At 39.7% G+C, this 144179-nt stretch overlaps 3 protein-coding genes across 6 annotated transcripts; all 3 read right to left on the bottom strand.

The window, feature by feature from the left end:
• Positions 1 to 30856: 30856 nt before the first annotated feature.
• dyrk3 (dual specificity tyrosine phosphorylation regulated kinase 3) lies at positions 30857 to 40182 on the bottom strand. The gene is made up of 3 exons (XM_017713022.2): positions 38986 to 40182; positions 37192 to 37307; positions 30857 to 35080 (listed from the first exon to the last, which is right to left on the bottom strand). The coding sequence occupies exons 1-3, from the start codon at positions 39026 to 39028 to the stop codon at positions 33485 to 33487; spliced, it is 1755 nt and encodes a 584-aa protein (XP_017568511.1). The 5' UTR covers positions 39029 to 40182; the 3' UTR covers positions 30857 to 33484.
• Positions 40183 to 46847: 6665 nt separating this feature from the next.
• rassf5 (Ras association domain family member 5) lies at positions 46848 to 111970 on the bottom strand. Of its 3 annotated transcripts, none has more exons than XM_017713032.2 (6): positions 111419 to 111970; positions 85704 to 85834; positions 51295 to 51405; positions 50503 to 50785; positions 50176 to 50291; positions 46848 to 49990 (listed from the first exon to the last, which is right to left on the bottom strand). In XM_017713032.2, the coding sequence occupies exons 1-6, from the start codon at positions 111843 to 111845 to the stop codon at positions 49838 to 49840; spliced, it is 1221 nt and encodes a 406-aa protein (XP_017568521.1). In that variant the 5' UTR covers positions 111846 to 111970; the 3' UTR covers positions 46848 to 49837. The 3 variants fall into 3 exon arrangements, with proteins under 3 accessions (XP_017568521.1, XP_037388241.1, XP_037388242.1); XM_037532344.1 differs by lacking the exon at positions 111419 to 111970 and adding an exon at positions 98936 to 99308; XM_037532345.1 differs by lacking the exons at positions 85704 to 85834; positions 111419 to 111970 and adding an exon at positions 71847 to 72688.
• A 6572-nt stretch (positions 111971 to 118542) lies between these two features.
• Positions 118543 to 142528, bottom strand: ikbke (inhibitor of nuclear factor kappa B kinase subunit epsilon). Of its 2 annotated transcripts, none has more exons than XM_017713044.2 (22): positions 142214 to 142528; positions 141866 to 141958; positions 140647 to 140746; positions 140373 to 140510; positions 139955 to 140090; positions 138501 to 138682; positions 137953 to 138113; positions 136072 to 136182; positions 135539 to 135718; positions 135089 to 135285; positions 133186 to 133244; positions 132987 to 133078; positions 132735 to 132836; positions 131435 to 131495; positions 131245 to 131357; positions 130481 to 130557; positions 128327 to 128366; positions 128118 to 128219; positions 124336 to 124432; positions 122945 to 123036; positions 120417 to 120488; positions 118543 to 118867 (listed from the first exon to the last, which is right to left on the bottom strand). In XM_017713044.2, exons 3-22 carry the CDS (start codon positions 140734 to 140736, stop codon positions 118810 to 118812), a joined length of 2160 nt encoding a protein of 719 aa, XP_017568533.1. In that variant the 5' UTR covers positions 140737 to 140746; positions 141866 to 141958; positions 142214 to 142528; the 3' UTR covers positions 118543 to 118809. The 2 variants fall into 2 exon arrangements, with proteins under 2 accessions (XP_017568533.1, XP_017568541.1); XM_017713052.2 differs by having other exon boundaries at positions 131435 to 131492; positions 142214 to 142527.
• Between the last annotated feature and the right edge of the window lie 1651 nt (positions 142529 to 144179).

Here is a 144179-nt window from a genome sequence, read left to right as displayed (position 1 = left end):
ATTTTTACAGTGACCTGCATTCAGATGATCCACAGTTTCTTACTATACCAGCATATGTTTTCTCAATTATCCCAACAGTATAATACAGGATGAGTCATCTGAGCCATATTTTGCATTTTTCTTTCTTCCTGGGTTTAATTTTTTCCACAGTAGAACATTTAAAGGATGACATTGATATTATAAAATGTTTTAACATTACATTTTTCATATTTTGCAGCTTATTCATTTTCATTTTATGCTTGGATTTGAAATGTTTACAGTTAGTCACAAAATCATAACATTTTATGTGATAAAACCTTTTCCACATTTTCCATCTTATTTATTTGTTTGTGTCTGAACTAATGCATGTAATGTGAAGGACTAATAAGTAGAAAACGAAATAAGATACTAAAACATTATAAAATATCTTTATATCAGGAGATGCCAGGTTTTCCAGATTTTTTTATTTATCTCAGATGTGCTTGCCTGATATTAAAGGGTCCATGTCATAGAAAGCTGAACTAAGTTTGTAACCATTGTTAAAAATGTCAAAATATATTGTTCATTCCTCAGTCCACACAATCCAAACAGCCTGTTTTGAATGAGTTGGTTTTGTGATGTCACAAACACATTTCCAAATATCAGCCTGCAGCTGTTCTACCCATTCACATTGAAGTCATAAAGAGTGTTTCAGCCTGGGCTGCTGTTTAAACAAGGCACAGGAAGGCAGCCTATCAGGACAGAAGTCATTTACATGCATCAGTCTACAATCCCAATTCCAATGAAGTTGGGACGTTGTGTAAAACATAAATAAAAACAGAATACAATGATTTGCAAATCCTTTTCAACCTGTATTCAACTGAATACACCACAAAGACTCAATGTTTAATGTTCAAATGGATAAACTTTATTGTTTTTTGCAAATATTCACTCATTTTGAATTTGATGCCTGCAACACGTTCCAAAGAAGTTGGGACAGGGGCATGTTTACTACTGTGTTACATTACCTCTCCTTTTAGCAACACTCAGTAAGCATTTGGGAACTGAGGACACAAATTGTTGAAGCTTTGTAGGTGGAATTCTTTCCCATTCTTGCTTGATGTACAACTTCAGTTGCTCAACAGTCTGGGGCCTCAACAGTAATGTGCCACACATTTTCAATGGGAGACAGGTCTGGACTGCAGGCAGGCCAGTCTAGTACCCGCACTCTTTTGCTACAAAGTCACGCTGTTGTAACACGTGCAGAATGTGGCTTGGCATTGTCTTGCTGAAATAAGCAGGACGTCCCTGAAAAAGACGTTGCTTGGATGGCAGCATATGTTGCTCCAAAACCTGCATGTACCTTTCAGCATTAATGGTGCCTTTACAGATGTGCAAGTTACCTATGCCATGGGCACTAACACACTCCCATACCATCAGAGATGCTGGCTTTTGAACTTTGCGCTGATATCAATCCGGACAGTCCTTTTGATCTTTAGCTCGGAGGACACAACATCCATGATTTCGGCGGCGTTTCTGGGTGTTGTTGATGTATGGTTTTCGCTTTGCATGGCAGAGTTTTAACTTGCACTTGTAGATGGAGCGACAAACTGTGTTCACTGACAGTGGTTTACTGAAGTGTTCCTGAGCCCATATGGTAATATCCGTTACAGAATGATGTTGGTTTTTAATGCAGTGCTACCTGAAGGATGGAATGTCACGGGCATTCAATGTTGGTTTTCTGCCTTGCCACCTACTTGCAGAGATTTCTCCAGATTCTCTGAATCTTTTGATGATATTATGGACTGTAGATGATGAAACCCCTAAATTCCTTGCAATTGCACATTGAGAAACATTGTTCTCAACAATGTTGTTCATAAAGTGGTGAACCTCGGCCCATGCTTGCTTGTGAACGACTGAGCCTTTCATGGATGCTCCCTTTATACCCAGTCATGCCACTTACTTGTTTCCAATTAACCTGTTCACCTGTGGAATGTTCCAAACAGGTGTTTTTTTGAGCATTCCTCAACTTTCCCAGTCTTTTTTTGCCCCTGTCCCAACGTCTTTGGAACGTGTTTCAGGCATCAAATTCAAAATGAGTGAATATTTGCAAAAAACTATAAAGTTTATCCGTTTGAATATTAAATATCTTGTCTTTGTAGTGTATTCAATTGAATATAGGTTGAAAAGGATTTGCAAATCATCGTGTTCTGTTTTTATTTATGTTTTACACAACGTCCCAACTTCATTGGAATTGGGGTTGTAAAAGGCACAGCAACAAAACCAGCCTGTATGAGTCTAAGGGATAAAGAGAGGATGGACAGTGATCAATGATGTAGATGTGAATTACCTTTACCTTTGAAAGTGTTTACAGTACATGAATAACATAACTGAAAAACAAAACAATTTATATAATAAAATAACCATGGAGACACCATGCACTTTCACGGACAGACACAAGAGGGCATCTTGGCCTGTGCCTACGATTACAGCAGCTGGGAGCTGAATATACTTAAGCTCATGTTTTAAACTTATTTTGCTATGAAACAATCAGAGCCAAATGGAGGGTGACAAAAGCATTGTGAATATGACAGTGTTAGCCAACCATAACTAGTGTTATGACCAGGACAAGTAATTTGTTTGTTTTGTATTGAGAAATCACTGAAATGGGATTTCAGTATGTGTACTTGTGTTGTTTTAGGACACGTCTTAACGTTGTGATTGTGTCCAAGTCTAGATTTGGCTGTGTTCAACTACGATTTATGTTCCTGTGCTAGCAGGAGAGCAGGAAGGGAGTCCAACAAAATGCAGGTGTAAGGAGGAGTCTCATAAGGCTCATCCTGTCATCTTAGTTGTTCACGCTCTACTGCAATGGACATGAACTTAAATGTAAATAAGGCCTCACATAGTACCTTCCACAGCACAGCCACTGAAATTAATTCTGAATCGGAGCGAATTCTGCAATAGACAATACATTGTTCATTCTAACCACCAAACAAACCATCGAACATAGTATGCCTAATTTAGCAATACAATAAAACTAATGCAATAACTACACAGTGTTGTCAAATTGTGCTTAAGTAAATGAATAATGGTTGCAGTACTGTTAACATAGGCCTACATAGGCCATCCAGAGAACCTAAAGTACAAACTAGTTCAGCACAGCAGACAATTAAAGTTATTTCTAACTTTTCTAACATTGTCACTCTGATCTCCCCGTGAGCAGCATTGAAAACTGAAAAGACATCAGCTCTGACTGTAACCCTGAGAGACCGTGCACAATCCCAAGCACAAGCCCTATTGTCACAATGTACCTTCCACTGCGTACCCCCTGTTGGCTAGATTTGAATGTTATGATGGCAGTTATATAACCAGGCCTCACTTGCTCCACTAAGCATTCAGCTAATTCTTTTTCACACACTTTCTTTTTCAAACTTGACCACTACACATTATGCTTTTAAATCCCAACACGCTTCTACACACCACAGCTCATGAGGCCTGCCGGCCTTTCGCGGCTATCAAATGGCCTGCTTGTCTCTCCTGAAACAGCAGTATTTCACACTGCCTTTCACATTCGCCTTGTAGCTCCAGTGCATATGAAAAGAAGAAAACTTCAGACACCAAATGTGTCTTTGCTGAATGACCATGTGTGTGATAAAGAGAAAATGATGTAAAGCTGATTCTGTTTGTTTAAAGAACAAGAGGAAGTGATGGTTGCTGTGATATATGGGACTCATTTTATTGGGCTTAATAACATACTTTGGCTATAAACAAAGCACCAGTGCCAGCCAGTTACATCATAAAGACCAGCTCACTAATACCTTGGTATTTACTCTTTCTGGCAGTTCATCCAAGTATAAACATGCGTAACAGAAGAACTTTCAAAGTACCAGAATTTGCTCATTTAGTTTTGCAACCGCATATAAATAAAGCTTACCAGAGGCAGGCTTGCACTGTGTTCAACTTGTGCCTGTGGACCCACGTCATCATTAATGAATACGATAAGTGTGGATTACACTGGCAGGAGAGCAACTTATTTCAGTTTTGTTTGCTTTAGTTTGCAAAATGTTCACAGGCTTTTCAATTTAACCAGAAGTCATTACTCACAATTCTTCCAGTGAATAGGGTGGATCCAAGCTTTCCTGTTTGCACTTTTGCACTCTGTTTGTACAGCTATTCCCGACTCACGATGCATAAGCCAACACCACGTGACAATGGAAAACATTTATTGCCTTGTCAATGGCCAGCAAAAACCTTTACTCATGTGAATACACTCAGTAGCTTATTTATTTCCAAATTTCACTTTGGGGATCAATAAAATACAGTGAGAGCAAGCAGGTTCCTCTTGGCAAACCATCTTCAATTCCACAAAGTTATGAGGCTCTTATAAATATCGCAATTTCAAAATCCACCATAAATGTTCAGTGGGATTCAACTCAGAAGACTGGCTAGGCCATTGCAAGCACTTTCATCTTCTTTTTAAGAAAGCAGTTTTCATTTAGGCTGCATGTTTGGGTTTGATGTCTTGTTGAAACAGCCATTGTCTCCCCAGATTCAGTTCCTTCGCCGATGAGATTAAATTATCCTCTAATGCGTTCCTGTACATCACTCCATTCATGTTTCCTTTGATGACTTGTAGTGCCCCAGTACTGTTTCCAGAGAAGCAGCCACATAGCATAATGCTCCCACCTTCATACTTCACTTCACTTTTCCAAACATGACAAGCTGAATTATTGCCAAAGAGTTATTTTTGCTTTGTCTGACCAGAACACATTGTCCAAAAGACATCTAATTTGTGTAAATAGACTTGTAAAAAGGAGGTCATTGCATATTGTTCTCTGTCCATTGCTCCTTCTGCTTTTAGGTAGTCTTTCAATGCTTTTTGAGTTAGTGTTGGCTTGTCTCTTACCTTCGTTATGACTATTCTTAGAGCATGTTGTGAAATCTTGTGTGTTGCAGGTGTGCAGAGATGATGAGTTGTGGTCAGAGGTGGACGAAGTACACAAACCATGTACTTGAGTTAAAGTAGAGATAACCAAGGTAAAATATTACTCCAGTAAAAGTAGAAGTCCTTACTCTAGACCTCAACTTGAGTAAAAGTACAAAGGTATTTGCCTTAAAATGTACTTAAGTATCGAAAGTAAAAGTACTAAAAGATTAATTATGTCCTGTTATCACTTTTGAAACAAGACTCGCTTCCTGAACTAATTTCAGATGAAAATCCTCCAGTGTCTGTCTTGGTAAACCAGTCTTTTAATAGAACGTCATTAATTAGTGATGCTGACGTCTATTTAAATGATCATAAGCACAAAACACTGAAGGTAAACAGTTTCCATCAGGGAGAACCGAGTGGCACTGAAATCACTTTTTACACACAAGCAAAGTTTCAGTTTAAGATTACTTTGTAAATTAGTTACAAGTTGAATAAAAACTGGCTTTAAACTCAGGATCACAAATAAGTTTTCCTTTACTGTGTTGATCTGTAGGCCTCTGTTCATAAACATAAACTAACTGAAACTAATTTACTATAAAATGAAAGTGTTTGTATGAATTCAGAAAAAAAGAAACGTGCCAGTCACGACTGCATATGTGGACATATTTCTATATTGTGGTCTATTTGCATAAAGTTAGGTTAGTTCATCATTTAGGTGACACATGTGCTCCCAAATATTTACACTGCTGCACTGATGTTGAACCATGTGGGTGAACTGGTTTGGTATGACCAACAGGTCAAAACAAGCTCAGAACAAAGTGACCGCTGTGCCCTGATTGGTGCTCTGGCTTTGCACTTCTTTTGTTTTGACATGTTACGTTTTTATACACACAAAAACCAAAAGGAATGACAGATTTCTCAAAATGTAGTGGAGTAAAAAGTCAGATATTAGACTCTGAAATGTAGTGGAGTGAAAGTAAAAAGTCGCCTAAAATGGAAATACTTAAGTAAAGTACAGATACACAATAAAACTACTTAAGTACAGTAACTAACTACATTTACTTACTTACTGTCCACCACTGGTTTTGGTTGTATGAACTTTCCACTTGCATATTATCGAACCAATTGTACTGACAGGAACGTTTAAGGTCTTGCTCAACTTTAAGAAATTCCTTCACATTTCTACATGTTATGTTAGAACTTCCTGACCAATAGAAATATCTTTTTTAAAAATATCAGGTGTGATTAGCATAGAAACTTGATTTATTTTTATGTTACTTTTACCTATTTATTTTAATATGGTGTCTTAATACCTTTTTACCAATCATTTCTCAGTTATTAAGTTATCAGTTATCAGTTATTAAATATCTTGATTTAGGCTTATGTATAGACACTTTTAAAAAAATTATGTTCCTCAAGCAGGGATTGCAAGGATTTAAGGAGATATGTTTACCCTACACAGTGCATAATATCAACAACATATTCAGGGAACCCAGAGAAATCTCTGTGCATAAAGGGCAAGGCCAAAAACCACAACTGAATGCCTGTGACTTTCAACCCCTCAGACAGCATTGTATGAGGGGTTGAAAGTCACAGGCATTCAGTTCATATTTCTGCAATATCACTGCATGCGGTTAAGGCTATGCTATGCAAAGTGGAAGCAGCGAATCAAGAAGTCGACTTCCCTGGGCTCGAGCTCTGAAATGGACTGATGCACAGCAGACACACGTATTGTGGTCTGACGACTCAACCTTTAGATTATGTTTTTATGGACATAAGGGACACTGTGTTTTCCAGGCCAGGAAACAAAAGAACCATATGGTCTGTTTCCCGCAAAACATCCAAAGGTGGGTTCTAACACGGTAGGAGAGTATTAAGTGTAACATCTGCGAAAGTACCAGATAGCGACATGTGCTGCTTTCTAGACGTCTATAGTCAAGGATGTCCAAGCTTATTTCAACATGTAGACACCAAACCACATTCTGCTTGAGTTACACAGAGTGGTTGTGTAATCAGAGAGTGCAGGTGCTAGACTGGCCTGCCTGTCTGCCACTGCAAATGTGTGGTGCATTATTAAGCTCAAAACGCAAGAAAGAAGGCCTTGTATGGTTGTGCAGCAGAAGAGAAGAATAAGGAAAATAATTGCTTTCAAATCTGCATCAATTCTTGTCTTTATTTCCACAACAATTAAACAATAATTTTCTTAAAGTATCAAATTTTGTGTTTCTGTACTGCTCTCCGCATACCGTCCCAACTTTTTTGGAACTGGGTTTGTATTTAGATGCATATATTTGTAAATAACAACATATCTTCTACCGTGGAAATTATTCTTTCAACCTTCTTTGCTGGTGGAGCTTATAGCCAAGACCCCCACTAAGGCACCTGCCTGTTTACCTGCATGTCCCTTAACACCCATCTTATCCTCTACTGCAAACTATGTGTCTCAGAAGTGTAAACAACTTCTCGAAATATAAACCCAAGGGGCCTACACTCTCTCTCTTTTTTCTCAGACGTGATCACTTGGCACATGGGGAAACTCTCCTCTGCCCCAGAGCTCTCCTAGCAAGCAACTATTTACAGCAGTTCAATCCAGGCTCACTCGCTTCCTAAAAGCTTAAAACATGCTCAGCTGGCGTAGGGCTCTAGGCCCTATATCGAGGAGAGGATCTCATTTCATACGTAGTCTATGCAGGGAGCAGACTCACTTGTGTCGACAGACTATTGTGAACCCACTGCACCCGGTCACCTAATCATATGCTGTCCTCTCAAGTGGTCCCTTATCCCAGCTGTAGTTGATCAACCCAGACATGTTTTGTTTTGCTGGTTTCTTTAGTTTGGCACTGAAGCTATGAGGCTAACGTAGCTAACAATTAACGAAAGCTTAACCATCAATTAGCACCATGTAAAATACATGAATTGTCTTTCATCTAGTTCTTTGTAATCTCAACTAGACTTACTGGTGGGATCAAGCCTTACACAAGTGACGTTTGTCCATGTTTTTAGATAACTGTATGACAGAAAATGGTAACAGAAAATGTTAACGTTGGAATTGAAAAGAAAGGTATCTGACTGGGTGAGATGGCTCTCATTGCGTATCTGCCAGCAGAAAGCCTCATCCAGAGAGTCCATCCTTCAAACATGCCCCTCTAGCAATAGCTTAAGCCAAGATATACGATTGCTAAACAAGGTTGCGTAAGTAAACTAATACAAAATAATACAATTCACAAGCAAAAGATTCAAAATATAAAATGGTTGATATACAAATAATGAAAAATAAATCAAAATTCATTATTTTATTAATTAACTTTACTGCTAATTTTTTTTCAGTCATTGCTTTCCTTTTTTTGTATTTACAGATTTTAATGATGTACTTTTTTGCTCCTATTGGTCCTCTGCAATTTTTCATGTGTCCCTGAGTTTTGTGACATTTGTATGAGTTACTGTTGCCTTTCTATCATCTCGAACCAGTATGCCCATTCTCCACTGACCTCTCACATCAACAAGGCATTTTCGGCCACACAACTGCTGCGGGATGTTTTCTCTTTTTCGGACCGTTCTCTGTAAACCATATAGATGGTTATGCGTGAAAATCCCAGTAGATCAGCAGTTTCTGAAATACTCAGACCAGCCCGTCTGGCACCAACAACCACGCCACGTTCAAAGTCACTTAAATCCCCTTTATAGGCCAAAAGTATAAATGAAAACTCAGATTTACTTAAGCTTTGGCTATAGCAGCTCGGACACTTTTCCTCAAAAGTTGAATAGTTTCTTGTAAAATGTCTCTCAATGTTCGACTATTCTACGAGGCTGGAATCCCTTCTTCTTCGCCAGCTTCTTGTTCAAATTTTATTAAGGTGGAATGGGAGAATTCAGAAGAGAAGCTGACTTCAGCTTCACAACTTTTTAGTGTTTAACAATTTGCAAATTTAACATACCAGGAAACCAACTTGCAGTGCTTATAAATGTGAATGAGTCCATTCATCTCAGGATGGTTATCTTAAATCTCTCTCTTTGCCTTTTTGTTTGCTACTAGGCAGATGAGACTGCTTTGCTATGTGACCTACAGTCTACACGGCAGTTCTCAGTAATTGAGAACCAGGGGCTTTTGCGCTATGTTGCACACATCCTGTCTCATAGATATTTTACTGACATACCGATCCCCACTCTCTCAGCTTATTTCCTTATTGTAAACTTCCATTACATCATTAGCCACGTTAGCCTTGCAGACACCATATTATATCTTGGCCGATGAGTTACTTTTGGATTAAAAAGAAAATTGAGTAAATTCATTTAAATTTTTTGACAAGCTACTGCTTTAATGTGAATAGACTCATGTAGACACTGTTTATTACTGGCTGTAACATGTAAAGCATCAGTACTCATTTTGGCATTTTAGCATGTTTGGCTTTGTTTGTTCAGCAGCATAGCCAGCGTGTCCAGACACTGCCTGTCTGCATGCCACAGCCACCCTGGTTCCATCTAGTGGCAGGAGGGGACAGCGGCTCCACCAATCAGAGTCCAGGTACAGTTAGCGTTATTAGAGGCTTAAGCAGCAATGAAGCAAGCTCAGCATGTTCCAATTTCTCTAGAGACTGAGGAATCCAGGCTCTGTGGCATCACAGACAGAGCTATATTAGCATTAAAGGACAAACAGATTGAGCAGTGCGACTTGGGAGAAAGTAAGCATCTAGTGCGACAGAAGCAGCAGCATAGTCATAAAACTTTACACCATTAGCTCGCAATAAATAGGCAAAAAATGTCAAGGCCATGTAAAAAGTGCATGATGTAAAACTCAATAGGGCCCACTTTCCAGACTGCATGGGATACGATGACATTTTTAGAGAGAATGTTTCCTTGGTGAGGTACGTGCTGCAAGCAGTCATAATTTATTAATCCCCTAATGTATTTTCCATAAGGGAATGTTTAATACAAGAAATTGTACATTGCTCACTGATGTTTGATTTCTCTTTATTCAAGTCTTTCTTTATGACTCTCGGTCGGAGCTGAGCCCTTAAAAGCACTGTGCTTACTCTCCAGCAGCACGCAAACGTACACAAGTGTGCAAAAATAGCCACACTATGTCATGCTCACAAGAGAGAGAGAGAAAGAGAGAGAGAGAGAGAGAGCTGTAACAGTCTACACATGCAGTTGAAAGCATTAAAGCTCACATATGCATATGCAAATGACAGCAACGTAGAAATAAGGAACTTCCTCATCCATAAAACTACTGCTCGTAATTCTGGTCGCACATGTGATGCTAAGTGGAATTTCCCCATGATGGTGAAGTCCACGGGACGTTAGGGAGTAAAGAAGAAAGACATTGTGAATCTCGTGGGCTGGTTGTTTTATCACAGCCCTGGGCCAAAGAAGGAGAAGAGAAGGAGGAGGAACTCACAAAGAAATAAAATGTATCTCAGCAAAACAGAGCCATATACAGTTTCTGGAAGAGAGGTCCAATGGAAATCCTAGGTTAATAATGATTACTGGCATTGTTTAATGGCAGTCACGTTTGTCTGTTACAGTAAACAGGCTGTACAAAGGCCAGTTATTTCACAGTCATGACCATTTTATAACTTCATTAATCTGAGGGGCAATAAAAAAATTGGATCCCATAAATTTAGTTGTATCATATTACTTTATATGGCCTTTATATAATTCTGTATTAAAAGATAGATATACATATGGATTGAGTTTACCATAAAACAGAAGATATGAAGCTCCCCTTTACATCTGAATTTTTTTCTTAAGTTGATTCTTTTGAATTTGCAGAATTTTTCTTTTGATAGTGATTTTCTACAAATGACATGTTTAACATATTAGAAAAAATACCTTCAAAAACATAAAATGTGCCATAACTTTACATTACATTTAGCAAGTAAACAGTAATTGTGTCTCTGTAGAGGATGTGTTAAGTATTGTTTAGCCCTTACATATAATACAAGAGTAAAAGTTTGGTTATCGGTTTCTTTGTTCACGTATGAGACTGTGTGATGTCTTCTTTTAAGACGAAAATCATTCAACAATTTCATTGCCCTTTGAGTGCAAGGGGAACAGTCAACTTAGGCTATCTTATGCCATGTCACGAAGTGCTGTATCATGCCAAAGCTGTCAAAACCTTTTCAGAGTAAATAGGGAGGAAAAACTGGAGCAATGACGTCATTGGTCCTGTAACAGACAAAGAGTGTACCCAGCTCCCATTTACTCCCATCTCAACCCCCTCAAATCCACATGCAACAGAGACAGTCAATACAGTCACATCCACTAGCACATCACCTTCACACTCTCAAACAATAACCTTACCACAGAACTCGTGTGAGGAGCTCTGTAGGCATATATAGTAATAAAGCTTTGCAGGTTCTACAATAAAAAAGTTTTATTCTATATCTGCAGAACTATAGAAATGAAATAAAAAATGCTATAAAAACATATAATCTTTGTCATTAATTATTCATAGGCCTGGGAATAATCCACAGTTACAGTTACAAACTGTAGACCATTTGTTTCTCTGCATACTTTGTTAACCCCCTTTCACCCTATTCTTCAGTGGTCAGGACCCCCACAGGACCAGCACAGAGCAGGTATTGTTTGGGTGGTGAATCATTCTCATATCCAGAAATGCACTGCCAGGACCTAAAAGTGTTAGCAGATGCAGATACACCCTTATATAAATGGCTAAAAAGAAAATAAAGTGTTTGTCTGATTACTAAATATGTCTTTAACAAGATACATTTCTGTCAATATCATGACTAATACAAATGTTAATAGAAATAAATATATAAATAAAAGAAAAGGTGACATACTTGGGGTGGTGGGTGGGGCAGGAGCATAGCAAAAATATGACTGAAATAATGATTTGCACTATACACCCAGGGGTTTAGCTCCTAAAAATTCTTCTCTTAGAGTACAACTAAGGTGCTGACAAAACTTCAGCAAGATGGAAGGCCACTAGGGCACCACTAATAGCGCCAGTTCTTGCACATTTGAGTCACATAGAAATTCCGGTCATCCTCCCCCTCTGCCGTTCTCATAAACAACAAGCGGCTTCAGTGTGAACGTTTGTATAGCCTACTTCTCTGTGCCAGGTCTCTTCGGGTCTCACTCGAGTGGAAGAACCGTCCCACTTTTAGCCTAGTCCACCCAGTCACACAGGAGCACTCTGACGACATAGCTAAGATGCCCCAGTTGTCACATACAACTGATTTTTTGGGAATCAGCCCAAGAAGCTGCTCCCAAAGAGGCATGATAACTATCCCTCCCATGTCCATCCCCCTGATGCAGTAACCCAATACCCTGGACAGACCCCAACAGGCCTGGTGAAGGCAAAACAGGCCTGGCCCCACAAACAAGATCAGACTTGTGCCTGGTCACCGAGCATTCACAGAAGGCCTTCAGTCATCGTGCCCAAATCATCAAATGCTTTGACCTCTATGCGGTGATTCATGAGCACATTTATGTTTTCCCAGCAAGACATTTAAAATGATGAGGTGTCCATCACAGATAAAGCTGTTTCTGTATGATGACCATCACATAGAAGTAACTCTGTTTGTGACAAGTAAGCTTGCTGGCACCATCTCTTGTCTGCTTGGCCAGTGACGTCTCATCATTGACGCATTGCAGACCCACACACCTGCTGTCGTCTCCCCCTCATCCCTCCACCCACCCAGCCCAGGCCTGGCCAGGTGCAGAGAAAGGAAACACAAACCACTTGCTCCATCGCAGTCCATGCACTAGGCCCCTGGGCGTCTGGGCACAGACGTTAAATCCGCCTAAACCTCTTGATCCTGCATTTAGATTACTGGAGGTGAAAGAGCCACTTTGTGAGCAAGATTACCCATGAAACATAAGTCACCCACATATGGCACAATGGGGTTAGCCATGCTGGATGCTGGAGAAAAAGTTGGAGAATAACACTCATCTAAAGTCATCTTTGCATTACGGTTATGTTTTGCTTAGGGTTTAAAGGATTGGCAGAGGGCCTTAGGTTAGCATAAATAGGTGACTTTACTGACACCTATGGCTGAAGGGAGTCTGCCTGGGCCTCATTACTCCTGGTCCTTGGTGGTCCTTTTACCCTCCCCACCACTACTGTAGTTCTGTACATTGAAAGGCTACGTCAGCGCAGTAGCTCGCTAATCCCTTGGCTTGTCGGATCCCGGTCACGTTTCAACACTGCCACAACACAGCCTACTGCCCCAGATAATGCTGCTTTTTCTGTACACCCACCTCTTTAAACTGACAGCACTGTCCATTTTTCTGAGCTCCAGCATTATTTGCATGCTACTACAACCTTGATGGAAATCTCCATTGATGAAGATATGCTAGTCAAATGTATGATAGCTCCTCCTATTCCCTTCACTGTATCACACACACTCCAAATGCAGGCCTGTCATGTAGATTTGAGCTTTTAACTGGATCATTTCTTGTTGGTGCATTTTGCATGCTCTGCTTCCCAAGCTATTTTTAGTCTATCCAGTTGGCATGGCCTCCTTCCTTTCCAGGCATACTGCACGAGACTCCTACAGCCTCAGGTCTCTGGTCATGCCTGGCCCATGACCATGTTGGGACATCTGACCCAAAGGCCAACTGGTCCATTTCACTCCATTCCCCCACGACTGGGGGTTGGTGGGGACATAGAGGGAAAGAGCTAATCCCTCCTCATGTCTTTTCAGAGGAGAGAAAGTATAAATAAACTGTGAGTGGCACCGATATCCGTGTCGCCATCGCTTTCCGATATTGCTACAAACGCCGGCCTCACGTTTCCAGTGTAAATTTCACTGCCTAATAGGATTAGCTGAATTACCCCCACTCAAGGCCTCTTGGCCAATTAGAGTCCACCTCAAATAGCATACGCAGATGTCTCCCAGGTTTTCCACAGCAGGGAAACATGCGATCACTGCAAGGATATACACACACTGCTCTCAATTTAGTCTAACCTTGAGCTAGAATACAATGCACTCAGCTATGCCAAATCAAATAATTCCATGTAGTTGTTATATGTTTGAAAGCTAATGCTAAGCTCCAGTGTACATGCAATGAAACCAAGAGGATAGAGAGATAGAGCTCATACTGGACTCTACCTGGGAGTCTCACTCAGATTCAGATACAGTATACCTTCAGATACAGTATACCTCCAGCAGCTCAATCAACATTATGGCTTAAAATATTTGGACACCTGGCCTTCACACATATATGAGCTTGCTGGACATCCCATTACCTAACCATAGTTCTGGAGCATTAATATATAGAATTACCCCTCATCACCCATGCCAACCCCCCCATGCCCACCTTTATTGCACCACTCTTCTGGGAAGTCTTTCCACAACGTTTTGTGGTGTGGTTTTGAGTGTATTTGTGGGAATTTGTGGCCATTCATTCAAATGAGCATTTCTGAGGTCAGGCACTAATGTTGGATGGGAACGCCCGGCTCATGATCAACATTCCACAACATTCTAAAGGTTTTCACTGTGGTTGAGGCCAGGGCTCTGTGTAGGAGCCACTAAAGTTCCTCCACACCAGCCTCATCAAACCATGTCTTTATGTACCATGCGTTTTTTCTCAGGAACACATTCATGCAGGAACAGGAAAAACACCTTCCCCAAATATTGCCACAAAGTTGGAAGCATTAACATTTCTCTTCACTGGGACTAAGGTACCTAGACCAAACCCTGAAAAGCAGCCCCAGATTATTCCTCCTCCACCAAACTTTATTCTTGGCACTTTGCATTCCAGTAGGTGGCATTGTCCTGGCATCTGCCAAACCCAGATGTTTTATACATGATTCATCATTCCAGGGAAAACATTTGCACTGCTCCAGATTCCAGTGGCGGTGGGCTTTAAACCACTCCAGCATTTGGCATTGTACATAGAGATCTTAGAATTGTATGCAGCTGCTCAGCCATGGAAACTCATTTGCAGCTCCTGATGTATTGTCCTGATGTTGCTACCAGAGGCAGGTTGCAACTCTGTAGAGACAGATAGGGTGATAGGTGGATAGAGGATAGGTGATTTTTACCTGCTACAAGCTTCAGCACTCAGCAGCCCCGCTCTGTGAGTTTGCGTGATCTGCTGCTTTGTGGCTGAGCTGTTGTTGCTCCTAGATGTTTCCATTTCTCTATATCAGCACTTATAGTTGACCTAGTTCTAGCAGGGCAGAAATTTCATGAACTGACTTGTGGCAAAGGTGGCATCCTGTGACAGTGCCACATTTAAAGTCACTGAGGTCTTAAATATGACCCAGTTTACTACCAGTGTTTGTCTATGGAGATTGCTTGGCTATGTGCTTGATTTTATACACCTGTTAGCAATGGGTGTGGCTGAAACACACGATTATCAGAGAAGTCTGCATTCTTTTGTCCTTATGTCCACCAGAAAACTCACTGTTTACATGATCTACTGCTTTGTGGCTGAGCTCTTGTTGTCCTTAGATTCACTGGAAGTGAGCATAAGGAGCATTTGATACATTGGATATGAAAGAAACATACATGCAAGCTGAACAAATGAACTAACTGAATTATTCACATTATCATCAAAGATGCAGTTCCAAAGGGAATAACTGCTTTGCCTTCCTACATCCACTTTGTGTGTCTTAAAATAGCACAGGACTTTCACGTACTGCACTGGTTAGTTACCAGCTAGGCCAACATTTACCATGGACATCTTTATGGAAGATTAATTATTTAAAGGACCTATTCATGGGTCTCTACTATTTCCTGCTCTACTTTCTTGAGTCAAGGTTTTTCTTAGCTATGTTCTGTCTCATCCTCTTAAACTGCAGCCTTTTGTATAATTCCAAGTGTTGTAGAGTTGCTAGCTATTGAATCAAATCTAATTTTTTAAACATTCATCATCATTATTGGCAGGCTGATGCGAAACTGATCATAGATGACTAAACATTACAAAAAATTACATTTTGGTAAGTGAACCCATGTTAAAGTTAGTCAATATATGCAATGTTTCTCATTTTAAGATTGTTTTAAGAATATTATAAGATTATAGAACTTATTTTTAGACATGCGTTTTTTTTTCAAACAAGCAAAGCTGTCTGCCTTCTCTCTTGAAACAAGCAATATTATGAAGCAAAAACTAAAAATAGCTCTGTAAAATTATTATTGTATTGTTTATAATTGTATTATTATTATTATTGTATACATATGTCCATTTAATCTGTATTAAAAACTATGTTCTAAAAGGTACACTCTTAAAAAGATGATGCTTCAAGGTTTTTTTAGTTAAGAAAATGGTTCTATATAGAACCATGAACACAACACTTTGCATGACTTAAAGGGTTCTTAGCATCATGACAGGGTTCTTCAGATTGATGAAAAATGTCCTATACAGCACCCAAAAGGGTTCTCATATTGTTACAAGTTTGACATCTTAATAACAGAAGAAAGCTTTGGCAGCTAAATAGAGCCCCTTTCAAAAAGGATTCTATATAGAACCATCTTCATTCTCCTTCAGTCTGAATAACACTAATAATGTAAAGAAACCTTTTGGCTGTTCATTGTTCCATACAAAGTCTTTTTCTTTACTAAAGAACCCTTGAAGCATCAACTTTGAGTGTACAGCTTCTGATTAAAATTATGATGGGCTTGCAAATAGGGTTGCCACCTCAGCACTGTGATATCCCTGAACACCCAATCAGTGGCTTGATTGTTTACTAAATTCAGTGGACAGGTATCTATGCTGACAATGCATCAGAGTTAGATAGATGTCAGTTCAGCTAGAGAACCTAATATACTCAGTTATCACTTTCAAGTTCTGTCTGTTGCCTAAAAATGTCACTAGCTGTTCAACATTTTCTAAAGAATTGCCCCTGCTTTGAGGGTAACCTGAACTCATTCTTTGTATACAGACAGTTTGGCTGGAAAAAAAGAAGCAGTTTAAACTTTACTTGAAATGCTAACATATGAAAATGCTTTGATACCTGGACATGAATTGAGCCCAGGCATTGAGTTTTTTCCCCAGACAGAAGAATCAAGGGAGATCTTGGACAGCTCACAGCCTTACTTGAAAATAGCTCATGCAGATTAATCAGAACATTTTCACCCTACATTTCAAATTCCACAGAAATATCAGCACCATTTCTTTTGATACAAATATTACCCCTCACATTATGTTTGCCCTCGCTGACCTAAGTCTGTGAGTCTTCAGAGCCTTGAATCTCAAAGCATCCAGCACTGAATGTGATAATATAGACAAATGTGGTGGCCTAGTGTTTGATTTTCTGCTAATCCTCTTCCAGTGGCTGGTTAATCCCTGATCAGGTGTCCGGGGTGCCATGCCTTTCAGAGTTTAGTAGGGCATGCTCACTGACACCAGCCTGGTGCCCTTTTGCACTGACTTAGGACCAGGTTCCCTTACTAAGACTCTTTCAAAACCCCCTAGAAGAGCAACTGTAAAACTGATTAGCATGGAAGGAAAACTTCTCCCTGCTCCCTGTCACGTGCAGATGGATATTGGGCTGCTCACGCTGACATGGAAAACTACTCAGTGGTCAGTGAGGGCGGAGAACAAAGCTTGGACAGGACTCTCAGCAGGCCAGCAGCTGCTTGGGAGGAGGTCTGAACCTCTTTCTGGGCCACCTGTCCCCCTAAAGCAAGCAGCAGGGCACACACACATATGCACACACTCATAGGCCAAAGAGGTTTCGTAAGCCCCTTTAGAAGAGAGCTTTGTGTATTTTTAACCTTAAGAGCTTGTTGGGATATCTTCCCTTTAAAAGGCTAATTATAGGAACCCTATCTACTTCTGATAGTGTCAAAACAATCAATCCTTAGCTTTCCTGAAAAGATGCAGGAGGCCTTCACATGACAAGATGCATCATACAGATCAATGTACTTTGTTTATAGTCTACTTGTTTATTTAGGTCACATCAGTAAAGTCAAGAATATCAGTAAATGTAGGTAATGTGTCACTAATGCAATGTTGCAAAGGTAAAGTTGAGGAAGGTAAATGAGGAAGGTCCCCCAGCCAAAACATACAATGCTTTCATTGCCGCCATTTAACTATAAAGAGGTTTCAGCCGGTGCTGCAGGTGAGAATAATATAAAGTCAGTCAATCTGTCTCCATATCTTCCACCTTGTCAGCTGAGTACAAAATGTATAGATCACATGCTTTGGTTGGTAACATCGTCAGTCACGTCTTCAGTAAACGTCTGTTTGGAGCTCAAAACTTTTTCCTCACTGTTGACAGCAACAACAAAAAAAAAGATTAAAGTTTGTGTTTACGGTACACTGATAGTGGTGCTATTTTACAGTCCAAAGTGTTCTCAGAAAAGGCCACACCTGCATGCATGTGTACCAGAAGGACTCTTCCTGGTCGAGGTAGGCAGACCTGAATATCTCCTGTAATCTGGCCCAAGACGGTTTTCCTCCATTACTCCCCCACCGAAACCTGACACTGGCCAGAAATAAACTGTTTACCTAGCAACAGTGATGCCCTGGTAACAAGCATTCGATGCTGCAATATCCCTGAGACAATGCCCCTCTGGATAAACCGCAGAACCCCAATACTCTAATTTATGCCTTTGGGTGAAACTATGAGTGAGTCACCTCAGATGCCACATACTTTACAGGCTATTTACCGCAATTATGACATTAGTTATGACTTTAATATGTACTTGAGAGAGGAATGAAACTGATGTCCCAGCTGTCCAGTGAGACATGTATGAGCATCTTTTATTTTCTCACCATTTCACCTGCAGTGTATGCTTTTATTGTGGTCAGTTTTTGACAGGACATTCAGCAGAACCCTGCACAGCTCAGATTAATGGTTTTGCAATTTGTTAAATTTAGATACTCGTTAAGGTACTTTATTCAACTCATCTACCTCCACATCTGAAAGCCAGGTTGTCAAAATTCATTAAAGCATTGACCCAATCTTGATTTGGCAGTGTTACAACCAATTTGAATAATTGATTGTCTTCTAATATTCAATAAAGCAACTGCCCTCATCTTGAGGCATACATGTCAGAAATTCAGTGAAAGAGAGAGGAAAAAAGCTAACAAAGCTAATTTCTATTATTATTTTTTTCTTTCCACTTTCCAAAGGCCATAGTAAGAGCAAACAGAATAGGGCTTAACCACTGATGAAATCTAGAGGCCTAGAGCAAAATAATTTCTTATAAAACTGGTCCCATCCACTTTCTATTTATGTTGGTAGTTAACTTGACATGTGTAGCCTTCTGTCCAGTCTCTGACGTCTTAATTAATAAGTGAACTAGCTTGTATGTATCTATGTACCTAGATACCATGCAGATAGTAGATATTACACCACATATGAGGACTGGACAATTTTCCATTGTGCAATTTTCATTCATTTCCAACTCAAACTGAAGTATGATCATTCTATGAAATAAAAATCAAGTAATATTTATAATAAATAAATATTTTGGATATTTTTCTAGTTCCCAGAAATCCTTCTAAATGCCTAGAAGGCTTCCCTTCTTCAATAAAGTGTGCTCTTTTCTTATATATATATATATATATATATATATATATATATATATAATTCTCAAGAAATTTTTTAGTATAAAATTTCTTCCCCCGCAAAATCGTCTGTTGTTGTTTTGTTTGTATTACTCTACTACTGCCATTGTTGTGTATTTTAAAAAAATATTCTGAATCGTACCCAAAAAAAAACCCTGCGTGGGTTTCCTCCGTGTTCTCCGGTTTCCTCCCACAGTCCAAAGACATGCAGTCAGGCTGTTCGGACATGCTAAATTGCCCCTGGGTGTGAGTGACTGTCTGTGTCTGTCTGTCTGCCCTGCGATGGACTGGTGATCTGTCCAGGGTGTATCCTGCCTTCCGCCCAATGACCGCTGGGATAGGCTCCAACACCCCCACCCCCCCCACCCCCCTCGCGGGAGGGAGAAGCAGCTTAGAAAATGCATGGATGGACGGATAAAGCTAAATTTGGGATTTCATGATGAATTCTTGTCAGAGATTGAGAGAAGGTCAGAGATTTACACCTATATTGAAACCTGAAAAAAGTTCTACAAAATTTTGGTTGGGAAGATTTCAGGCAACAACTATAGTTGTACAAAATCATGGTGAATGTGCTTCTTAAGTAACAACATTATTAAACAGCACTGGAATGGAAAAAGCTTCTCAGCCCTAACAAAGATCTTAAACAAGACCATGTGGGTACAAGCAGTTCAATCATATGCAAGAGGAAAGTTCACGGAACCAGAAGTAATCATTCCCTGACAGGTGTACCCCTCTAAATTTCACAGCATGTTCTCAGAATAATTATAAGGAAGGTAAGAGAGAAGCCAACAGTTACTTGAAAAAAAAAACACTACATTATTACACACCATGCAAAACTCTCTAAAAAGAAACAAAGAGATGCACGTCTAAAATGTTCACATGATCATTTATACAAATCAGAATTATTCTGGACAATGTATTTTGGTCAAATAAAACAAAAATAGAACTCTTTGGCAGCAATTCAGCTTGTCATGTTTGGAAAATGAAGGGTTGCTTGCATGAGCCAAAAAACACCAAACCCACACTGAAGTACAGAGGTCGGAGCTTCATGATATGAGAGGTCTTGAAGCTGTAATTGCCAGCAACGGCTATGACAAAAGACATTATGTGTGTAAAATTAAAGTGGACAAATGCACTTAAGAATACTAAAGGGTACTTTTCCAAATGTTCTTCATTAGTTCAATATTTGACATGTAAACAAAGTAATTCAGAGTGGTTTGAAGTGAAGTGATAGGAACCAGGGGTCGCAATCTATGCCTCACAAATATGCCCAATTGATTTAGTATCCAAAACCACCAATTAATTTACATGCATCTTTTGAGTTTTTCATGCCAAAACAAACATAAAACAATGTATTGGGCATCAGACAAAGTATTTGTAACATTTTAATGTAATAACGATAATAACGGGAGATTTCAGAGGCATTCAACTCTTCAGACATCTGGTTCCTATCACCATCTCTGTGAATAATTCTCTCTCCAAAAGTTTCTCTACAATGGAGCATTTCACTTCAAGCCACACTGAATGACTTTGCTTACATCCTAAAAATTAGAAAATAATTAAATTCCCCTTTAAACAGCAACAGCATAAATGTTTGAATATTTGGTCTCGCTGTATTAACGTGTGAAAAGTATGGCAGAGTGTTATTTGTACTGCAGTAAGCATGACCTACGAACCATTTGGCTTAACAACCATTACTAGAGCTGCTGTTAGTTGAATAAGGCTGATAGTTCATTCACTGCTCACTGCTACTGCTTGTATTCAAGTGGGTCATCATGGTGGACAAATAAAACACTGAGTGGATGCTGCTGGCAACATTCATGCCACTTGCACCGGAACAAAGTCTTCTCCTGAGGGAAGAACTTCTGGACATGGTTCCAGTCCAACATGTACTCACTGTTTTCAGTGCATTGAGAGGTCAGTCATAACTCACTCAATGTTGATACTCTCTTAAGATCTGTTCTCTGTCACCAAGAAGAAGATTTGTCTTATTAGATTTGTGACCTGAAACTCCCTGTACGTCTGCCTATAAACAGTGTGGTTTGAGGTATATTTCTGCCATAATAAAACCTGTAAAATATCAGCATAGAAAGTGCTGATGGAAGATTCTAGGATAGATCTTCATTGCCTGAACCTGGGACTGTTTACATGGCATGAGATATGATACCATGGGAAGGCCAAGAGTGACTTAGAAGGAGACTCTTGCAGTTTCAACAACCTCAGAAAATTTTTTTTTTAGGTAATTGGAACAAGTCTGACCTAATAAAAAGCTAAATAAATGCTTCCTTTGGACAAAAAGCACAGCATCCTAATACGTACAATTCTACATTGTGTCATTGTGATAAGAAAAGATAAAGAAAACAGGAGACAACTAATTTATGTCTTGTTTACCAGTGCTGTATAAGGGAGCCAGATTCAAGGACCTTTCTATTTTCTCTGTGGTTTGCACTTCTCTCAGAGTTTGACAATTTCTCTCAGAGTTTGCACTTCTGCTGTGATCAGGTTTTGACAGGACATGCAGCAGAGCCCCGATAATAGCTAGAGTATAGTTTTTAGAAGAAAAAGATACAAGAAAGGAAGGAAAAATGCTTCACAATCCCAGGACAAAGCAAAAGTGAGAGCCGACATTGGGATTAATTTATACAGATGCGCATGGAAAGCTTAAAGAGAGAAAAAAAAATCCAGAAACAAGACAAGAGATTAACAACATGATACCACGTGCCTGAAAAACCCTCTATCACCCAAGATACTGTCATCTGGAGCTTTCCCAGGCAGACCTACTGGTGGCCAGAGTGGAACATGTGCTCATCCTCTTGCTCTGCGGTGAAACAAAGCAGTCATGTGCCTTTGCAGAGCTGTCCAAGGCACGTGGCTCTCAGGAGTAAACAAATCACCAAAAATGAGAAAAGGACAAGGAGGTGATGGTTAGACTGAAGAGGGGAATGATCTTACACATGGAGGACCTACACGTTCTACAAAACTCACTAGCTCTGAGCTTTTTGTTGTGTTGTAGTGGGGATGGCACTGAAGTTGTGATGGCACTGAAGTGTTTATCTGTGTTCAGCTTGCCTTTGCCTGCTGCCAGTGGCAGGCCTCCAGGCCTTTAGGCCTCTAGAACAACAGCTTCGTCTGCTACCGTGAGCTTTGGGTTATTGCACTGGAATGTGGAATGTTGGGACTGGTGGGACAAATGCTGCTGAAAACGCAGCCCCACCTTTAAAGACAGTTGGCACCACAGCTGTGTACATCTCCGAGTGGTTCATGCCTGCACAACACAAGTGCTGCCTGTGCATGTGTGTGCTTGTGTCGTTTGGAATAATTGTTATAATGTGGAGTGGGGTGTGGGGTTAAGAAAGAATGCCCCCTCCCAGTGGAAAGCTTTAAAGCATTACTAGAAGGGAGACAAACACTTTTGCATGGTCATGGCAGCACAGATCCTGTAGTTATCAGTAATCTCATAGTAATGGCAGACTAGCTTTTTGCCAGTGAAATTTCATGAACATTTATTTCAGTGGATTTTGCCCTGATGAATGTTTTGCATCACAAAATTTGGAGCAAATCAATTTTGTGTACAAAGCTTTGTGTCAAGTTCAACTCAAGTTCAACTAGCTCTACTGGTTTGGCTGCATTCACCCCAGAAGGGATGAGGCCTCGTATAACAGCACTGAAGACCCAAAATGGGGGAAATGCTCATTTTAGCCATATCTAAGCATGGCCCAATTAACCTTTTTCCCCACTGGCTAAAAATAATCACATAAAAGATGAAAAACCTGTGTGATATGCAGTCAACAAGGAGACCATAATATAAACAGTATAACTATCTTTACTGTTTACGGTGACTTTACTAGCTTGCTAACTGGTGATGCTGCACCTATCACACCAGTTATCTACTTTTTTTTTTTTTTCAAAGCTTCAATATAGTGTGCAGCATGATGGACTCATGAGTATTATTCATAGTGGTGAGCCATGACCATAAGAGCTAGGTCTTCATTTGTGGTCAAAGTAAAAAATAAATAAATAAATAAAAACAAGAGAAAAAAACCCACCTCCACAATATTGATAATTTCTGCTAGCACTTCATGGGATTCTAAAAGTATGTTAATGTTAGGCTAAGCTAAGCTAATGACAATACAAATGATTTTTTGTCTGTTCTAGATTAAACATGGACATTGAAACTTGTAGAAGACTTTCCATGTTTTATTTAAAGCTTGTGACAGACATACACATATTTTATCAATGCAGCAGTGACAGTTAAAAGCCCTAGCACAGAGCTGCTGCCAGTGTTATCCATTTCTAACAGCTGACCAACACCTGGTTAGGCTATTGCTCATATTCATAGCCTGGCCAAGAAGGCTGAGAGAAATTTTTTTCTGTGGTTTTGTGTAAAAATTACTTCACAGCAATCACATCAATGATGTCAGCTTTCATCTACAGAGTGATAAAATGATGGATAGGTTAAAAATAATGACACTAAAAAAGCTAGATTAGCCATGTTAGCTTGAGAAACAGCTTGCTAACAATAACCTTTAGCAAAAAGCTAAATACGCCATGGTCTATAGCACCAATTTAGACATTTTCCACAACCACTGGCTTCAGTTAACAAACCTCTACTCCTTGCCAAGCACTTGCTCTCTCACATGCCTACTGCTTTTGAGGGAGGAAATGAAAACTGTTCTGCTGAAAGCAGATGCAGCACCAACTTTAAAGCACAAACTGCATTCAGCGTAATGTCAGTCAGCAACAGTGAAATGCTGACACAGAGGTTCTTTTACTCTGTATGACAGAGACAGAGAAAGTTTATTTCTTCATCAATCCTAATTGCACAAACCCATTTTTCCTCTGCTGAGAAGCCATTGAGATACAGTTGTTTTTGCATCAAGCTTGAACACCTGGGTAATGTTCTACCCACCATGTTATTGTTATAGTTGTTGCTTTAGCAGAAGCCATGTTACCCTGCAATAACTACTTCCAGCAGAAAAAATGTGGAAATGTGAAAAGGTTCCAGGCTCCATTTTGTAAAGAGTTCAACAAGTTAATGTCATCTAGCTCTGAAGTTATAATGCTAACGCTATTAGCATATATGCTATCAGCTAGAAAATTAATGGGTTTTACTAATATGTTTGACATTCTCACGAGAAGATGTTCATATTCTCTGAATCATGATTCTAAATAACTGTGAATGTGAGCAGAAATCATCTCAAATCATTGAATTCAGGTGTTCTAATCACTTCCATGGCCACAAGTGTATAAAACCAAGCACCTAGGCCTGCGGACTGCTTCTACAAACATTTGTGTTTCAATGGGCCGCTCTCAGGAGCTCAGTGAATTCCAGTGTGGTACCGTGATAAGATGCCACCTGAGCAAGTCCAGTTGTGAAATTTCCTCACTACTAAATATTCCATAGTCAACTGTCAGTGGTATTATAACAAAGTGGAAGCGACTGGGACCGACAGCAACTCAGCCACGCAACGGTCGGACCTGTGAAATGACAGCGGGGTCAGCGGATGCTGAGGCACACAGTGCGCAGAGGTCACTAACTTTCATCAGAGTCAATCTCTACAGACCTCCAAACTTCATGTGGCTTTCAGATTCGATCAAGAACAGCATAGAGAGCTTCATGGAATGGGTTTCCATGGCCGAGCAGCTGCATTCAAGCCTTACATGACCAAGTGCAATGCAAAGCATTGAATGCAGTGGTGTAAAGCGCCACCACCAGTGGAGCTTTACTCTAGAGCAGTGGTGATGTGTTCTCTGGAATGAAGAATCATGCTTTTCCATCTGGAAATCCGTTGGGCGAGTCTGGGTTTGGCAGTTTCCAGGAAAATTATACTTGTCTGATTGCATTGTGCCAAATGTAAAGTTTGGTTTTTCAGGAATTGAGCTTGGCCCCTTAGTTCCAGTGAAAGGAACTCTTAATGCTTCAGCAGACAGAGAGATTTTGGACAACTTCATACTCGCAACTTTGTGGGAACAGTTGGCTGTTATAGCTGCAAAGGGTGGGCTGACATCATATTAAACCCTATGGATTAAGAATGGGATGTCACTCAAGTTCATATGTGCAGAAGGCAGATGAGTAGATACTTTAATAACATAGTGTAAGTTACTATGCTAATAACAATCTCTTAATGTCAATTAGACTTAGCTGGACAGCTACATGTCTTTATAAATTCCTTCATGACATAGCAGTAGACACACAATTTCAGACTTTCAAAATGAATTATCAAACTCTTTACTACTGCTCCTTTTGATCATCTTAAGTTGTAGAGAGTGTTCAGTGTGATGCTTGCTCTACCATTTAAGAATCATCTTTTTATTGTTGCTTACCAAGCGAAAAAAAACATCTCCAAAATAGCAACTTTACAAAAACATTTTGCCTTCACTTTTCATGTACGTTAATGGAAAGAGATCGTATACCAACATATTTTGCATAATTGTTCCATTTGCTACAACAAGCAAAAAACTTATATGAAACCTTTTCTATTAAATACTTACATTTTTGTTTGGCGTATGTCTGTAAGGCTGGCTGGAGGGTAAAAAATAGTGCAAATGTATTAATCATGCTTACCCAACAGATAGAAGCTGTTTGTGCTTCAGATCATTGATTACATCATTTTTGTGTATTTGAAACTCTCCATCAGATTCAGTACACTGCCCTCTGCCAGTAAGAAGCACTTAAAAATATCATGCTGCTGGAGAAAATGCCATTGACCAATTGAGTGGTCAAAGCCAGACAAAATCAGCAAATAAAATGATTGGCCACATTTTCTCTTACCTAAAGCTTCAGTTGCCAGGCTTAACCAGCATATAGCCTGCTAATTCTGTTGAGGTGTGAATGTTAAATTAATTTAAGGGGACTTAGATTTAGATTTCAATATGACAAAGACCTAAAACCAAAGGGGATACCCCACAAAGGGTATAGTATGTTTATGAGACCTGTCTGATACATTTATTACTGCAGTATGCCTTTTGATTATCCTGGTTATTATGATCTTTGTTGTGGTTGATGTCTGTTATATGCGCCATTCAGCTGTTTTGGCATGTGTTTTTGTCTTATGCACCTCAGGGACATGGCCTGTAATTTACGTTCATTTAAGTTTAGCAGGCTGAAGATTTTCCAAGAGGGAGAGTTAGGAGCTCAAGTAGCTTTTGCGTGCATTGTTAGAAAGGAGGAACTTGCATTTAACATTCATTAACAATTAAGTTTATGTCATGAGGAATGTTTGTTTCATCAGTTAGGTTATGAACGGCTACAGGCAATTCTTTAGTGACACAGTGTAAATAAGGCAAGGCAGCAGAGACTGGCCTATTGCGTTATTAGAGTGTAGGCAAAATCACTTATGAGGCAAAAAGTGACCCTAGATCAGATGTCTTGATATGAAACATTTGACAACATCCAGGCCAAACAGACACCATCTATCTGTGACACACATCAGCAGAATGATCCGTGTTTGCATAACTGTTGGCCCTGTCTCTTTCATATAAGGCACATACTATAGGGCTTGGCTTAAGGCTGAACATAACATGCAAGAAATGCAAGGCAGGACACAAACTCAAAATCTTTTGCACCCTAATGACAGGGCTCCCTTCAGTTGCCATGCCATGAGGAAGTTTACAGAGCAGACAGCATTGCAGAAGTGACATCAACAACACAATTACTCATGTCATTTTGAGACGGGCTGCCTACTGTGCTGACGCATTTCGAGTGATTAACACAGGTCTGAGCCAGGTAACTATAAGTATAAAATATAAACCAGGTGTGCATCAAACCAGAACTGTTTGTTTTCATAGCTGACATCATCACGACTTCCAATTTCTTCACCCCAACAACCCATAAATCTCAGGCTATGAAGGCAACATGACATCTGGGCAACACAAGCAGATGTCCTCTACCAAGCAACAGTGAGCTTAAAAATGCCTCTCATAGGCAGACTGAATGGGTTCACTTTAAAGATGCCTTACTAAAGCTATTAACATCATAAATGCATCCCATAAACAGACCAAAATACACACAGAAGCAAAAAAAAGACACTGAGAGGATCAACAACCTGAAGCACATGATGTTAGCAGCGTTTCAAATAAGAAATGCTTTTCTTAGAACACTGCGTTAGGTGAATGTCACTGTCAGAAAACAACTCTCACGTGGTGTTCTGTTTGTGGCCTACTTTCTTTCATTTCTCCAGATTCATAACACACCCTTATTTTCAGGCCCTTAAGTCTCAGAGAACATCACAGATCACGTTCTTCACTTAGCACCGGTGCCCTTATTGCCAGTTTAATGCACAAAACGCTCTCAGAAAGGTCAACCTTTCTTAAGGATGCACAAAATATCACAAATTCAACAGATTCCAGACTTAACGTAGACGTGTTCCACCACAGAATTTCCATCACTTTTCCGAGACGGTGAACAAAACAAGAAAGTCATGCTCATGTGGCGTTTCAAGAGAAGTCACACTTGATCAGTATCTTGTCAGAGAATTTCACTTTGTGTCCTCATAATATGTTTGATGAACACTAATGAGCAATCACTGACCAACCACATACGGATCACGACAGGCGGCCTGCAATCCCATCTGAAGGCTCCATATGGCCGCAAGGACTAAGTCTTTGTAAAACCCTCAGCCTGCAGGACTTGCCCCTGATACTGCATGTGGGCGGGGGATGGGATGGGGCCAGCCCAGGCTGTCCACTCTCAGTGTCTGTGCGTCCAGGGTCCCATATGGGCTTTGCGTTCAGTGTGTTGGACCCATAATGGGATTGTCTTAATCTGCTCTCCTCCATGAGGGTGCTTTTTCGATTGCTCTGCCCCACCTCGGGGAGTTGATTACAGACAGAGGTGATGGGGCAGCACCTTGACAGAGTGCACTCACTTTCTGAGCTCAATACTGTGGCTGGTAAGATGCTGGCTATAAAGAGTGAGGCTGTCTTTCTTGTGATCCTGGACTCATATAGGTTCATCACCGTGCATGTTTGCTGTCAAAGGTTTGCTGCTTTACTTTTGCACTGGAGATGCAAGGCTAATAACCAATGAAAGCTTTCATCTTGACAATTACCATCTATAAAAACAGAAGCACAGGCTTTCTTTAAGATAGCTGTTATTACTGTTTTAGCTATGCAACATACTTCTGTCCATTTTTATAGATTAGTGGTAGCTAACCCTCTTCCTGGAGATCCACCACATCTCCCATTGCTACAACATGGATCTGATCCAGCCAATCACTTCTGAAGCAGTTAATTAGCTAGAGCAGGTGTGGTAGATCATGGTGGAACTAGACAAGAGGTGCACTGCTCAGGTCCTGGAGGTCCACTGTCAATCACAGTTTGGTGACTTTCAAGTCATCTGTTAATTGTCAGGTTTACTGGGTGTGTTTGAGCTATGAACAGTTTTAATGGGGTGACCATAATGGCCAGTTCACCCTATGAAATCTAACTGCCCATCCCAGATGCTACCCCAAAATTTCTGTCATGTCTTCACTGTGGGGCAGGTATTTGCACCTTTTAGAGGTGAGTTGTTTTGGTCATCGATCCCGCATCCCGGTAAAGTTTTCTAGACCTGCCAATGGTTTGAGCAGGAGAACTACCAAACTTTGCCAGACACTGGCCTTCCAGGACTGAATTTGTGCACCCCTAAAATAGACTCTATACAAAGGTAGATCATGGGGGGGGGCTTGTCCCCCAAACTTCACCTGTTGCTGAATGCTAATTAATACTTCTGTTTTATTGACTCACTATCAAAACACTTACATGAATTACAGCACACAATGTAAATTATACATATATGTGAGGCAAATTGAGGTGTGTCCGCTGCAAATGATATGTAAATAATCATCACTGGCGCAGTCAGACATGGAGTAGATCTTAAACTCAATCAGTATGCTCAAATATCCACTCATTTCTATGCAGGTTTGAGGAATAAGCGCCATCGTCTGGGCTGACTGACTACAACTGGAATAAGGCACAAATGAGTTTTGTTCCTGGACTACTCATTTAACAACAAGCACTCACACTGTGGTCAAATATTACCAGTGTGATAATGAGCAGCCAAAAAATGAACTCAAATGCTGAAAACATTTACACAGTGAGGCTTTAACTCCACATGAAAGATGGAATCAGAAGGGATACAACAAAAGTTGTCCAGTTTGTTATTGTATTTTGTTCACTATCATGTTTCATTATTTTATACTGTCTGACCCATAGTGTTTGTGGCCTGCCTTTACATGATATGACATGGGAGGAGGCCTATAAAGCCTCTATGCATTTTAATTGCATTCTTACATGTACTGTAAGCCATTTAACAAAGACTAACAAGAAGGCTGATGCTCGAAACTCAGACTAATCTGATGTTGATGCAAATTGCGTGTCTGTGGGAGGGATTTGCCGCGATACGTCTCAGTCAAGTTAGACTCCTAAACCAACCGGTTCTGTGTCTACGTGATTGTGCTGAGGTTCTCACTTTCCAAACTTTCCACTATTAATGTAGCTTAGTTAACATTTGAGCCAACAACTGATTTGAATCTACATTTGCTACCTGGCTCTAAAGCGGCAAATTCATAATTAAGCATATAGCAAAAAGAGAAGAAAGAGGAGGCAGCTGGCGCTTATAAACACAGCCATTGAAAAGAGCACAAGCCTAACCAAATCCACATGAAATGGATTACGACCTGCAGGTCACAGGAGACGCCTGCTTTTCATACTGATTTGATTCCACATCTTGCGCACAGACAGCCTGCCTAGAGATGGTCTGGTTGCACACCGAGTAAAGGGGCACATGGTGTAGATGTCGTAAAGGCAGAGAGACCTGTTATTTACAGACGCTTTGCATCAGTGATAAAACGCTAACTGGCTCATAAAGGAGATGAATGGAAAACTCTTAACGATGTCATTAATTCAGGAGCCCAATGAAAGTTGAAAAGTGAAATGCTTCAATTAAAAATAGCAGAATTACTTAATTGCTGTAAGTACTGGCTGATACTCAAGGTTTCAATACCTGTATCAAAATGCAAAGTTACACTGTGCCATCTGTAGACATTGTTTTTATATTTGGGTACAATTTTACATGACCTCTCACTCCCTTTCAGCCTTCCATTTTCCACTTGTGCCCATGTTTCAAGATGTACTGCAATAAACAAGGTATGACAACTATGCTTCTGCCTACAAATTCCTAAAGGTTTCCAGTTTAAAAGTCAGCCCAAAACAAGTATCACTGCCGTAGGTGTGCCCGAGAGCTGTTCTGGTGCACAAATGAAAGCAACCATCAAGTGAAACTCACACAAATTGGTTCCCTGTTCATGTCGACAAATATAAATCTGTGTTGACAGCAACATGACCCATTTATGTACAGACTGTGAGGTCCAAAAAATTGTTGGCAGATAAAATATTTGTTAGTGTGAAAGTCTTCCACCCATCCAACAAAAGACACACATCATCAAACAGAATCCCAGTAAAACTAAGCACAGGACAAACACAGAAAACAAAACATTTCAGTTAATGTCAATTTTATTCCTCTTAAAAAAAAACCAAAAAAAACTAATACAAGCTCATTTGGTTACTTTACATACACAGTTCTCATCACCACTCATCAGTGAAGTCTCATTATTCAGTCCTTTTGAATTTTTTTTTCATGCTATGAACAACATAGCCAACAGTCTATACAAATACACACGTCACAGGAGGAAAATGACTTGCTTCTCTTTTCCCGAAACTCTTCAAACTTCATTGAAAACTTGCAAAAGCAGTAAAAATGTTGACTCTATAAAAGGAGAAATTAAAGAAGTACAAAACCCTGACTGTAGAAGTTGGAAAAGAGACAATAGCAAGCCTGTGCTGAGCCTAAGCGATTAACTCAAGTGCTTGGCTAAAGGCACAGGAGTAGAGTTCCCTCCACATAGAGGGCTGTGCACCATGAGTGGGAGAGGCGAGAGATGGATGTGTCAACGAGGGCGCTGGTGAAATATTTATGCTAAAGCTAACAAGCAGGGACACCGAGACCAAAGAGAGGGAGGGAGAGATGCTGTTGCTTTATTTGAGCTTGTCAGAAGCAAATGTTGCTTTGGAAAGAAGAGGTAGACTAGCAAACTCTCACAAAAGGTACTTTCACATCTCCATTTTTACCTGATATGATCCATTAGGGCATTGACCCAGCTGGACTACTTAAGAGAGCTCATTATTGATTGAAAAGAATCAACTGGTCTTGATTCCCTGTTTAGGACAGGCTAAGCAGCAAGTAATAGTCTCTGCTTGTCCCTACAACAACAGGTAGGGCTACAGCCATCTGAATTTATTACAGGCCAGTTTGTGTGGATTCTTTGTACCAGTTAATTATCACTATAATGGATCACACATGCTTAATGGGTGCATACTAAGACCTGAGAAAGAGGTATTTTGACTCGACTAGCACTGCATGTATATAGAAAACAGCTAAGATAAAAAGCTCTATGGCAGTGATTTTTATAACCACTTTTGTGGTTTCCGTTTCTACCAAAACCTTGGTCCTGAGAACACACAGATGCTTGGCATATATGTGTGAGGGCCATAGGGTTAGCACCTTTCACATTCTTAAAATAGTGTCTTTGCCTTGTAACAATTAGTCTTTAAGCATTCATTGTCAGTTCACAGCCAGTAGGTGTGATAAAAATCATGGCAGTGTCAACAAATATGCTTCTGTTACATCTCCTGCAATGTTAATCAAAGCCCTTTAAACCTGCATGAACAACAAATGCGTCCATCTCTCTCAAGCTGTTCTGACACCGGGTTCAAACGGATAACATATAGCCAGCAGAAACCTCTTTAACAGGAAATGGCCAGCTTGCAGATGCACATAAGTGCTGTTTTAACTCAACACAGATTGAGTGGCTACGTGAGCTCTGAGCTGTACTGTCAAGAAATTGAGTGTAAGGAGAGGAAGCTTCTAGTGCAATAACCTGAAAGAGAGTGGAAAACACAAGGGAAGAAAAATAGGTCACAGTGTAGAGCCGTGTCAGACAACCCAACAGCAGTATGCTTTTGAGCTGAATCAGTAAGGAGTCAATGGGAATTACCCACTGAATATCCTGCCTCTGAACTTTGGAGGAGGGGACTGACTATTTTCTCTCTTCCTAGCAGAAACACTGCTTGAAAGACTCCATTTCCACATACAGGCTGAGCTGTGATGCTTCTTACCAAGTCAAACCAGACTGACATCTTTCAAAATTAAACACAGAGGTTCCTGTAAAACTATCTAGGTAACTTCTAGCTATAACAGACCTTCAAAGAGCATTGTGACCACCAGCAGCCAACACAGGTCAGTAAAACTCAGTGGTGTGCCATATTCTACCACTCCCAACCAAAACTAACTTTCTCATTACTCGCTATATAGCATAAATTTTCTCTTATGCAACAACCTCAATGAAGAAGAAATGGGAAAAGAAAGAAATGAAAACCTCAGAGCTACAAACAAGGAACTGCTTGGACTGCCACTAATCCTCAAGCTTTCTGGCCATGCACAAAGTTTTGGCCTAAAGCAGCCAAGCAAGTCATTGCTTTCTCATGACTCACCCTGCAATGCCAGATACTGAGAAGAGAACAGATAAAATGGAAAACCACAAAGGTAATATTTCTAGCACTGCTAAAATAATACATCAAATAATCAATTTGTTGGCATTTTTAACTCTGGGTATTCCATTGAGTGTTGGGCTTTTTGTTCTTGTTGCTGGATGTTTTTTTTTTTTTTGAGATAATTAAGATTTAATCTTTTTTAAAAGTCCTTAAAAGTACACCTCTAAAACACAGCCCTTAGACTTGCATAAGTTCAAGTTTGTCTTAGCAGAAACGATAGTGTAAACCCCAGAAGGAAAACAGCATATCCCACCCACTTCAATAGCATTCCACTCCAGAAAAAAAGTGTTTAAAAAAATGTAAAATTTTCAAATACCTTTTGAAAGGCCATCTGAAGAAAAAAAAAGTATTCTTTAACTCCTTATAAAATTTAAGCTTTTTTTTGTACGTATGTTACTTTGTGAAAAGTCAAAACACTGAGCACTGACACTCGTTATTTCAAAAACAAAACATAAACAAATAAAATCCACCTCTAAAAACTATGCTACAATGTTCTCTTTATTCCTGAATAAATCAGCTCTGTGAAACGAGCTTCGGTAACACTGGACGCAACGGTATACTCCCACTGGAGTCCCCCATCATGTTGGTCCGCAGTTTGTTGTTGGTTTGGCCCATTACAGGGGGCACCTTAGAGATGATACTGGGAAAGGAGGTGCTGTGTTCAGTAATCCGCTTGGGAACCGAGGTCTTCTCCCCCCCAGGCACAGGCTTAGGAAGTCTCTTGTAGAGCCAGGGGTGTCGTAACGCTAGGACAGGTGTCATGCGTGTAGTAGGTTCCCAGTCCAGACACTTCTTCAGAAAGTCAATGAAAGTAGGGTCTTCACAGCCCTTGAGGGCAGTCACCCATTCCTTGCTGCCTGGAGGACCTCGCATCTTCCCCCGACGAGAGCGACTCCCATTCAGCACAATAGTGCCATTGCTAAGTGTAGTGACGGTGCAGTAACGTGGATGGCCTTTGGAGTTGATGAAGTTCTTGGCACGCTTGGCCTGTTCCAACAGTTTCTGAGGAGGCATACCCAGGAGTTCCATCATGCAGGCAAGCTGGTCTCCCTCATCCTCACCAGGGAAGAGTGGGTAGCCTGTCAGGAGCTCCGCTAGAATACAACCAAAGCTCCACATGTCTATGGGCATGCCGTAGCGTGAGCCCAGGATGACCTCTGGAGCCCGGTAGAATCGGGACTGGATGTATGTGTAGACACGCTGATGGTCGAAGCAGCTGGAGCCAAAATCAATGACCTTGATGCCACTTCGACCCTGCTGCTTGAGCAGAATGTTTTCTGGTTTCAAGTCACAGTGGATAATCTTATGGCGATGCAGAGCCTCCAGGCACTGCAAAATGGAGTGGGCAAACTTGCGCACCAGAGGCAGGCTGAAACCCTGGAACTTATTGCGCTTGATGAGTTCATAGAGATTCATGCTGAGCAGCTCAAAGGTCATGCAGATGTGATTGCGGAAGGTAAAGTTCTCCAGCATGTGAACAACATTCATGCTTCCGGTCTTATCCTGCTTCTTCAGGTGCTCCAGGATTCGGATCTCCTCTGCAGCTTGCCGGTGAAAGCGCTTCTCATTGCGCACCATCTTCAGAGCCAGATGCTGGTGCAGCTTGTGGTCATAGACCTTTGCCACTTGACCAAAACTCCCTTTACCAATTACCTTGAGAAACTCATAACGATAGGCAATGTGGTCATGAGGCACATGGACATAACCTCCTTGGTCATCATCATATCCACAGTTGTTAGAGCCCCCTGCCACTGCCGGTCTCTTTTTGGCATTTGGTCCCACAAAGTAGATCTCAGGGTAGTTATGGATCTCCTGTTGCTCTAGTGCAGTCAGCTGTTGTCTATGCTGCTTCAGCACCTGCTCTGAAGTGAGAGGACCTCCTAGTTTGGTGGGCTTGACTGAGCTATCAGAGGACTTGGCTGAACTGTTGCTGTCCACACTTCTCTCTTTAGAGAGAGTAGGCTGGGGCTTGGCAGGAGTTTGGCTGGTACCATTGTGCTGGATCACACCATTGGGCTTGCGATTGTACGAGTCCTCGTACAAGTACTTCACCTTCATCTGTCCTCCTCTGACTCCCAGGTGATCTTTCATGGTAGGCTTGTTTACACCCTAAGAAAGAAAAGATGAAAGTATTACAACACTGTCAGGCCAGATGAAGTACTCCACATTGATGACAAAAAGATTGTGGTAAAGAAAAGGCAAGCTCCTTAAATTCTGATTAATAGAACAGCAACAGAACAGGCTTATTACAACTGACCACATGAAGTTCTGATGGTGAACTTCAAACATGCAGTAACTGGGACAGAGTTAAGAAATCAATAGCACAAACGTGCAGCACTGAACAGCCAGACAGCACCAGTATTGGAAATATCGTAAGGCTTGAGGGGGAATTATAATGCATGAGGGATCTTTGCAGCTGAACAGGGGAACACATGATAAACAGTCCCAACAATGAGAGGAGGTGACTGTGAAACCAGTGGAGCAGGATGCTCATCTTGATGGAGAACAAAAGGCAAGCATAAGAGGATGCAAGGTTGTTATTAATAATTCTAACACATACTACAGTCCTACTGTTTAATCTAACACAAAACATAGTACATAAACTCATTAGAAGTCAAAGACAAATGGTGGATCACTAACAACTGGCAAGACACACAAAGCAACTTTCATTTTAATGTAGTAAGAAAAGCTACTACTTAGTTTTTTTTCACTTACGGAAATAATTTTTGACAAGTCTCACGAGCCGCTGCAAAACGTAACCCAACTATATAATTAAATCTGGATTAAACTCAGGCCTTACAGCACACACATACACAGCAGTATGTACTGAGGACAGCTGTCTTTGTTGAAATAGTGAGGGTAGTAGGCCTATTTTTTCCATATTCATGGTACTAAATGCACCATGAAACATTACAGTCCAATTTTTATTCAAAGTCCTTCTATGAAAGTCCAAACTTAAAGCTCTACTGCACAGAGGGGAAAAACACTAAAGAGTTTCAACACGAAAGCATAGATCAGAAAGAAAATTAGGTCATGTCGATAAAATTATGAGATTAAGTCAAATAGTGAGTGTCAATTGTGATTGCTGAGAGGGCATTAGAACTGCAGTCCGAAGAAGAGTGACTAAATTAGAACCAAATGCATGGAGAACTGATGGATTAATACCACAGAGACCAGCCAAATAAGTCAGATGTCTATTCCCAGACACTAGTGGTCAGACAACACAGCTGAGTTACTGCAAAACTGCCAGAATAAACTACTATACCGCAAAATTACTACAAAGCAATATTCATTAAGCCTAAGTGTGTGTGGGGTGAGTGAACTGCTGAGTGACACAGGACTGCGATCCCACGTGGCCAAAAAAAATCTGTTGCTGCTCCAATTCACACACAGCTGAAATTGTTTATTGAACATTTGAGAAAGACCATTTAATGATCAGCACACTGCAAACAGCCTTGTCACAGTATCAGGCCAGCCTGATTCCAAAGCTCTATACAGTCACCAAAACTACTGCAAAGGCCTTCTATAGCCAATATGCACTCAGGACTCACATGTACTTAGTATTAGTTATTACATAAGTGTGCGGATCTGACTGGAGAGTCGGATTTAAATTGCAATTCCAGGTCATATGATGACACATATCATGATGTAAGCTATGTAGATCTTATTAAAGGGGCTTAATCAACTTGCGCAAAGTGCATTGCATTGCTGCTGAAATATTTACACAAAAGAAGTGCAACAAAAACCATCACTGGCCCCAACTTCACCACTGCAAACACAAATACCACACTGCCTTGAGACAGTAACATAGAAGATCCCTCTATATATATATATATATATATATATATATATATATATATATATATATATATATATATATATATAAATCACTGCAAAGGGTGTGAGTGCTAGCAGCACGTGTGTATGTCTAAAAAAACTGAACCACAACCATGAGAGACTGCTTAGCATGCCAGCACGGAATGGGGGGTGGGGGGTGAGCTGACAAAAAACAAGCTAGTTCATAATTTGTTAGTGGGTCAAATTTTCAAGTCCACTTATTCTCTACAATGTAGTAAATCAGAGCAGCTTCCTGCTGAAGCGGACAAAAGAGGAAACTGCTCAGCTGCGTGCCCAGTTGGAAAGTGCCATGAGATGATGACCCAGAGGATATGCAGGGTACTGGGTCTGCCCCATCACTGGAGGAGGAAGTCTAGACTTACTGTGTGTTTGGATAGTGGAGGTAGTCCAGAGGGGCTCTGTCCATTCAGTTCACCATCTTCATTCACAATATGGTCCGTGCGCATGTAAGAATCATAAAGACCATCTCCATGTCGAGCTGCGAAACACACAAAAGAAACACCACCACATCAGCGAAGCACACCACAATGCTGAAGTGAACAGCACATGCTGCATTAACTTTGAGCACAACACAATTACAACAACCTTGACTGCATTTGGGCTGCATGCGTTTAGCTGCTATGCTGCTCAACCCAACAACAATGAAAGCAATGCAGGGAAGCAAGTAGCTCAACAGAAAAAGAGGAAATCTCCTTTGGGAGCCATGTAACCAAGTCGCAGGTGCGTCAGAAGACAGGCTTCCCACACAAACTTGTCAACAGATGGTCTCTGGAGCATGCAATGAAGCAGTTGGAAACTTATTAGGACAGTTTTTATGACTCATTGGGAGTTCAGCAGTTTCCACAACTTGTTTGTATTATGTCACTAAAGCCTCTTAATAGTCTAAACCATTGTGCTTAGGAAACACAGTGGATAAAGTGGACTGCATAAGCTGAAGAGTTGTGGACAGAATATTAAGACGAACTTGGATAAAATCTTGCATCGAACGTGGCCAAAATCCATAACCTTTGAAACGACTGTTGCTTACCTTGATGACCTAAAGGTCTCTGATAATGCGTCACTAAAATACTACATCAAGTTCTGTGTTGGTACATATAGTCTGGTTTTTGATGCACAAAAATGTCCTGCACTAAAATAAACACATCTTGGTGACATCAGGTTCTTAGAACACAAGAAACGTTCTCACAATATGGACATTATGTGATCTGATAGAACACATGAAGGGTCAGTCATATTTAAACAATCACACACACACACACACACTTACATCAAAACTTTTAAAAGCAACAATCAAAAAAATTGGTTTACTTCCGCAGCAAGTAGTCAGGGCTGTGGTGTAACTGAATGCAGGTATATGAAATATGTATTCAGAATCCAGAAATTAAGCATCTGTATCCCATCCAAGTTCAATTTTGTAAACACAGTATTCAGAATATACTTAGTTTTTACATTTGAAGGAGAATATGTTTAGAATACATACCCACTAAATACAATCATATAATCTTCAAAAGTATCACCATCATTGTTTGTTTACTAGGTTTATTTAGAATCAGTTCACTGCATATAGCAAACATGCTTGTTAGTCTAATTCCCAAATGCTTCTTTACAAAACACTGACGCTCCTATGAGACCCTGAGTAGACTAATAACTCAATGTGATGATCAGTTATTAATCTCAGTGTTACTGAGCTCTTCTGAGAGATGATCAAGCATAGTCTCCACAGTACTGGGCATGTTTGTGAGTGATACGCTTAACACTGGAGTTACTGGACTCCTGCTCGAAGGATTGTAAGAACAGCAGCGTGAGAGAAACAAAAAAGCTGAGAATTATTGGAACTTCATTTAAACGAATTTTTCATGAAATGTATTAACAAAAGAATTAAGGAACTATGTGTATTAAGCAAAAAGATCTAACAATACAAAGCCTCTCTACTGTGCCTTACCAAAATGTGCGAACATTTTATAACAGCACATTTAAAGCAGCGTATTCAGTATTAAGACATGACTATCTTTTCAAAGTATTTTGCCCAACACTGCAAGCAATACAGGTCAACTTATTTTTGTTCTGCCCAGTCTGTCCACATCCGTGCCTGCAAACTAATACAGCCATGGATTACATTTCGTATCGTAATAGAGACGACATAAATGTCTAATTACCTGCTGTGATGGGACCGTCTGGTTTTCTGCTCAGTATCATCATGATTGTGGCCAGTTGATGAAGTCAACATCAAATGCTTCTTTGTTCCTTTCTTTCCAAAAAATCCTTGGTTTAGAGGTGCTAAACAAGCCTCCCTCGGTCGCAACGTTCACTGGATCAGCAAATTTCACTACTACAACCTCATGTCATGTCTAGAACGGCACCTACTCTTTAGCGAATTAGCTCGAGTTGTTAGCTAGCTTACGTGTAAACTGCCAAAAGTGGCGGAGAGTTGGATCATGATCCTTCTGAACAGTTTTCCGCTTCGGTTCCGGACGGTTTACTAGCTAGGCTACATTCAGCTAAGCTAACATATTTGTGATAACGTCAACCTACAGTTGTGTGTCTGGGCTACGGAGTTAACTGTGGGAAACGCTTGCTTAGCATGAACCACGGTCCGCGTGTAATGATTAAATACATGTATACGAGTGCTAAAATCCTAAAACACGGTCGACATAAATAAAAACAAGTTCTCCTGCTGACATGCAGTCCTTCTGAAAAACGTCGTGCTCTAACAGGGACTCAACACTCCAGGGAGAAAAGTGAAACGTGCAGCAGAGCGAAAACATCCGTCCATATGAGCGCCGCTCCCAAAGATATGCTAGTTTGAGTCCAAACACCTCCCCGGTGTCGACCACGGTCGCTCTCTGCGTCTTTCGGAGCGCGGATACTTTTATCTACCAAAAGAAGCATCCCAGTCAGGGGGGATGTTCAAACACGTAATTAGACCACTCAAAAACTCCCGACTTTTCTGATTATGCTACCTAGCTCCGCGGCTAGCTGAAGCTAGCCCTCCTGAAATAACGCTATTCGGTTCTCTTCCGGAGAGGCTGGCTAGTCAGGGGTCTTGCTGTCGAAGGAGGAGGGCGGTCTTCATATCACGACATCGTTAACGTGAACCCAAAAGAGGCGAACTATTAAAACTGACGTATCTTCAAAAATCGTTCCTTCGGAAAACGGAGTCTGCCCTAGTGCGGTCGCCTGTTCGCTTCAGTGTGAGTCCGAGTTCAAACACGGACGTGTTTTCTCAGCTTGTTGCTATGAGCGTCTTCTGTTTGGCCTCATCCACAGACAAAGTAAGGGGTGTTATCAGGGGCGTGGACTAAACAGCGCCATGCTGAATTACACCATCTGCACCCCCGCAGAGCAGAAGCTCTCTCTGAGCCGTAAACGTTGACCACAAGACTCGCCTGCTTCAGGAACGTCACCACAACCCGGGGCTAGTCATGTCTTAGCGACAGAATATTGGCTGAGTCGCAAATGACTCCCTGCTCCCTACATAGCGCACTATATGATATATGAAATATAGGCTTCTACGCCAAATCAGTGGGCTGTATTTCCAAAAAGGAATTGTGCACTCGTTACTGAATCCCAAATCACTTTTTGCTAGACATATTATGCTCTATCTGGGTGTTTTTATTTTAAGACCTAGTGCCCTACGTAGGGAGTTGGATGACATTTGGGACATATGGTTTGCAATTTCTTTTTGTGGAAATAAGTGAACGTTGTGATTTATGTGTAAATTATAAACTTGAAACCAATAACTCTTGCAGAGTTTGTATTTGTTGCACAGAAGAAGGTTTACTAAATGGTCAATGTTGTTTTTTGTGTGTTTCATTGTTTTACTGTGCTAGCTAGCTCTGCTAGCTTACTAGCTTGCTTTAAACCATTCAAGTTTAGCTGGACAGCTCCGGTCCTAAAATCTGACTGGCTGAGTCGCAGTCGAAGCCGTTGTGAAATACACGTATAGAGACTCCCATGACCGCTTCACAACTACTGACCTCTGCATTTCTGCGCCAAAAAAGCCTTGTTCTGATGCATTAAGAACCCGTTTTTTTCGGTTTAAACTGAAGGGTTTACAACTTATTTTGCTAACTAAAACTAGGCAAATCAGCTAGCAAACAGGCCTATCACAGGTTTGAATTAAGACGGCATAATTTACTGCCATATAAAAGTCTAAAGAATGTCACTTGAATGGTTTACACGCTTCAAATGTCTTCAGACAGAATTCGCATCAAACCCAGGCTCAATCCCAAACGCCTTAGCTAGCTACGTACTCCCTAAATAGTGTGCTAGCTATAGAGCTTCTACAGCCAAATAGTGCACTATTTGTTAAGTATGGATTACTTCCATTAAACAGGGCTATGTTAAGATATGTTCATTATTAAATGGCAAAAAGTTAAAAAGTTATGAATTGATCATAGTATACACTGATGTTTCAGTGGTCCATGGTTGCTTGGCAAGGATACCATACTCTACCGAACTACATTTCTTGGCCAAATATAGTTTATGTGGGTTAATATTAATGATCTGAAAGAAAAAAAAACAATAAAAGCAATAAAGCACGTGAGGCTGTGTATCTACTTTGTGTTGTGCCTAAGAACTCCCTTCCCTGTGGTAAAATCACAGGAACACACAACCTCTTAAGGCTTATTTCTTTATTTTAAGATGATTTCTAATGATAAATGACATTATACAATATTGGTTAAGATGGTTTAGGTAATTAGCTTCGCTTGACTTATTCTGCATTTGACGGTTCATAACTGATTTTTGGACCTCTGACTAGGAAAAATCTGAGAAAAAATAACGCAACTAGGGTCTGCTGGGAAAGTCAGGATGGTGGTCCCAACTCTGAACTTTAGGCATAATGTCAAGTTGCCACAGCTGCTCAAAGAACCACTTATTTACCTTGAAATGAAATTAGCCTTAAATTAGCCAGCATACAGACATAGTAGCTGGTTAAACTATAACTTACGTTCACTGTTTTAAGATGGTAAATGTATCATGCACAAGATACTTATCACTCAGGGACTGTGTTACAGAAAATTCCCAACTCTGATATCTGTTTAATCACCAAGATGTCACTTAGGACTGAATGCAGGACAATAGCTATTACAGTAATAAGAGTTGGAAAGTTCATTTTCTTGTAACTCCAGATAAGAAAACAGTATCACGCAAACATCCTAACCAGACAAAATTTCCTTACACTTCTAAGTTTAGGACAACTCCAGTGGTGTCCTAACGTCTGTTCTAACTGTCTTTAAAAATTAATTTTAGGTAACTGTTAGGCAGCATAGTTCACTACGAGCTTAAGGATGATGTAACATTTTTATGTATTGTTAAATGGTGGTTTAAATTGTGAAATATTTTCTTTTGTAACTCTTGTTTTAAAATGACAGACACTGCAGACACGATTTCCACCCCCCCCTGTTTTTTCCGTTTGTGTATTAATGCTGATGAAAACTCAGCAAATAAAATGTTACAGTGATGGTGGTGAGTAATGAGAAGGATTGGCTGAACTTGTGGCTGTTTATTAAGAGGAATTCAGCCCAGATCACGCTGACTAAAGCGTTTGGGAAACGGAAACTGGGGCATGGTGATGCTCATATAAACAGCACAGGCATCATATTCTTACCCACCAGTTTACTGCACTTTAGTTTTGTTCAAACCTTTTCTTTAGATGTAAATGTTACTGATAAGTAACAGTGGCTGTAATTTACATTTTTAATGTTATTTTGATTACGTTTACATTTTAGCAGATTTGTCGGTCGCTTGGTAAGACATGGCAGTTGATTGTTGACTTTGATAGTTTAAGTAGTTTAAGATTTCCTAACTTGAGATAAGATGTTGTAACATAAGATAAAACTCCTAAATTAAAATGCAGTTTGCTTCTGTAATACGAATCTTATCTTGATTAAATTAGCTGGCTAATTTGTTGCTAACAATGCTTGCTTTCATGGACATGTCCATGTTTTTTCGCCACTTTGTAGCTCAAAACACAAAAAACAGCTAATTCTCAGCTTCAGCTTCCCTTTTCTGGGCCAAGTTGAGAATAGCATTGGCTGTTGGATAAATCTTTTAAACAGGACTGCACAGTGCTGACATTTAACACTACTCTTAGGTCCAGCATTAGCATTAGCATTAACTCATTTGAAGAGGTAGCTTCCATCATTAAAACCTCATCATTTTTCACATGACACCCTGCCACTTCAGTGTGATGTGACTAATTACTTTCCTCTGATATTTATGTGAATATGGATTCCAGAGGCTTTATATTTAGTAAGTTCTCAAATATGTCAGCACTGAACTTTTTGTACAGTCAGTTTATTTTTGAATGGAGAACGTTTTTAAATGTACTTATCTGTGTGCTTTTAAATTTTGTGCTACCAGGTAGCCTGAGTTTGACAGACGTAGCCAGAATAACTAAGGAAGCCTGGACCTAGAATTCTGAAAACAGGCCATTAGCTGAGGTTGAGTGTGTTCTGATTGAAAAATCCCTTCTTCCCACAAGACATACTTCCAAGTGGTGAGTTGAAGTTGGTGAGGGCATGCTAAAAAGTGTTTTGAAGTAACATTTCTCAAGTGGGCATGTTTCTATAAAGGTAGTTTATTGCAGTGGCCAGCTAAAGAGGCAACAGTAACACTGTTTGATTCAAGAAATTCTGATATCAAGTGACAGGAGTTGATTCCAAAAGTTGATTCTACACAGTTATTTTGATTTCATCTATCAAAAAAGAGGACAATATTAATTACAATTGACCTTAGCAAGGAAATGTGGAGAGCTAATGCTAGCTAGCTATTTAATCTAATAAAAATGAGCTGACTAACAGGGGTTTCCACTAGTGAACTTCAGGTGGGTAGATGTCCTGGCACTGGCATGTTTGATTGTAAACCAATTTTTCTAATTTTTTTTTACATTTAAATTTGTTTTCCCCTTTATCTAAAGTAAAATCCAGCTTGGACAATTGACACATGCCTTGGAGAAGGCTATATTTTTCCAGTGGTGGACAAAGTACATAAATCATATACTTGAGTTAAAGTAGAGATACCCAAGGTAAAATATTACTCCAGTAAAAGTAGAAGTTCCTCCCTTTAGACCTCCACTTGATTAAAAGTACAAAAGTATTTGCCTTCAAATGTACTTAAATATCAAAAATAAAAGCACTAAAAGATTAATTATAATTTTAATGTCCTATTATCATTTTTGTAACAAGACTCTTGCCTCATTAACTCATTTTAGGTAAAAATACTTCAGTGTCCATCCATCCATCCATTTTATAAGCCGCTTCTCGGTCTTTCTTGGTAATTCAATCATTTAATAGAATGTCATTAATTAGTGACGCTGACGTCTATTAAAATTATCATGAGCACAAAACACTGAAGGAACACAATTTCCACCAGGTAGAGCCGAGTGACACTGAAATAACTTTTTGCCAACGAGCAAAGTTTCAGTTAAAGATTTATTTGTAACTTAGTTACAAGTTAAATAAAAACTTGCTTTAAACTCAGGATCACAAATGAGTTTCCTTTATTATATTGATCTGTAGGCCTCTGTTCATGAACATAAACTAGCCAAAATTAATTTACTATAAAATGAAAGTGTTTGTATAAATTAAAGACACATGACAGTCACAACTGCATATGTGTACATATTTCTATATTGTAGTCTATTTACACAAAGTTAGGTTAGTTCATCATTTATGTTAATATTTATGTATTTGGCTTTTAAATGTGGTGGAGTGAAAGTAAAAAGTCACCCAAAATGGAAAAACTTAAGTACAGATACACTTAAAAACTACTTAAGTACTGTAACAAATTACATTTACCTCATTACTGTCCACTGCTGTATTTTTCAGACAGCCAGTTTATACAGAGACAGCAGAATATCTCACACTCTGTTTATATGCGAGTGCAGGCAAACTTCAATGTCACTGTGTGGAACTGAGTCGAAAGCTTTCAAATCAACATTTTTCCCAAATGGTAGCATTAGCCAACATGGCTTCTTTAGCCAAACAAAGAAAAGTTTACTACCGTGTCATGTCAATATAAAAAAAATATTCACTTCTTCTCCTCTCCTATTTAGGCCAGCCTACCACAGAAAGTAGCTACACATCTACCATTATAAAATGTTCTAGCTTCTGAAGAACACAATATTCTTAATAGTCTATATTAGCATTTGAAACAAAGTTTAACTGTAGTTTTGGCCAAAATCTCCTTGCACAAATACTGCTTACAATCTACACAAGAGAATATAGAAAGCCATAGACTTGGTACAGGACACAGTGACTCATGTCACAGGCCCAGAGACTAACACTGTGCAGCATAGCATAAAAAAGTTTTACTGACTCCAGTGTTGTTAAACTATTTACAGGCTGGATGTAGATCAACCATTTGGCTCTGAGGGGCAGGTTGTGCTAAATCGGGCAGGCTTGTGCAGCATGGCTGTAGTAGAAGCTATTCTCAGCTGTCTAGCTAAGGAAGAAGGGCCCTGTCTATATTTACTGCTGTAAATAACATATTGACACCAATTTCAGGTTGACCCCTTGGCAGCTGATTCCCTGAAAGCTCAGGAGCTTGGACAAACACAGAGCTCAGGAGAGGTAAATTCTGTATTTGGTCTTGCACATTTTGATGGACAATCACAACGGGTGGCTTTTGTGGCAGCTTGAAAAGCCTCAGAGTGTCCTTGACAACCTGTATGCTTCTTCCATGTATGGGAATACTATGCACCATGTAAACCTGTCAATTAAAGTGATTGTGATGTTTTATCGGTCATACAACCCTGTAACTTGCAGAATGATTGCAATTGATGATGCCCCAATTGACCTCAGAGGTGCTTTTTAAGGCTTGGACATAAAAAGGCTATGAAGGTGAGAAAGAGTTCATCTAAAAGTCATAGTTGACTATACCAGTGGCTGTCTTCATTAAATATATGATGATATTGACTAATACAGTTTGTAGGGGGTTTATGCAGTAAGGCCTTGAACAAAAGCCTTATATCGGTTAATGGGGTAATGCCTCCCTCTGGTGGTCAAATTTAGTACTGAGGAGAAATAGCATGCTTCCATGAAAACAACACTATTACTAGATTTAATTCAATACTGATGAAATGGAAACTGTTCTAATAACTTGTAAATAACGTGCACAATAGTAGTTTGATTGTATTTACCTCATATTTAAAGGGGGGTTCCATTGACTTTTCAAAATTTCTGCATATTTCAGTCACTGAGATGTAAAAAAGTCTGAGTGGATGTGAAATGGTGCAAACTTATTGAAACTTAAGAAACTTACTGACTCAGATTTCTTTATAGCAGCAATAATTGGAACTAGGGAATACACTTAGAAATAGTCACCTACTATCCAATATGATCGACACCCATCTTCTGAGTTTTGTTAGAAATGTTATAGTATTATGTTTTATGTACATTATTTTGCCGTATTATGCCCCATATATACCTCTGTGCCATGAATGGACTGAAAGAAAAAAAAACATTTAGCCCAAAAATATCACCATTATAGCCCACAGATATTGCTGCTGTCTGGAAAAAAAACCCCTTGTACCTCCAAAATGATATTTTTACAGGAAAAGCAAAAAACCTACATCACTCTTAATGCAAGCCAAAGGAACTAGATTCACCAAGTCATTTTGGGCTGTTTTTTTTTGTCCATTCTTCATTAAATTTATTCCTTTTGACCTACCTACCTATTTAATGTAATAAGTAATAGGTTGAGGTTGCTTTTAGAGGCATTAAATGTTTCAGACATCTGGTTCCCATCACCACTTTTGTGAACAATTGTGACTTGGTAAGTTTAAGACTGGTGCATTTCCAATTAAAGCACTCCGAGTCATTTCAAGGATTACACAGACATTAAAAAAAATCTGTACAATTTCCCTTCATACATTACTTATTAATTGTATATTTAGTACTGTGTTGATGCATATTGATTAAAACATTTTGGTATCTTCAGTAAAACATAAACCCAGTATGACTTCTCTGTTTGCTAGACATGGATGGTTAAACATCAAAAAGACTGAGGCAGATCAAAGGATTACCTTTTTTATTTATCATTCTTCAGTATCTTTACAGCTTTAGAGATGCTATACATATTTAAATCTTCAAAACAAAAGATTGCCAGACAGCATTGATTTGTCCACAACCCCAAATGTACACACACAGAGAAAACCAAGTCTTAAAATAAGTTAAACACAACATACACACAGTCACTCTCTCTCTTACACGTTTATCCTCAGAGTCCCACAGGGACCTGAGAGTTCTGCCACGTTTAAAAGCACCAGGTTCCTGCCTCCATGCTTCTTGTAATCTAGTCTCTTGATATGTGGGGCTACTGGGGTAGACATACACAGCATATGCATACACATTCAGGTCAGGCTACACACAGACAGAAGGCACTGCCAGCAGGAACATGGCCATAAAAGAGCAGCGGCCCGAACACGCGCAACGAGACCTCTTTCGTTCTTCTCGTGGCTGGGTGTTACACCTCCCGTCCACAAGGAGGCACTCCCACACAATAGCAGAAGTGGTAGGGCAGCACAGGGTCGAAGAGTGATGCAGGTTAATGGAGGGGTCAGGGGAAAAAGGGACCCCCCCCCAAAATGACTTTCCTGGCCATCATTTCGTGTCAAGCTTATGCAGTAAAAGCCAGTGTTAAATGAACTCTTACAGTGTAGATTTGAGGCTGGTTAAAGGAATACTGTAATTTTTTTTTCCAACCTTGTCTTTACCCGTCACGTAGGATATGTTTCAGTGGTACTTAGAAAAGAACAGAAAACCAGTTGACTCAAAGCAGACTCATAACAGAAGACCATGGACAGCCACTTCAGCTGCTTTTATGAAGTTGTGTGTTCTTTTAATTAAAAGGAATCAAATTGAGATCATTGTCTGTGGTTATCGAGAATATACTACAAAAGCAGCAGACAGGGAGTAGGTTGAAAAACACAGGAGTATTCCTTTAATTCAACCCAGGCGATTGTACTGTATATCAAAAACCTCGGCCTTGCCCAAAGCCTCGTCTCAACATTTGACGTGATGATATTCCCACTAGACCCTCAGCCTGTTTGGATTGTCCCTGGCTTCTGATGAGCCTAATGTGCTTCTGCAGTGGGTGAAAGAAGGATAAATCACAGACTGGGGGTGTCATGGGTGTCATTATCAGGTTATACAGTATATTATACTGTTAGCCCACCTCCTTTCTGTGCTTTCTGTACGATCACAGACATGGTGATGAAACTACAGTGTCGCAGACAGAATGAAATCACACATCCTCTGCTGCACATACTCAGTGCTTAAGTAGCATACACACATTAAAGCAACACGCATACAGTTTTTCCAGACAGAAAAAGGGGAAAGCACAAAGCATCCCATGCCCTCATCACAGAATAGTCAGGATTACTATATACTGGCTGACCACTTGGTGGCCTATGTTGGTGTGCAAAATCATAGAAGTCTACAATCTACAATACACACGATTCAAATCATCAGACATATCCCCTATTTACTCAGCAAAGCAAGATTAAAAAAATACTAGGGGTGTATGTCCTGATTAACTTTGGTGTAATATCCACTATGGTGTTTCTCAGCTTATGAAAGACAGTCCACAGCCTCTGTCTGCCCAAGCAAGCTTGTATTTCACAGTTCTCCCACAGCTGGAGCTCTGATCTAGGATCAGATGACGTGCAGAACACTTACGTTCTGTATTTCTATATAATTGAGTTACTGTGTGTCCTGCTTTAATGTCATCTGCAAAATAGAGTGCTCCACCCTCAGACCTCTCGAAAACATTTTCTCTGTTAGTAAATTACTTTTTATTATTAGCATTATGATTTCATTATACAACGAACGAGTGGCGGGTCAGTGTAGAAGCTGGGTGCTTCCATGCGCTTTCATACCACACCAGAACAGACAAAACATTCCCTTTCTTTGACTAATCTCTGACACTAAATGCTCTTTTGTAACAGTCTATATGAATGCTAATAGCCGTTTCACATTTCTGTGGGGTTCAAAAAAACGTCTGCGTCAGGACATGCTTATAATACATTAGGCTGGAAAAAGCATCCCAGATCTTTTCAAATGTACACATGCATGTATGGATGATATACAGGGGTCGGCGCTGACACTCATCTATCTAACCTTTAATGAGAGTTTAACACGTAGCCTACGGTTGTTTACTAAAAGCCACGTCATAATTTTGCTAAAGAAAAGTATCTATTGATTTTGGATGGTGTATGATTGTAACAGAGGAAGTTGTTGCCAAATGGCATATTGATTTTGCATGGAGGATGAGAAGTCAGCTGAGATACAGTACATTATTCTCAATGTGATTAGTTAAGAGGTTCCCAGGAATATAGATTATGCAGTCAAATGCAAGTGAATGAATGAAGAGAGAGTATTGATTTTTTTTGTTTTTGTTTTTTACAATTAGTTTAATCAGCATGTGACCTATGGGTTCGACCTTGATTTACCTCAAGCCTTTATGTCAGATTTTCTCACTTAAACTAGGCTCTTCATATCCTAAAAGAGATGAGCACCCACCTCTTTTCTACTTCTCCTGGATAAAGATAGCGTGAGACGCTATAGCGCAGAGACCGAAAGCGAAAGTCATGCCTTAAGTAACACTTGCAGTAGCAGCAATAGCAGCAGCATTGTGAAAGAAACAGGAACAAACCCAAGCTGACTCAAAAACAAAGGAGGAAAAAAATCCCATTCAAACATCTAAACCAAGTCAGTCAGAAACGCACTCCGTTCACCAGTGAGCCTTTCGTCTCCTGAGAGACTTGTTTTGATTTCCCCTCGCTCTGTTTGTCCCATCCCTCACTTCTCCCACCACCTGAGTCCTCTCTGTAAGGTTCAGAGTTCATGATGGGAGTGTGCAGAGGCATGCTGAGGGCCTTTGGAGAGTCCTGAGTGGAGAGGTTTGTAAGTTTGTTGATGGGTTTCAAGAGTTCGTTGGTGGGACTCAAGGTCAGCCGTGCACCGGGCTCAGTAAACTGAGAGGCTCGGAAGGACCACAGCTTTAGCCGGGGTTGCTCTGGACCTCCCGCAGAGCCTCTAAGAGCTTCTTTTTGTAGGCTTCGTAGCGCATCTTTACCTGCTTCATCCGCTCACTCTCCTCCTTGTTCAGGATGGTAAGGAAGTTCTGCAGCTCGGGAACTGAGAACGCATGCCACTAAATGATAGAAAAATTCATTAAAGTAGCTGTAATAAATGCTTTGTACTTATCATTAGCATTAAGGGTATGTTACGTACGTACTTTGAACACTTCAAATGACTATAATTATACTAAAACAACCTTTCTGAATTATTAATCTTCGTCACTTTTGGGAGCGGAGCAGGCACTGCTAAATAACTTACCTCCACATCCCCAGTCTCATTTTCCTTTAGTACAAATGAAAGGCTCTCCAGATCAGGACCAGCCAGCAGGCGCAAACACAGGGGCTGTTCAGAACCTGCCAGCTTCTGGAAGAGATCTAACATAAGCAGGAAACATAAATTAGCGTTATATTGTATTTCAATAAATCCAGCTGCAACAGACATGCAATATATTAAATCACAGAGTGTCTTCAGTTTCATTCTCCATCATACTAACAATGCAACCACACCCTTACTCACTTAGTCAGACTTTCACACACCGTCACCCAGACTCCCTCTATACACACTAACACTAGTGAGGCTGCTTACCCTGGCCATCCCTGTGCGTCTGCTTGTACAGAGCAAACTTGTGTGGGTTGTCCTGCACCATAAACTTCTTGAGCAGACCCTGGATGACCTCGCTGACTGTGTTGATGCTGCTTACATGAATCTGCTTTACTGTGTCACTGGGCATGTAGAAGGATGTGCGTCTTTCTGGACCGTCTGCAGCTGGGCTGCAGCCTGGGCCCTTCCCATCTGGGGACAACACAGTGACTGGCCGCCGCAGCTTCAAATGAACCTTAATGAAGCCTGTGTAAGAGCCATCATCAGCCTGAGGTAGAACAGTGGGAAAGTGCATCAGTGAGCAATATTGATGTAAATATCTGACTTCACAACACTTTATTAAATGACTTTTCATTACAATATTTTTCAGTGCATCACATTATTTTGGCATGATTCAGTTTTAAATGTACACTCAATGCACAAATGTGACTGGAGGAAGTAGTTACACTGTAATAGAGTATGGTTGAGAAATACAAAGCACCAAGTAGTTTTTGGATGTTTGTGTTTGAAAAAAGCTTCAAAAAAACAAATTATGTAAAAAACACGAATTAAATAAATATTTGTTTCTTCCAAAATCTTTTTTGAAGCCTTGGAATATAGCAAGAACATCATTATAGGGGACAAAACAAAAATAATTATGAACTTTTGTTTTAAAGTCATGTTTTTCTAGGGCCTCAGTAGAACAGAACAGAATTAGATTTGATTCAGTTCTGATATTATATAAAAGGTATAGATTTGGATTCCAAAATGTTGGCAGGTAGAAAGTTCTGTACTCACTAATTTCATTCCATTTTCAGACACTTTGGAGTTGTACTCCTCTATCTTTGCCTTGATCTGTTCCTCTGAGAGAGACTTAGCATTGTCTTCCTCATCCTCTTTAGCAGCATTCTGAAAGAGAATAAACAAACAAGAGACTTTAACATCAGTTACGAGGCTTATAAACCTTTCCTCTAAATTATCTGAATGCCTCTTAATCCTCCATGAAAATTACATGCATGTCTCCCGTCCCTGTCCAGTGCTGGCCCAGACAAGGATGGGTTCACCTTAATGCAGGGGTCTCTGATATCAGCCCTGGAGGGCCAAAGTTGGGTGATTTTCATTCTGAAGCTCATATACTAAACCTGGTAACTAACTGCTGAGTTGAATGAGGTGTGGTGTTGAGCAGGGAAACCAATAAACTGTGCTGGCCTAAGGCTTTCCAGCACTGAAAGTGGACACCCTGGCTTAAGGTTTTTTTTATACATTTTTCCTAACTACCTCACTAAGTTGATAGGTGTCTAGGACTGCATTGAAGAAGAAGAAAAAGAAGAAGGGGAAAAAAAAAAAACACACACCACACCACACCCTGCAAACAGAACCAACTCAAAGTTGATTTCAGAGGTTAAGTCAGTAACAGGCAGAGCAACTTCTTTGTTTGCTTCAGTGGAGACCAGGTGAGGTTGCACACAGATGTGATCCCACATCAAGTGCATGCAAATAAAGAAAGGCTTCTTAAGCAGCACAACAGACTGTTTAATGGGTTGCGACCACAATCTTTATGCTTGTTAACCTCAACAGAGGTTAGAGTATGGATAGAGGTGAACCCTCAGAGCCTTCTAGGCCATCAGAGAAGGCCCAATGATATAAGAACTAAAATATATACATGTTTATAATATAATACATAGTTAATTTTTGTATTCAATGTATTCTTTTTATTTAGTCAGTCAAGCTCTCTCATTGGTTAAGCCTTCAGGAGCTGGACATCCTAATTATGTGGGTAAATAATCTGATGGGTAAGTGACAAACAAATCTAATCACATTCTTATTTACAATGAGTGGGACTAGTTTTGTGAGAAAAAAAAAAAATCACTTCAGGTTTTCTGGCCATCATTGATTGTATGAAGTATGAGTGGTAGTCTAACCAGGTTTCAATCAGTTGTGAGAAATGAAAAACATCAGCAGCAGCTCTTTACTGAAAGACTTGCTGTAAAAATGCAACATATAGCTGTTGTCAGAACAAAAGCTTGCATGTCCAAAATGGTAACTTTACAGGAGAAGGAAAAAACCTAATTTACTTTTAATGTAAGTCAATGGAACCAGACTCCCCCCCCCCCCGAAGTCATTTTGGGCCATTTCTCTTGGTCCATTCTTTACGAAATTTACAGACCATGTAAAGAACAACATGCATTTTCAAATTATGTCAAAAACTAAAAAATGACAAAAATGGCTATACAAGGTTTTCTTCCCACAACAGCGATATATATTATATTGTACATTAATATCTGTTGTAAGCCTCAACTACACATATGAAATGCCCATATTTGTCCATATTTTCTTGGCCTGAACTGAAGGCCTAGCTTTCATGGTTTGCCACTGACTATAGACAACATGAAAGATCAAACAACAACTTTGCTCTGACCCTCTGTAAAACAGAGAAACTTGATAGTCCTGTCTGTGGGAGTCTATTTTCAACCTGGAGGGCCCAGAGTTATCTAATTTCTGAGAATGCTCATTAACTCTAGAGATATTCATCTTGTCTGACTATACATTAGCCTAGATAATTATTTAAACATACTACATTTGTTTACAAAAAGTTCCATAAGGAATTACATTCATACTGAATCTAGAATTCAATTTTTTTCTTGATGTCAAAAATGCTAAAACTATGGTAAATACTTAAGAAATGCTTAAGAAATTCTTATGTATTTAAAAAACCAAGGCATAAGATCTAGGGGTCATTTGATATTATTTATGACTATATCTGATCAAACGTTATCTTATGTGTACACCCATATACCAAACTCATCCTCTGTTTTTGATCGTACTGTATAGGTTACTTGAGTATGGTTTCAGATCATACTTGTTTTTCCTATAACTTTTTATAAAGGTCAAATCTTTATACTGTATATTCATGATCAAGACAACCTCTAAGTTCCCACAGAGAACAGAAAAATGCTTCTCCAGAAGCTGCAGGAAAAAGGACTGATGGAGATTTGTGACAACAAAGTGCTTCATGGCCAAGATGGCCATTTATTTGTACTGCAATAAGAGGCTGGATCATTACATTTTCACAATCGACGACTGGAGCTTTCCCTGCTGGGCTGATTTAACATCAGTGCATGGTGTGAGAGCAATGCTGGATTCATGGATGAAAACCTGAAACAGTCTTTATGAAACACCTGTTATTATCTGCTGATGGCAGATCTACCTTGTCCAGTCCAATCTCATCCATAAAAGCATATTTTTACCATGTATGTTGATGGTCTCACAACAAAACTTTGTATCTCCTAAATGGTAACTTTATAAGAGAAGCAGAAAACCTTAGCTTTAGTATATGTTAATATAATGAGATCATTTATTCGTCCATTCATTATAGACAGTTCACACAACGTAATGGATGGAAATGAATGAAATGCATGAAAGTATATAATGTTATCCATTTGTATGACAATCTAAGTGTAACAAGGGTGTGTTTCTCTCGGCGTTTACGCTGCATAAGCTTTATTAGAGCAGTACTGGGGGTTTTATTAGTCTTAGCAACTATTAAAAGCAGATCAGTGGAACATAGAAGCAGCCAGGCTGCTGTATCACAGATGGATCAAGCAGAGCCACATAAGCTGCTTTTATTGATCTAAACCACGATGTGTGTGTGCGCACGCACATATGCAAATGACCGTGCTAACCACAACTCTCCCTTGAGATTGTCACAGACGTCTCTATTCACGCTGAGCCACAAGTGTGTATGCTCAGACAAAAAAGGTGCCCACAAGTGATGAAGACTGCACCCACAGTCCTTTGCTCCTGCCTAAAACAATGAGCATGTGGAAGTGACACTCTTCACTGAAAATCGATATGTGGTTAAACGTGAATGGACACAAATGGACATCTTTTCAGGATCCTTTATGTGTACTTAAGGTAGAGACGGAAGTAACAACCAGGTAATGGACTGTTAATAGTTAACCTTAAAAAAAAAAAAAAAAAAAAAAAAAAATCAACCAGCATGATGTAAATATGGACAAAACTCATGCTTCAATAAGCTGCTACTTCAGTTTTTTTTATAGCTACATTTCATACTTTTGTCCAGCTTTATAGATGCACACAGTGCTAAGTATGTAGCATCTTTTACCTGTTAGCAACATTAGCCTAATAGCTCCAGAGGAAATCTATAAACTGACAAAACTTCATGCTATGATATGGCTGCTACTGCTGTTTTTAGCTACTGTGATGATGCGGTGTGAAACAAACTTTTTTTGAAAATAAAAATAAATGTAAAAACTTTACTTTTTAGATTTACATTCAAGCAGTAAAGACAACAAAAACGGGTAAACCCTGAGACCTGACAGCTATGCACGTTTGTCCGTTTCTAAAGATTTGCACTGGAGCCAAGATGCTAACATAGCAGTGAACTAACGGAAGCTTATAGACACTTGTTTAGCACTGTGTAAACTCCCTGTGTCATACCAGAGACACTGCAATAACGGGAGTCAATTCATTGGTGAACAATGAATGAGTAAACTCATAATGCTCAACAGAGCAGCTGCATTTTGGAAAGTCCCACCCTTCAGTAAAAACATTCAAATGGCTGGTTGGTAAAAGTCTAAGAGGGAAAAGTCCTCCCTTGTTGTAAAGAGTGCATAGTAGCCAGAACAACCTGAAAAAAGACAAACACTACAGATTATTTGGAGCTTTCCATGAAAAGAGCTCTGTCCCATTACCTTTTTAAAAGCAATAAAGTTAAAGTTACTGTTTTTATTTCTGTAAAAAGTAAATCTGTTCATTCATTCACTTTGTTTAATAATGTATCAAAATCACCAAAGAAAAACAATTTAAAAGAGTTTCAAGGCCTAAAATGAAACTCTATTCATGGAAAGTGCCATTTATATTATTTTTGTCAGATTTCATCAGTGATTACAAATATGTTTTTGAAATGTTAAATGTGGCTTTCAGTTTCAGAATTATAGGTTAGGTCTTCATTCAAAGACAGGGAGGTGGTTTATATGACTGTTAATAACTGCTCAGTGGTGGTGCCAGGATGGCCACTGAGGGAACAGAACCTTCCTATAAGGTCTGCGATGATCCATCTCTAAAAAAAAAAAAAAAAAGAAAAAAAAAACTGGACAAAGCATGGGTTTCAACATGGCTGTACATTTTCATAAATAACAGTGTCAGAAACCACATGAGCAAGCCTCTATAAGATTTACTCCCCCCACCCCCATTTTCCAAAAAGAACATTACGTAACACTGCACCTCATCTCTTTTTAACATGTCAGGCGGTGGAACAAGAGGATGGAAAAATAGCAAGCTGTTTGGATAATTAATAATTCCACTTCCGGAATGGAGTGCTCATCTGAGGGGGTGTTCTAATGAGGGGGGGGGGGGGGTTGTAGCTTTGTAGCTGTCACTGAGCAAGCCTTAGCAACAAAGATTCTGACTAGGATATTTTTAGCTGCTGGCTACATTCTTCGTAATGCACGCAAAGTGTATTTCCTTTTTTTTCCTCGTAGGATGAGGAAAGGAAAAGAATAAGAATGAAAAAAAGCAGGATCATTTATTCATGGGGATCCTCAGGGCATTGGATGTGCTTCGTCTCATTTGAGTGGAGAGAAACCACACACACACACACACACACACACACACACACACACACACACACACACACACACACACACACACACAGCCTAAGTACACAGTCAGAGGGAATTCATTTCAACGATTAACAAAGTGCACAGCAGCTAATGTGCCGAGCAGCATGATGGAGTCATGGTTGAGGAGAGAGAGTGAGAGAGAAAGAAAAAGAGAGAGCAAGAGGGAGAGAAAGAGAAGAGGTAATGAAAATGTAAACCTCAGCTGCCTTCTTCGGAGTTTGAAACCATGTTCTGATGTGCAGACTTGAAACCATGGGGATATAATCAGGTCTGGCAAACAAATGGTTGATTAAATTTGGATGTGTACAGATGCTGGTGTCTAGCTGTCTCTTTAAACCTTTAGAAGATGAGATATTTCTTTTCTTTTTCTATTTAAATTAATATATAATTATAGATTTAATGACACAGTGAAGCCCTATTAAAGCTGGCTTAGTTTAACCTAAGGGAGGTGCTATAATTTGAGTGAGTCCTGATGAGATCTGTTACTTAAATCCATTCTTATGGATTGGATATAAAATTATCCCTTTTCACAGCAGCCATAAAATGCAATTTCTGCCCATTCTGGAGATCCCTCTGGTTTTGTGCTATGCATTCTTAAATGATGATGAAATAATATATATATAAGACTTTCATCTTCATAAGTGAGCAAACAGGTCAACATTTAAAATGTATTTATTGTGGCAGGCATTTTTTGATATGAAGAAAGCTCAGCTGTGCTGTTTGATTTATCTCAGTACAGCTGTCTTTGTTGAGAGGTGTGAATTTTTTTGACGGTAGGGTATTCTCACCCTTCGTTGCTCACATGCCGCTCAACACAGAGTCACAACATTTCACACTCAGTGAGCCAAAAGAGTCCTAGTTAATCTGATAATAGTGTTAATGGAAAAATATTTTATTTTATTCTAGTAATTCAAAATGCCTTCCATTCTGACAGCAGAAAAGAGCCTGCAGAAAGAGGTTAAGTAATAATACTGGAACAAATTAACTCCTAATTCATCAAACCAAGAGCTCTTTCAGTAGTATTAGCCCTGATTGAATCAAATTCAATATAATAAGGTAATAAATACCAGCACCTCAATTTTTTCCAATTCAGTCCAATCCTATACTCATACATTCTATTTTACCAGCTTGAGTCTAAACCTTTGACTTTTCCCTGTTTGTTTTCATGTTAAGAATCATCAAAAATGTGGATGAATCATCAATACTCAAAAACAAGAATGTACCTACAACCATTACTTTCACCCAATTCAAATCACAAATCTTCATTGAAATCTGTACTTTCAGTTGAAGTTCAATTAAATTTACAAGTGAGAAGTGAATTCATATCAAATTAACCTATTTTTTGTGATTTCCAAATAGTAAAATGCTACCAGACTGCAGACTGTCTGCTCTGTTGTGACAGACTTAGTACATGAAGACTGAAAATGTGGACCATTTTATTGCAGTATTAAACCTCGGCAAAAGCAGACTAAGGCAGAATATTCTTGGAGGGGGGAAAACAGGCCTAAATGTCATACTAACATATCTAAACAGCATGAAATTTTTTCCTTTTATTTGGCTGCAAAACCCAAAGCCTGTGCATCCTCCCATGAACCTTTTGCTGTCTGGCTCAGAGCAAAAGGCTACTGTGGCATGCTAGTCAGTGATCTGTGAAGAAACAGGCACTCAGATTTGACTCGCTGCTGTTATGCACTGCCACATGATTTGCATGAACTTACTTGCATGTTTCCAACATCATTACTTTTGAAAATAATGGTTCTTAGCTTGAACATAGGGTTCTAGGAAAAAACCTTCACCTGGTATAGAACCTTTACACTAAATATATTTGTATGATACTGAACTTGATTGATATATTAAACATTCAACAAAACTTGAAAAAAAAGTGACAAATATAAAGCAAAAAGCTTAAAAATGCTGAACTGTGTGAATGTGGCTAATGAGTAGCTTGATTGACAGCTCTCTGCCCAACACTCCTAGCCTGTTCTGCCTCTCATACAGAACTAAAACTGAAAGAACACTGTTTGTGTATGGATAAATGTATGGACAGGTGGTCTAGCTTGCTGGCTTTTGGTATGCCAGGTTATCTTTAGCATGCTAAATTTCTCTGACTGGAAAACTGTTTGTGAGGACGGGACAAGAAACATCAGCCTTTTGATTGGTAAGGACGTGCTTAGGGAGGTGTTACCCACTATTAGGACCTCCCATTTTACTTTGGGAAGGTATTCCAAAGACATGCTTTGCACGTGTATATTTTGGGCAAGGGGAAACGAGACAAACTTTATTAGAAAGAAATCTCAGATTTTCAAAAGTTCCCTGGTACTTTAAAATGTACCTAATACTTTGTAATTGCACAGTTCGATCAGTTCCTCGATGAATCATCCATTAAAAGGTTCTTTAGGAAACCAAAAGTGGATTTTCAATGGTATTGCTCCTACAAGCAATCATGGGCACCTTTATTTTTTAGAGTGTACACACCCTTCCAGGCTAAGACACATGCAACAATCTACACATGCAAATACTCTATTTCTAGACTCAGCAGCAGAAGATTAATTGAAACAGGGACATCCTCATTGTCATATATGAGCGAAAGACACAGAAGTTTCAGATTTCTGCAGCATCCTCTTCCTCCTTTCTCTTATTCACACATTCCAACAATTCTCTCAGGAATTCCTGCATTTGTGAGGCCCCCTCGCAGCTAAATATACTCACCTCCCACCCTTCCTCTAGCCTGCATGAACTGAAGAAAGTACAGCTGATTAGAACAATGGGGTGGATGAGGTACAGTGGTCCAGTGGCTTCTTAGGTGGCTTTGTTCAGTTGAAAGTACTGAGGGAATAAAAGCTGGGAAGCAAGCCAGGTAAAAAAAAACAAAACAAAAAAAAAAAAAAAAACTGAGTGAAGTTAAGTGAAGCATGGCACAGTGAATGTGCACCAACTCCCCCTTTTGGCACAGTTATATTCAGTAGAGCTTGAAATCATCCAAATCGACAGAACTATTCCTGGCAAGTGGACATTTTTTTCAAATATTTGTTGAGCTTGAATCTCACATGAGTTTTTGTCATCTGCATCCCACATTTAACAGATTTTGGCCTGTGTTTAAGCTCTTCATTAGTTTTTCACCTTAGATTGATCAATTTAAAGAATTTGTAATCTGGCGCACTGGAGATGCTTCAGTTGCTAAGATGAGGTCTACCATGGTCCTCAAAGCCAGAATGAAATGCAAACTTCATTCATCCTAAAAGCCTTTGCGATGTTGTTTAAAAGGCACTGATTGATCAATACATTCGTAATTTCTTATCTGATCGTGACCATTATCCTGTCATTAGGAATGTAGTGTTTTATTCAGGTTTGAATCCAGTTTGGATTTTCCTTTACCATATAGTTGTAGTAACTCCCTTAATATCCAGAAGGCGTTATACTTGAAATGCTTTGACCAGCTCTTGCTGATCAAATACTTATTCATAGTAATAACATGACAAGAAATTAGAATAAATAGATTACAGTTTATTATTTAATACATTTGCTATTTTTGTGCCATGTCATAACTTGTTAACTTCTTGTCAGTTTACATTTTGGTGTCTAGTTTATAACAACAAGAGCTACATGGTATGTTATCATTGAATAACAATCATTAATATGACAGATTCCAAACTCTTGAAAAGTACAGTCAGGTTGCAACATAATTGTGTCATTAGTCATGGGTTTAAAAAGTGGTGCTGAGAGTCAGGTCAGGTCAGAATATCAAGCCTAACTAATTTAATATTTACTGGTATTTTAGAGGAACTTTTTCTCTGAATATTTGAAACAAGCCCTTTGAAAATTGTGGAAGCCAGTTGTCTGAAAGGAATCATCACTGACAAAGTATTGGTACAAGGGAAATATGGTGCAAGAAAGAAAAAGCCATGATGCTGGAGGCAACAAGCTGTTAGTCCACAGTGATGACAGAATGTTTACTTGGCCACACGCACACACACGAGCACACACGCGCACACACACTTCAGGCAATCTCAGTTGTGTGATGTGTATGAAAGTGTGTGAATAGGGTTGGAGAAAACTTTTTTTTGGTGGAGGATTAAACAGTCTAGACCTGGAGTATAACACCACTTCAGTTTGTGTAGGTTTTACAAATGGTATGAAATAACTATTTGTGGATTCTCTTATGAAAACTATTGCCTAGACCTTTAAATTTGTCCCATTGACTTTGTGTTCTAGGGGTGTAATGATACTTGTAGTCTAAAACTGGGTTTGACATACATATATGTCATATACTATTCAGAGTGGTTTGGCTGGTCAAATTACGCTTGATGATTTTCTAAGTGAAAATAAATTAACACATTCTCTACAGAGAATACAATTCTGCACATTTTAATGCACAATTACAGTTTGTGGCCAACAACTAAATAAAAATTCAGCACTAAAACATGCAGAATAAAAATGTCATATTTATGTTTGTGCCCTATATTGGCTGTAATTATTTCACTTTTGAAACTATAAAAACATGTCATTCATTCTGGGATATTAAAACTTTTGCACACAACTGTACATACATTTCTATAATACAAACACCCGTTGCATTGTTATTTATGTGTGGTTCATATATAACATGAGCCCCTGTGCACTGTACTCTGATAGGATGCACCCTGATGCCTAGTTTGTTGTCAACTGTTAACAGTGGATTCCAGAAAAGATGATACAGGAGACCCTCTGAACTAACTGAAGCTGTATCTTTGCTACAGTTTTATATTTAGATTTTTGAATATGTACTGAAATTGTCACACCCTTACATTCAAATATCAGCTGCAACAAAGCATATTCTGAAAAACTGAACAGTGTGATGCAAGCACTTCAGTATATGTCTATGGCTGTGTTTACACAGCAGGTAAAAGTGGACCAAATCTGATTCTCACCAAATCCAAATTTTTTGTTTAGCTGTTCACACAATGTTTTAAATGTGATCTGTATGCGACATCAGTCTGAAAAGATCAGCTCCTAAACTGACCTGCATGCGCAAAAGAACAATGCTTCACGAGGCTCATCCAGAAGTAAACAGTCATGACGACTAGTGAACACTAGTCGCTCCTGGTTTCGTCTTCGCCAGCATCACAGGAGCGATGAAGTTCCAGTGGCTGACAGCTGGACTCATTGCCCACAGTGTGTTCAAGTTCGCCATAAAAAGGACCCGGTATTCAGCCACTTCTTTGGTTTGTGTCCTCGGATTGTTTAAACTGTTCTCTGGCGTTGCAGCCTCTGTCTCCTCTGGCCGCTTCGTTCGAAACCTCTTCAAACACAAAGCGGCTGCGATGAGTCTCCTCTACTTTTTTTGGTACAGAAACATCAGCCTAAATGTTTGAGTCTCAGCAGCGCGAAATGACAAATGTCGAATTGGCCTGGCGTAAAAGTCGCATGAATTCCAATCTGGCTGTTCAGACTGAATCGCATTGCCGCAGATCGGATACGGATTGGATTTCAGTACCACATATGAAAGCGTCTCAAATCAGAATTGAAAATGTCAAGATGTAATGTGTTGTTTTGCTGTTCACAGTACCACACCGATGACACGAGCGTCACATATGAGGAAAAAAAAAATCGGATTTGGGCCACTTTTACCTGCTGTGTAAACGTAGCCTATGTGTATGTGTCAGTCAGCGGATGGAAGTGAATGAGAACAGATTTATGATCAGGGACTGCCCTGTGCATGTATTAATAATAAACTAAGACTACAGACAGATGTGGTTGAATGACTGAGCTGTGCCACTTGCCTCATATAGCATCTCTCTTGCTTACAGTATCTTGTGTCACACTATGGAGCTGACCCACTTCTGACACACTCACACATGCACCAGGAGAAGTGAACCATCTAACAAAGAAAGCCTCATCACTGGAGTTCGAAAACACGGAGATGTAAAAGTCATGCTTAACTATCCATGTTTGGTTGCAAAGTTGCAACACACTGAGCTGTGTAAAATGTGTCAACACTGTACCTGCAATACTGCACAGGGCCATTTAATGCTGTAAGCAGTATAAGCCATCAGTTAGGGTCCCCAAGCCTCAAGTAGCTTTATTATTGTTATTATTATGTCAATCATGATTTGGGCAGGAAGTAGCTCATACGTATTTAAGTTAATTTAATAGTTATTGCATTAACAACTGAGATTTTATTTCCCTTTATAATGTAATATTACATGCAGTATTGCATACGTGATACGTGTTTTTCTTTGGACAGTGACAATACATTTAATAAAAACAACCCTTTGCCTTTATTACAGCTTCCTTTCTTGTCAGGGGACTTGCTTTCAGTTTTTAAAAGAAATCTCTAAAGTTCAGTCTTAGAAGTTGGTTGTATTTTTTGCTTCTCACAATCTAAACACTAAACGCACTCAGTCATATTGAGGTCTGGACTCTGGGGTGGTCAGTCCATTGTTCAAAGAACATGAGCAGCTTCTTCGTTTGACTTTTCTTTTTGTCCATTTCTCTTCTCAGTAAAAGCTTCGACAACACACATCCTTTCAGACCCACAGCTGCTTTGTGTTCTCACAGTGGAATCCATGACTGTGGATTCCTTCAGATCTGAAGCAACAGTGTAGTTTGTTTTTCTCTCATCTCTCAAAATTTAAAGAAGTGCAGTTTATTTGATGGTGATGGTACTGGTGGCCTACAACATCTGAAGTTAAAGGCTGTTTTAACTAGAAATGAATATGACTGAAGAGTCTCTAACTTTTACAGTGATATAGTTTATGATTATTGTGTTTACAACAGCAGTTAGTAAACTTTTGTCACTTAAGGGCCCCACAGAATCAGCTGTTCTGCAACACTTATCTTACACAGAAGAATTTACACAGAAGCGCAACGTGGCCTGTGTCACTTCCTGCACTCTGCAATCTTATCAACATCATTTCCCAGCATGTTCAAAGTAATGACCACTATCCTTCATGAGTTCATAACAGCCAAGTTCCTCTATCAGTTGAAGGTTGTGTCCTGCAGTCTCGCTTGTTTCTTTGATCTCTGCAGTGAGAGAGCGAAGACATCAAACATAATCTGGATTTGCTGTGCATGTGCAACTGCCTCCCCACAGCAGGTTAAAAGAACATTAAAGAAACAGCTAAAACCTGTTAAAGGATAACAGGGCCTGAGTAAATGGGCTGGTGGTGCTCAGCCACATTTTGTTACAAACAAAACACGCTCCGCCCACAAATGTGTTCATTCTGAACTCCAGTGAGGTTGGACCAGCTCCTCCATTTATAATAGGAAGAAACTGCAGTGCGTAACCAAATTTGTTTTTTTTTTAAGATGCTGAAACATAACCTAGAGAAATTTGGAAATGTTCACAGTGTTGGTGATAGTAACCAGACCCCGAAGCTTTTAATGCCTCTAAAGGTCACATCAAATAAAACTATTATGTGAAATGGATACGTATGCCTGTGACATTATTTTATGGTAGATTTATGAAAAGCTTTTGGCCTGAAATGTAAAATGTTTCACTGGTCATTTTGGATAGTTAATAAAATAAAACATATTTGCACTGTAGACATTGTAACCCCTATTTCCTATCTACTGTTGTAGAAAAAAGTTAGAGTTGGTAAGTATCTATACAATACATAATTTCACATAAAAACACCCTAAATTTGTTTACATTTCAATGATCAAATCATGCAGAAATTGCTATGCTACCAAGCTGGTATAGCTAAAAGTTGGAAATGACAGTGGTGTTTATTCATTTTGCTTGATCACAATTAAGGAAAAATGATATCTAATCTCTCGTAATAACATGACCAGTTACACACATCTAAAATATATCATTTGAAATTTTTAATGATTTGTGCCAACGTTCAATGACATTTGTGGGTGTAGCATTCTAGTGTGGAGTACTCATTCTACTGAACATTGAATTATTTCAGAATTAACTATGATCTGCTTCACTGTTGTCTTGGATTTCTGAATGACCACAGTGGCAAAGCAACTTCGAACTGTTGTGAGCAGAAGATACAGGATACCTTCATCTACCTGACCTATCCGGTTTCTGCTAATGAGATCTGTAGCCTAACTGTAGACATCTGAAAAAAAAAATATATATATAAAATGTATACAGACCAAAGCTTCACTAACCTGCATGAGGGCCCCTCAAGGACATTTAACAGCAGCTGTTACCCTATTGAAAAATGTCCTTCATTGTTTGAGGCCATAAACCAACTGGATGTTCCTCAAATCAAAAGCCAATGCTTGTTTCATTATAAAACAAACATAGATGTAAAAGTCACCATGGTGAGAGCTGAGGGCGTAACTAAAGTCTACAGTGCATAACAAAAGACACCTGCACCACGATCTGACCAAATATCAGGTTACTGTGCTATTTTGCATAAGCAGAGGGAGAAGTGTGTTATCGGAGGGGCATCTGTGTTGTCAGCACCTGTCAAGCAGGCTGTCTGTCATCCTGGCGCATGGCCTCTCAGGCTGATTAGGTAACACAATGACCTCCAGTGTCAGTCTCAGACTTTAGGAAAGCTACTCGAACCTTCTCCAGCCGACAGCTCGTGGTTCTCAGTCACAGCTGAACGCTGAGCAGTGCTCCTCTCTGTAAATTCTGATCAATGAGCACCTAAGTATGAGCAGGCTTTATAGCAGCTAGATTAACAGAAGTGGTCATCACTTTGGTGGACTGGGACATATATGCTCACTTTAGAAACACCTAACTGTAATCATTCATAATTTATCAGGCACCTTCTACATCATCAACAGGCCATTTCTAACGACATGAAAATTCTCAATACAATAGTGACACTGAGCACCAGTAACAATGCAACAATGTTGCATAAAAATGAGCGCAGATTTGAACACCTTTAATGATGTACAAACAAATTTGTCATCTGATTAATGAAATCTATGATGTTATCTACAGAGACATCATCCAACACAAGTGGTCATAATAACACAGCAAGAGTCAGAGATCAGTGTAGATATCTGAGAGTCAAATGGAAAAAAACTCTATTCTGTTACTGTGTCAGTAATTTATACAATTATTCTGACTTGAGTCAGAAACTTGAGTGTTACCTTTCAAATGAGACCAATATCATGACTGTAGCCCAAAGTATATGGGAACAGTGGATTTAATTTGGATATGCTGTGCAAGTTAATAGGTTAAAGTTAAGCATCGAGAGCACTGCTTTCCCTAGAGGCCAAATTTTACCAAAAATTTGGCAACTGGAAAGAATTAAATGTGAAGACGCTGGAATTAAGTCATTGTGCAGCGTGATTCTTTTCCTAAAATAATATACTTTATTGCCATAATATTGCAATTGCTGTTTTTTATACATTATTTTCTTGTATAAATGGATGAGTAACAAAACTGTTGGTGAAATCTGCATGCACTTATTTTACAATCAGATTTAACTGTAAGCAACTATGTATCAGCTTGTTCGCTTAACCATTCCCAAAGCTCTGCTCTAGGAAGGCTAGTATTCATGGTTACCATCCTATACCTGGTTTAGCTAAATCAATCCTTCATCATATTCTTAGCTTACTAATACACAGAACTGTATATATTGCTACATATGCATACACTGCCCAAACATCTTATCATAGAAAATGAACAGATGAAAATGATCTGAAAGATACTTCACATTCAAGTGCTATAGCACAATATTGGTACTGCTAATGCACTACACTGCTCTAGCTCTCAGCTACGTCAGGCATGATCCGTCACTAAAGTGAGGAACTGAGTTACTGGGTAGAGGCACCTCTATCTTGGAGCGGAAGCGGTGAAACCATGGCTCACTTCCTATTACAACTGTGGACCTGATATGCTCACGTATTTTGTGCTGTAATATGCAATGTCCTTACTGAAGTGGAAATCAGGATGGAATTGAACACAATAGAACTCTAATCTCATTAAGCATCTGTTGACTGACCAAATAATGGAGGTAGACCACCTTTAAGCTGAACCTATAAGGCTTTTGTAGCTAACATGTAATGGAAGCCTAAGCAATCAATCATGTATGTCTTTTCTGTTTCTGCACCGATATGAATGTATGAACGTGCCGCAGTGTAGAGATGATGGCACTCGTCCTGCCCCCTCCCACCCACACATACACACAGATTCTTGTTACTGGGTCAAGTGTGGAGTGGAAGAAGCTCTGTCTCTCTCTACAGCTGTAGATTTCACAGCCCTGCGCACACGCAAAGCCCAATCATCTGCATGCCTGCATAAACAAAGTAGATCCGTAGCAGCCTCAAAGCAAGGAGCTGTGCCACATACAAGACGTTACGCCACCACACACACTTGTCAGCATAGCCACATCGCAGCTATTCACGAAGACACATGCGTACACACCCCACACATACACCGTTCTGACAGAGCCTTTGAGGACGATGCTTGTAGGAGCTAATGGCGCTAATACTGCAGTATGTTTATTGATGTACTGCCAATGCACCAGAGCACCACTGCACAATCCACAGGGCAGGAAAAAGCGCGCTTTGGGCTACAGACTGCAATGGAGGCGGAGGGGGTTTTTATGAATCATTTCCAGAACTTAGCACACCAAAACAAGCAGCTACACAAGTGTTTGACAAGACGGAGAGGGACAAGCAGAGACAGACAAAGAGAAACACCTGCGAGCAGTGAGTCCAATAGGATCATTTGCATAAACTGCCATTAGAGAACAAAATGGAGTTTGGTGTTGGGGAGCCACTCTTTCCTGTGGCTTACTGGTCCTCTGGTTCCACAAGCGGGCTTTAGCCTAAGATTTGGCCAAAAATCTTATTCCAAACACCATCGGCCAAGGCAAGTTTGTCTCTAGTTTTGCACTGGAGCTACAGGCCTAATGTAGCTAACAAGTACCAGAAGCTTATATCGCCCATATGGAAAAACATTGACGTATATATTAATTTATTTAAAAAGGGAGATACATTTCAAATACGTTGTTTCATTTCAAAATATATTCCAAACACTGAAGTACATTAGGCAAAACAACTTTTTTTGGCCATTTTCATACATTTTGATATGTAGTAGATAAATACATTTTACATATTTATATTTCATATGGGCTCCCCAATTTGCATTGTGCAATCTGCACACCTACATCACACCTGCATGCCTTAAACTCCATCAACTTAAAGTAATCACAAATTGACTGACACTATGAAAGAAATGCATGATCAGAATCATCAATATTGGTACAGAACTGTGTTTTTAAAAAAAATTAGCGGCATTGGATGGGATGTTTAGATATTTAATATTTGCTGCTGTATTTATTTTAGCAGAACATTTAGATGACACTTGGCTGCTAAACTAAAATGTCTGCTTTTTATTAATTGTATTGGACTTGTAACCCTATAGATCTACATGCTTGATTTCTATAGGGCTACAAATGCAGTAAATGACAAAAATGCATTTTATTTCTACATTTTATAAACATTTAGGGATCAGCATCAGAATATATGCACATGAAAAATACTGGATATTAGCACTGGTCTAAACTGTTATGCTATTACCTATGAAAATGGAAAACAAGCATGTCACACAGCTAAAACAGTGCTAGCAGCCATCTTGACTACATTTGGAACAATGGGAAAATTGCATTTTTTTAAAAAAACAAAATCATTCTTTTAAATGGGAATGTAATGCACATTGCCTTTAACCTGTTACATATAACAATGGTTAGCCCATTCATTTCTACTGTAGAATCAACCTGTGAGCACAGCATAAAATTATCATAGACGTCTATACTCAGAGCCTGGAGTTAAGAGTCTGAAGAAACTAAATACTGCAGATGGCAGCACCATGCTAATTGTTCGTATAACTGTTTGTTCTCCACAATGGCTGATATTTGTACAGGAATCAGCTTAAAAGTCTAGAGTACAACAGGCATTGTACTTGGGAAGAAATTAGGCACCAACATTCAGTTTGTACAATGAACTTGCAAGCTCACATGGGTGATGCATATGAGGGGTTATATCTTCTTTTATAATTATAATTATAACAAGTACTGTTTGCAAACAATTCAAGCTGTGACACTGATACCATGTTTCAAATAGCAAATATTCTGCAGACCTAAGCTAATAAGCACAGACATAATATGGCAGCAACATTAAAAGCATAACACAAAGCTTCCTTTCAGGCACACACCACTAAGGCAGCAGGTGGAAAAGATGAGGCATATGAAAATACCTTCAACTGCTGTAAGAGGAAATGACATTCAAAAAAGGGCATACCAGTATCCATGATCTAGTATCATCTACCTGTGACTACATGTTGCTATTTATGATACAGGAAAACTGGAGATGAACCCAGAGCAACAAAACTGGTGCATATAAACAGTGCATATAGTAACGACAACACTATCCTGGCACCAAATCTATGTAGGACCCCCACATCCTGGCCACTTAGAGCTGCCCGAAAACCACATCTGGGTAACCCAAAATAATTTAAATGATCCGTATTCTGGCCATTAAAACAACAGATCTATTTGCCTGCTAGATACAAAGCCAAGCACATACAACAGTGCCACAAAAGCCATGTAGACAAACCATGTCCTCTCAGCAACCCAAAGCTGTGGCCGTCAGGTGCACTTAATTGGTCACCCACACCGCTCCCAGATGGAGAAGGGGGAGAGGGGATGAATAATTCATAGTTTGAACATAGCTCTTTCCAAACTTGACACTGCAGAGGCTGAGGTAAGCCTGGTCCGTTCAGGTGAAAGAGAAAAATTAGAGGTGCTTAAGGACAACTTTTAGGTTAACAACAAAGCATGCTACTCGGGGGAGAAGCTGATGTTATGAAACTACCTCAACTTCCTCCCAGACATGCAATGCACCATTTCAGGTGTAATGCACTACTGCAGCTGGCGCCTCAAAACCAGAATGTGTCAAATATTCTGCTGAAAAGTAATTCAATGGAGATTCTTAATCCTAAAAGATCCCTAAAGGAAAGATTTGTTAAAAAATATAAATTACATCATTTTCAACTCAGTCTGCCAAAACATATTTGGTGTTCACAATCAGCTTCTTTAGTTTTGGAGCTAACATGGTTAATGCTGCTAGCAAATATCAGAAGTCAGTCGCCCAAATCTTTTCCATAAATACATCCACAAAACTTCTCTCAACCCGCTCAAACCACATGCAGTTCTTCATTAAGGTCATGCAGACTTGCTGTTGTGGTTTATGACAAAGTATGACTTACTGTGAACTATAAAAATGAGCGAAACTACACCATGTAGCTGAATGCAGTGGGCAACCATTTAGACAGGTTTCTATTTAAAACATATCAGTTTGAAAAATTAGAAATCACAACTGTACTCTTCAGTATCCACATGCCTGCATGAGTTCTTGAACACTGTTTTATTCATTTGCATATGCACAGTTAGTCTACTGTGTCCTAAACCACTTTGACAAGTCTGTTTGACCTTAATGAAGACCTAGATAAGGCTTACACAGGTTGGGATAATTCTGGAATTATATTTACAAAAATTATTTGGGTGACTATTGACTTCTAATTCTTGTAACATTAGTCTCGTGGCTCCAGCGCCAAACTTGTCTTGGCTGACCCACTACATTGGGGCTAAATGGAAAATTGGGGAAATTTGATTTTTTGCAAAACTACTTCTTTAAGACTCTGCAGTGATTGCAAAAAGGGGATCCTAAAATAATTTAAAGGAATATACAATGGACTACCTTTCAATGCTTTTCAACACCTCACCTCGGATGATGGGTTTCACATTAACTATTCCACCCAATTTAATTCCACCTCCTAAGCCCTTTCCGACCTTGATATCATGGACACAGACTGCTATAAAAGTAATAATAAAGGCTTTCACTGAATTTGACTGATTAAATGTGTTCCAACAAAGTACAGATTCAAAATTAACATATAACTCACTGGAACATGCTACTCCTCCTCATAATCTGTTGATGTGGGTAATTTAGAAGATTATAGACCACCATAAAAAAAAAAAAAACAAACAAACAAAAAAAACATCTTTCTTGCAATTTCCTATTACTAATCAGTTATCCACTTTCATGGCAATGGTAGCATTAATTAACATTTCCTTGGTATTGCCAGGTCCTGCCATTGTTAATAATTATATTACAAGCAGAAAGGAAAGAAAGTGAAAATAATAAAGTCTTGCATGAGCATGGTTGACCTTAGCTGGCTTTCCCTTCACAAATAAAGGACTGAATCTGACTTGAAGTGAGTATTGTTTGACAGGCGGTCATTATGAACACAACCCAAGCTTTATGAAATACCACGGCCTTCACACGGGGAGGGCCTGGTCTTTCTACAACAAGCAGCAGTCGCTTCCTTCCTTTGCTGCACTAAACACACGGGTGGGAGTACATTTTCTGCATTGTGCTGCATGGGAGAGAAGGTCTCGAAAGTCAAGATATACAGTTAATGAGCCACAAGCACAGCACCATTGTAAAGTGATATATATCAGCCACCTTGCGTGCATGCTATTTATCTCCCTGTGGTGAATTAGAAAAATAAATTAAATTTTAAACTTTTAAAAAAGTTTTTTAAATTTAAACTTTAATTAAAAGTATGCTCCTAAAAATAAATGTGCCAAAAAAGGGTTCTTTGGAGTGAAGTCTTTTAGTTCCCTAAAGAATCTGATTCTTAAAGCACCATCTACAAATGAGATGCTCGAGCACAAAGAATCTTTTTAGTCTCTTTTGGCAGGACCCCTAGTGGCCACCAGAATGGAAATTGCCTTCGATGATTGTAATCAATATTTTTAATTAATACAAACCACTGAAATACTCTGTCATCAGATTAACTAGGACGCTGTTGGGTTTGGGTGTCAAAAGTTGTGACTGTGTTAAGCTGCTAGCAAGGAATGAGGAGTGAAAGAGGAGAGGTGAGAACCTACTGCGTCATAAACAATTTTATGACGACTGTGAAAAAGGGTTAAAGCTCTATAACAATTAAACACATAATTTCAGTCTTATAGAGAAGCACCTTCTTCACAAAAGGTCATTATCTGCTAAACAAGAAAATCCAGATGCAGTGGGTTCTCTCACTTCCCACCCAAACCCGTTTACCCATCTCCCACACAGGAATACCTCAGGGCTAAGCCAGACAGCTGATAACATGACCCTTTACTTTAACAATACTTAAATTCTCCATTTGCAGAATGTAAAATCTGAATGAGGTTTACTGAACGCTAGAACTATTTGGGGGAGGGGGGGGGGGGGGAGGCGCTTTAGCTGATCACACGTACAGGAAGAAACTGTGAAGCTGTTGCTATGACAGTGAGCATACTTTACCAACTAGAAGAAAAAAACTGAAAGGGAAAAAACCTCCTCTGTGCTCTCTCTCTGAGGTTGGTGTTAACCTCTCATTTGATCAAAACAGCATTCTCTCCTATGTCAAAACTTTCCGCTATGCATGATTTGCATCACCTGACATTATCCGCCATTTGTGTTTCTGTATTTTAGCATTACTGTGTAGCCCTCGCCTAAGCATAAGAACTTTGAGCATTTTTGTAAAACATCTCAGAATAGAATATTTTGAGTACCAAAATCCAATGAAAAACAAATATGTCAATCTAAGTAGAGCATCTTAAGGAACTTAAAGAAAGTAGTAAACAACCTTGTTTCCTTGCCAAACACATGCTTTTGAGAAGTAACACTTCTCATTTTTTGGAGCTGTGTGTACATTCTATGTCCCCTATTCCCACCCTCCCACGAATAGTGCCTGATATCTACCCCTGTTACCTTTGCCCCTTTCTTGCCGTGTGGCTGCCGGAAGAAGGAGGTCTTGGCTGTGAAGAAGGTAAAGTCATCGCTCTCCTCGTCCAGGCTGCAATAGCCACTGCTCATGCTGTTGCTGCCAGTCATTTGTGGGGCCGGGTCCAGGTTGGGCGGCTCCAGGGCCTCCGGGGGCCCCCGACACCATTCCAGGCTCCAGGCAGCAGAAGAAGGGGAGGGCAGGGGGGACCGCCGGCTCAGGTGAAGGGCCAGAGCTTCCGGTCAACGCAGGAGAAAGGGACACAGAAAGCCAAGGAAGGGATACAGAAAGCCGAGCTGTTCTGGCGCGCTTCTACTCGTCAGGCTGTTCCATAAGCTTGGGTCACACGAGAACAAGCTCTGAAACCGGTATCATATGCTCAGTTCCTGTATCTGGCAGGTCGCAAACCCAAGATCTTAGGCAAGAGGTGAAGATAAGCGTCGTCTTCAGCCAGGCCCTCTAAAACCTTCTCAGATCAGTATTTGCCAATTGGCTGAGGAAACCGGCAAGAGGAAGAGGAAGAAGACAACATGCCTTGTGAAAGAAATTTGGTCATATAAGCACGATACCTGGTGCATCAGCTGTGGCACAAGATCAAAGCGCTGAAGCTTCTACAGAGGATGCAGTTGGTGTAGTGAATGCTCCTGTAGCAGGGATAGCAGGAAACTGCACCTATTGCAATTGGAGAGAAGGCTCGGAATCAACCTGCTTCTGCCTGCCTGCTCGCTTCGCATAGCCAGATCGAGAGAAGAGCTGACGTATTACACCTCCCTCCAGCACACTCGCTCTACTCCTGCACGCTGTCTCACCCTCTCTCTCTCTCTCTCTGCCTTGCTCTACCATCTGTGGTCGAGTCTGCTATCTGCCTGCAAGCTCACACAATCTCTCTCTCTCTCCTGCCCCTCCTCCCTCCCTTCTCTCTTCCTGCATGCAACTGCTCAACCATAGCCACTTCCTCTTATTGGAGGAGAGAGAGAAAGAGTATGTATTTGTACGACTGAGCAATTGAATAAACAAATGAGAAAGACACAGCAAGAAAGACACGATGCGAACTGTATACGGTCCCACAGATCCTACTTTACATGCTGCCTGATATGCAAAGTGCTGAAAAAGGCGGTAGGTCTGAACTGCAATTGTGAAATGGAACTGTAGCCATTAACACAGCCAGGCAGAGTAGAGCAAGCTTTGATCGCACCTTCAATAGAGGACACTTCATTGTAATGAGCCTTTGAAAGCCACAGGTACAGTTTAATGGTCTTCATAAAATATGGTCCATCATTACATGCTCTATTAATAATTCATCACACTGCTTTTCAGTCGTAGTGTGGTGAGAATACACCCATCACTGACACACATTCAGATCTGTCTATAGTACAGTAAACAGTAAAATGTAACATCACATGTACCTGATATACACAAACCTGACCAATGAAAGAGTGTCCTGATATTAAAACCTTCACGTTTTCAGGTCATAGATTAAATGTGACCTCTGATCCCCCTTAGTGACCAACAGGGCCTTTGGGGTTAACCTTTAACCCTGACCTTGAAGAGTTAAGACCAGCTGAGTACAAAATAATGAGAAAGCAAAAGCTGCCAAACAGCAGTCTGGGTCTAAACCGATACAACAAGGGTTAGTGAAACACTGGGGCACTGGAATACATTCATCAGAAGAAGTTCAGAACCTGGACTGAAGAGAAGTAATCTCATCCACCATTATTGACGCTCCCCAGTCCTCTGAAGATGAAATGCAGTAAAGTGAGGAAAGCACCAGTGATACGTCAACTGAAAATGAACCGATTCATCAGCTCCTTTTCATTTTCCCGCTCTCAGCATAGAGACTCTTTGTTCAATAGGGAGACTGATCCTAGAGCTTGATGAACACAAAAAAAACAAAACAAAAAAGACAAACCAGAAGAGATGACCTCCTTAAATGGAAGGAGGCTGAAAGCCACTTTCAATTTCCTCTGTCAGAGATTTATTCAATTCTCATTGAGTGGATGGCTAATGCTTCAAACCAGGCCACTATTCTGCATTTTCTGTCAACACAGCAGCAAAGGCCCCAGGATCCTTGAAACGAATGACAAATGCCTCCATAAATGCTGATAGCTGAATGGGTGCATGGGGGTGGCTGCAGATAAAAAAAAAGCCATCGCTATAAGTGTATGGCAAATTACCTGAAGCCACAGCCTCCGTTGCATTATCATAATCGATGAGGTAGCTGACGGGGAGAAGATGGAGGAGATGAAGATCGCTCTCCTGGGAGTTTGACTATTGACCAGCCCCCCCCAGCCGACTGGGATCGACATATCCTGGTTCTCCCCTGCTGGAGCCTGATCATGGCTCTCAAAAGAACTGGTAGGGGGCCTCTTTACAGACTGCTGGGGAAAAAGTTAAATCGATCCTATGGAAGAGTGGGCAGAATCAAAGCATAATTACCCTGCCATAGGAACAGATCCGAACTGTGAGGGCATGGGCTTGGATAGACAAAGAATGCACCAGCCTACTACTGAAAAGTGTCATCATCAGAAGAATACTGGATGCACAACCAGACAACCTAATTTGTCACTGTCAGATATGGGATTTGAATAGGGCTCTGAGCAATGCTGGATTGAAGCGTCGAAGTTGGAAACTTAAGTGGGTATGGACAGCTCTGTGAGCCATAGCCATAAATCAATGTTTAAAGATGAGAGTGACTAACCTCTGCAATCACCAACCCAGGCGATGTGCTACACAATGCAGCTGCAGGCCTTGCCAATATAATACAATATACTCCCTACAGTGACCAGCATGTGATTAAACAAGTGAAACAAACTCCTAAAAGGCTACTGCCCATTTGGACAGGTCGTGTCTGAGAAACTCAACTCCCCTATGAGGCATTTGTCTCCTCTTACTTGCTGGTGTTAAATAGGCTCCGTGTTTGATACCCCTCACTGGTAGCCACTGACACCTCCCTCTTCCCTGCCTCTTTCTCTTTTGCTCTCTCGCTTTTTAATAATGTACAGAGTCTCTTATTTCCTTCCATAGCATGGAGGTGACGAATCCTTGGATCAGATTCCATGATCATTCTTCATTTTCAGACATTTACACTCACCACCTGCCTTGTTAGGAGCCTCTACCTAGTAGATCTATTGTATTTGTATTTAGAAGCCAATGTGTTGCCATGTACAATTTGAGCCCAAACCTTCCTTTTAAGATCCATGTTCCTCCAGGTTTTACCTCCAACCAAAATCTAACACACCTCATTTAGCTAATCAACGCAATAATTAGATGGATCAGATGTGGCCAAACAGAGTTGGAGCCAAAGTCTGCAGGAAGGTAGATTACCCAGAGCAGGGTTGGTAACAAGTGTAGCCCTTCATCAGTGGTCAGTTTTTGCATCAGTTTCAATTGGGCTTCAAATTAGCTTTTCATTACAGAAAATCTTCAGACTAATGGAAAAAACAAAGTGCTACACAGAGTAAATGCAACGTTTAAAGGAAAGAAGCATAAACAACCTGAAACAGTTGGCTAACATGGAATTTTGTAGCAAGTATGCTAGCTAGCACAATAGCCCATTTAGCTGAAGGTGTCATCTTGCTAAAGGTTTAGTAAATTACAGACCACATGCATTTAAAGCTTATTAAAAGCTCAGCCAGCTTAGCTATTACTCTAGCCAGCTAGCATACTTACTTCACAAACAGACTAACCATATATTGAAATTGTTTTTTCTTTTTTTCTGCTTTGCTACATGTAGCACTTCAGTTATTTAATTTTTTTTAAGGGTTATTTATTTATTTATTTTTATAATGAACAGCTAATTATCTGGAGGTATGCCGAAACAAAGAGATGTTTAGTAGAGGTTTGCGTTTGCACAATTCATTGCCTGCAGCTTCTTATGAGGCTAAACAAAAATTTGGCAACAAATTTATATAAATGATCCATAAGTTATATGGAGCTCAAGGCAAGTAACTTAAAAGTAGAATAAACAGTATACTAAACTAAAACTGAATAGAGTGTCATTCTCCAGTAGAAAACATTGTCCACTCCTACGCTACTGGAAAGAGGAGGCATCAAACTGATGTAGGCAGCTTAGAACACCACGTGTGAAGGCAACCATGGCACAGAGTGCAGTTACTTCACTTCCTGCAGAATAAAAACTTGGTTTGTATGTGTGCGTGCGTCTAGATCACTACAGTCCTGCAAAAATCACCAACACAATAGAAGGTCTAGTTGAGGTCACGGAATGGAGGGATCTTCTTGCAGTGACTCTCCCACTTATGAGCTCTGTAGCGACACCCTGGCAACTGGGTTTTATCTTGCGGGCAGTTCTACAGTATGCGTGGAGCAAGACAGGCCTGCCAACTCATTCCTGGAAACGAAGGGAGCGACAGCAGGAGGAGCAGAGAGCTCCTCATGATTTTACACAACAATCGCCTGTATGTGTATGAGAATATGCGAGTGTGAGCGAGTAGTATGTGTGGGCGCATAATGGCTAGCTGCCAGAGCTGTGAAGAAAAGCATATTAAGCAGATTTGCATACTACTCATTACGGGTTCCATTCACCCTCATTTATTTTGGAGATTTCCTTCATGGCCAGAGAATGACAGTGTTTGGTAACCACACAGAGAAAAGTAAATGGCTCAGAAAGCACATGTGTGTGTGAGAAAGATAGAGTGAGAGTGATCACAACCATGCACTGTGAACCAGGAAGACTGTTCTATCTCTGAGACATGAAAGACACAAATTAGAACGCAAACAGGAAGGAGTGACTGGGAGGCTAACTGACTCAATAAACCTCGGCCCACATTCGCAGAAAATGCACAGATGAAAGATAAAGCGAATTCTGCTGAAATGTTGCTGAAGCTCCTCTTTAGCTGCAACACCCCTAGGTTGCCACTGCACAGAGTGTACACTTTGTATGTATGCAAATGTGTGAGTTTGAGAGTACGCAGAGGCTTATGTTTGTGGCCGACAAGCACGAGAGACAGGAAAAAGGAAGTCTGAGATGCGAAAGTCGTCTGCTTAAACTACAGTGTAGTCAAGGCTGCTGAAACTCCTCCAAGGTCAATCCCTCCCACCAAAGCATTACATTGTCACAGTCTGTTTTTTTAATTTTGAAAAACGGCAGCAGTCTACGTTGCGTCAAATTACTTTTGGGGTCCAACCACTGGTGTATCAAAATGTTGTTAACATTAGTGAGGGAATCTACCTATTTTACAAAATCTTGGCCTAATTAAATAGTTACGACGCTTTGATGTAAAATTCTTAATTTTAGAAAAAGTAGTGTCAGAATTATTCACAATGGCGTTGAGAGGAACCAGATGTCTGAAGCTCTTAATGCCTCTGAAGGCTATATTACAAAGTTATTAGATGAATAAAAGAATGCATTAATATGCTGCATGAGGCATGATACGTCTTGACAGTTTTCATGAACAGGTTTTGGCCTGAAAAGGTTTTTAATCCATTCATGGCAGAGAGGTACAAGCAGCCCCCAAAGGAAACAGATTTACCACAATTTTACCATTATCAGCATTACAGAAGATGAACAAATGCAGGCAGATTCACTGGTTATTTCAAATAAGTAAATAAAATTACTGTTTGCGCTTTAGACATCACAACCCATGTTACACGTTAACACCACTGTAAAGAAAATCTGTGGTAATTTTCTCTACAAGGTATCATTTCATATCAAACAGTGCAGAAATTTTGAACTATCAGTAGAATTCATCTGTAGTTCATTTTAAAAGAGTATTTTTTTTCTTCTCTTTTTAACAATTTGGAGATGCACAGTTTTGGTTCAACAGCAATGATATACATATACAGCAACTTTTTTGTACCCCCTCTATCTACCAAATCAATTCTTATTTGTATCCAGCCAAAAAAGATGTGCTTCAGGGCAATTATTTTAGTAAAATAATTTACTCACATTAAATAAGAACATATCAAAGTAATACAGAGGTTATATAAACCCTAAACTTCAGCATCAGATGCAAACCCTGAATATTAGTGGCACAGATGGGACTTTAAGGGAACACAGTGCGATTTGGGTTAGCTGGACAGTAAAGTGGGCCTAGGGTGTGTGCTAGCAGGGTTGAAGGAGGTGAGGAAGCCTACACTGGGAGCAGAAAGGCTCAGCGTGCATGTCTGAGTGACATGGCTCTAGGGAAGGAATACATAGAACCGTAGCAGGGGGATATCTCCCAACTCTGCCCCCGTGGGAGCCACAGACAGCAAGGGGTCAGCTTGATGGTAATAAGTGAGCACAGAGCCGTTAGAACACACTCAAAAGTGACTGGGGTTGAAGCTACTATAAGGGTACTGTTGTGCCAGGTGTAGTAAGCCTTTTGTGCCAGGTTTCAAGGCGCATTCTGCACAAAACAGGATGTGTGATATGTATGAAACTGGCATGCAAATATTCTGCCATATGCATGGAAAAATGTGGGATTAGCAACATGAACGTAAATTGATCATTAACTTCAGATGTACCATGAACACATGTTGTGCCTTTTTGAGGTGTGCCTCGTCATGTACATACAAACTTCAATTCCAATAAAGTTGGAACAGTATGCAAAACGCAAATCCAAAACACACACACAAAAAAAAAAGATAAACCATTGACTCATTCAGCATTTAAGACTGTACTATGCACAGCATAGGCTCATACGTCAACAACATCCAGAAACATCATCAACCTTGCTGGGATAAAACTCACCTGCAGTGGACTGATGCAGAGTAGAAATACTGTTTATTGTTGTCTGTTGAGTTATTGTTGAGTCAATCTTTCTGATTGTCTATGAAAGTAACAGACATTGTGTTCTCTGGGCCATCCAGACTGTTACCAGTATCAGTTCAAAAGTCAGGGTTGGTTATGGCATGGGATTGTATTAGTAATGGTAACATCTACAACTGCACCATTTACGCTGGAAGACAAACACATTTTGAAGCAACACACTGCTTTCTAGATGACATCTTTTTCACGGTCATTCATGTTGATTTCTACATTACAACACTAAACCATATTCTGCACAAGTTACAACTGAGTAATCCAAGAGTGTGGGTGCTAGATCGGCCTGCCTGTAGACCTGTCCTCCTTGTGTGGTGCAAACAACGGTAAAACATCAAATATGTTTTTTGTACTGCTTTATTTTTAATGCACATCAAACTGAAAATTTGTTGCTTTTGGTTTTTATCAGCATTCCACATACTGTTTAAACATTTTTGGAACTGAGGTTCATATTTACATCCTGCTCCCAGTGTTAGAGGGCAGTGCCATGATTACCTTTACACATGATGTTCCTTTATCTTCTAACCTGCTTCCTCCTACAGCTTGATGCCTTCCAATAATGCAGGATGTAAAGTGGATACAAAACTCTAGTGGAGGTAAGCATGTGCTTGCAGAAATACTAGCAAGTTCCTTATGTGTTAAATGATAATGAATAGAGAAACTAGGAGAGACTAAAGCTACAGGGGAAATAGCTAATGCTGAAGTGTTGGGCTGAGTGCTGCTTAGGGTACAGCACTGCACTTGCATGATATGAGGCGAATTAGGGTAAAGCTCCCCGTGAGAACATTATGCACCCTCTCAAAACACAAAACACATAGACAGACAGAGAGACAGAGAGACAGAGACAGAGACAGAGACAGAGACAGAGAGAGAGAGAGAGAGAGAGAGAGAGAGAGAGAGAGAGAGAGAGAGAGAGAGAGAGAGAGGTGAAAGAGTCCTTTTTCAGGTTCATGCAAGACACTGAAGAGGCATGACATATTTGGGGAATCTCATCCATAAATTAGAGTGAAAGAGCAGTGAAGAGATACACAGTGGGGGTTGAAATATCCATATGAATTTTCAGATTAAAGTGAAGAAGTCATTTTCTATCTTCTGTTCATCCACTACATTCTGCACCCTAGTAACTAGCTACATTACTCAAGCACATGCACTTAACAAAAGATACTGATTGAGTTGTCCTGAGCACTTTTAAATCATAACACATATATTACAGCTATAGCATTGCTGAAGTGGTCTGAACGATCAGATTTGTCTCTGTTTTAAAAGCGTCTTGGGTGCGTTTACATCTTTTTTTTTGTTTTTTAAATGTGGGTTGGCTTTATCCAGACATAATCCTGTTACTCGAGATGCATGGAGTGACCAGGTGTAAATGGGATCTTAGTGAGTAAAAGAATCTACTTTTTATTTAGTCACATTTTTGTCTCAAAAATAAAAAAATAGCACTGTACAAACACCAGTCCCTATGTCAACAGGTGCTGGATTTACTAAGACAACACTAAGACACTTTTGTACTTTTACTGAAGTTGCTTTTTAGGAAGGCCCTTTTACTTTGACTACAGTTACTATTTTACTTAGATATCAATATATCAATATATAACTGATTCAGTTACTCTACCCAGCTCTCCAAATACTTCATTATAAAACAGAGAATAGAGAATATCACTAATATCACTATCACAGTGAAACAGTGACTTATTCAAAGAGGAAAAAATTGCCATTTATACTTTAGTCTTTTTTCATGAAATGGCCACAGTGTAACGAGCAGCTGGTATTTTCAAATAGTGTAAATTTTAAAAACAGACAACATAGAGTCCTCAAATCCACAGGAGATGAACAGGAGATTTCTCCCAATGTCCAAAGACAGGTTCTGTCCCCAAAACAGCTTTTTATACTTTGATTATTGATTCCCAGTACTCTGGTCTTAGCCTCCTGTGAGGACTGTCCATACCATTGATAGTGCATTCTGTGTCATTCAGTTGTGCTCTGACTAGACTAGTTCCATTTCAGTGTATCTGAGAAGCTTAGTCTCTTAAATAATGAGCAGGTATGGTAATAGAAAGCCCTAGGCCTGGAAGTCCCAACACAATAATGTCAATCTAGAAAGTTAATGGACAATCCAAAGCCTTTGTGTTCCTCTAACTGAGTTACTCCTTTAGAAAATATTTTGGATGCTTTGCTCTGAAAGACATCCAGTTTTACTCATGTAATGTGGTTATTCACATTTACATTACCATGCAACTGAAAAGCCTTTTAATAATAGGCCTGTCACTGACCAGTGCTTCCCTCTAGTGGTAACTAAAGGAAACAAAGTACCCACAACATTTGTCATGTGGTTAATGCAGAGACATAAATATAACAGTGTGAAAGACCATATGAAGTGAAAACACTGTCTGTTGGCTTGGGAATATTAATGTGAGTTTCAGCTCAGAAGAGAAATGATCTGAATGTCCAAAGCTGACAGCTCTCCATTCAGCTACTCTCAATCTCCATGACAAACCAGCTGGGCTCTCTCTGTCTCTCTGTCTCTCTGTCTCTCTGTCTCATTACTGACAACACTGAAATGGAAGCCATCAGATGAGGCAAGACATATGCTGGAAAGAGGAGATGTTACCATAAGGAAAGGTTGCTATCATTAACTTAGAACCTTAAATGTTGAGCAAAGTGTGATAGTGCCAAAGCAATGCAAGTCAGGTAGCTATACGGCTTTTGCTTCTGGGTTTCAGCGGATTTTCGCAAGTGTTTGTGTTAATACTAACACAGTTTAACACAGCTTATTCTGTAACCAACTGCAAAGCTTTTCTTTTACTATCTAAATCAACCTGTCAAGCAACACTTTAAGGAACAATTAATATATATGGTAAATATATGGTATACTATGGTAAAACAACGTCTCAAGCTTCAAGCAACTAATAACCATTTCAAGTAATAGCTTTCTGTAGCTTTAAGAGGCATTCAATTCTTTGGATGTTTAGTTCTCATCACCACCACTGTAAACAATTCTAATTATGTATTTACCTAAAATGGTGTACTTCACATCAAATTGCTTTGAATAACTATTTCCATTCTCAAAAAATGATTATACAGACAGGAAAATAAACAGAGGCAAAGTTGCATCAACACGTGTTTAAGTTCAGCACACTTAAAATTTTGTTTTAACAAATTAAAAAGTCAACTGTACAAACTATTCCATTTTGAATTAACCCTGCTATAAATCTAAAACTTTGCACCAAACCAACTTCAGTGTCCATTATTTGAAGAAACCTTTCAGAATCTTTTTTTAATGAATGTGCAGACTCAAATTTCTTGACATTAATGACACTTACTACCAATAAAGCATCAACTGAACAGTTAACATAACCTTTGATCACCACTGGGCGCACTGTCCACATGCTGCTCAGAATCAGTGCAATCCTTCCATGTCTTTATAGGAAAGTAAAAATTTTAAGATGTCTAGCATTAGCATGCAGGTGCCTGTGTCTGTATTTTTATATAGTAGCTGGCAGATGGAGATGGGTCCTGGCAGGCCCCTGCTGCTCTTCCTCTGTGCTGTCACTTCCTGCCTACCTAGGGCCTGAAATGAACTCACTGCTACAACTATTCACAGTCAAGACCCCTGAGAGGAACTCATGCATGCACTAATGTGGTCCAGAAAAGCCAGCAGGAGAAATGCCTCCTCACTTCTTTCTGCTTTGTTTTCAGCATTTTTTCAGCTTTATCTTTTCTGTTTTGAATGAAAATGAATAAACTTCATGAACAAAAGGTTACTGTACATTTGGATGCTTGCTTTGCTCCACAAGATCACTTTATTAAGATAAAGAAATTGGAGTCTGTGCTCAGATTCAGAACGCAAAATATTGCGGAAAAAATTGCAGATGGGTATCTTTTCAGTGTTTTGTTTGAGAGAAGTGCTTCAGTGTAGCCAAGACATGCATGTGGGTCTCTGTACCATAAAATGTGCATACAGGTCTAAAATGTAACTTTTTTTACCTTGTTATTTAATGGCCCTATCATGTTACGCATGATTAATCTTAAATCACCTAAAAGACAAATTTTGTTTTTCCATGAGCTTCCATTAAAGTGTAATGACTTTATCCCACCACTAAAACATTGAGCTTTGATAATATCACTGTGCACCAGTAGGCTGAGAAAAAAAATATTAACTCATAATATGTTACAGCCCCCCCTCCCCATGCTTAAATATCACCCAGTGAGATACATTAAAAAGTTGGCTCAGAGACCCTCCCTGATACTGCATCTCAGTATGGGAAATGCATTATGCATTATGGGGAAATGCATTATGATTTCCAACTCACTTTGACTTTAATGGACCAAACTTTCTCAGCTAACACAGTGGTGTTTTGGATCTCATCCTTATTATTAGTAGAATATCTATGTGCTGTGTTTATTATAGAGCTTTATATATTAGCAGTGGCAAAATGCTACTAGACTGTCAGTTTGGGTTATAAATATATAAATCCCAATCAAAAATGAGTTAAAAGCAGGCTGATTTCTACTAGCACCCCTATGTGATTTCTACTAGCACCCCTACCCCATTAACTTTTTTGGATGTTCTCGATTAAACACAAACATTTGAAACTTCTAAAGGACATTCAATATGCCTTATTTGAAGACTTTAACATAACATATGTTGCACATAGTAGTTTTACTGTGACTCTTTCAGGAAAGAGCCTAGACATAAGGTTGGCACCTTTTTCCCCTTCTAACACCTGAACTGAAACACACAGTGAGACTACAGACTACACATACTGACAGTTGGTGACGTATCAAAGATTTCTAGAAAAAGTGACAATTTCACTCATGACATTGGTCATACCCACTGAAAATAAAAACGTGTGGCTGATTCCATTCTCACTTCCTAGTTATGTTGGTAATGTGTAAGGCCTTCTGTCCAGCTCCTGAAGGCCTAACCAATAGGTTTGACAACTTTCTGTTGGGTATTTTAAGATATTAAACAATTTGTTTTCAAAACTACTAAACAATATAAAAGTACACACCTGTGGAGTTTAAATACAAGTGTAGCCCTCCTAAATTTAACAGTACACTAAGGGGTTAAATTCAGTGTTATAACAGCAACAGCGAGATACCCCTTTGATTTACTTAATTCATTCTGTACTACAGTTCAATAGCACCTTGCTACACAAGCATGACTATTCTCCTGAATGAAAAGAGTAAAAATTACAGGTACTTATTCTAGTTTCCCAGCAATAATAATAACTGCTAGGACAACATTCAGTTAACATAACTTTTAAATCATAAACTAGCTTCTTGTACCTACTTTTAATTACAACTGCAAGCCTGCACGATCCCTGCTGAAATAAACAGGAAGTGACCATAGGCCAGGTCACAACAAAAACATTTCTAAAGCATTAGAGTCAACAATCCATCTGATGGAATAGATATGTCTCCATTTCAATCAATGTTTCACCCACACTGTAGCCGCTAGATGCATATTATACGTCCACCAAAACATGACCCCCCCCTTTCTGTCTGGCTGCAATTTTTCCAATAGTAATCACATACTTCATCTTTTTACAGCATTGTGAATTTACTACACTGTTATTATCTTAATGCCATAGTACAACCCCAATTCCAATGAATTTGGGACGTTGTGTAAAACAAATAAAAACAGAACACGATGATTTACAAATCCTTTTCAACCTATATTCAATTGAATACACTACAAAGACAAGATATTTAGTGTTCAAACAGATAAACTTTGTTTTTTGCAAATATTTGCTCATTTTGAATTTGATGCCTGCAACACGTTCCAAAGAAGTTGGGACAGTGGCAACAAAAGACTGGGAAAGTTGAGGAATGCCCAAAAATCACCTGTTTGGAACATTCCACAGGTGAAAAGGTTAATTGGAAACAGGTGAGTGTCATGATTGGGTATAAAGGGAGCATCCCTGAAAGGCTCAGTTGTTCACAAGCAAGGATGGAGCAAGGTTCACCACTTTGTGAACAACTGCATGAGCAAATAGTCCAACAGTTTAAGAACAAAGTTTCTCAACATGCAATTGCAAGGAATTTAGGGATTTCATCATCTACAGTCCATAATATCATCAAAAGATTCAGAGAATCTGGAGAAATCTCTGCAAGTAAGTGGCAAGGCAGAAAACCAACACTGAGTGGCTGTAACCTTCGATCCCTCAGGCGGCACTGCATTAAAAACCCACATTATTCTGTAATGGATATTACCACATGGGCTCAGGAACACTTCAGAAAACCATTGTCAGTGAACACAGTTTATTGCTCCCTCTACAAGTACAAGTTCAAACTCTGCCATGCAAGCCATATATCAACATCAATATCAAGACCCCAGACTGTTGAGCAACTGAAGTTGTACATCAAGCAAGAATGTGAAAGAATTCCACCTACAAAGCTTCAATAATTAGTGTCCTCAGTTCCCAAATACTTATTGAGTGTTGTTAAAATGAAAGGTGATGTAACACAGTGGTAAACATGCCCCTGTCCCAACTTTTTTGGCACGTGTTGCAGGCATCAAATTCAAAATGAGTGAATATTTGAAAGAAAAAAAAAAAAGTTTATCCGTTTGAACATTCAATTGAATATAAGTTGAAAAGGAATTGCAAATCATCGTATTCTGTTTTTATTTATGTTTTACACAACGTTCGAACTTCATCGGAATTGGGGTTGTAGGTACAGAACATGTACTGCTTACTAATTACTAACCGTATCTGTACATAGGCCTTTTATCTGATACCAACAGGAGTAAAAACCTGTTATTTCACCACAACAAACAGATCTGCTGTGCCATCAACGCAAATCTAACACTTACAAAAACAAAGTGGACTACCTCAGATGCAGAAGACCAGACAGCAGGAGGGTCTGCTTATTTTTTTTTAAATTTTCATAAATGTTACTGAGCCACTCAAATGGGTTAATGATAGCATGGTTTGCACTGTTTGTTTGTTCTGTATTTGTAACATTCTGCTATTACAGTTATGACCTGAGGAAGAATTTCATCCAGTAATTCAGGAAGAACTGATATGGATCTGCCCACTACTACCCTCTTGTGTGAATCATTGTGTAAGCTTACCTTCACCACAGATGACGTAGAGTAAACTGTGCATGGGGAGTCGGTGGGCGTCTCCTCTGTCTGCCTGTCACTCTGGTTGCAGTCCAACTGAACAAGACCCTCGCACTCCAGGTGACACGTGTAGCTGCAGTCTGGTGGACAGAGACATACAACACAAACTGTTAGTTGCACCTCACAAAGAGACCAAAAATACAGGTTGAAGAGCCAACAAGAGGAATGACCTCCATTTCAGGTCCTGAGAAAGCGAGCATTGAGAAAAAACAGCATGAGCTAATGAGTCTGAGAGTATTAAATGCAGGCCTTGTTGTCAGCCATGCAGAATGCCTAAAGGAAAACACTTGGGCAGAAATAAAGTAAGCTGATAAAATGACACACGCAGTGTCCAGAACAGGCTAGGAATGCATTTGCAGACACTCATGCTCACAAACACACACAGGCAGAAGAGAGGGTGATTCAGGACAAAAAGAACACTTCAGAAGACAGGCAATGTCTTATAAACAGAGCATGAAAAACTGCAGTCATGTAACCACAGGTCACCATTGTTACTTTTTGGTTTTGAAGAAGAAAGTGGCCTAGGGTAATATTTATACAATGCTGAACAGACAGAGTAGTCAATGGTTTTCACCCCAGCATATGTGGCTTCATACAATAAAGAATACAGCAAAGCTATGCATTGTTTTTTAGTCATCTCTGTGAATTCACATATCCTCTGCAAATATGTGTTGCCTGCCCCCCTGTGGCTGCATATGAAAGTTCCAGCTGTAATAAGTTAACAGATGGTAGTCACCAAGATAGAACGATGCATTTCAGTTGGTACATTGAACTCTTTATGAGTAATCCTACTTGTGTCTTGATGTCTTTAGTGAACTGGGTTTAACTTTAATCCATTAAACTCACTCAGCAGTTGCAGGACATAATGGTCTTCACTTGGTGGCGCAGAAATGCCAGAACCCACAAAGACAAGCAGAATGGGGTCATTACAGGGGAATTATTAATAATCATTACAGATTTCTCAAAATTTCTTCATAATTAAATTGCTGTGATGTAAACAGTCAGAGAGATCTGATATGTGCCACTGCAAAAAAAACTTACCAAAGACTTGTTCACAGTGGAGGAGACAGACATTTGATATGTATACATATATCTCACTGCTGTCTAAGCAAAACCTTCTCTATTTTTGAAAGTACCTGTTGCCCTTTACATTGTGTGTAAATTTCATGTATTCATATTATATATATATATATATATATATATACATATATATATATATATATATATATATATATATATATATATATATATATATATATATATATATATATACACATACACATACACACACACACACACACACACACACACACACACACCATTCTCAAAGACTTGACTCAATGACTGAATTACCCAGAAACTCTGAAAAACCGGTGGAATTCCCCTTTAAAATATTAGTGTAGCCAGCTGTTCCATGAAGCCTGCCAACAAACATTTCAATGACATGAGGGTTTCCCTGGTTTCTCCTGGTATTACTGGCCATCAGGGGCCTTTTTTTGTCCCCATTTCACAGAACAAAAGCACACTAATAATTAAAGAATTTGTTCTGGAAACCAGGATGTCAGTAGAACATGCTACAGAAGATGTTCTCTGGCCCTGATGTAAACCAGATTTCCAAACCTGCCTTTTACCAATACGAGGGGAAATCACAGCACTGCCCTTAGAACAACTGTAAACAAACACTTCAGAGAACACAAGACTGAGCAGCCATAGACTCCTCATTCATTCATAACTGCGAGGTAACCAAGGCAACAAATCTCTGCAGCAATGGATATGCTCCAGAACAGGGCGGCCATGACTTCAATAAGAAACAAACCTTGCAGGGAATCAGAAGGGTTTATCTGAAGTCATGCAGTTAAAATCACTTATATAGCATTATATGATCACCATATTAGCATATGGTTGGTAAAACTGCAATAGCCAGACTCAGCGGTGAGGTTTGAATTTTCCATGATAAAGCTTTTGTTTGTATAAAAAGCATCACTCCTTGGGCAACGATATCATAGAATAGATAGCAGACTGACACATTAGCTTGGCTGATTATCAGCATTGAACACATTGAAATACGTCGGTGAGAGGAGCAGGGTGGGTCAGCAAACTAAAAGGAGGGCCTGGGAATGCCTTTAGCTACTACAACATACTGATAGTGCCCAAGGAAAATGGTGGTCACCTTTTTGGCCAGTCACTACAAATGAGCAGGGCTGAACAGGGTGTGAAGAGGACTTCGAGATGCAGTCCAAAACAAATAGTATGGTCCAGGATCAGGAAATGCGTTTCTGGGAGGAGAAGAGATGAGCTTCCGTCCTGCTCTGCCTCTCACCTTCAACCTTAGCAAAAGTCCAAACCAGCTGGTCTGCAGTACAACCTTAGCTTGCAATCAACACTGCAGTTCAACTGCAGGCTGCGGTACAACTTTAAAACCTAATCTGTAATTCAACTAAGGGCTAATACAGCTTTAGTTTTAGACTATACCAACAAAGTGTCTCAACTGCAAGCTATAATACAAGCTAAGCTTAAAATCCATATTATAATTCAACTACAGACAGAGCTACAGCACAAGCATAGCTTACTGTCAACACCATACTTCATCTACAGGCTACGGAGAAACCTTGATATAAAATACTGTAAAGTACCTACAAGCTACGTAGAATGTATTTTGTATTCAATTCAGTTAGGAAATGTGGATTTGGAGCTCAGGGCTCTGAATTACATTTTTTACCTCATGCTACAAAAAACATGGAGGTCTCCATGAAAGTCAAATCTTGTTAGCAACAAGTTAGCCAGCTAACGCTAGCAATATGAGAGATAACTTTATAGTACATGATGTATTTACCTTCTCAAAACAGTAAACCTTATGGTCAGTATCAAAAGATGTAACCAAATACCATGTCTGTATGTTGATCCTTTTAAAGCACCAAGTTAAAAGCATTACTTCAATGCAGCATTAATATCAATGCTACAATTCAGCTATAGACTCAAGTTTAAGCTTAGCTATAGCTCTATGTTTCTATGTTAATATCTCAACAAAAATAAAAAAAATTAACAATACTTTTTTGGGAAGTAGTTGTCATACTGCAATTATTTGCCCAAAATGCTCAAAGAACCATGTCTAGAGTGATGCATGGAAATGTCCCAAACAGGATCAGGCAGATTTGTAGTAGGCCCTCTGAGAGCTCTTACACTAGACCTTGAGGCCTTTGGTAACGTAACCTTGCAAAACACCTCTTTACCCACACCCCCAACCCCTTTATTGCCCCAGCCATGACCCATACTAAGCTTATGCTCCTATACTTGATATACACACACCCTAATACTGCTGGCTGACCTCCTTAACCTGCTAAGCTGGGTGGAGAGAATGAGACTTAGTCCTGGTCTGGTTTCCACAGCGCTAATTACTGGCACATGGGGGGTGCAGACGGTAATACAGAAGATGAGCAGGGATGAGATGGCTCTTTGAATGCATCTGAAACATAGATTTTGCAGGATGCAGGCAGGGGAAAATCCATTAATCTGTCTGTCGGGACAGAGCCGGGACTGGGGAGTCGAAGGCATTGTAAGCTGAGAGGTAACGGTGTCTGTGGTGTGGAAAAGCACTCTCGAGCAATCGATCTGTTCAGACGTCGGCAAAGCTCCCAAACACACAATGCAAGTTACTCTCAATGCTCTCTAAAGCCAAGTTGTCCATTTCTTTGAGCTGTACTGAAAGCATATGTGGGAAGGGTGGTGTGGTTGCAGTCAGTTTTGAGAGAAAAAAGTGGCATGACCATGTTATAAACTTTCCCACAACCACAAAAAATGTGACTTTCCAGGATTATTTGCCCTGATGAAGGCCAAGTCTCATTGGAGTTGAAATGACCAGCATGCTTCAGTTCACTGTTTGCTAACAGTTGGTTCATGGTTAACTGAACCCAAAGAAGGTCATAAGTCATCTACAGTCACCCCTCAATGTAATCTGTGTGTTCAGGGAAACCAACTGTTCTCTAACATATTTTTTCTTTTTTTTGAATAAACGTAGTGAGCTTCTGCTGCTGCAAGTTGTAAAGCCTAACATTCATCAACAATCAGAGCCTTTAGGCTGGATTTGACAAAGGATTTCAGACTTGTCATACGTTGGACTGACAGACTGAAAAGGTCCAGCTAGATACCCTTAAGTAGTAGGGATACAGATTACAGTGTATGCATAACAGTGTATGCATAGCTTAACAGACGATGCCGCAGAAGATTGAATACTCAAATCCTCATCCAAGCAGGAATGCCTCTGCTATAGCAATAAGATTTCTTGGGCAAGACTCTTAAGCCGCTCGAACATAAAGGATCCTTCAAAAGGCAATCTTACTTGTCCAGATAATCTGCTCAAGGGTGCTGACCACCACTGATGTACCACCACAAGTTGTTTACAATTCCACGTTTGAACCAGAGAGGTCTCCATATCCCCAATTTAAACTGTTGCTTTAAGTAACAGCAATGGTGTCAGAAGATCTTCTACAAAGAATTACTGTTCAACAACAATGTCTTGGTGGCATACAACATAATCTTTCAGTATGTATGGAATTTCCTCAGAATAAAATGTCAACTCTGGAGAATCTGCATGATAAGTCAGTGGGATTGTCCCTTTTAATACCACTTCTCATTCTAATAGGTCACTTCCCCATAAGGACAACATACACACAAGTCTCTTAGATGACCACAATCCAGTGATTGTTTCTGAGTTCTGGATGGGCAAAATTTCCCTGCCATACCTGGAATGCAAGGGGTTTCTCTAGAATGGGAGGGAGAATGCTGAAACCTCTTTGTGTGCCTCTATAACCCCCCCACCCCCCAGCCTCCTCCGACATTTCTGATCTTGTCTTGCTGTTCTCTTCATCAGCATTTTTTTCCCACATCAGAGCAGAGGCTGATGGTCACCACGCTTTTCCGCTGACACCTCTCTCTTACTCTCTTTCACTCTTGGTTTCTGCCCATGTCAGCAACATTTTTGGCCATTTTCTCCCTGCCAAGTGCAGCAACCTGACCCTGTAACCTTTCCCATAAATCCAAGTCGAAGTGCATGGACAAAAGGCTTGAATGAAGGTCTTGTTGGGCAATTGAGCTCTGTGAATGTACTATAGTGATATTAATGAAGTCAAATTAGAAGTCTATATTAGAAAAGTACAATGATCTGTAATGTCCCTGTGTTAAAATGCTTACGTCACTGTCAACTGATTTCAGGATTTCCACTTCAACACATTGACACTGAGCCGGTGGTTCTGGGCAATTAGCAGAAAGTGTTTCAGTAATATGATCAGAGATCATCTTTATGTCCACCATAATCTATAGAGGGAGTGAGCCAACCTTGACCTCTATTAAGCAGTATGCCTTCTATTTACACCCCTTCTACATCACACAAACCCATCTAACCTTCATTTCATTAGACAGCTGGTGTCCTTAGCCATCTTATCCTAGCCGTCATCAACATTATTCATCATTTGAGCCAGTCATCTAGAGGTAAACACCTGTGCTGTTGGTGCACTGAGTACTTGAAGCATATTCATCCATTTCATAAGTACTTGGAAAGATGGGAAGATTGTTTACCATTTCCCAGTTTACCTTATATTGTGAGTATATACTGTTGAACAAAATGCAAATATGTTGGAAATGTACACCCACTGAAGCATGTGCTGTTTGATAATGCCTTCTGTAGTGTTACTAAATAATGAATGAAATAATGAACAATAACATTCTGATTTCACGTCTTATGTCTTGTTAATGACATGCCAACTTCTAAAAGTGCAACCAATTTTAAAAGTATGACCTATTTTAGCCAGAAAGGGCTTGATCAGGTTAACTTGATGTACAGGAATCTTTTTGACTCGAGTAAGACGCTTCTACAATACAAGCCTCACTTGGAACATCGTTGCATTCTGGGTAAAATAATTTTGATTTATTGTGCTTGTAACCATAACTGCTGTGTTGGGTCTTTGACTGTTAAACTCTTCACCTTAGAGTGTTGCTAGACGAGCTGGGCAACTCTCGACCCCCCCCCCCCCCCCCCCCCCCACCACCCCCGTCTTCACCAGACACAAGCCCTGCTCTGTTCCCATTCAGTTTTCCCCTAAATCTCTGCAACCCACCTGAGAGAAAAGCCCTCTCTGCAAATACAAGCACTGGAGCCAAAGTCAACATGTTCCAACTTACAGAGACCAGACTGGCCACTGTCCTACTGGGACATGAGCTGCGATGTCTTCATAACTCACGCAGGCATGTACATAAATATGAAGCGTCTTCAACACTTAAGACTAAGAAAGCTGGCACAAATACTAACACTGAAAAAATCTGTTCATCTGCTCTTTCTCTCTTGTTTCTTTTTCTCTTTTCCTTTCATTTTTGCTGTTTTTTAATCTCTTTCTTGGCTTCGTATTTGCCGCTTTATTATCTGCCGCTCTTCCATTCTCTTCTTTTTTCTTTCTTTGCCTTTCTCCCTCTGCCTCTTCCTTTCTTTGCTTTTTTTCCCTTTCCCTCTCTTTTATTCTTTACCTTTCTTTCTTTGTCTCTTTTTTCCTCCTTTTCTTCTTTGTCTCTCATGCTTTCTTTCTTTGTATGTCTTTCTGCCTACTTTTCTACCTCAAGTCCAAAGAACAGCCACTGGAAACAGTGGAGCAGGAAATCAGGGCAGAGGGAAAAACAAAACAAAAACACAAAATCTAATAAAACATGTAGCCCAGAGTACAAGGAGCAAACTTGGAACGGAAAATGGAATTCCCTCTAACACTACATCCTACTGTCAGGTGGGGAAAAAAAAAACAACTCCACCCCATAATGCTAACATAGATAACAATTAATGAAATCCAAAGGGGACTAGTTAGCATGCTTGTCTGAATAAGGCTAACCATCCACAGAAGCTTTTATTCATTATGGGCAATGGTGGCATTTTTGGGTGAAACATTCCCTCTGGCTTTTTTTTCCCTCTGTTACTGCTTGGCCTAAAAGGCGGGCAGTATTTTTAACATGTGATAATTGCACCCTGGTCTCAAGGTTTGTGTTGGGTTGAAATACACAGACAAAGTGTATAAACAACCCACATATTCTTAATTGGACCACTTAGTGTGCCATGACCTAAAATGCCCTAACAACATCTTTCCATTCAAAGAAAGTTCCAAAGGCAAGTTTAGCTGAAGGTAAATCCCACCAGATTTTCAAAGTTTCTACATAAATAAATGGGTGAGATGTAAACAAAGTCATTCAGAGTGGTTTGCTGTGAAATGGTGCATTGTACCCAAATGTATCAACTCAGATTTATTTACAGTGGTGGTGACAGGAACCAGGGGTGGCAATGTCAATGATGCAAATGCTACCCAAATTGATCTATAAAGCTACTGAGCTTCTATGTAATGTTGATAATTGTAAAATAATGGTCCTATGTTGTGAGGACTATTTTGCCTTATTATGCCCAGCATCTACCCTCCACCATGAATGAATGGCCTAAAATGAGAAGCAAATTTTAGGTCAAAAGCCTTTTAGAGCCATTAAATGCTTATTTTTAAGCATTTAAATATTTTTTTTAATCTCGTCAACTTTCCAGTTACACCTGGTTCAGCAGCAAAAATTCTTGGCGTCATAATTGATTCAGATTTAGTATTCAATCAACACATAGGCAGCATCACTAGGACAGCTTTTCTGCATCTTCGCAACATTGCCAAGATAAGAAATGCCCTATCCCTGCGTGATGCGGAAACACTAGTACATGCCTTTATTACTTCCAGGCTAGACTACTGCAACACACTACTGTCAGGATTTACGAGCAGGAATTTAAGCAAACTTCAACTAGTCCAAAACGCTGCAGCCAGGGTCCTCACTAAAACTAGAACATTTGATCATATCAGTCCAGGGCTATCATCACTTCATTGGCTGCCTGTTAAATTCCGTACTGATTATAAAATTCTTTTATTGGCATATAAAGCCCTACATTGGCTCGCTCCTGAGTACTTACAAGACCTTTTTTCCCCATTATGAGCCATCATGACTACTCAGATCCCAGAGTGCTTGCTTATTAATAGTTCCCAGAATTCATAAGGCTGCAGCTGGGGGAAGAGCTTTTTCTTATAAAGCCCCCAAACTCTGGAATGATCTTCCAGAAAATGTTTGGGACTCAGACACAGTCTCAATCTTTAAGGTTAGGCTGAAAACTCACTTGTTCAGTTTAGCTTTTGGTAGGTAAATGTTCCCCCTTAGATAAAGGCAGCAGATCCAGGGGTCCATGGACACAGGGAATTATAGTAAACTGAGATGCTGGTGCTGTCGTCCCGCTGCTCGCGCGCGGTCACTCAGGTTTGTGGACGGTGGAGCGGAGGGATGCCAAACTGTTTCAGAGGGCTGCCGTGTCGGTGTCCTTCTGGTTCTCTCCTTTTAGCATATATAGTCATAGTCAGATCTGCCGGAGTCATAGCCACACTCTGTAAATGTTTACATCCCCTGTTTTACGTACAAACAGACAATAAAACTAATTCCCTCTCCCTGCTTTTTTCTGAGTATACAATCGCCCACATGTCCGGCTGGACACTGAAGGACGACTGACTGAAGGACGACTGACGAGCCCTCCTGCTACCCACTTCAGACCAGCTGCCCACGCCCCAGCTACCACCACCTGCCTAGGACTAGCTGCCCACCCTACACTGATGTTCTCATAGACTCCTAGCTATTCCTACTACCAATATTACTGCTATTAATATTAGTAGTATAATCACTTGTAGGTAGTTTGACCAGAGGAGGATGGGTCCCCCCTGGTGAGCCTGGTTCCTCCCAAGGGAGGGAGTTTTTCCTTGCCACTGTTGCCCCTGGCTTGCCTGCCAGGGGGTTTTTACATTTTTTACATTCTTGTTAAAACTTTGTCTTTTCTGGAATTCTGTGAAGCTACTTTCTGACAACATCCGTTGTAAAAAGCGCCATACAAATACATTTGATTTGATTTGATTTGATATCCAAAGATTTGGCAGTACTATTTTATTTGGCACTTATACCCTGTTAAAATAGTGCAAACAGGCACTATAATAAAGTGTCTAGATTTATTGATGCTAAGCCCACTTAAATCAAGGCATGTTGGGTGAAAGGCATTGAAATAATATATGGTCACTAGAAGGAAGGATGCTCTGTTTCGACAGCCAAAGTCTGCATGAAGCTGAAGCTACTCAGGGAGCATATAAATCCAATCTAGTGGATTTTTACAATCATCATGCACAGTGCTAGAGAACCAGACACTGAGCATTTGGACGGGAAATGTGACCAATGTACAGATACTGTGGACAAAGGCACCGCTAATGTGTTTCTATTGATGCTTTAGGATATAGAAGCATCCCCAGTCTCAAAGCTAAGCCATTCAGAATGGGTGCTAATTAGGGCCAAATGTAGTTTAGTACAAAAGTGTGTGTGTGCTGTGATCGCTGTAGGACAGATGGAGTCAACACACTGAATACCTCAGTGTTTGTCTGGAACCTTATCAGCACTTAACACACATGCAAAACAGGCATATATATTTAGAATGGCGACCATATATCAACTGCTTTCTTTAGGCCTAAAGTGAATGGAGTATGTCATGGCCTTGAGGTATTCACAAAGGAACACATTTTTAGGATGGAAAAAGGCTGATAATCTGAGGTCATAAGTAACCAACAGTGCAATGGCTCCGAAGAGGTTTGAAGGCCAAAAAACGAAAACGGGAAACAAATGGTAATTTGCTAGAAACAAAAATGCAACCAAAACATAAATCATCCTTAACCGTTTCTGAACAGCAACATTAAATTTCTTACATTGTTAGTGGTTAATAATGTTTTCACTGTGTGATGATGTCATGTGTCATGATGAGAGAATCTATGAGAAATTTGCTTTATAGACAACATGTAACATTACATTTGGGCTTATTTTGGTCAGAAACTGGTATATTATTTTGTGCATTTTTCTTGGCAAGAAAAGACATTGAATCTGCTCAGAACAACCATACATTCCATTTCTAAGCAGTGCAACATAGAACTAGTATGACAGCAGCAATGTTACAATTTATTATTTATTACATATGTATTAAATTACTGTTATTAACAAATGACAATTCCAATAAATTCAAGTTCTAAAATTGGAGTCATATGAAAAAGTCATGGAACATTTAATATTTTGTTTAATTTTTTTTATGATGACCTTAGCAAACACATAGAAATAGTGCACTAAAATTGACCAAACCATGTCATATTTAAGTCTGATCACTGTAAAGAATGTGTTATTTTATTTTTCACTTAGAAAAGAGACAAAATGATAGCTGGATGATTGCTATATGTTACAGAATAGTATACCTGTCTGTTATAAATGTCATCCAATCTAATGCCAAAAAACATGACAGGTCTAAAGATATGAATGCTATAGCTGTAATAGTAAGGGGCACATGGAATAAGAGCCAGTGCCTCAAATGAACTGTCATTTCTTTATCCAAGATGAGACTTGAGTACTGGGTATGAAATATTCATCCAAGACCTCTCAATGACATGTCCAAATTCCCCCCCCCCCCCCCCCCCCCCCACCCCCTGCCCACTGCTTTCACACCAACCATGCGTATTTGGTATGTGTCAGCATCTGTGGTGACTCAGCATGTGTGAGGGAGGATTGCACATCGGGCAGCCAACCTTGCCATGTACTAGAGAGGGCGAGAAAACCAGTAACGTCATCCCATATGCCCCATGTTTTAAAGGTCTGACCAAACATCAATACAAGCCATCATGCAAGATCTCCACAGAACTCTTAGTTGGGATGAACCACTAGCTACATGATAATCTAACTGGATCATATTTCTGGAAATACTCTTTTGTTGCATTCTTAACAAAATTAAAAACAACTATCATTTCCATAGCATTGTTCCATTTAGTTTTTATCCAGACAGTGTTTACTTTAAAATGTTAGACGTCAATTCATGAGGCTCAATATACAATACTGTGCGAAAGTCAGAGACCACCAGTCATTTGTTTATTTTCCAGTCAGTCTGTCTGAAGGTATAAAAATGCTTAAAAGTTATAGCAAAAATGGGACTCCTAAAATCACACAAGACCTGGCAGTCCACCAAATTGTCAGATAAGCAGTACTTAAAGCTTTCATCTTTGAGAGAAAATAGAAAATGAAGCTCCACTTTTGCACTATTGCTGTCAAGAAGCACTTACAAAAAAAAAAAAGCACTTGCACTTCTCTGAAAAACTGAAAGCAAGTTTCCTGAAAAAAATGGAAGCTGTAATAAAGGCTAAAGCACAGATATGCAAAAATTGTATAGAAAATTAAAATTTAGGTGTTGAGGCTTCTGTTAAATGTTTCCTAATGCAGAAAATGAATAACTTTTACTTAATGGAGAAAAAGAGCCTCTGTTGATGTGATATTATTTGGATCATTCTCAGCATAGCATGAGGTCCATGAGGGGCTCTGTGCTCAGAAACTAACCACTGGTGAAGGGCTAGAGGATGCCAAACAAACTGTGTATCAACAGATAGACTGCACAACAGCTATGTGGAGCTACAAGGTGGATGTTTCTTGTAAAGAGGTTGATTAGGGTATAAGAAAAGTGAGAAAGCCTCCAGATCAAAGTCCGTAAACTTCAAAATTGACTGCTCAGTCTCTGTCCATCCATCTGACCTCGATTCATCAGGAACCAACAAACAATTCCAGGTTCCTCTATGAAAAAAGACATAATAGACTGAGAGTCCTACGAAGGTTGACATTAGGCAACTAACACACCCTAAAGCAGATCACTTTGTATTCATTAGCTTCCTCCACTGCATCTTTGCTTTCCTCATTTGACTCCAAGAGACTGCCGGTTCCAGATCGATGCAAAATTCAGTTTTCATCTCCATCCGGCCTCTCGTCAAGAGTGTCTGGATGACATCAGCATTGAAGGTCATGTTCAATCAAAGTTGTCTAGACTTTTAAAGCAGTTGGTCTGGAGCAGAATGATCAAAAGGAGATATGGGTAAGGAATCAGCATGAGACAGCACACAATTTCAGTGCAACACCACACATACACACACACACACACATACACACTGACTCCACTATGATAAATCTGCATTGCAGTGTGTATAAACAGAGTGGACGGTGGTGATTGGGCTGACGATGTGATAACACAGAGATAGTCCTGACTCCGGCACATTTCTCCCTGCCTGTACTGTTCACTGGAGCATTCTAGAACCATAGGGGCTTTACACAGCATGAGCTCTGGATCAATGAACAGCCCCTGCATCTCTATTCAAGCCACACTGCATGTGAACAGAAAACAATAGTGTGTGTGTGTGTGTGTGTGTGTGTGTGTGTGTGTTTATTTATATATATATATATATATATATATATATATATATATATATATATATATATATATATATATATATATATACACATATATATATATATATACATACATATATATATATATATATATATATATATATATATATATATATATATATATATATATATATATATATATATATATATATCTGTGTGTGCGCAAACATTTAAAGAGACAGCAGTCATAAAGAAAAATAATAAATACTTAATATTTAGTGAGAGAGAGAGAGAGAGAGAGAGAGAGAGAGAGAGAGAGAGAGAGAGAGACACACACACACACACACACACAGTGTAATTGAGAGAAAAACACTGGACACTAAGTGAAAGCATAGAGAGACACTAAACAATGGGAGAGGTGAGACAGACTAAACATTGGGGGGGGTATGAGAGAGAGAGAGAGAGAGAGAGAGAGAGAGAGAGAGAGAGAGAGAGAGAGAGAGAGAAAGAAAATGTGATGCTCCCTATAGAATAGAACTGGGCTATTTTAGGAAGTCATTGCAGAGCCCTTCAGTTACAGCCTAACTGAATATCGAGATCATACATTAACCTTTAACTTCACCTTTAACCTGAGCTTTACAAAACTGTATTAATCTAGCACAGAACTGAACATTTATTCTCTTCTTCTTTCCTGTCCTCTGCTTCTCTCACTCTAATTCACTCACCTTTACTGTTACTCAAGTGGAAATCAGACAACAACAGCAGCAGCACATAGACTTAACCTAATCTAAAGAGTCTATATAAGTTCCACCAATACAAAAACAAGCTCCAATACAAAAAGTCAACACCAACATCTTTCTTGTATTCCCAGCAACCCCGCTCTCAACCTCTGCCCCTTGTTTTACCTGCCAGCACAAGAGCGCCGCTGCTGCTGGATCTGCGGAGCAGTCGTAGCCCATCGGACCACGAGCGGGATTTAGGCAGACGTCTGAAGAGGCGTCCGATGCGGCGGGACACCTGCGTGAAGCAGGCTCCTGCAGCCGCTGCCTCATCCTGGGCTGCCCTCATGCCGCCGGGCGGGGCTATCTGCGTCCGGCCACGTCCATGACCCCAGCTCCAGCTCCAAGCCCGCTGGCTCCAGGTGCGGTCCCGGCCGGGGCTGGAGGCCGGCGTCTCTGTGGCGCTGTGCTGAGGGCTGTCTGTGCCAGCCGCTGCTGTGCCTCCACCATCGCAGAGCTGCGCTGGGCTTTTAGTGGCGCACTCTGGCTCAACACCCCCCACCCCTGCCCCCTGTGCCACCCTGCACCCCTACCCTCGCCCAATACCCTCTCTCACATGCACACAAACTGCCCCTACCTCACTGCTCATTCATTCACTCAATCGCTCTCTGTGGATGTACTCACTCAGTGCCACTCTCTCATCCTGCTTTACACCTGCTCTCTGCCTACCCCCTGTTTTTCTGACTCAGTGCTGCTTGACCACTCACTCTCTCCCGTTTTCTCACTGTCACTCTCTCTGTTGGACTATTCCCAGTTTTCTCACTCCGTGTTGCTCAACCACTCTCCCTCTCTCCTCCTGTCCCCTCATTCCCACTCAGTACCGCTTGACCACTTCCTCTCTCTCTATCTCCCACTCTCTCTCCCCTCCCCACTCTCACACCCAGCGCCGCTTGACCATCCTCTGTCTCTTGTCCCCTTGTTTTCTCACTCAGTGCCTCTCGATCACTCTCTCTCGTCCCCCTGTTTTCTCACGCAGTGCGGAGTGCACTCAGGCCGATGCAGCACCCACACATCCTCCTCTGCAGCACGCTTTTCATAGCCTTCTTAAAGCTACAGATACGCACACTCCCTCTCGCTCTCCTCTCTCCCTCCCTCACTCATCCTACCTACTTTCTCCTTATGTCGTCAACTATGGCTGCTCCACTTCCGCCGTGTGAGTGCATGAGAAAATGTGAAGGAGTGTAAAGACAGAGATGTGGGACACTTGTGTCTCTCTCTGTCTCTCTCTGTCTCTCTCTGTCTCTCTCTGTCTCTCTCTGTCTCTCTCTGTCTCTCTCTGTCTCTCTCTGTCTCTCTCTGTCTCTCTCTGTCTCTCTCTGTCTCTCTCTGCTGGGTTCCTACCGGCCAAGAGACAGTCAGTGTTGATGGTTGTGATGGTATATAATGATAGAAAATAATGCTAATTAAAAGAGATGATTATGCGCTAGGTGGTGTATAAGCATGAAAGGACAGAGCAACATCCTGCTCCATTATGCAGGGCTATTGCTATTAGTGAAGATTACAGCAAATATAACATTCGGACATAAACACATATTAATGAACTGCCACATACATCTACACACAAAAAAAAAAAAAAAAACACCCCATCATGGTCTATTTTGCATGCCTGTTGCTGCTGTAATGACAAACCCAAAGCATCCAAACATAAATGCATACTGATGATCTTGCACGTATATTATTGCTTCACCACCACACTCACCACCCACCCACCCACGATGAGTAATAATGGTGAATTCCAACATCAATGTGTAAATAAATGCTAATGGGTATTATGCTATAGATTTATCAGGGCAAATTATTGAAACTTCATTGCCCTTTGCTAAAAGGAGAGACAGAGACAGGACAGAAGAGTCAAGGGTGACCTAATTATATCCTGCAACTCCCCATAGTTCTGTCACAGTTAGCTCTCCGCACCACTACTTTCCTTATACTGAGCTACAAGAGAACAAACTGATCCTGACCTACCAAATCACACTGTTATGTAATGCAGCACTACCAACATAGAGAGCACTTTACAATAATCTAGTACTTCTATTTATCACAACTTTGAGATACACCTACCTTATGCATTACTCTGAAAAAGACACCATATGGCTCCAATTACTTCTTTTGCACTGGGACTTATGTAAACCCTAGTTATGCCAGAGGGTGGCTGATACAAACTGGGCATGGCAACAGGACCGCAGTATCTAACTGTATATCAACAAGGTGGACCTACAAGACGTTTCAAATAAAGTGGCCATAATATAAGCAGTACATGATATAAGCCTCCATGGTCTCAGGTCTTCACATCCTGAAAGTCTAATGTGTGTTTACCTTTGATTCTGAGCAGCTATGGAGTGCTGCAGACTGAAGCATGGCTTCCTGTGTCTGTCAGCCGGAGTGAAAGGGGCATTCAAAAGCCCAACACAATATCTCTCCTGTTCAATAAGCATCTGAACAAGGTTTCGCCTGTGCGGCAGTGACCACTAAAATGTCCGTCCATGCAGCAGAACATATGTTAGGGGCTTGTGGGGCAAGATCCAACCTACACAGTCCAAGAAAAGAAGACTTGCAAAAGAGGGAATGGATGAGAGAGGAGAAGCCTACAGGCCACTGGGAGAAGAACGTGGACGTGACAGCTGATCTTTTCAATGAATGGTAACCAAATTGTGACCCCAGAACCTTTGTCCTTAAAGCCACTGAAGGAAATGGCAGCTAAATTAACCCAATCTACAAGGAGGACTGACTATTACTGCAAATCAGCCTGTCCTCTACAACCATCAAGTATAATCCTATAAGATAAAGTAATTAGTCCTCTAAACTGCAGGTTTAGTATTTGCTTCTTAATCTTATGACTTATTAAAGCAATAAGCTACTAATGCTCAACACCACCCTTTAATCATGGCAAAACTACTCCAAGACAAGGCCTCAAGTTGCTCATTGCTTTTATAAATTGACAACAAATACAACGTAAGATACACTTATTTTTAACAAAATAATACACAATACCTAGCTCACAGTAGGTTCTAATTTAAAAGCAACAGAACACTGAAAGAGTAGCCCATAAACAGTACAATAACTTAGCACATTATTACTGAATTGACTTAACATGCAGTCATTTATGCACAAATCAAGTTTGTTTGAATGAGACCCAGCCAATCCGATTTTGAGCTGCACGTTGTCTAACATTCATTGAATATTATGAAATATTCAGTAACAACTATGAAAGTAATATGCCAGTTATGTAGTGAGGGATTAAAGTGAGGGGCCCTATACAGGCCTTTCCGGTTGAAGAGGTTAAGTGGTGGATTAAGTGCTTTATGGACAGTTATGGCCCTTTTGAATGCAGTTATACACAAGAGAGGATTCCTGTTTTTCTCTTTTGCAATATTAAATATTTGGCCAAAGGGGTCTATGGGGCAAAGAGGGGTCAAAGACACTTGAAATATGAGACAGCGTTTCCTCTTTAGCTGAGGGGTAAAGCAGAGGACAAGCATTCAATGACTAAATGTCAGTGTTAAAAAACAAATGATAGATGATAAAATCCACAATGAAGGGTCCTACTTCACATTTAATCTAGGTCTCCTGCATGATATGTAAAACTGAGCTCTGCAGGCAGTGCAAGCCTAAGTATTAAAGACATACCCCGCATTCATGGCCCGACTAGTGCAACGACACATGAGTATTCGCTCTTTGGCCACTTTACTAGAAACACCTCTTTTGCAGCTCCACCTTGTTTGTGTGCAATTAGAGACTCTAGCTCATCTGTTGATTAACAGTTTGCGTTGGTCATCCACTAGCCCTTTATCAGTGGTCAGTTTCTGACCACAAAACTGCTCTTGGCTGGATATTTTTGGCGCAGTCGATTGTTCTCGACCTGGCAGTGACACAAACATGTCAAGTCTCTGTCACAGCTACTATACCTGATGCACTTGTACCAACATCACACACTACCATATTCAATGCATGTGTTTAGAATCCACCACCCAGATAATATCTGGCAAAAGTGGCTTTGTGGTCAGAAACTTACCAGTGATGAATGAGATAAAGGATGGATGACCATTTCTTCAGGATATTAGGACCACTGTCTGTAATTATACAGCTATATGTACGGCCTATAAACTAGGTATGGTAGGCGTTTCCAAAAAGTGGTCAGTAAGTGTATATAGGTTTATTAGAAAACTAATCAACGCCACATATTGTACATTAAACTTCTTTAATGGTACCCCTCATATCACCAGAACGCGCTCGCTCCTCTCTCTAGTGCTGCATTTTCCTGGAACCTTTTTAATTACAAAAATTAATCTGACGTCGGACAGCCACGCATGAGACTTAATCCATCTGCAAGACGGATGAACACAGTTGTACTCCATCAGGGATTAAGCGCAAGAGCAGACATGCGACATCCCTCAATCATCGAGAAAAAAAAGGAGTAGAAAGAGGGGGAGGGGGTTCGCTGCTTAAAATGAGCCAGATTAGAGTAGCAAAGCCAGACTGATGGGCTGCTGTGCATCTGAGAGAGAGAGAGAGAGAGAGAGAGAGAGAGAGAGAGAGAGAGAGAGAGAGAGAGAGAGATATTCAGCATTCTCAGAGCTGTTATGGCTGATGAGCAGAGACAGGCTTTCGTAAGGAGTGTTTTGATGCTCATAGTCACAGACATGTGGCACCGGATGCTGCCTACAAGTGTTTGCCTGCATTGGATGGCCTGAACAAACCTCGCTCACCTTGCACAAACCTTCCTTTGCCACACTGCCACTGTAATGACTCAGCAAAGAACCAGATAATACTCCTCTTGGTGAGAACTCTTGTGCTGGAATAACACACACAACCTTGGCCTATATATTTTTAAAAGCTGTACATTTGTAGAGAAGAGTCACAATCAGCCGTCAGTACAGTAAGAATTCCACAACTGTCCACTATGTATATTTTATATACAGTTTTGTGCAGACGTATGGGCATCCCAGTCAGAAGTGAACAAGGCTTTTTTGATGTTTTAAATAAAAGACATTTCTGCACATTTTAACGCACATTTCTTCAGAATTTAACATTAGAAGAAAACCAAAAAACAAAATGTGACTAATATGTTGTTTTGTTTTTCTAACGTGTTACACTGAAATGAAATGTCATATGTAAGTTTGTATGTCATAGCATATTATATAAATTTTCTCTGTAACCAAATTGGTTGTATTACCCTTGAAAATAGCCATTCCAAACTTTTACAAGTCATCACGATGCCCACCTTCACACATCGACTGTAGTTTGATTGTCACATGTGAGACAGAGAGAGATATAGAGAAGGATAAAGACAGAGGGAAAACAAGAGAACAAAAACAACACGGAGAGAAAAAATGAACACACAGGAAGTGAGCTGTTTATGGTATGGACGTAACCACTGCCCCAGCAGCTCTCTCATTCAGTGTGTATAATTAAGGGCTGTGAGTTAAATAGGGTTGTGCAGCATCGCTCTCTCTTTACCCCGCCTTCACCACCACTGCCTCTTAAATACACCATTTCCCAGAATGCCACAGGAGCAGGCCACTTCAAAACAGTGTCAGTGCTAAATTCAGAACCTAAAACAGAAGTGTTCCATTGTGCTGCAGCAACAGGCCCTTTAAAAGAACATTCCACCAATTTTTCTAAATGGATGCATAGTTCAGTAATTGTAAAAGAATGTCATGTAGAGAGGTTTGGTGTGAAAAGTCACACTGCAAAGAAATTTATCCAAAACAATCAGTAAATCTACACAGTCTTCTGAGATTTTATATGTAATGTTACTAATAATAAAATGGTGGAAAATCTGCAAAAAAGGTTTCTTTGGGTACTATTTTGCCTTACAATGTCCTGCATGTCCACCATGAACAGACTTAAAATGTACTTTTTAGTCCAAAGGTTTACCCCACAACTACTGTAAAATAATGTCTCAGCCATCATAATTATAATCTGTGTAACTATGTAAGCATATCTTTTATTCCATGAGAGAGAGAGAGAGAGAGAGAGAGAGAGAGAGAGAGAGAGAGAGAGAGAGAGAGAGAGAGAGAGAGAGAGAGATGGACAGACAGACACATAGAAAGAAAGAGAGAGAGAGAGAGAGAGAGAGAGAGAGAGAGAGAGAGAGAGAGAGAGAGAGAGAGAGAGAGAGAGAGAGAGAGAGAGATGGACAGACAGACACATAGAAAGAAAGAGAGAGAGAGAGAGAGAGAGAGAGAGAGAGAGAGAGAGAGAGAGAGAGAGAGAGAGAGAGAGAGAGAGTGAAAAAGAAAGAAAAAGAGCAAGAAAGAAAGAGAGAGACAGAGAGGGAGAAAAAGAAGGAGCAAACGAGCAAGCAAGCAAGAGAGAGAGAGCGAGAGCGCGCGAGCGAGAGAAAGAGAGAGAGAAAGAAAAAGACAGAGAAAGAGTGAGAGCGAGAAAGACAGAAAGAGAAAAAGAAAGAAAGAGAAAGAGAGAGCACAAGAGAAAGAGAAAACGAGAGAGAAAGAGAAAGCGCGAGAGAAAGAAAAAGAAAGAAAGACAGAGAGAGACAGAGAGGGAGAAAAAGAAAGAGCGAGAGAGAGAGAGAGAGAGAGAGAGAGAGAGAGAGAGAGAGAGAGAGAGAGCGCGAGCGAGAAAGAAAGAAAGAGAGAGAGAAAGAAAAAGACAAAGAGAAAGAGTGAGGGCGAGAGACAGAAAGAGAAAAAGAAAGAAAGAGACAGAGAGAGAGAAAGAAAGAAAAAGAGAAAGAAAAAAAGAGCATGAGAGAAAGAAAAACAGAGAGAGAAAGAAAGAGAGAAAGAACGAGTAAAAGAGAGCGAGCGAGAGAGAAAGAATAAGACAGAGAAAGAGTGAGCGAGAGAGAAAAACAGAAAGAGAAAATGAAAGAGAGAGAGAGAGAGAGAGAGAGAGAGAGAGAGAGAGAGAGAGAGAGAGAGAGAGAGAGAGAGAGAGAGAGAGAGAGAGAGAAAATAATCATTTCAACTACTTCTATCTAGGTAGCCTAGCTGTCTTAAAATGTTACATTCATTGGAGATCAAATAGTAAGTTAACAGAACAATGTGTGATACGTCTCAGCCTACGTCCCTGTTAACTGCTTACTGAGAGGTAGACTTCAGAGGCATTAAACCCGAGAGAGTTTCTCTAGAACAGAACATTTCAACATCAAGCCACTCTGAATGACTTGGTTACATCTTAACAATTTGATTATGAAGGACTTAAAAGAAATGAAGAACATAAATTCATTGGTATTCCCCTTTAACAGCATAACGGTGGGTTCACACGCATGACCCTAAATTTAACACTATTCAAATAAGTCATGTGATCATGCGTTTAGGTAGATAAAGAGCATGGCATTTAAAAAGTGAAATAAAACAAACACACATAACTGCTGGGACTTTCCACAAGTGTCCAGTTTTGTTCTCAAAAACCACAACAAAACCTCAGAGGAGAAATCCTCCCTTCTCTCAGATACTGGATTAAACGTTAAAGCAGAAAGAGGAAGAAAACATGCTCAGATTAAAAGAACCTAACTATCCAGACAGGCTTTTCTGCTTTAGGCTCTTTTGCCATATTAAAGTCACATGATTTAAAGAAAAGTGATGTAAACCGCATACTCTAATACATGCGCTCTCTCTCTCTCTCTCTCTCTCTCGCTCTCTCTCATTACACAGTACTGTATATGAGGTGTAATGGTCAAAGACCACCTTTTACTGATTTAATTTCCAGTCAAAGTGCACATTGAGTACTGTAAATTACTGATGGACAGAAACAGGAGATCTGATTTAGAGCAGAGCTTGATTTTCTCCACTCTCTCAACAATGAAGATTTTATTTAATCTGTTGATAAACAGTGTGCTTTAGTCATCCTCTAGTCCTTTACCACTGGTTAGTTTCTGACCACAAAATTGCACTTGACTGGATATTTTTGGGTGGTGGATTGTTCTCGACCTGTCAGGTTCTTTGATTGCTCATGGTTCTTTATAGAAGCATTTTCTTTACTAAAAAACCCTGAAGAACCATCTTTTTAAGAGTGATTTATCAGATGGTGATTGTTCTGGTGGTTTGCCAGGTCTTGCATGACTAATTGGAGTTCTGTTTTTTCCATATCTTAATCATTTTTTGAGCTTCAGCATTTTCACTTATTTTCCTTTGACTTTTTTCTTATGCAGCTGGATTATCTTATAGCTAATCTCCACAGAATAATGTATTTAATGGCCATTTTGACTGGAAATTAAATAAATGAAGGGTGGTCTCTGATGGATGCTGTAAGTAGGTTAGAAAAAGATGCAGAGGACCAGAAGAGCCAGGCAGCACAGAGACTTCAAAGGAAAAGTATTACAGTCTATTAGAGCACAGTGTTCTGCCTCACTGCCTCTGAGGCCAAGACCTGTACCCAGTGACCCAGCACTGTGTCTTAATTGACTTCACCAAAGAGCTCTGGCAGTACAAGAGAACAATGAGGACAAGGACACAGACAGGTAACAAAGAAACAAACTGCTGCAATAAGTATTATTGATATCAGGTGGAGGGAAGACAGATCAATGCATATCATTTAATTCAGAGGTACCATTTCTGGTCACTTATAAAAGCAATTAATACACTTGAATACACTAGATTATGTTGTTGTAAGTAATCAAAAACAGACCAAAGAGCTGGTACTATTTGGGTGGTAGGTCATTCTCACCACTGCAGTGACACTGACATGGCGTTGGTGTGTTAATGTGTGTTACACTAGAACGAGTGTATCAGATACAGCAGTGCTGCCGGAGGTTTTAAACACCTCTGTATCACTGCTGGACTGAGAATAGTCAACCAATGAAAAATAGCCAACCAAAAGTCCTGTGGGCAGCATCTTGTGATCACTGATGAAGGACTAGAGGATAACTAACACAAACTGAGTGGCAATAGATGAGCTACTGTCTCTGACTTTACATCGACAAGGTGGTCCAACAAGTCAGAAGCGTGTAATAGTGTGGACAGCGGGTAGAAAACTAATTAATCTTATACAATCTTATAACAGTGTCACCTTGAATACACATGCCAAATCTATCAAGTGACAATCATAATGCCAGTCAATCAACTGTCATTAAAAAAAATCTTATCCATTATCTGTAGAACTGTGCAAAATATATTAATGAAATGACATGACTGTACACTACCCCACCATTTTTCTGTGTATTTTGAGATTATGGATGAAACATCTGGTTGAAAGCGTTGTTGAAAGAAAGCGCACCCACTTTTTTTCCATTCTACGTTGCCTTAAATGTCCTCTAAAAATTTTAATGTTTTTCACATGGTATGGTGTGGTAGGGCTGGACGACATGGCAAAATCACAATACATCACAAAACTTCAAGATATTTTCACTATACACAATATACATCACATATTTAGCTTTTCTGAGATTTAATAAATTGTAACTGATAAAACAGAACCAGTAATGCCACATTAAAAACTATGATGATTAAAAAAGGAGTTGTTTTAAGTATACTCACAACAGCGTGTTTGGCAGTGCTCGATTTTGTAGACTTCTTTGGTTGTTTTAAGTATACTGCCAGCTTTAGTAAATCAAACAGTTATTTCAAATGCAAGAGACACTGTGCCTGTGCTCGCATGACATTGTGCATATAGTTCATTCTAATCCACCAGTTTAAGCAGTTAAAGCCAGAATTTGCATCAGTAGAGCCCTAACATTTGGAAATGGTGCTGTCCAAAAACAACTATGGCTTTAATTATAGACTACATGATATCAGGTTTAAGTATCATAGTGACTCAGACTGGTATAATTATGACTCACACTGTTTGGATCTGAGCTAATAGACTGGAGAGGATGAATTAAAGGCCTGTAGAGCATCTTTCTGAAGCAGAACATGAAATCCTCTAAAAACTCTCAATCCAGTTTTCGATTTGTCTTCTGTTCTCTGAATTCCAGCACTTTAACTGTCCTCTCACCGACAGTAAAACAGCTCTCTGCAGTAACTACCAACACTGCAGAGTACTGCTGACGCACTGCCAACTCAGCACTGCACCACACACGCACTACAGGCATGCCTGCATACACACAATCTCTCTGATGCTGGCCAGGTAAGACTCAGAGCATACCTACCTGCTACATGCAAAAGGCTGAATATCATTCTATCTCTGGACATGTTAAAACTTGTATATATTCATTCACTTTCACTAGAAAGCATCATTCCACCTACAATACTACACTATTAGGTTTCAACCTCAGCTTCTCAGAAACCTGATAAAACGTATTTCCTTTGCAACTTTGAGTTTCATATCAGTTCATGTCATTTTTGAGACAACAGCGTCACAGACAAAGAATGTTGGCTCTGAACATTTCGGGGAAGGAGATGAGAGAGGTGGAGGAGTGAAGGAGACATCTTCCCTCACATGCCCGCCCCTTCAGTAAGATAATACGGGACAAACCACCTCGATCCTGATTTCACCAACACACAGAAGGGGAATTCCACAAATGTTTGTCTAAATCTCTGCCTAATTCAGTCGCTGAGATGCAAACAAAGGGATTCAGAGTGGTTTAACATGAAATGATGCAGAGAAACTTACCAACACAGTGGTGGTGATAGGAACCAGGGGTTCCTTATATTTACATTTGTTTTGCATATATGGTCATTTTTTCACTATCCAAAACAATTACTGAATTTGAGATCAGTGAACCTTCTTGTGTCTTCTGAGTTTTTATACATGATGGGGTTAATGGTTAATCATGACTGAGAAAATATGTTTTGCCTGTCAACACCTTGCATGCATATCTCCACCATGTATGCATATGTATATTATATATATATATATATATATATATATATATATATATATATATATATATATATATATATATATATATATATATATATATATATATATATAAAATACATTTTTGTGAATACTGAATTAAACTAGAGTGTGAACAAAGTCATACAAACTGGCTGTAAGCAAGTGCGAGTGTCGGGATGACAGGATGAATAAGTGTTTCTAAATCGGCTGTGTGTGATGGAGAGGGTTACTGTGCCCTCCTAATAGTGTTTATCTAGCTAGAAGGCCTCCCATTACTCCCACTGCAGGTAATTAGGCCTATAGTAGAGATACTGGCTGCTCCACATCCACACCATTTACAAACACGACTAAAACCATATGGATAAAGTACTATACTGTGATTGTTTCATATTGTGATTGTGATGCAATGTGGTTACAGATGAGCGCAACATATGGGGGGGACCCAAAATACAAATCGTGCCATAACTTTTGCACAAGCCATGTGTTACGGTTTATCCCCCCCCCCAATATGTTAGTCAGCAGACACAGTAACTGTGCATTAAAATGTGCAGAGGTATGTTTTCTGTAAAGGCTGTGTTATTTTTGACTTATCTTCACTTGGTCAACAACACATTACTTGATCAGGGATGCAAACTTTTTAAACCACTATATATGATGTGCATTGTGCTTTGAATAAGCAGCGTTCATGCTTTTAGTCAGTCAATCTACAGCAATGACTGTGTCCATCATTCTAAAACGCAGCAAATGAATCACACTTACAGCCACTGGACAAATCAGAATTCTGAGTGGTCAATGTCAAAAACAGGATTTTGAATACGGCATGTATTTTGCAAGTTTATTATTTGTACTTCCATCTTACTTATTAAGGAGATCTTAAAACTGAAAGTTAAACTGAGAAAAAGTACATAGTGGGTGGACCAATACCAAAGTGGGCGGGCGTAAGCCCACAGGGCCCAATCGTACTGTCAGCACCAGCCTCAAATCACCCAAAGAAGACCTGTGATTTGTCAAGCTCTACTGACTTGGGGGCAGATAGTCTATCATAAACATGACATATAGTGAAACAGAAAAACAAACAATGACCCCTGCTAGGGAACCCCCCTCCATCCTTCTGTGCCTTGCGTCCTCTGTAAAACCCCCGGGCCGTATCTGAAGGCCTTGTTTTGATTAAATGCTCTGGCATGATGTTATGACATGATTCAAGAAACAAAAACAACCCCCTACAGCAGGAAATACCAGCCAAACTAAGAAGAGTACAAAATGGTCACATGTGCAGATCCTCCTTACTCAGCCTTCTCCCCCAACACGATCAATCACCGTCTACCCCCAACCACACACACACTTTTCCCCTTGAATGTGCTGGACAGCAAAGCAGCAGATTAAAGAGGAAACAGTCATTCAGAGTGGCTTTACGCGAAATCACTGTGTATTGTAGGGAAACGTGTTGAATCAGATTTCGTTACAGTGGTGGTGACAGGAACCAGGGGGCGCCGTGTTTGCAACACAAATATAGCTATTAAAGGGTTCAAACATACAAAACCCCCTCTCACCTAAATACCATAAAATAATGTCTCATATATCAGTCAACATATTCATAACCATTCTATGTAATAACTCTCTGTGATGTGGCTTTTAGAGGCATTACACGCTTCAGACGTCTGGTTCCCATCCCCACCACTGCGAACAATTCTAACGTGGTTCGTTTCTCTAAAACGCAGCGTTTCACAACAAACCCCTCGGAATGACTCGGTTTTCCCTTTAATCACTGAATTATGCGGAATCGTTTGAAATGTCTTGTAACTGATCCTTTAAGCTTCAGTTGAGCCTGAAAACTGGAGCTTGTGTTAAGCAACATTCACTTACTCTCACACCTGCGCGCGGCGCTCCGTATGATTTTGCCGCACGCGTCGCAGAAGTCCCGCTTCACCACAGAGTGCGTGTTGAACAGGTGGCCCTGTCCCGCGCTGTCCGTCTTGGCGCGCGGCTCCGGTGGGCTCCAGCTGAAGATGGACCACGCCTCCCTGCGGTGTCTCTCGCTCCGTGCGCGCCTCACCACGTCCCCGCGCAGCCGAAGCCCCTCCGGCAGGCCTCCGTCTGCGCAGGTCCTCCAGCCGTCCGCGTCGCAGCTCGCGAAGGCGCCGTTATTGTTGGCGTTGGCGTTCTCACGGGCCGCGCGCTCCGCACTGCGCTTTCGCGAGGATTTCCGCGCGACTCTCCTGCTTGCGTGGCTCGCGAGTCTCGGCTCCAGGTGGTGCTGAGCCGGGTGCTGCCTCAGCGTCACGGACGCCATGGACGCTCCCAAACAAACGGTAGCGTTAACTCTGTCCGCGCTCGCGGCTGTGTGTGTGTCTGTGTGTGTGTATTCAACTGCCGTGTAGTGCCGCGCGCACGCCGCTCCAACGCTCTTTAAATGGCAAGAAAAGCACCAGCGCTCTTAAAGAGCCCGCGAGCTTGCAGCGCCCCGCCCCCTCACAGCGCGCGGAAAACCCCAACAGGGAATGCAGAACACGCCCACTGGAGATACGTCGCTTCACGCGGAGCGCGTCGTGTTTGTTTTGAACAAAATGCTGTGGGAGCTCATTGAGGCCGCGCTGTAAAGCCCACCTGCACATCGGAGTGAAGGAACGGAGTTAACCCAAGTTAAACACTGCGGAAAAAATTAAACCAACTCAAAAATGAATCGCTGATGTAGTAACTCCGATTCTGAGTAAGGTTGTTGAGGAATGCTTAAAACCTTGTGTCGCCATTTTTTGTTGTTTTTCAGTTTTTGACATAATATGAAAATTGCTGTTGCTCTTTACACTGTATGTAAATTTCATTACCATTGGACCAAAAGAAACGGCCCAAAATGACTTGGAAAAAAAATCTGGTTCCATTGACTTACATGAAAAGTAAAGTAAGTTTTTTCCTTCTCCTGTAAAGTTACCATTTGATTATGATACTATGATGTTTTCTTCCAACTAACAGCAAACTCTTAAGTTACAGTAAGTTTATTCAAATGTACTGTATTCACTATTTATTGTAAGTTTGAGTTGAATACAATTAGGCCAATAAAGGGTTGTTTTAAAAGTTTGCTTATGATTTAGGCTGGATTGTCTTCCCCTCTTCTAACTTTGTCATCACTGTCCAAAGAAAAACATGATTGTCAATTTCTACTTTTCTACATCATTTGAGCTCAGCGGTTGCCCTTAATTTCATGAGAAAATTTCATGATGAATGGACCAACAGAAATGCTCCAAAATGCATGGATTAAAATCTATTTACATGAACTTACTTTGAAAATGCAGAGGATTTTTACCCTCTTCAGTAAATTTACCATTTTGGAGACACAAAACTGCATATCATCATTGCCCAACAAAAAACAAGTAACAGACACCAGACTGTTTCTTCCATGTACTGGTCATTTAGCCTGTTCAGAATGAATTATTCTTGACACCTAAAGGGAGAAGCTGGTTGCCGCAGCACAAGCGGAATATATTCTAATGTTTTACGCTAAAACATGAGTTGTGCTGACAAAATATTCTAATTCTATATTTAAATGATTTGGATTTTCATGCTTTTCTTGTAACATTTTTGTCAATTTTAGACATTTTATATACTAAATTGCCAAAAGTATTTGCTAATCTGCCTTCACACGCATATGAACTTGAGTGACATCTCATTCTTAATCCATAGGGTTTAATATGATGTCGGCCCACCTTTTGCAGCTGTAACAGCTTACATTCTTCTGGGAAGACTTTCCACAAGGTTTAAGTGTGTTTGTGGGAATTTTTGACCATTCTTCCAGAAGCACATTTGTGAGGTCAGACACTAATGTTGGACAAGAAGGCCTGACTCGCAGTCTCCACTCTAATTCATCCCAAAGGTGTTCTATCGGGTTGAGGTCAGGACTCTGTGCAGGCCAGTCAAGTTCTTCCACACCAAATTCACTCATCCATGTCTTTATGGACTTTGTTTTGTGTACTGGTGCGCAGTCCTGTTGGAACAGGAAGAGACCATCCCCAAACTGCTACCACAAAGTTGGGGGCATGCAATCTTCCAAAATCTCTTGGTCTGCTGAAGCATTAAGAGTTCCTTTCACTGGAACTAAAAAACAACCCCACACCATAATCCCCCCTCTACCAAACTTTACACTTGGCACAATACAGTCAGACAAGTACCGTTATCCTGGCAACTGCCGAACCCAGACTCGTCCATCGGATTGCCAGATGGAAAAGCGTGATTTGTCACTCCAGAGAACATGTCTCCACTGCTCTGGAGTCCACTGGCGGCGCTTTACACCACTGCATTCGACGCTTTGCATTGTGCTTGGTGATGTGAGGCTTGGAACAGCTGCTCGGCCATGGAAACCCATTCCATGAAGCTCTCTCTGTTCTTTTTACGTGGCCTACCACTTCGTGGCTGAGTTGCTGTCATTCCCAATCGCTTCCACTTTGTTATAATACCACTGACAGTTGACTGTGGAATATTTAGTAGTGAGGTAATTACACAACTGGACTTGTTGCGCAGGTGGCATCCTATCATGGTACCACACTAGAATTCACTGAGCTCCTGAGAGCGACCCATTCTTTCACAACTGTTTGTAGAAGCAGTCTGCATGCCTAGGTACTTGGTTTTATACACCTGTGGCCATGGAAGTGACTGGAACACCTGAAATCATTTATTTGGATGGGTGAGTGAATACTTTTGGAAATATAGTGTAGATTGATAAATGTGTGGTAAATGTAACCTTAGTGAGTAAAACTCATCGTTCATCGTTTGCATATTGTCCATGTCTCTCTACCTTGTTTACTCTATTGTCTGCATGTTGTCATTCTCTCTAGCCCAACATCCCTTGAGTGTCTGCTTCTCTTCTAAATGTTTGTGACTTATCTAATATCAATCAATGACGCTTGAAAAGCAGTTCCCACCTGCTGCGGTTCTGTGGTGGCAAAATGCTACAAAGTCTACTTCTGCATCTGGTCTAGACTGTTAGCATTTGTCAAGCTGCAGAGTAGTATTAGGTTAAACTGGTTAAGAAATTGTTATTAATGCCTGTTATTATCAACTATCTGCAATTTAACATTAGTTTATTACAATTTTAACCTAGTTAAGCCTAACACTGAATTTAAATGACAATTTCTCAAGTGTACTGAGTTAGTACAACTATTACGTATAAGTCTGAAATACAACAAAATTAATGGAGTTAGTATGATTTAATCAATGCACTTAAGTGTATACAACAATAAACATGTTTTCTTCATACTCTGTCACTCAGTCACTCTTCATCAATGCCGCTTACCCTCCTGGGGGATGCTGGAGTCTATTGCAGCATTCATTGGGTGGAAGGCAGGAAACACCCTGGATGTGTCACCAGTCCATCAGAGGACAGACACACAGACATACTCACTCCTTTTTTTCATACTCAGGGATTTATTAGTTCATAGTTCAGGAAAATATTCATGGTCAAATGATCTGAGTTACTTAAACAGTTTAAGGCAATCAGTTTCCTCAAACCATTTGAGTTGACTTAACTCACCAATGGCAGCAGTACGTCAAACTATTGGCTTGGCATTTTGAAATTATTTATTTTCTCAAATTACGGACTTAACATTTAAAAAAATGGCTTACTTAGTCAAAATACTGACTTAAGATCTCAGAATGATAACTTTCTCAAAATATTGACTAACATTCACTAACATTCACTAACAAATATTGACTAACGTTAATGACTTTGTCTTCCACCCAAAGACAGCTGGGATAGGCTCCAGCACCCCCCACGAACCCTGAGGGAGAAGAGGCTTAGAAGATGTGTGTGCGTGTGTGTGTGTATGTGTGTATTGACTTTTTATGTCAAAACAGTGACTTACTATGTCTAAATAATGACTTTGATGAGATTTTGATACAGTGTCAGAATAATGAGTTCTTAAATTAAAAAAGATAAGTAATTGTGGGATAAGTCATGAATATATACTAAGTCATTATTTTGTCATACTGAGTGAATATTTTGAGATGTCATTATTATCTTATTTTGAAATTTCTTTTTTTTCAAGATCCCAGCCAAATTTATTTGACATACTGAGACCAGAAACAGAAAAAAAGTTACAATTCCAGTGGAGTTTTTTTCTCCTCTAGGAATGGGTTTTCCATAGAAAGCATAGAAAGTTTCAGAAAAGAATGAATGCAGTTGTTTTTATATAAACAGCTCATTCTTTACAGCTGTCTGATCATCAGGGCATTTATAACATCTTATTTTTTTTTCTTTCATTCACTACTAAAGATTAGCTTTAGCATCAATGAACCATGACCAGTCAGTTTGCACTCTACTGATAAAAATGGGTGTAAATGTAACAGTATTGCATTTATAGACATTCACCTCAGCAATATTAACCTATTTATTAATGCAATTAACATTTACATTTCCTTTGCTTTTGATGTTCTCTAATCTGATGCATGATGCATGAATCTGAAGACCTGAATTACATGGCTTTTTTAATACTTATATTAACCAAGTCTTTTGGTCACATGGGGCTACTGATTTAAAGACAACAGAAAATCCACATTTGATTGTGATTAAAATGAAGAAAAATGATACATAATGAAAAATAAAATGTAGTAGGTAAAGGTGTAACGATACAAAACTGCAGCATTTTAGACCAGTCTGAGTTAGTACAATAACAAATTTGGTTTCGGGTTAAAGGTTTGAGTCTTAAGTCAGTAAAATGTGTACAAGTCTAGGGGGCTTTCGCCAGAGTAGTGGGCTGGAGTGACGTTTCCTGAGTGGGTGTATCTTGCTCAGACTTTGTAGAACACAGGATGGACCTCAGCACACAGATATAAAAGATAGAGACAAATGTCATTGTATTACCTATACATTTATTAGTCATGGAGAATGTGGTATATGACACAATATGTTTACTACCGTTTGAAAAAGGGTTTCACACACATTCACACAGTTAAAGACTTTAAACATTTTGTATTAAGCACTTCTGCAACAGTCATTCTTCTGTTTATTTCATTTAAGGCTTATATTATTTTTGTCAAGCACTAGCATTTCAGGATTAGGCCTTAAACGTCAGACTTATAATGCAACCACTCTAGACTAGTCAGTAACTCCAATGAACTTAGCATGTTAATCATACAGTAATGAAAAGTGAGGAGCTTAAGTGATTCTGTAATTTTAGGGGTTCAGTTGCAACTAACTGCAACTTCATATCACATCAGTTAAGATCTGCTATGAAGTCGCAATTCAGCTCCACCACCATGGACCAATACAGTCCAAAGTACTATCTTTTCTGATTTAACCACAAGCAAAGCTCTCAAAGTTTCCACTGGACAGCCACTGCCTGGCCACAGCACGGTCTAGGCCACATGTCAGTAGTTCCCCCTCGAGAGACAGGATTTCCCCCCGTCACTTTCGAAAACCACCCATGCCTGTGGCACGAGGGAACCCAGCCCTTCGACGTCTTTCGCTTCCACAATAAAACACGGCCTCGTGAGGCCAAAAGTGTCCTCTTTTCTACACACAAACCCACCCAAGGCTAAACCAAAAATAAAGCATCGTGTCCAAAATAATACATTATTCATCACTTCCCAAAAACCCTTTTGCCTCTTTGAATTCATTAGGTTTTGAAAAGTAGAGGTTGTCCATTGTGTTAAATGGTTTATTTCCTAAGGGAGATATTCCACCTTCCTTTGGATGGGCTGGACAGCTGTTGTTTTTCTTGTAGCACTTGCCGAAAGTGTTTAAAACCTTTTTTTTCCCCACAAACACGGTGCTGATTATTTCTCCTGTGCAACCTCCATTCGTCATATGTTCCATTTTAAACAGGCGATATTTTTCTTGTATTTGCTTTATGTCCACTAATGACATTTCTGTTGGATGGTCTAACAAAAACCTTTTGTGACCTTTTTCTATTCTCTCTGTATTACACAGGCTGTGATGACCGGCTGCCGTGTATTGTGACTCAAAAACCAGCCCGAAACACTCCTTATAACTTTAACCTAAACTACTATAGGTGGAATAAGTTAAGTGATACTTTATTAATCCCACAAATGGGGAAATTCCACCTCTGCATTTAACCCATCCATGAAGTGAAATACCACATACACTCTAGTGAGCACACACACACTAGGGGGCAGTGAGCACACTTGCCCGGAGCGGTGGGCAGCCCTATCCACAGCACCCGGGGAGCAGTTGAGAGTTAGGTGCCTTGCTCAAGGACACCTCAGTCATGGACTGTCGGCACTGGGGATCGAACCGGCAACCTTCCGGTCACAAGGCCAGTTCTATAACCTACAGCCCATGACTGCCCTAATATGAATGCTGGAATATATATAAATATACTGGATTTTGTCACAAAACAATGATTTCAAAACAGACTGTTTTTGCAACTTAACTTTCACATACAGGCTGGGGACAGAACAGTACTTTTTAAAGAAAGTGTAAATGCTACATCAAACTTTTATTTCAAAGAAGCAAGGAAAATGTGTTTTTTCTATGATTTGGGCCCTTTAAATGAATGGTAGTAAGTACAAGTTCACAAGCCACTTGCAGAAATGACTATTATATCAAAATGAAAAGTTTAGCTTCACAAGGCTGCAACAAAGAAAACAACTAAATAAACTAAAAATGGAAGTAGCCCTTTATACAGATGCACTCAATAGACATGTTTAGTGCTGAGGTAGGACCACATCCCCTGTCCTGTTTACACCACTTCTAAGCCCAAATCTTTTTAGGCCAAACAATGTGCAGTGGTTTTTCCATCACTATCTACAAATCGAAGCTGCCCAGCACATTTACGTCTGGTCAGGCAAGTTTTCTTTCCTTATTTTTTGCAGATTCTCTTCTGTAGATCGATGGACTAATTAAATGGGCAAGGCTGCATAGTTATCTATAAAGGCAGAATCAATTAGGCCAACGCATGTGACATATTTAGTACCTATTAATTTAAACAGGAACACTTTATACGTGGCTGGGCAATAATCAGAACACTCAGAAGGCTAAATAAATGGAGGCATCAATATTTAATATGGTGCGTCCATAGATGAGGCAGCAGAACTACTGGTGTGGAAAGAAGTCCTGAGATCAGTGCAAGATATCGATAATCAGTTTCACAGCAGGTGAAAAGTAAAAAGGAAACAGAGTTTAAGTGGAGTCTCGTGTTGAACTGACCTGTTCCTTTCCCCTTTACAATCAACTTTAACCGTCAGTACATGGCTCAGTGAGTGAAAAGTTCTTTAGCTTGGACACTTGGTTGTGCTCTTCACAATCCTCATGGTCCTTTTGGTTGTAGTAAATTCGGCTCCACCACCAGCGAAGAGTTAAATGCTCTAAGACCATAAAAACAAAAAACCGTGTACTCTAGATTAGATGGCATTCTTGGGAAAAAAAAGGTGAAAACATGTAGACAAAAGGAATAATATGCATGTGTTTTTTATGGGTTCAGTCAATATTCAATAAAATGTGAAAAAAACACAAGTCAAATAGCTTCTAGTCATTTTTATGAGTATTCACTTCAGTGTGTGAATTTTTATCAGTGTGACAGGAAACTGGAAGATGAGAAAGTACACATTAGCAGTGTCTAAAGAGAGCAAAATAATCTGTCTGCACGCCACGCAAACACATGGATTTGTGGTTAGCCCTTTTATTTGTCGGTCAGTGGTCCTTTCCTGTCAAAGCCATGGTGATATTGCGTCAGTAGTCTGTTTTGGAGCTGTAGCTTGAGGCAACAGTGATGAGGCCGAAGCCAGTTTTCCAACTGCCATCTTTTTTTTCAATGTTTTTGCTCCACCTTACATGATGCAGCAGTTATACTCTGGCACCTGCATCATTTAAGGTGGAATGAAAAATCAGAACCCAGCAAATAAGAAACTAACTTCAATTTTGTGTGATAATATTGGTTTTAGTCACCCGGTACAGTCCAAATGTGTTTCCTACTGCTCTGGACTGGAGAGAAATGAGTATGCTATGCTGCATTTATTATAGAGAAGAAATGAGAGCATCGCCAGATTAGACAGGTTCTCTAGAAATATAATCTTATGCTTCTTACTCTGATGATGAATGTTTATTAGTGATGTTTATCAATTGCTTTGTAGTATTTTCAATTAAACAAATAAATAAATAGATCAATACATGTTAATAAGATTTTTAAAAATGCTTTTTCATTTCTTAGCTTTCCTTCTTCTTAAACAATATTAGAACATTTAGGATAATAGATATCTGAAAATATTTCACAGTTGCATCCCTAGTTTTTCACAGTAACTCTGTCATTCCGCTAAACACCGGGTGTAGTGTAACAACTTGCTATATGCTGCAGCTAAGCATTATAATTCTACTTGAATACACCAATACAAAATGACACATTAGATAAGTTGTATAAGATAGTAATTGACCTTTTTGTGACAGAAAGAACTGCTAATATTAAAGCACATTTGATGTTCAGGGCTTCTTTATGATAAAACACTTGTGTGTTATCTCAAATAATGAACCTCGCTGGTTTGGTAGACTGCTGTCTGATTGTACCAGCACAACAAACTAACACACCACCACCTCTTACAGTGTCACTGCAGTGCTGAGAATGATCCACCACCCAAATAGTACCTGCTCTGTGAGAAGAACTGGGTAAAAGGGGGCCAAGTATGCAGAGAAACAGATGGACTACAGTCTGTAATTTTGGAACTATAAAATGCACCTATATTGTAAGTGGAGCTGATAAAATAGACAGTGAACATAGAAACAAGGATGCCTGATTGATGTATGTGTACCTTAACACTGAAAATGGATGTAGCGTAACAATGCAAACGAATGCACAGCAGCGTTGATTCTGAGAGTGAGAAGTGGAACAGTGTGAACCAGACACTGATTTCAAAGATTCTATACCTTTCTATCATATGGTTGTTATTCTGTAGCTCCCGAGCTAGTGTCTCCATCTCATCTCTCAGTCTCTTCATCCTAGAACACAAAATATTACTGTCCATGAAGATGTAATATGTATATATTAGTACAGCTCGTTTGTAAAACCAGAAAACAAGGGAGCATGGCACTGAAATAATGATGCATATAGAGTGAAATTTTGACTTTTACTGTATATTTTCAATGGCTCCTATACACTATATGTCCAAAAGACTGCAGACACCTGCTTCTCCAGTGTTTCTTCTGAAATTGAGGATGTGAATATGGAGCTTGTTCATTGCTGCACTTACAGCCTCTACTCTTCTGAAAAGACCATCTCTTTTCATTTAAAAACTACTAAAATAAAACATTTTATACAATATATTATGTATGTTTATTCCCTGGTCTGACTACTCAAACACTCCACTACACCACCCTTGCTGTTATAATGTGTTTATGTGGTAACTGATTTTATAATGCAACTTGCTTTACTTCACTTTATGTTTTTCAGTGCTACAAGGAATGCACTAGATTAGTGGCAGAATCGTATCAGATTCAGTCTTTTCCCAGATTCCTTATTCCCCCTCCCCCTGACATCCATTTCTGCATTTTCCTGCTCATACGGGCCCAATTACGATACTAAGTATTGCACCACAAATGCCACTCCAACTCATCCCAGTAGAACTGGATGTTACTCCATAGCAGGAAACACATCACCACTGTTCCGCAGTGCAGCTGTTAAGGACATGGTTTGAATTGTGGCAGAGGTCTTGAGGGGGTCTCCTGATGGAAAGTCCGACTACGACGAGACCTATGTATTGATGAATCCTTTTATTGATGAACACTATTTCATCATGTTGAACACAATGAAAATGTGGAAGACAGTCAAACCTTTATGCAGGCATTCAATTGATCAGAAAACTCACATTTTATTCAAGGAAATAAGACCCCTAGGTTTCACTTTACCTCTCTTATTTCACTTTACCTCTCTTTACTCTCATAGTAGGTCCGGGACCCACCCTAGCCCCCCTCAATTCAAACTCTGACTATACTTGCTGGGTGCACACAACTAAATGCCTGTCTCAGCAATGTGTGCACATTAAATAGGCTGAATTCACTAATTAGAAGGGGTGCCTGGACATTTTGGACATATAATGTATAGGCCTGTCGCGATAATTACATTATTGACTTACCGTACGATAATTTTTTTAACCGCGATCATTTTTGCCGATGTCGATAATTGGCCATTGGGTTTCCGCGCAAATTTGTTTACATGAGAATAAACCGCAACTCCGTTAGATTTCAGAAAGTCACGCAGTGCTGCTCTCTCGCACTAATTTGGGAAGGGAAGACGAATCTGTGATCAGAGAGCGACATGTACCGGTTAGGAAATGAGTGCAGTACACGGAGAGCGCATGCGTCAATAACAGTGCCTCCACACACACAGGTGGAGATGTGTTAGCTCGCGAACGTATTCGAGGCTAAAAGGACTTTCTTAAAACTAAACAGCTCCAGCAAGAACGTTTAGAGTCGTCCAGTCCAGATGAACTTTGTTTCAAAGCCACATTCCACGGCTCCAGTGTGGGAGTATTTTGGCTTTAAGCCAAATGATCGTGGAGAACTGATCAATGTGAACGAGCCGGTATGTCAACTTTGTTTCAAAACGGTGTCAACGAAAGCTGGCAATACAACTAACCTGAGGTCACATTTAAAGCACAACCATCCAGCCCAGTTTTCCGAGCTGAAAACAAAAACTTCAGCTGGAGAGGGGTCTTCCCATCAGGTGGCTATTACGGATGCCTTTGCTCGGCAGTGTAAATACAAACGCGATAGCGCAAAATGGTGCACACTCACAGATAGTGTAACTGGCTATATAGCCAAAGAGATGCTGCCGTTAAATCCGGTCGAAAAGCAAACATTTATAAACTTTTTGTGAATTTGTGATTCGTATCACTGTGATTTATAGCATATACATATATGATCAGATAAGGGAGACTCCAAGTACCTTTGTGTTATGTTCAGAGTTTAAAAAAGTTGAATTAATGTAAATGTTACTTTAATATTTATGTTGTTACTTAATGTTGCAATGCCATTCTTTTGCACTTTTTGTTAAAGAGTTTATTTTGTTATAAAGGTCTGTTTAATATTTTGTGCTATTTTCTCAGAATCCACAGAGCCCAAGTGTGGTTGTATTTTATTTGTTTTATTTATTTGGGATATTAAAATATTTTCATATTGGAAGCCAAATGTCTGTTCTTAATAATAAAAAAGTTCATTTCATGTTAAAATGGTGTAATTGTATTATTATGCTACTATATTATTATTGTGGCACATTGTCTTAAAGCTCCTTTGGGGAGCCCAGAAGCAAGAAAAAATTCTATAATGGCACTTTAAAATGACAATATTATCGTTTGTCGCAATACTTTCTGGGACAATATATCGTTCTGAAAATTTTGTTATCGTGACAGGCCTAATAATGTATGCTATTGAGAGAGGGTATTCGTCCAGGGACTCACCGAAGAATCATGTGGTCTTTATTCTTCAGCCCGTCTATGGCCTCTGTTCCTGGTGGTCTCTGAAGACCTATTACCAACACTCTCTCCAGAACCTACACAAAGAAGAGACAGAAGGTGCTTTATTCACCATAGCCCTGCAGGCTGTTTTAATTATTATCAAAAATATTTAAGTCAACACAGGAATGTCATAGTTGTTAGTAACCATACAGACTGCTTTGTCAGTTCAAGGCAAAATTCGAAGGCAAAATTGCCTACATTTTCAAGATGAAACATATGAAGCTTTACTATAAACATGTTTAAACGAACATATTTAAATGGCATGCCAATATGCCATTCTTCAGCAAAAACATCCACAAGTATGGAGCCAGGTCACTTCTGGACTGCATTTGAAAGCAATCGAATTTATCAAAATACAGCCGTGAAAACAGCTTCCCTCTGAATAATGTTTCCTCATGTACTTTCCTGCTCCTTCTGTGCTAAATGAACCTCAAAAGTGCTGTCATTAGCCTTCCAAAGCTTGAAAAAGCGTTTTTTATTCACTCTGCCCAAAATGTTATTAATAAATCAGCATTTCTTCTTGGCTAGTTTGCAATAACTTAATTTAATAGATAGATCTTTGTTTAGATATTGCAATTTTTCTTCACCAAAATAGCAAAACTGAACACCTGACAAAAGCACTACCTTTTCCAAAGCACACACATTTTATCCCCTTGTTGTGATGCTATCACCCATTAGCATTGAAATCTTTCAGCTATTTAAACCACCTTTCTTCTAAGACTTCAGTGTTCCCCACACAAACATAAATAAACCTGTAAAACATGTCTTGGTGTTATTAATATTTGAATGTAACTGGCACACCTCCATAGTCTTGTAAATGTGTCTATTCATAATCATAATTTGTAACATAAGTGCATTTAAAACAATGATAAAAGTAATGAATTCTGAATTGTTTTGTCATTTATCTATGCTTTAGAGTTGCTGTCTCCCCCTGTTCACCATCCCCCAACACCCCCCATCACCAAACTTAATTGCAAATCTGTGGGAAACAGATGAGGTTTTACTAATAGTTTGGAAAATCATTATTACTGTCAAATCATTATTTAAGAAAAAAATGACTCTTCATAAAATACATTTACAAATAAGAAGCTGAGAGTGTTGTAAAACATACTGCAAGTATTAACAAATAGCTGTTTATGGTTACAAAACATCTGCAGGCATTTTTCTTACTTAATTAAAAAGTGATAACGAAAATCATTCAACATTCAAAAGACAGCAATATGTTCCCAAACCTCTGACAGGCATCCCTGCAGGACAAAATTAATAAGAGAGAGATGGAACCAGACAGAAAGAGAGACTGAGAGAGTTTGTGTTTAAGAAAGCATATGACTGACCTTGGTCTGATGACCCTCACAGATCTGCAAGTCCCCTATTAGCTGCAGGAAGAAACTGCTGAATTGGTCCAACCTTGACTGCATATCATACAGTGCACTATGGGAACACATAAACAAAGACTGTTATCATCATATTTTAAAATATTCATCAAGTATGTGAAAATACTGCAGAGTACACGTGAAACACTGAGTTATGAGTTTATTAGGTATGCTTATCTTGAGTCTGACAGTGTTGGCATACTTAGTCATAAAAAAGTAATCAATTTCAAACTGGAACAGTAATCGATTCCAAACTGCTAATTATGTCTCTTAGACTGTAAAGAGATTACTTTACTTATTAACAGGGTAACCTCATTACAAGGGAAAACCCAGTGGACCTTTTCAGTAATGCATCTGAACAGAAATAGCCAGTCGCAGCCTATCAATGTCCCTGCATTTGAGCAAGCTATGAAAACCTAGAAGCCAGGAGAAACAGTAAAAATCAAAAATCAAGGCCTGTTTTGGTGAGTTGGGGGATGCCCGTTTCTCACCACATACTGCTACAGTATACACTCTATACTAATGGATGTCCTGCTAATAGTGGTGTACTATTTGCAACACAGTTTACTATTGTAATATGCAACCTGAGATGCAGCTTATATTCACAATACTGCCACTCTGTTTTAACACCTTTCTCTACTTCATTGCAGGAAAAAATAATAACATTACTATGTACCACATTACCCCCAACAATTCTCATTGACAATTTTAACAGAAACAACCATCATATGATTTCACTTTGTAGGGTTACAATTACTGATTCTGTTGCTAATTTATCAGCAACCCTGTGAACTGTCCATCAGTAGAATGGGACCACTGCTGATCAGATATTATTTGGGTGGTATACCATTCTCAGCACAACAGTGACATTGATATGGTAGCGTGTATTACTCTGGTATGAGTGTATCAGGCACAGCTGCGTTATACATGCTGTGCTTGTTCAGGGTTCCCACTCTTTTCACAAAATAATTTTCCCAGGCTTTGTCTGACTTTATAAAAGCTCTCTCTGTGAAGGCTTTCCACAAGGTTTAGGTGTGTTTATGGGAATTTTTGACCATTCTTCCAGAAGCGCATTTGTAATGTTGGATGAGAAGGCCTGGCTTACAGTCTCCTCTCTAATTCATCCCAAATGTGTTCTATCGAGTCAAGGTCAGGACTCTGTGCAGGCCAGTCAAGTTCTTCCACACCAGACTTGCTCATCCATTTCTTTATGCACCTTGCTTTGTGCACTGGCGCACAGTCATGTTGGAACAGGAAGGGGCCGTCCCCAAACTGTTCCCACAAAGTTGGGAGCATGAAATTTTCCAAAATCTCTTGGTCTGCTGAAGCATTAAGAGTTTCTTTCACCGGAACTAAGGGATCGAGCACAACTCCTGAAAAACAACCCCACACCATAATCCCCCCTCCACCAAACTTTACACTTGGCACAATGTAGTCAGCTCTAGAGTCCAGTGGCGGTGTTTTACACCACTGCATTCCATGCTTTGCAATGCGCTTGGTGATGTAAGGCTTGGATGCAGCAGCTCAGCCATGGAAACTCATTCCATTAAGCTCTCTACGATGTTCGTGAGCTAATCTGAAAGCCACATGAAGTTTGGAGGTCTGTAGCAACTGACTTTGCAGAAAGTTGGTGACCTCTGTGCACTGTGTGCGTTTGTTTGAATTGAAACAATGTGATGTATATAATGTTATTAGTCAGTAAAGCACTGTTTAATTATTGTTGTCTTTTTCATTTTGTTCATATACATTTGTATAGGCTAATATTTTCTCTTGTCTCTCACATAAATTAATAACTCCAGCAACACTGCTGTGTCTGATCCACTCAGACCAGCGAAACAAACACTAACGCTAACTGCTCACTGTGTCACTGCAGTGCTGAGAATGATCCACCACCCAAGTAGAACCTGCTCTGTGAGAAGAACAGGCTAAAAGGGGGCTAACAAAGTATGCAGAGAAACAGATCGGTGTTACTGCAGTGCTGAGAAATATCCAGCACCCAAATAGTTCCTGCTCTGTGAGGGTCCATGGGGGTCCTGACCACTGAAGAACAAGGTAAATGGGGGCTAACAAAGTATCAGAGAAACAGATGGACTAAAGTCTATAACTGTAGAACTACAAAGTGCACCTATACAGTAAGTGGAGCTGATAAAATGTGCAATGAGCGTAGAAACAAGGAGGTTTTCATAATGTTATGCCTGATCGGTGTATGTGATAAAAAAGATACTGAAATATGCAGCGTCAGTGAAGTTATTGCTAAAATGAACACTTTTCAGGACTTTACTCATATTTGATATTTTCAAGATATTTTCCATACCTGGAAAAATAGGCTATAAATTTTATGATTTTCCAGGACTTGTGGGAATCCTGTAATGAATAAATTTGAACAAAAAACATACACTCACCGGCCACTGATCGAGTGCTTGTTAACACAAGTAGCTAATCAGCCAATCACAGGGCCACAACTCAATGCATTTAGGCATGTAGAGGTGGTCAAGACAACTTGCTGAAGTGCAGACCGAGCATCAGAATGGGGAAAAAAGGTGATTTAAAGTGAAGTAAGTCAGTGATTGTCTGGTCTACTCGTCATTTTGTCTGATGTAGTGGTTCTTACCTCGTGTTTTGTTTGGGCTCCTTTTTTAAGCCTTGTAGTTCGATACTTTGTGCTAGTTTGTTTTGTTATTAAAGTCTGCTTGCACTTATATCCAGCCTCCCCGCTCATTCAATACTTGACAACCCCTTACCACGCATTCCAAATCGGAACATTTATTCATATTTTCTGGCAGTCCCCCCCAATAAAACATCTCTGTGAAACAACCACTTCCCTACTTTTTTTCTTTTAGAAGTAGATTTAGGACCTCACTTCAAACACTTGAAATCCACACTCTTGCACTGTTTTATGGATGTTTGTTACTGGAGCAGGTCACTGCCAGACTGAATTGAGCAAAGGCTGATACTGTGGATGCTTGGTCTGCTGCCGTTAACTTCATCAGAAAAAGTATGGATCAGGACCTTGTTTGGTTTAAATTTATTTTACTTATATGTATGTCACTGTGTGTCTGTTACATTGTTTTTTGTTTTGAAAATGTTTACTAAAAATATTTTCATAAACACATCCATTTAAATTTAAGAATGTTTTTTAGATTTTATATATTGTTTTACATTTTGTTTATACATTACCTAATTAGCCTTTACTGGCACTACCTTGTCAAGATATATTCAGTACTTTAGGTGATGATGAGCTCGTTTGGGTCAGGATTGAATAGAATTTGGTTTGACTCGGGTCATGTTCTGGCTCAAAACTCGATGATGTGGTTCAGGTCAGATTGGACTTAGACAAAAAAATTTTAGGACCAAATTCTTAGTCCCTTAATGGTCCCTGTTTATTGATAAATGGGTGAAAGGAAAACTAATAAATTGCAACAGATGGGCTACAGTCAGTAATGGTAAACCTATAAGATAGGAGTACCCGATAAAATGGCCATTGTGTGCAAGTACTTAATAAACCGGCGACTCAGTGTATATTTGATTCATGTATTGTTGCTTTGATTAATGTAACCATTGCCTTTATATCATTAATGACTTGATTGATATGTAAAGTAACTCCTACGACCCTGAGGGAGAAGCAGCTTAGAAAATGTATGTATGTGTGTGTGTGTGTGTGGGTGTGTGAGTGTGTGTAAAGTAAATGGTTGTATAATGTAAACCAGTTTGAACTCATTGTCCACAAGCTTTACAGGCTTTACCTGTTCCATATCTCCACTGCAGTACAGACTTCTTGATGCTTCTGCAGACAGTCATCGCAAAACAGCTTCTTTACCTTCTTTATGTGAGATGACAGGTTGAGCCTACACAGAGAGCACAGCTGAAGATCAATTCTTCAAAAAAAAAAAAAAACCCCAGGCAAAATATCCTTTCAGTAATAGGTTATCAGAGCTGCTGATCCTCTACTCACTTTTCAAACTTGTGTATCTGCTCGTCGTTGTAGTTGAGCTCTGGAGGAGAAGAGGAGAAAGCATTAGCTTCAATCCATGACATCAAAATCCCAGACATGCTTCTCTCACTGATTCAGTCCTTTCCTATCAAATCCCTATAAGCTCTCAAGTGGTCTCTCCATAGAACCATATCTAATGTTATCAGCAGAGCAGTGCATGGGTAAGAGAAATTCTGCCGTCTCCATGCCTGCCTGCCTGCAGTTTCCCATTTCCGCACCATTAGATAAGGCTGAGCAGTAGAGCTTTCCTGCAGTGGCACCAACTGGCAGAACTAATCTCAGAACCAGGCCAACCGCACTTATCAAAACCTGGTTCCCAGCACTCCCACTGACAGAAATAGGTCGCCTGCTCATAGTAAGTCTAACTTGAGAAAACAATTTTTTTTGCCAAGAATTAGACTAAGATCAAAAAGGATGATCACTGCTACACAGGGATGAAATATGAAATGTAGGGCCATCACAATTAATTTGTTAATGGCATCGAATACTGGCCTTGGTTCAGTTGTCAGATCTATATTTACTGTGGTAAAAACCAGAGCCTAACAGACAAATCCACTTATATGCACTTTTGGAAAAGTTTTAAAATCTAGAGTTTTAAATACAGATGCAGAGATATGTGAACTGAGGGCTGATGCTGATATACAATATTTTCCATGTATACATCTTCCAATGCTGATACAGATGCAGAGACATAAACAGATTTCTGATAAAATGTAGAAATTGGTACTAGGTGTTGTACTAGCATAACATATTTATTATATGTTATTATATTTAAAAAATATTTAGAGTAGTTTTTCAAAGGTTTAGGTGCCCAAATTACATTTTTTGTTGATTTTAAATTAAGTGTTGTTGATTGTTGATTGAAATTAAGTTCACTCATCCACACACTTCTGCACATGTTAGCACACAATTACTGCTTATTGGCTGAATTTTACATATTGGGAAAAATACAATATAAAATGTGGCCTGAGCAAAAGTTATGGCACATTTTGCATTTTCGAGTTAAATGACATTTTAGCACAGTAACCCAACGTTACCTAAACATTCTGCTCTTCCATAGTGTCATAAAGATATAATCAAACATCTGTTTGATATATTGGTCAAATCTCAACATCTGTCTGATGACAATTTTTTTAAGTAAATACCTATAACTCAGTTATCATTGTACATCTCTATGGTTCCTATAGAAGGTTTTCCTGTTTCCTATAAAGGTTTCCTATATACTACTGTTGTCAGAAGAAAACCTTGTATCTCCATTTTTTTTTACATATTTTGACAAACTGAAAATACCCGTTACTGTTTACATTGTAAATTCCATGACGAATGGACCAAAAGAAATGACTTGGAAAAAAGCCTGGTTCCATTGGCTTACATTAAAGTAAAGAATGTTTTTTCCTTTTCCTGTAAAGTTGTCATTTTGGAGAGGTTTTCTTCCACAATATAATACAACAGCGGTATAATTGACAATGACACCCCTAATGAAATCATAGTACACATAGTTAACCTAGCCTGTGAGTACAGTTCCGGTACTACTTTTAAATACATACTTAAATACATACTTAAATACATTTTAGAAACCCTATGTTAAAAAATTAAATGTTAAGCAGACATAATTCACATTTAAGTAGGACAATGACCAGTTTACTGAGTGTCCCCAAATGAGTTCTATAATTGTATGCTACAGTTTGTTTACATTACCTCATTTGATTGCATCAGACTGATTTATTACCACTGCATGCATTTTGGTTATTGACGTTGTTGTGACCTTTTAGCTCGATGACTAAAGGTCTGTACTGATGGCATTTTACTAGGCTCCCTTTTTTTTACGTTGGGGATTTCATTTATTTAATCATATTTGTTAAACGCTGCCCTGATGGTGATTTGAAGAGGCTGGATATAATAGTGTTCAGATGATCTTGTGCCGTTTGTCTCTAAGGTGATGTAATTGGTGATAATGTGGGCTGTCCAGCTGTTGTGGCATGCTTTATTTTTTGCTTCATTCTGTCTGCTGCTTTGTCTGTCATTTTAAATGCATAACATCTTAGTTTTTTATGCAACACACCACCCTTCTAGTTGACAAAACCATGCTCAACAATGATACAGACATATACTCACTGCCAGTTACTCTGTCTTTCCGATATTGCTGATGAATCGCCACAATCTTGTTCAAAAGAACCTCCATCTTCTGTATGCTGAAGCAAGCAAATGGCAATTAATTTCATTAGACATTGTTCATAATTATTCAAAACTGGCCCAAAAGGGCCTATATCTTACAATATTTTGTTTGACTTGACTATGTGTGTGGTTTTATGTACCAAAACAGTCATAATTCACTTTACATGACCATTTTCCTAACTCACTTCATCCCTTGGTATTTTCTTTACTGTGCCCTTATGGCTGATATGTAAATGATATTTGTTCTGTTTCACTGCCCGGTATTGTGCCTCATTTAAAAAGCAGTCCAAGTTCCTTACAACTTCAGCGTGAGTGAGCTAAACTGCTGTAAGCTGAATAGGTGGATATATGTAAATGTTACTTTTACTAACATCACACAAACAGTTAAAAACAGACTGTTTTGGCAGCTTATTTTAAATATTTGTGTGCATTAGGAACCGAATAATATGTTTCAAAACCTTAGTCATGGTTATTCACTACATCAAAGCCTTGTTTCTTAGAAAAATAAGGAAATACAGTTGTTTAGGCTGTTCAGACTGCTGTAGGTATGCTGATATTCCTCTCCCAGCACAAATTGATTGAGTATATTGATCTGTCTGACACCCTAAGATTAAAAGGGCACTGGTATATTTAATGTAGCCTTTTACATCCAATGTAGCTATAAAATGTTCTGATAGTAGCTGTAATGACTTTAATGTATGTACCTTTTGTCCTCGGCCAGTCTCTCTGAGTGTTTGGCCAACTCCACATGCAGATGTTGAAGTTTGCTCTGGTACTCTCTGATGTTGCTGCCATAGACTGGCAATTTCTCCTGGATCTGGAGAAAAGTATAAACCTCACATACACTTCCCATATATTAATCCTGCCACCCCCATCCAACAGTTCAAGTCTTACCAGTCGAAGTTTCTGCTTATAGTCGGAGGAATCTGGAAACTCAAAAGGAAACTGGCCTCTGCTGGTCAAAAAAAAAAACTTTAGGGCTTTCAAATCTTTTAAAGCTAAAACTTCAAAATACCAAAAATTACTGCAATTCTTCCATTATTAACATCTTCAACAATTAAACTTTCACTCAGACCTGTGTGACATGAGAACTGGAGAACTTTTAAAGGGGAAGTCGAGAAATTTTGTCAAAGGTCAGGATCATTAAATAGTTCACATGTATACAAAGTCATTCAGAGGGGTTTCATATGAAGTGCTCCATTCTAGAGAAACCAAGCCAGAAATGTTTACAGTGGTAGTGATTTTAACCAGATGTCTTAAACATTAAATCCCTCTTTAAGCTCCCTCTCAGAAAGTGTACTACACAAAACAGTTACAAATATGCTGCCTGATGACTGAGATCCTATTTTATGGGTATACTTAGCAAGGCACAACAGTGCCCAAAGAAAACCTTTTTTTTATTATATTCTGTTCTACCATTATCAACACTACATTTTAAAACTCAGTAGGCACTCAGGTGTAGTTTGACTGGTCATTCTGCATAGTAAATAAACAGCTATATTTGTGTGTGGTCATCACAACCCCTGGTTCCTATCTCCACCATTGTAAAGAAGGAAAAAATAGTAAAATTCTCTAAATGCATAAATTTACAATTACTCTGTTTTTTTCAACGGTAATTTATCTAAATAAAAAAACATTAAAACAACTACATTATAAGATACTCCTTACATTAAGTTTAAGTGACACTTTTTAATCCCTCAAACGGGGAAATTCCACCTCCACATTTAACCCATCCGTGAAGTGAAACACCACATACACACTAGTGAGCGCACACACACACACACAAATGTGTGCATCTAGGAGCAATAATAGCTCAACCACAAAGTGGTAGATGATGCAACCTTTGGCCATGCAGCTGTACACAAGCCACTATAGATAATGCTCTGGGGCTATTTTTCATGCTTGTTGAATGTCCAACAAGCTCATATACGTGTCCACATACTTTTGGCCATGTAGTGTATATTAAAGGATAGTCCCTAACATGTTTACATTCAATCTCCATGTTCTGAATCTGTAGCAAATTCACAACATTTCATGTGTGTACGTGTACTTGCTGTAGCATTTGTCTCCTATTAAAATTCTGTAATGAACCCTATAGTGCAATACTGTCAGATAGACTGTACCAAAACAGAACACAGCAAATGACTTTTCACAGTTGCCAGCTCCAGAATGACTGAGAATGAGGGGTCCTCACAGTGTTTTGAGTGTCTCTTCTGTGCTCAGGCAGGACAGCAGCTTCATGTTCACCATAGCAATCTTGTGTGCTGTGTTATTGCACTCGATACGCACACTTTCACTGAAAACAAGCACAGAGAAAACAAGAGATACCAAAGATAAACAGACATGAGGAAGCCTATCACTGACACATGAGTAAAAGCAAAACATTTGACTGGACTACTTTCTCCACAGGTTAAATGTATACAGGACAATACCCGTTTCTACTCACATATAGCTGTAGACTCCTTGTAGGATCAAATCCCTGTGTTTGAGGAGGACACGCACCATTCGCAGGTACTGGTGGATGACCCCTACCATGCTCTTTGGAAAAAAACAATGTTTCGTCTAAACGTGCATTATAGCCACACGTTAATATTTATTTTCTCTTCAGACAGAGCGATGAGTGTAAAGAAGGTCTTGTTGCTCACCCTTGAGAAAGAATGGTCTGCTATGACATCAAATCTCGTGGGCATAGGTCGAGTCTCCGCTGGAGAATGCAGAAAAGAAAGAGAAAGTGGAGAGATGGCTACTTCAAGAATCCACTGATAACTCAGTCTTAACGATCTCAACTCAAATCTTACTTAAATACACCATACTGGAAACACAAACTAATTAGTCATATGTAAAAGTTTAAACACCCTCATTCAAATGACATATTTTGTTTAACTGAAATTAAGTTAACACATCCTCCACAGAGAGCAAACTTAAATATAACATTGCTCTGAAAATAAAAACAAAATAAATAAAACACAAAATATATAACGTGTCAAAACTTTTGCACATGCCACATTTTTACACATTTTAACTTAATATGTTCTTAATATGTTAACTTCAGCAAATAAACAGTAATTGTGCATTATATGTGCAGAAGTGTGTTCTGTGCAGAGGATCTTTCATTAAGAACAGGGGTTTCCAACCTTTTGCAACTTGCGTCCCACGCAACCAACCACAAAAGCTTTCAAAGCCCACAAGAAGATTTAACTAACTGGTAAAAAAGCAAATATGTAACATACTGAATTTCACTTGACTGTATAATAACGCAACACAATGACACAAAAAAAATAACACAAAAAAATAAGTAAAACATTTTGACCAGGGGCAGCCAAACTTTTGGCACACAACTATATGTACAGTATACCTGTATTTTTATTCATCATTTATGTTAATCTAAAACTCAGTGAAAGCTCAATGGAGAAACTGTAGAGTGAATTGCATTTTTTATTGTCATCACGATAACAGTTTCCGCTGATAACAAATCACAAAAGGCCATGATTACAGGAATCAGAATATTACATAGTGAGCCAAGTATTTTTAATAGGATTGAATTGTGAATTTAATGTATTGTTATTATCCATAGTTATTCAAACTGTGGAGAAGGACTTGCAGGGTGGCGAAAGTGAAAGGTGAGATAGAAAACTGCTAGAAAATAGATATTTGAATGGCTCTGAACTGAGTGAACTACATTTACAAAAAGGTGCTATCTAACTGTACCCAAGCTCCTCTAAATGTCTTCTTAATGTGTATATGAGGCAGCAAATGTATTTCAAAGGCAAAAAAGCCATGATTAATAGTAGTGATTCTCCCCTTCTCCCCCTGTTCTCCCCTTAGCTATTAACTTGTGTAGGTCAATGCTTGGCGAAAGTGCCGCTGAAAAGATAGACGCTGTTTGACACTACAGTGTTTTGGCGAACATCAGATAGGTCAGAAAATGTCCACAAATAATTAATTACCCAATACAAGCATCCAAACTCACAATCCAGCTAGATGAGGCTACAGACATGGCAAATAATGCTCATTTGATAGCTTACATGAAGTACGTTTGACTGTACTTGTGGATTTTTATTCTGCAAAATGAATTAAAGGATGTACTACTGGCTCCAAACTGTTTAACACCGTCGATGATTTATTTTTGACCAGTACTCTGATAATAAGTAATTTGGGTTCATATTCACAGAACAGATGAAAAGCTCTTATTGTCATGGACTGCTTTTTATTTTATTTTGTAAGTCAGTTAATAACAGACAACAAAGGTTCTGGACAAATGGGATAATTTGACCGGCGTTTTTATACACATACTGCAGTACTTTGCATATTGACAAGTTTGTTTTAACTTGAGGGGGCCCCAGAGTTCTCAGAAAACTAGCAAGGGGGGGTGAATACCTCTGTTATTATCATACTATTGTTACTTTTCTATAATTATTTGTGTACCTCATTTGTAAGCAAAGGTTGTGTGATCCCACTGTACTACAGTCAGTACAAGCTGCAAACAGCATAAGCTGATTCATCAGGCACTATGAAAAGAATAATTTAACAAAATAATTCAGGCCTTACGCTCTTTGATTGGCAGTGCTGCGATCTTCTCAGGTCGTCTGCTGAGCAGGAAAATGGGTCGGTCTGGAGTGGTGGGTGGTAGATTGACCACTTTCATGCAGGGCTCCAAGGGGAGAGGGTGACCCTGAAACAAGTACTTCTGGAACTCTGGTTCAATTCCTGTCTGGATCTGAACTTCTTCAAAGAATATTGAAGCCCTAGATTGAAATGGAAGACAATGCTTGTGAATGTGTGGACAGGTGTTTACACGGGTAGTAACTGAGCTTTTGTGCAAGTGTTGATTCTTAGAAATGTACTGGAACTAAACCAAAACATGTGGTTAAAATAGCAAATATAGAAAATAGCATAAAATTTTGAAGGACATCTAACAGTTACCAGTGGATGACGGCTGGGCATTTAACAAGTATATATATCCTAGTGGTAGCAAATGAAGAAAAAAAAGCTACTAACGTGTTGTAAAAATGGACGTAGATACTATGGGCCGTAGCTTGCTGAAGTGAGAAGATGTGGATTGTGACGCGGTGAAGGATGTCCGTGGTAGCGGCGAAGAACTGGTCAAAGCCCCAGCACTTCTCCTGGCTGACCTCTAGGATGTTGGCCAGCACTGGCACCAGCTGCATCTTCAGCCCCCTACAGGGCATAAGACATGCACTGATGATTTTAGGGGTGAGACTTTCACTTATGACATATTAAATTACAAGTGAGATTAGGGAGGCTCTCATTAAAATACAACATTATCTATCAGGGGAGGTTACCGTTTTAGTAATCCTTGCTTTTGAAAACTTTCCAGTCATAGTGTCAACAAATAAAAACAATTTAGTTCCTGAAGATCTACTGCCATCCATAGCCTGCCAAGAAACCACCTTTTCTGATATTTAAACATCCATTAAGATCTTAATAAATTGGATTAGGTGTTGGAGTAAAGTCCAAAATGAAAATTCAACAGCATCAGTGCTGAGCACTCATTCATCCGGAACACTCACTCTGAAAGCTGGCAAAAGTGAGGTAACTGGTAGCTCCACTCTATGGTACCATCTTCCACTTTCTGAACCCCTGCAATGGCCCTCTCAGGCTTTTCAGTCGTGATCTTATACCTACCAACAGAGATGATCACAATGTAATAAAATAGACAATGGGAACTGTTAACTTGTTAGTATAACATCACTGTTGGCACAAATCCTTCTCCATTTTTGCCATTTTGTTTTGGCACATAATTTGCTTTTTATAGTTTTGTGAACTATTCATGATGAATGGACTAATAGCAGTGATTCCAAATTACTTGAAACTAAATCTATTTACATTAGCTTACAATTAAAGTTAACAATGTTTTTTCTTTCTTCTGTACAGTTACTATTTTGCAGATACAAGGTTTTGACATGACCACTATGATAAGCAGTTAAATTAATATAGGATAACAGACAATGGCCTTTCATGCCTTTGTTGACTTGCCTCGTCACATGTCCTTTTGCGGAATCACTCACGGCCATTTCAAGAGTTGTTAAACACATTTGCTGATCTTCTGATGTTATACCTAAACAATGCTACATTAAGCTCGAGCTCCCGAAGCATACTGCGCTACTGTCAAGGGTTTCAGCATGAAACCAAAATGTACTGCTTACCCTCTACAAGTGGCCACTTGAGGACTGTATTTCTGAATGGGAAGTGCATCTGACTAGGGTATAGTTAATGATCTTTTTTTAATCAGGTACACTTACTATATGCACTTTTAAGGCATACAATTACTGACTGTAGCCCATTTGTTTCTGCACAATTTATTCAGCCCCCTCTATCCCATCCATCAATAGAAGGGACCACCATAGGGCCACTGCTGATCACATACTGATTGGGTGATGGATCATTCTCAGCACAGCAGTAGCGCTTACATGGTTCTGGCATATTAAAGTCTATGGTGCTGGTAAAAGGGGTGTTGCTGGAGCTTTTAAATGCTGTGTACGCTTACTGGCCACTTTTTTAGAAACACCAACCTTACTGGTACACCTTGCAGCAAGGTTTTAAACCAAAAACAGATCAAAACTGGTCTATTTAAGTTTCAAATTAAATGTTATTTTTCTAATAATAGCACTGATTAAATTACTGCATAATGATAATAATAGCTGTAGCTGTTGTGGAAGAATAAAAAAAATTAAATAATGATGTCATCAAATATCTGTCCAAAATTAAATCCTGCTTTAATGATTTTCCTAATCAAATACTGCTTTCAATCAACATTCCAACCATTTCTTAGACTGGATAATCTTTCCATACTGCGCTCTTCCCACACACGCAGTTCTTGTATAGCAAGATATTATCTTTCATCAGTTTACATATTCCTACATAATATGTGGTCAGTGGTGGTCCTTTTCCTTTGATAGAGGGTGGTTGATAAATTAAGCAGCAACAGATGGGCTACAGTGTGTTACTGTAAACCTACAAGTGCACCATTATGGTAAGTGACAAAATGGCCAACGAGTATGGGCACAATGTAGGTGTACCTAATAAACCGGCTATTGTGCAAAAGTGTGGTCATTCATTTCTGGAGTCAAAATGTACAAAGTACAAATTACTAATTTTTCATTTGACCTACCAAAAATTACTAAGAGCAAATGGGTTTCCTAACAACCATGCAAGACCTGGTAGCCCAAAACTCTCACTACCAGTTGAAGAGTACTTATAACTTTTATATGTGAGAGAAAATCAAGCTCCACTCTGAAAGGATGTGTAACTGTTAAGAAACCTTTACTGCAAAAGGCAATAAACAAAAAAATAAATCAAACAAAGAAGCTGCTGGTCTTCTCAGAACAATGGTCTGGACATGAGACTTGGATCTCCCACCAGCCTTGTAACTGTATACACACAAAGCCTACATGATCTCTTTGTTCCTGCGAGGACCGCCGAATGGAATGAAAGGCAGGCATCCAGTGGCGACGTGGTAAAAGGTGACACCAATGCTCCAGAGATCCACTGTCACTCCATAGGCCTTCTGCTGGGGCTTCCTCAGCACTGCCCGCTCATACATGTCTGGATGCTGCACAAAAGAGAACAGTTGCAATCAGCAAGAGCTATCTCACATATTAATTAGCATTTCAGAGGATAAATACTGATGTAGGATTGTTTTTGTCTGTATGATTACACTGGTAAGGATTTAAAAATCAAAACTGATTCTAGCTCAGTTTTAATCCGCAGTCTTTGATGTCTTACTGACACAGAAATAAGCGGATTTAACAAGAGACAGAGAGACAGACTTAATACGGAAAGAGATAACAGAAAATTAATTTAAAAGCCGACTGTGATCAACTACAATTTTAATGAAACACCCACAAACAGCACAGGTTAGAAGAAATGGAATCTTTTAAGAGAGTAACAACTAAGGCAAATCTGTAAGTGCTTTTGTAGAAGACAGTGATGGTCTCACCAGGTACTCCTCTGTGCCGTATATGGACACAAACGTTTCGTCATCCTCTAGTTCACGAGCAGCGCCGAAGTCTGTGAGTTTGTAGACTGAGCGCCCATCCTCACCCACTTGTCTCATGATGTTGCCTGGCTTGATGTCTCGATGGACCACCCCATTCTCGCGTAAATGATTCATGCCATGAACTACAATTGTGAACCAAAGAGATGTCAAGTCAAGGGCAAAAATGAGACGTTCTCAGAAGGTCTACTACATCAAGTTTGTTGGACCTAAGGCCGATGTCAGTTTACTACTAAATCTACAGTTCAGCTTTGTGTATACACACTATATAGCCAAAAGTATTTGGTCTTCTCTCCTAATAATTGAGTTTAGGTGTTTCAGCCACACCCATTGCTAACAGGTGACTATAATCAAGCACATAGCCATGCATCCCCACGCATGATTCTATCTCCATCGACAAACAGTGGCAGTAGAATGGGTTGTATTGCAGAGATCAGTAACTATAAATATAAAACTCTTCTGTTGCATCACTCACTACAGAGTTCAAAACTACCCCTGGAAGCAACATCAACAGAAAAAATGTGCATAACAAGCATCAAGAATTTTCTGAGGTTCCATGGTTGAACAGCTGCAAAGACTAAGATCACTATGTGCAATATCAAGCATCAGCTAGAGAGATGTAAGGCACATCACCACTGGCCTCTGGAAATGTGGAAATGTGTTCTCTAGAATGACGATGCACACTTCATTATCTGGCAGTCTGATGGAGGAATCTGGATTTGGCAGATGCCCAGACATTGTTACAGGAATTCATAGTACAACTTTAAAGTTTGGTGGAGGAGGGATAATGATCTGGGCTGTTTTTTATGGTTTGGGCTAGGCATCTTATTTCCAGCAAAGGGTAATGCTAATGCTACTATATCTTAATGCTTAAGATATTTTAGACAATTATGTGCATCTAACATTATGACTACAGTAGGGGGAAGGCCCCTTCGCTCCAACATCAGAAAAGGAAATGTTCCTAAAGCGAGTGAGAATGCATAACGATAACAGATCCTCCAGAACCACACAAAATGGGTATGAGAGGTCACTGAGTGGCTTGTTGAGTGTGAAAATGAAGCAAATCATATGCCATGGCATTCACAGTTACCAACTCAACTGAACACCTAAGTGAGATTTTGGTCTGACTGATGCTCTGCACTACCATCATCGGAAGAATGGTGCTCCATCACTCCAGTATAGTTCAGAGACTTGTAGAATCTATGTGAAGGTGCACTGAAACAGCACCGGTGGTAGTGTTTCCCATGAAAGGACACAAACGAGAGACCCTCTGCACAGTATTGAAATCATTACACCCTTTAATTAATATACATTACGGTTAAGAATGTTTCTTTGCTGCTTATGTAAAGTCACCATTATGGAGACACAAGGTTTTCTTGTAACAGTAATATGCTTACCTACACATCGTAGCACTATAAGGAATTCTGATTCAGGCAGACCAAAGGCATTTTCTGGATCTTCCAGCACAGTCAGCAAACTTCCTCCTGAACAAAACTCCATCACCATAACCTTCTGCTTGGGGTTCATGTGTATCTTTCAAAAGACAAAGAAATGCACACTGAAGTGAGACAGGGATGGGATTTTAATTAAGCTTCAATACCACCTGTATGGGACTGATGTAATGTCCTGAACTGAGCTCATCTCATTTGTTTGTTTGTCTGAATTTCAATCAAGGCCCAGCATTTAGACATAAACAGGTCACGGAACATTGAACATTAAGAAGCAGACAATCAAAAACAGGCACACACCCACACAGCCACACACATGCTAGAAGAAGAGGGTTGAGAAACGTCACCAAGCCATTCTGATAACCACCTCCTCCACTGCGAACAGCTTGACAATATTGACATGATTCAGCTTCCGCAATATCTCGAACTCCCTTATCTGGACTTCATACGGTCTGCTGTAGCTGGCCATGTTGAAAACTTTTACCGCAACCACCTCACCTGTTTTCTTTAAAGAGATGGGGGAAGACAACATCTGAATCACTTGCTGTACACTGAGCAGCGTTTGTATATAGGTCAGCACATCTAAGACACCATTTCAATGTCTAAGAGCAAGAGATCAAAGCATGAAAGAGTTCAGATACTTTATTTCGTGCTTTGTAGACACTTGCTGTTGCTCCCTGACCAAGAGTGTCTTCAAGGGACCAAAGATGGTGTGCAGTACTTGCCGTCATGGTGGTCTCCCTGCGAAGAAGAATAAGGCCTCTTACATTTTTTCTCTGCAAGCACATTATCTCTAAAAGCATTCCTTATGCTGTAAAGCAGGAAAAAGTATACTCAGCTCACTGCTTAACTGAACACTGTGTACAGAAGACCTACACATCAATGTGGTATGAAAAGCTCAACTCACCTTTAGGTTTGACAGCAGGCTGGTCATTATCATAGTTTTTTTTTTTTGCATTTTAAATGCAAACCTATGGTATGGTCCATATGTACAACCTCATGTATTTAACCTCTTAACTGTGCTTCAGTGACGATGCAATTACTACAGACCTTAACATAGGAGTCAGTTAAATGAATTGCTGATTATGAATTTGTCGTTAAGATGTCAGAGTAGTTTGACATGAAATCCTCGGCTGTTTTCATGGTGGAGTGGTACATGCAGGGCATTGTACGGAAAAATAGTGCCCTTTACCTTTATCAACATTACATATAAAAACTCAGCAAGCATTTGGATTATCATTTTGGATAATAAATACAACAGTTATATCTGGTTTCTCTAGTTCATATCACTACCATTGTAAGGCAAGGGAAGGCAAGTTTAGTTATACAGCACCTTTCATACACCTCAGTCATTCTAAGTGCTTTTAAAGTGAACTAAAAGCCTGCTCAAATATAAATGTTTTCAGCCCATATATAAAAAGTGTAAAGTGTCAGGGGGGTTATAAATGGCTTAATGACACCATTAAGCCGTTTATAAATCAGTAATTGTACCCTATGGTCGAATCTGTAACATACTGGTAGCCAATGTAAGGATTTAAGAAAGGGGATGGTGTGTTAAGAGACTGACTAGAAGTAAAGAAATGTGTGAGTTTTGTCCAGGTCTGGTTTAGTCTGAAAATCTCTAATCTCGGTGATATTCTTAAAGTGATATAATGCTGATTCAATAAATGCTGATGTGGTGACTGTATTTGAGAGGTCTCAGTAGCTAGCTTTATCAAACCACTTTGATTGCCTGTGTTTACATCTCAACCATTTAATTAAGCTGAAATTGAGAAAAATCGATGGAATTCCCCTTCAAGACACGTCAACCAAATATTTCAAGATACAGCATTCACAAAACAGGTAGCAATATCACTGTACCTTTCTCTTAATGACTTAGTAACACCGTAGCTCTCCGTTCATTCAGTGTGATAAAGGACGTTTCAGAGGAAACGGAGAACTTCATTCCATGACCTGTGAAAAGTAAACAATGCTCAGCTCTGACAAAGAGTTTTACTAACAGGTTAAAACAGAACACCCCTTTCACGTCACTTCAAATATGACTGGTTCTCTGTCATGTCCTTCTACGCGTGGCAAAAACAGCGAGAAATTCTACACTTCCAGGTAGTTTTAAGCACTTCTAGTGTGTGGTGCTAGCTAATTCGTTAAGACTTCCCCCATTCACCCACCAGTTATAACCTACTAAGAAGCGAAAGGAAAGAAACAAACCATTGTACTTTAAGCCAGTATGATGTCGAGATATGTTCTCTTAAGGGAGCCCACGACAGAAACGAGGAGCAGCTTCTCCATGTAGGCTGGCGACACTCTCAAAGCAAAGGAAAGTACACACACAAACAAGACTGGGCTGGTTTCGGTTTGAGAAGCAGCAACTTCCTCGTTGTGACAGAGGTGTGCGTTTCGACGTTAAAGATACAGTTAAGTCCTACTTAATGTCGGAATAAAGAAACTGAAGAAAACCGACAAATTATTCGTGTTATAAAAGTAAAGACAACCTGCATGTACTTTTTATAGCATGTTGAGTGGCAGCATTGTACTCTATAGTGACAGGGAGTCGATTCCAAAACATTCGATTGTTCACCCTCAATACGTCTGGGCGTCAGAGTCGACCCTTGGCTAAGAGTCGAAATGCTCAGAGTCGACTCTTTGACTTCGATTTCTATACACTGCTCAAAAAAATAAAGGGAACACTCAAATAAGACATCCTAGATCTGAATGAATGAAATATTCTCATTGAATACTTTGTTCTGTACAAAGTTGAATGTGCTGACAACAAAATCACACAAAAATCAATGGAAATCAAATTTATTAACCAATGGAGGCCTGGATTTGGAGTCACACACAAAATTAAAGTGGAAAAACACACGACAGGCTGATCCAACTTTGATGTGATGTCCTTAAAACATGTCAAAATGAGGCTCAGTATTGTGTGTGGCCTCCACGTGCCTGTATGACCTCCCTACAACGTCTGGGCATGCTCCTGATGAGGTGGCGGATGGTCTCCTGAGGGATCTCCTCAGACCTGGACTAAAGCATTCGCCAACTCCTGGACAGTCTGTGGTACAACGTGGCGTCGGTGGATGGAGCGAGACATGATGTCCCAGATGTGCTCAATCGGATTCAGGTCTGGGGAACGGGCGGGCTGGTCCATAGCTTCAATGCCTTCATCTTGCAGGAACTGCTGACACACTCCAGCCACATGAGGTCTAGCATTGTCCTTAGGAGGAACCCAGGGCCAACCGCACCAGCATATGGTCTCACAAGGGGTCTGACATCTCATCTCAGTACCTAATGGCAGTCAGGCTACCTCTGGTGAGCACATGGAGGGCTGTGTATATATATATATATATATATATATATATATATATATATATATATATATATATATATATATATAATATACAGTGGTTAGAAACCAAGGTGAAGAGATGTCCCTGTTTCTGGTGTCATGTCCCCAGCTGTCCCCGTTTTTAACTGTGAATTAAAAATACATTAGAAAGTCCTAAGAAAGGCTTGGCAGCTATAAAACAGGCAGAAATTTTTGCGTTGTACTTGTTTTGGCCAACAGAGGGGGCTGGATGCTATTATCTCCTGACCACTTCTACTTGCTCTCTTAGTTCTAGAAAATACCTCCGTGCAAAAGTGACACGGGAGTCCACAATATCAAACGTCTTTTCAGCCCATTCATTTCCGGTCAAAATACATGGCACTGGAACTGTCCCTTTTTATTTCAAACATAAAAACGTTGGATATTTTAATGATATATTGACTGCTGAACTGGAAATATCTCCAATCCTTATTCGCCAGCTTATTCAAATTTCTTTTCCACCTTTAGTGGCGCTACAGTCGTATAGACCACTATAGTCGTGTCTTCATTTTGTTGTCGGCGCCATGTTCTTATGCCCATATTAGGAACTCCGTGTCCAAACTCCACTTCTCTATGGCCAGAATGAATAGAGGGGATTTTTCGAAAAACCTTTTATTCTGGTCATAGAGTAATGGAGCTTAGACCTGAAGTTCCTACTATGGGCATAACGAGGGGAACAGAATGACGCACGACAGTGATCTATACGCACAGCGATGACCGCCGCACCGCCACCGAACTCTGTACCCCTAAGGGGCTGCCAGCTTATGTTACTTAACTAGAACTAGGCTGGTCAGCTAGCTAACAAACTAA

This window comes from Pygocentrus nattereri, chromosome 21, assembly GCF_015220715.1.
Source record: "Pygocentrus nattereri isolate fPygNat1 chromosome 21, fPygNat1.pri, whole genome shotgun sequence".
NCBI lineage: Eukaryota > Metazoa > Chordata > Actinopteri > Characiformes > Serrasalmidae > Pygocentrus > Pygocentrus nattereri.
This window is presented reverse-complemented; position numbering and strand designations above follow the sequence as displayed.

What these genes read in the sequence shown, in the direction of transcription:
- dyrk3 (XM_017713022.2), bottom strand. Translation starts at nt 39,028, where the DNA reads ATGATGATACTGAGCAGAAAACCAGACGGTCCCATCACAGCAG. An exon ending in AGACGGTCCCATCACAGCAG is followed by an intron (nt 37,308 to 38,985) that starts GTAATTAGACAT and finishes TGTGTTTCGCAG; the next exon opens with CTCGACATGGAGATGGTCTT. An exon ending in CTCCACTATCCAAACACACA is followed by an intron (nt 35,081 to 37,191) that starts GTAAGTCTAGAC and finishes TTTCTTTCTTAG; the next exon opens with GGTGTAAACAAGCCTACCAT.
- rassf5 (XM_017713032.2), bottom strand. Translation starts at nt 111,845, where the DNA reads ATGGCGTCCGTGACGCTGAGGCAGCACCCGGCTCAGCACCACCTGGAG. An exon ending in CTGAAAATGGAATGAAATTA is followed by an intron (nt 50,786 to 51,294) that starts GTGAGTACAGAA and finishes GTTCTACCTCAG; the next exon opens with GCTGATGATGGCTCTTACAC. An exon ending in GACGCACAGGGATGGCCAGG is followed by an intron (nt 50,292 to 50,502) that starts GTAAGCAGCCTC and finishes TGCTTATGTTAG; the next exon opens with ATCTCTTCCAGAAGCTGGCA.
- ikbke (XM_017713044.2), bottom strand. Translation starts at nt 140,736, where the DNA reads ATGACGGCAAGTACTGCACACCATCTTTGGTCCCTTGAAGACACTCTT. An exon ending in GAAGAGACACTCAAAACACT is followed by an intron (nt 131,496 to 132,734) that starts GTGAGGACCCCT and finishes TTTTTTGACCAG; the next exon opens with CAGAGGCCAGTTTCCTTTTG. An exon ending in AGACTGGCCGAGGACAAAAG is followed by an intron (nt 130,558 to 131,244) that starts GTACATACATTA and finishes TGCTTGCTTCAG; the next exon opens with CATACAGAAGATGGAGGTTC.